At 41.7% G+C, this 128,605-nt stretch overlaps 5 protein-coding genes across 11 annotated transcripts; 1 reads left to right on the top strand and 4 right to left on the bottom strand.

The window, feature by feature from the left end:
* Positions 1-31,709: 31,709 nt before the first annotated feature.
* Positions 31,710-74,621, bottom strand: map7d1a (MAP7 domain containing 1a). 6 transcript variants are annotated; one of them, XM_034103041.2, is made up of 19 exons: positions 74,244-74,621; positions 55,734-55,937; positions 52,373-52,441; positions 51,633-51,653; positions 46,863-47,026; positions 46,462-46,573; positions 44,603-44,707; positions 43,366-43,488; positions 43,098-43,243; positions 42,045-42,169; positions 40,925-41,163; positions 40,024-40,294; positions 39,096-39,276; positions 38,024-38,128; positions 36,664-36,708; positions 36,517-36,577; positions 35,008-35,089; positions 34,409-34,647; positions 31,710-32,595 (listed from the first exon to the last, which is right to left on the bottom strand). In XM_034103041.2, the coding sequence occupies exons 1-19, from the start codon at positions 74,311-74,313 to the stop codon at positions 32,585-32,587; spliced, it is 2,373 nt and encodes a 790-aa protein (XP_033958932.1). In that variant the 5' UTR covers positions 74,314-74,621; the 3' UTR covers positions 31,710-32,584. The 6 variants fall into 6 exon arrangements, with proteins under 6 accessions (XP_033958932.1, XP_033958933.1, XP_033958934.1 ...); XM_034103042.2 differs by having other exon boundaries at positions 34,409-34,644; XM_034103043.2 differs by having other exon boundaries at positions 35,008-35,086.
* A 12,753-nt stretch (positions 74,622-87,374) lies between these two features.
* On the bottom strand, positions 87,375-103,844 carry LOC117461107 (mitogen-activated protein kinase kinase kinase 5). Its single transcript, XM_034102812.1, has 28 exons — positions 103,386-103,844; positions 103,158-103,297; positions 102,258-102,445; positions 101,981-102,149; positions 101,198-101,304; positions 100,855-101,025; positions 100,535-100,647; positions 99,840-99,999; positions 99,540-99,690; positions 99,245-99,349; positions 98,906-98,955; positions 98,217-98,312; positions 97,068-97,152; positions 96,739-96,872; positions 95,923-96,050; positions 94,863-94,999; positions 94,640-94,745; positions 94,377-94,534; positions 93,498-93,699; positions 93,135-93,294; positions 92,653-92,818; positions 91,531-91,710; positions 91,329-91,434; positions 91,007-91,244; positions 90,123-90,235; positions 88,349-88,446; positions 88,170-88,246; positions 87,375-87,974 (listed from the first exon to the last, which is right to left on the bottom strand). The coding sequence occupies exons 1-28, from the start codon at positions 103,720-103,722 to the stop codon at positions 87,878-87,880; spliced, it is 3,972 nt and encodes a 1,323-aa protein (XP_033958703.1). The 5' UTR covers positions 103,723-103,844; the 3' UTR covers positions 87,375-87,877.
* Positions 103,845-104,585: 741 nt separating this feature from the next.
* snip1 (Smad nuclear interacting protein) lies at positions 104,586-107,691 on the bottom strand. Its single transcript, XM_034101694.1, has 4 exons — positions 107,094-107,691; positions 106,753-106,885; positions 105,686-106,263; positions 104,586-105,519 (listed from the first exon to the last, which is right to left on the bottom strand). The coding sequence occupies exons 1-4, from the start codon at positions 107,252-107,254 to the stop codon at positions 105,258-105,260; spliced, it is 1,134 nt and encodes a 377-aa protein (XP_033957585.1). The 5' UTR covers positions 107,255-107,691; the 3' UTR covers positions 104,586-105,257.
* A 96-nt stretch (positions 107,692-107,787) lies between these two features.
* On the top strand, positions 107,788-110,508 carry dnali1 (dynein, axonemal, light intermediate chain 1). Of its 2 annotated transcripts, none has more exons than XM_034101696.2 (6): positions 107,788-107,928; positions 109,053-109,189; positions 109,269-109,438; positions 109,658-109,836; positions 110,100-110,264; positions 110,367-110,508. In XM_034101696.2, the coding sequence occupies exons 1-6, from the start codon at positions 107,881-107,883 to the stop codon at positions 110,400-110,402; spliced, it is 735 nt and encodes a 244-aa protein (XP_033957587.1). In that variant the 5' UTR covers positions 107,788-107,880; the 3' UTR covers positions 110,403-110,508. The 2 variants fall into 2 exon arrangements, with proteins under 2 accessions (XP_033957587.1, XP_033957586.1); XM_034101695.2 differs by having other exon boundaries at positions 107,788-107,961.
* gnl2 (G protein nucleolar 2) lies at positions 110,504-120,974 on the bottom strand. The gene is made up of 16 exons (XM_034101693.2): positions 120,753-120,974; positions 119,332-119,416; positions 119,133-119,227; positions 118,426-118,565; positions 116,776-116,960; positions 116,383-116,449; positions 116,124-116,282; positions 115,905-116,018; positions 114,871-114,999; positions 113,915-114,019; positions 113,428-113,586; positions 112,983-113,090; positions 112,362-112,882; positions 111,960-112,030; positions 111,090-111,169; positions 110,504-110,951 (listed from the first exon to the last, which is right to left on the bottom strand). The coding sequence occupies exons 1-16, from the start codon at positions 120,814-120,816 to the stop codon at positions 110,808-110,810; spliced, it is 2,226 nt and encodes a 741-aa protein (XP_033957584.1). The 5' UTR covers positions 120,817-120,974; the 3' UTR covers positions 110,504-110,807.
* Between the last annotated feature and the right edge of the window lie 7,631 nt (positions 120,975-128,605).

Below are 128,605 nucleotides of genomic sequence, written 5' to 3'. Positions count from 1 at the left end.
GCGATGGGGTCGGGTGCGCTGCCAGAAGGGTGGCAGTGAAAGCGGAGGGTCTCGACGGACCAGACCCGGGCGACAGAAGCTGGCTTTGGGGACGTGGAACGTCACCTCTCTGGGGGGGAAGGAGCCGGAGCTTGTGCCGGAGGTGGAGCGTTACCAGTTGGATCTGGTTGGGCTCACCTCTACGCACAGCGTCGGCTCTGGAACCTTACTTCTGGATAGGGGTTGGACTCTATTCTTCTCCGGGTGTGGGGATACTCACAAGTCCCCGGTTGGGTGCTTCGTTGTTGGAGTTTACCCCAGTGGACGAGAGGGTCGCCTCCCTACGCCTGCGGGTTATGGGGGGGAAAACTCTGACTGTTGTGTGTGCTTATGCACCCAACAGCAGTTCAGTATACGGCCTTCTTGGAGACCCTGGAAAGAGTCCTGTATGGGGCTCCTGAAGGGGACTCTTTAATCTTGCTGGGAGACTTCAACGCACATGTGGGCAATGATGGAGACACTTGGAGGGGCGTGATTGGGAGGAACGGCCCCCCTGATCTGAACCGGAGTGGTGGTTTGTTACTGGACTTCTGTGCTAGTCATGGATAGTGCTGCGTACCTGGACTCACATTCAGGTTCAGGTCCGGACTCAAGTCCAGAGGTTCAGGTTCAGGTCCGGACTTATAAGTCCGGACCTGAACCCATGGCTTGTGTCAAGTTGTGCGAGTAACTAAAGTGAACTTATTGTGAGCTAATTATCAATTGAAATTAACTCATAAACAACTGAAATTCAAACTCGTCAGGTTTATTGTGCTCCCTTCCAACTTGTGTCTACATTTCTCTAAAAAGTACAAATGTAAAAAAAACACTTTTTTCCACTTAGTCTACAAATGACTTATGACAGCAACTACAGTGAACTACTACAAAGTTCAATATAATAATAATGTTTACATTATACAGTACATACTACATACATAGTGATGTACATACATACTGTTAGAAATTAAAATCAATGTTGATATGGCGTAATTTTGAATTAAATACACTATTTAATTTAAATCAGTTTTATTCTGAAAATCCGGAAGTTCACACTATTTACTTAATACTTTTATTCTGAAAATTCTTCACTTCCGGTTAGCATTAGCATGTGGGGAAATGCTACGTCTTCAAACCGTGAATCGAAGGTGAAATGACATGTGATGTTGTACACTGAGCACACTGGGATTAGCACTCATTTATTGACACTGAATCACGTTTATCAGGGAATGTTTAAATAACCACAGACACCAGAATATACGTAAGTGCTAGTTTTTTTGCGAGTCCAAGTACCGGTTCCTGACGTTCCGGTTTTAACCGGACTTGAACCGAAACTTTTTACAAGTCCAGTACCGGTTCGGCGTACCGGTACGCAGCACTAGTCATGGATTGGCCATAACAAACACCATGTTCGAACATAAAGATGCTCATAAGTGTACGTGGTACCAGAGCACCCTAGGCAGAAGGTCCATGATCGATTTCGTTATCGTATCATCGGACCTGAGGCCGTATGTTTTGGACACTCGGGTAAAGAGAGGGGCGGAGTTGTCAACTGATCACCATCTGGTGGTGAGTTGGGTCGAATGGCGGGGTAAGCCTCTGGATAGACCTGGTAAGCCCAAACGTGTAGTTCGGGTGAACTGGGAACGTCTGGAGGAGGCCCAAGTTCAGGAGGCCTTCAACTCACACCTCCGGCGGAGCTTTTCAGGCATTCCTGTGGAGGTTGGGGACATTGAACCAGAGTGGTCGGTGTTCAAAGCCTCTATTGCCGAAGCCGCGGCGGGGAGCTGTGGTCTCAAGGTCCTAGGTGCCTCAAGGGGTGGTAACCCTCGAACCTCCTGGTGGACACCGGTGGTCAGGGAAGCCGTCCGACTGAAGAAGGAGGCCTTCAGGGATTTGTTATCCAGCAGCCTCATCCGTGGCTGAGGCAAAGCAGCGGGTGTGGGAGAAGTTCGGAGAAGACATGGAGAAGGACTTTCGGGCGGCACCAAAGTTGTTCTGGAAAACTGTCCGACACCTCAGGACAAGGAAGCAGGGAACCATCCAAGCTGTGTACAGTAAAGATGGGACGTTGTTGACCTCAACTGATGGAGTGTTAGGGCGTTGGAAGGAACACTTTGAGGAACTCCTGAACCCGACAACTCCGCCCTCTATGTTAGAGGCAGAGCTGGAGTATGACAGGGGATCAACACCAATCTTCCGGGGGGAGTTCACTGAGGTCGTCAAACAACTCCACAGTGGCAAAGCCCCGGGGGTGGATGAGATCCGCCCGGAAATGCTGAAGGCTCTGGGTGTTGAGGGACTGTCATGGTTGACACGTCTCATCAACGTTGCGTGGAATTCGGAAACAGTACCGAAGGAGTGGCAGACCGGGGTGGTGGTTCCCCTTTTTAAAAAGGGGGATCAGAGGGTGTGTGCCAATTACAGAGGCATCACACTACTCAGCCTCCCCGGGAAAGTTTACTCTAAGGTACTCGAAAGGAGGGTCAGGCCGATTGTCGAACCTCAGATTGAGGAGGAACAATGCGGATTCCGTCCTGGTCGTGGAACGACGGATCAGCTTTTTACTCTCGCAAGGATCCTGGAGGGGGCTTGGGAGTGCGCTTATCCGGTCTACATGTGTTTTGTAGACTTGGAGAAGGCGTATGACCGAGTTCCCAGGGAGTTACTGTGGGAGGTGCTGCGGGAGTATGGGGTAAGGGGGTCTCTACTCAGGGCCATCCAATCTCTGTACTCCCAAAGCGAGAGCTGTGTCCGGGTCCTCGGCAGTAAGTCGGACCCATTTCCGGTGAGGGTTGGCCTCCGCCAGGTCTGCGCTTTGTCAGCAATCCTGTTTGTAACATACATGGATCGGATTTCGAGGCGTAATCGTGGGGGAGGGGGTCTGCAGTTCGGTGGACTAAGGATTGCACCACTGCTTTTTGCAGATGATGTGGTTCTGATGGCTTCATCGGTCTGCGACCTTCAGCACTCTCTGGATCGGTTCGCAACAGAGTGTGAAGCGGCTGGGATGAGGATCAGCACCTCCAAATCTGAGGCCATGGTTCTCAGCAGGAAACCGATGGACTGTCCACTCCAAGTAGGGAATGAGTTCTTACCCCAAGTGAAGGAGTTCAAGTATCTCGGGGTCTTGTTCCCGAGTGAGGGAACAATGGAGCGTGAGATGGGCCGGAGAATCGGAGCAGCGGGAGCGGTACTGCAGTCGCTTTACCGCACCGTTGTGACGAAAAGGGAGCTGAGTCAGAAGGCAAAGCTCTCTGTCTACCGGGCCATTTTCGTTCCTACCCTCACCTATGGTCATGAAGGATGGGTCATGACCGAAAGAACGAGATCGCGGATACAAGCGGCCGAGATGGGTTTTCTCCGCAGGGTGGCTGGTGTCTCCCTTAGGGATAAGGTGAGAAGTTCAGTCATCCGGGAGGGACTCGGAGTTGAGCCGCTCGTCCTTCGCGTCGAAAGGAGCCAGTTGAGGTGGTTCGGGCACCTAGTTAGGATGCCACCTGGGCGCCTCCCTAGGGAGGTGTTCCAGGCACGTCCAGCTGGGAGGAGACCAAGGGGTAGACCTAGGACCAGGTGGAGGGATTATATCTCTTCGCTGGCCTGGGAGCGCCTTGGGATCCCCCAGTCAGAGCTGGTTGATGTTGCCAGGGAAAAGGAAGTTTGGGGCTCTCTGCTGGAACTGCTACCCCCGCGTCCCGACCACGGATAAGCGGGAGAAGATGGATGGATGGACTCATAGTTTTTTTTCTCCCCGGCTACTGAAAACCACATTTTAGGGAAAACTTCTCCATGCATGTCCAACAATAAATTCCATATTGAAGATGGAGCTTAGTAATTTATTTCTCTTTGTTTTAAAAGATAGTTGATTTTGGTTTCTGGAACTGAACCGCTTGGATCAAATCCCTCCAGAACATTCTCTGCTGTGTCTTCATCTCTCCTCCCTAGACTCCCAATATCTCAATATATAATAAAAACCACCACAAAGGGTGAACACACACTGCCCATCCTAGTGATACGTTTTCCCAGCAGAGCTTCTTTCAACTAAATGTGGTCCTTAAGCCCCTAGTCCATGCCAGAAGCCTAGATCTAAATAGACTATCCCATAAGATGCAGCACAGCAGTCTCATAAAAGAGGTCCCCTCGCCGTACACGCTGCTCCAACACGCACCCGGCAGCTGGGTCAGTTGGAGTTACAGTTAAGAGGGGATATACGTGGGGGGGGCTCACGATTTCCATGTATGAGGTTTTGATGAATCGGTACCTGGGGGACTTGGAATATGTTGTGCTTAAGCCAAATACATGACCGGTTTGAACTGCCAGGCGGGGTGAGTGGAGAGAGATTTTTCTCTCTAATGTGATTAGATTGTTGATGGGTCCCTTTGTAACTTAACTCAGGAGGAAGGGACAGCAGGTGTTGAGGACGTACCCTCAGCTAATGATGACATATAAATGACCAGCAAGTGAACTGAGTCGGGGTCTAAGGCCACACGACCCCTCATGTGGCACCTCCCCAAATACCTCGCAAACTGGAGAACGGGATCCAGTTTGTCAATTGCCCTTTGCTGCTTTACGGCTTCTCAGGTTTGATTCTATCAGCTTACTGAGGGTTGGAGCAGTGAGCCTGGCTGTCTGGGATCCGAGATTATTATGCTCTAGGTGTGGAAGGTGACTATGGCAACACGTTGGCAAGTCTGACAACATTTTGCCACAGAGATGCTATAAAACAGATGTTGTGGTGGGATTCAGGCTCTGTAGCAGCTGACATGTGAATTTTCCATTTACGCTGTGCCGACAGAATACATTCAGCACTGCATCACGCTTTGCAGACAGCTGATGGTAATCAAACACAGATAAGTGATCTCATTAAAAGAGGAAGCTTCCTTTATTGAGTAGCACTTATCGTTAAGATACTTCCTTTACCTCGGGCAAAGATCTATAAATGATAAGAACTTGAACTTTACGCAGAGTTCTTGTTAAAGGGAACAGAATTTTCATGCAGCCCTCAACACAACATGTATTTGTTTGTGTATAAAAAGCACTTGGGAGTTAAGGATGCCAAGGAAAAACACTTTAGCTTCCATCACAGCTGCACCTTCTCTAACCCAAAGGAGACGTACCCTAAGGCCTACTGATTTGGCCCGAGGATTGTCTCAGAGCAGCTGAGGCTGCCACTCTCCACCACTCACTCCCAGTGGAGGCAGTTTGTGATCTGCTACATCAATAAAAAACATTACAAGCTCTCCTCTCCCCAACTGCAGTCAACACGGCTGCGAGAGGTGAGAGGACGGAGAGCTGACCTGCTTTACACACTCACGCATGCACACTTTCATTTTCTACCAACGTGCCAACACAGGTGCACTCTCGTACCTCTATCTGTGGTCTTCCATGGATAAAATTAGTGCCTGTGCAAATCCAGCCAACCTTTGGTGCCCCATCTATCTGAGGTGTCACTCAGTGTTACAGGCTGTCAACGGTTTCGCTTACAGTTAGCGTTCCAATGGATCACTGGAAACCTGAGGACATAATCAGGAGAGAGGCAGCAGAGAAAGAGGCTCCATCGTAAAACGTGCATTTGGCTTCCTGTCACCTGAGAGGCTGCGCAGTTTTTTCCTTTTACCTTAGTTCCACTCTGTGGTGGCCCAAGAGTTGTTTAATTTACTTCTGCTGCAAAAACATATAATAACACCACGGGTGGCTAAGAACGCTTAAAGACAATCTTGTGCAATCAGAAGGTTTGAATATAGTGCAAGTAAGCATATGTTGAGCTCATTATGTTAATTGGAATGAGTAGAGGGCATTTCAAGCTCTAAGAATATTGTGTTAACTGTGAAGGGATAGTTGACATTATATAAATTATATTTATTTGTTGATCTTTTCCAGCTGGCATTTATGGGGCTGCATTTCTTTCAAAGGTCATCTTCCTTAGCTGTAACTTAATCATGGCAATGAATGGGTGGCATATTTTATGTCCCAGAGGTAGACGCTCGGGGAGTATCGCCAGACCCTGGAGGTCACATTTGTAACTGCGTACAGTGAGTGTGTCATCACAGTTCAGATTCTTAGAGCCGCCATTTACAGTTTACTCACACTACTGCTATCCAAATACTGCGAGACAGATACATCAAACAACCCACAGGGACTTACTTTTATAAAAAATACTTTCTTACTTAAGGAGATGCAAATGGTTAAAACACTGCTTCATTAGATCACATAATTGATCAGTTACATGGTTCAGAGTGGTCATTTTATGGGCGCACATGTTATTATAGTCCACAGTACCTTGAGTTCTGTTCAATTTATGAAGTAATACTTCTACTATGCTTGGTAGTTCTTCAGAACTTGGAAAGACTAAACATAGTCAACTAATTCAAAGCTTAAGAAACCTTACCCCCTCTGTTCTGTTTGAGAATAACACTGCCTCTTGGAATAAATTCAATTTAAGTTAACTTTTAGTTCATTACATTACATTACATTTAGCTGACACTTTTATCCAAAGTGACTTACAATAAGTGCATGATTCGACCAACAAGATACAAACTTGAAGAAAACATTAACAGATGCCAGGGGTTCATATCAACTTGCACTACCTCCAGCAGGGGAACGGGAACAAAGAAAGTAAAAACACAATCATTTCCATATAATTAGATAAAAACAAAAAGATCTGCTGCATTTAACAGTCTCCAAAAAAGGCATTCAGGAAATGGAGGGCAACAGAGGAATGCTTTGGAAGACCACAGTGAGTCACTTTCGGTTAAAGAGGAAAGCACCCAGCCAACACCACGTGTGTAGAGACTGAGAACTGTCTGAAAAGTGTGGCATATGTCTATTTTTCCGACACATGCTAAAAATGTTTTTGTTGTACATTTTAAGAACATTTTGCACTTTAAGGCACTTCATATTTAGCATGTCAACACCAGAGGCTTTCTCACAGTAGCTGTCGTCTTGATCTATTGTTGAACATTTAGCTTGCGGCAGAAACAGTCATAGTTGTGGCCAGAGCACAATGACTTTTTGGAAGCTTTGTCTGACAAGGCATGCAGTGTTTCGCCACGTCTGGACACTAGATCCCTGTCATTGGCCCCTCTGCTATGAGGGTGGTGAACTGTAGGCCTTTAAAGCCTATACAGTCACTGACAGGGCTGCATTTTCCCCACTCAACATGAACTGGGTGGATGAAAGAAGTTCAGACTAGATGCCTCCTCCGACACTTCTTCATAATATTGTCAGCTTCAGTTAAGCCAGGTCTCCCTTCAATAATTCTTCAAGTATTCAGCCAGCAGGTATTTTGTTAATCCGTCAACAGCTACGTAGGAGAAGGTGAGCTTATAGAGGAGAAGCAGCCAAATAAATAAATAAATGTACTTGCTTTTGTCTACTGGTATGGAGAAATGCTGATCGCAGACCGTATACATCTAAAACTATCTGCATTACTAACTAAGAGAGTATCAATATCATGTTTCGTCATTTTGGTAAACCATCTCTTCAATTCAACTTTAATATTACAAATCATAGGTGCTCTAAATGGTTTCTCTTTCTGCACATTCTGCGCAACAGAACTAGCATTTGAGCTCAAACCCTTTCAAACTCTCTTTGGTGTTGATGTTCCATTTACTTACTTTGGCTGCGTGAATGTTGCATGTGGCCGCTCAGTAAGGACAAACTGTGGCCTGAATATATAAATGAGGTTTGTTTCAGCTGTATACACCTCAGTAACTATTTTACAACCAAAATAAAGCAGAATGAATAGGAAGGTATGTGCCAACTTAGCCTGTAATCCCAATATTAAATGATTCTTGTGCCACAACGTCAACTTGAGTTTGTCCCCTACTGCTACTGTATTCATCCGTTCATGTGAGGACAACTTTGATTTTCACACATTCCCTTCAAGTCATGCCCTTCTTTGAATAAACAGTGACAAATGTCATATTCAGGGACTGTCAGACAACCACAGTCTTGTACTCATCTCCACTGGTGCAGTAAAGCAGCCCTCGTAGTGACATGTCAACAGTAGCTGGAAAGGAAACGTGAAAATGTCAACCCACATGTTTTCAGCCAGTTTAAAGTTTAAAAATGTAACCAGTGACCACTGGTCACGCGCCCACTTCCAAAACACAGCAGCCCTTAATGAGATGCTGTGTTTTACAACGACATGCAAGAGCACAACCTGCAACCATGGAGACATTAGTTCCTGCTGACTGAATGTAGTGACTGTGTTACCCTCAGGCTACATTTACGTACATCGTTAAAGAGACAGAACATCCATCTCTGTCCTTTTTTAAAGCTACACATTTAGTTTTGAGTACATTGAAATACTTATAGTACCAAGTATAGTTGGAGACAAAGAACCTACCAAGATTCAATCAGTCAACAAGACTTGAGAAAGTTACTCTAAGACTGCTCCTCTTTTACAAAGCCTTTACCTTTTGTGAACACTCCTGTTTTGATTTAATGATATATATTTTTCAAATGATTTGTCACACAGTTTTTCACAGAAACGATTGTACTCCCACTCCTCTCGGCCTCATAGGACCTTTTGCTGCTGATGACAGAAACCACTAACAAGGCCCGAGCTGTGGTTTGTTAAGACGGAAGGAAAGCAGGAACTTTAATTACTGAGTGTTAGGGTGGAGGTTTTGGAAGTGTGCCTTTTACAACCTAATGAGTTTTCAGCAAATAATCTTCTTCATGATTTAGGATTCTGACCCACATGCTCTCTAGGAGCTACTTTCTCGGTTGGACATCTTTAAAGGCACTTTACAGTAGTTCTGGTGATGTTGTGCTTCGTTTTAACTAACAGAGCATTTCAAGTTCAGACCTAATAAATAGTTTTGGTGACTGTATCATAAAGGAGTTGAAAGCCCTTACTTGTTTTAGAAATGCAGTGTTAACATGGCGGTTTACAACATGTGAGGGAAGTGTCAGCCGTGTTTCCAAAACAAGATGATCACAATTGCAATTGTTATTCAGTGTGTTTAATCCCAGAGGATTAACAACATAGTGCTCAGGACTGACATTTAATGAGTTGGGTCAGGGGGGAAATCATCATATCTGCCAACGTTTCGCAATGTCACACACACACACACACACACACACACACACACACACACACACACACACACACACACACACACACACACATACCATGTATACATCACTTCAGGGGACATTACATTGACTTACATGCATTTCCTGGAGACTTATCCTAACCTTAACCATAACCAACACATGCCTAACCCTAACCCTAACCCTAACCTAATCCTAATCCTAACCAATTCTTCACCCTAAAATTAATGATCCCCTTTATGGGGACCTCCGATTATGGGGACCTCCGATTTGTCCCCATAAGGGAGGCGAGTCCCCACACGTGACTGTGTAAACAGATTTAGGTCCCCACAAGTATAGTAATGCTAGTCCACACACACACACAAACACACACACACACACACACACACACACACCAACAACAACAACTACACTACTACTTACGTTTATGGCCAATTTAACCCTCACTAATCCAGGGAAAATGTCGTTTTCTCGCCATCATCTTCGGGGACTCAGTCCTTGGTTTGTTTTGCTATTTTTATAGAGCTGCCATAGAGCGTTGTTTACATTCTGGGATTACTAGCTGGTTTTATAGCCTACTGGATAAGTTTAACATCCAAACCCTTGTCCAAATAGCTTTCTACTATTCAGCAGAACAGTATGTGCTGATGGATTCTGGAAGGAGGTACAGGCATAGGTGGCGCGTGAGGCTCAGGTTTGGAAAGGCTAAATAACTTTTTTTACCTGACGCTGCCCGACTCCGGCGTCTATAGAAAAGAGATCAACTCAGTGTGCGGAGTTTAAATCTCTCAAGTCATATCACAGGATAAAGGAAATACAGTTTAAACTGCCGTATGCAGAGAAGACGCTGACGTGTCGCACTTATCATTCATATTACATCATCAATCAGATCATCGATCATATAATATCATCATATATCATATATTTCCTTATCTGAGTCAGCTGAGCCGTATCTGGCCGTGCTACACTTACAGTGTCACATACTGTATGCAGAAGTATTATTTTAAGCAACACATTATGTTGACGAAACACTCGAGTCAAATGTAATTAAAGTCAGATCCACTCGTGTCTTAGATGGGGCAGTGATATCATAAAACTAGAACGCTATCAAACACTCGGCCTAGTTATTTTTTAACCAGTTGTTCTGTATTCACCTTGCAGCAACTCTGTGGCTTGTATCCTGGATTATATGTTTAAGTCATGGATGTTTAAAGCTCATATTTATTTAATATTAGTTTACTTTTCATTAATGAAGTATGACGCTGCGCTGTCAGTACACTTGTCCCTGTTTGTGATTGGTAAAATGTAGCTAACCCCGCCCCTTTCACGTGAACGCGCTCTCAGCTGGAGAGAGAAACCCTGGCTTGATTTACCGAGTTGATAACCAGCGTCGTAGGACCGTTTAGCAAGATCTCGTTTGTTAGTTTGTTGTTGTTAGTTTGTTTGCTACTCAAACATATCCAGGGTATGTTGAACTGGCTTCGTAGTACAGGGCACAGGTGGCTAGCAGCGCTAATGTCAAAGACACAGACATTATACAGATGACACACAAATGTACATAACAATTTCACCAGGAGACGATGCTCCAATTCAAACACTGAGTAAGTGCATTGAACAAATCAATGACTGGATGTGTCAGAACTTTCTCCAATTAAACAAAGATAAAACTGAGGTAATGGTTTTTGGAGCCAAGGCTCAAATATATATAAAAGTTAGCGCTGAGCTTCAGTGTGCAATGTTCAAAACAACAGATAAAGCCAGAAATCTAGGTGTAGTCATGGACTCTGACCTGAGTTTCAACAGTCACATTAAAACAGTTACTAAATCAGCCTACTATCACCTAAAGAATATATCTAGGATTAAAAGACTAATGTCACAGCAGGATTTGGAAAAACTTGTCCATGCCTTTATCTTCAGTAGACTCGACTACTGCAATGGTGTCTTCACAGGTCTCACTAAAACATCTATTAGGAAGCTGCAGCTGATTCAGAACGCCGCTGCTCGAGTCCTCACTAACACTAAGAAAGTGGATCACATCTCTCCAGTTCTGAAGTCTTTACACTGGCTTCCTGTGTGTCAAAGAATAGATTTCAAAATACTGCTGCTGGTTTATAAAGCACTGAATGGTTTAGGCCCAAAATACATTACTGACCTCCTGCTAAACTATGAACCATCCAGATCTCTCAGGTCTTCAGGGACTGGTCAGCTTTCTGTCCCAGAGTCAGAACTAAACATGGTAAAGCAGCGTTCAGTTATTATGCTCCAAATATCTGGAACAAACTCCCAGAAACCTGCAGGTGCGCTGCAACTCTGACTACTTTTAAATCCAGGCTGAAGACTTTTCTTTTTGTCGCTGCTTTTAATTGAACTATTCATATCTTAGACTGCACTGTAACTTTTATCCATGTATTTTTTCTTTTAATGTTTCTTTTATTAGCTTTTCTTTTTTAATGCTTAATGTCTTTCATTTTTTGTAAAGCACTTTGAATTGCCTTGTGTTGAAAAATTAAATAAACTTGCCTTGCCTTGCCTATACATATTTGTATTTTACCAGGATGCAGTGACACAAATATTTGGGAAGGCTTAGCCTTCCCTAGCCTACAGCACCCGCCGCCCCTGGTTACAGGGGACCTTGTGTAAGCACTATTGTTATTAACACTAATTTATCCATCTGTCAGTTATCTCATCAATGGGCACCTCGTGCAGCCTTTTAAACATGACACTGAGACGTGATTGGTTGTGTGTCATTAATGGACTGAAGGGTTTATTTTTGTAGACATGCCTTGACCTCTGCACCTCTTAACAGAGTGAAAGGCTTGTGATTAATTGGCAGGTTGTTTGTATCTCAGGCAGATGTTTGCACATGTGTTTTATTTAAATATGTGATTTATTGCGATGGCTGGTCTTATGCAGCACTTTCTACAAAGTTTAAGGTACATTTACCCAGACCATAACCTTTTTATTAATTGATATGTAAATGTGGTTTGGATTGCGTGTCTTCTGGCCATGTGTAGTCGATATCATTATTACGTTTTCTGCCATTATATGACCTTAATCAACTCAATATTAGAGGATTTTAATAAGCCCAATGTTCTTTTTGCCTCTTCCTGCACTGTTTGTCATTACATTATGCACAACCATTAAAACCAAACCATTAATATATGGTACATTATTGTTAATTGACGAATGTCTTGTGAATAATGTCAAAAGAGATCCATGCTTTTGTTGGGCTGGTTCAACATATAACTTGCAAAACACTTACTGCTTTAGCTTCACTCTCATAAGGAAATACCCTTAACAAAGTCTATATCCAGATGTATATATCATTATGGTGAGTGAAGGAAAAACATTTTAAATAGCTTTGTGCTTTAAAGTTGTCTTTCTGTCTGTCACAATCCTAATGTCATGTCACGTTTTTAGTTTAGTCTTGTTTTGGGTGTTATTTTGCTGTTCTGTTCCCACCTCTGTCTTGTTATCCTGTCGTTAGTTTCCCTGGTGTGTCTGATTGTGTTCACCTGTTCACCCTCCCTGTATTTAGTCTTGTCTCTTCCTGTGTTCCCCTGTCGGTTCATTGTTTGTTTGTCCTCCCTTCACGTCATGTTTCTTGGTTGTCTCTCCGGTCTTCCTCCATGTTTCTCACGGTCAGTTTTTGTGTAGTTGTTTTCTGTTACCGTTTCAAATTATGCCAGGTTTTTGTAAATCAGCTTTTAAATAAAACTCGCTTTTGTTTCAAGACCTTTTTCCGTTTTTTGTAGTTTGCATTTGGGTCCTACCTTTTTCCACGATTCCTAACACTGTCTTCCAATGCTCTTGACATTATGAAATGGACATCAGACATGTAAAGAGCTGTTCTTCAAATATTGATGACTGCTTGTATTTAGCCGAAGAAAAACACGTTTAAAATGCAGAATAGAGGGAACTTGTTAGTAATGTAACAGTAATGTTTGTTTCCAGTCTTTACTCACGCCCCTGATGGTCATGGCAATCAAACATGTCTGTTGACTTAATAAACTGCACTAGTGGAAGCTCTGTTAAAGACGGGGCATCACACTGATACAAAAGAAAGTATAAGAAATATCCAGTTTGGTGATCACTTATTTTCCTGGAAGGGCTCCCATCCACTGGGATGAGCCAGACTCCCATCTGGGTTAGATTCCCTCTCACACTGTGTAACTTAACTGAAAGTAAGTATTTCCCAGAGAACAACAGTCTTCCCTGAAGGCGTACAAAAAAAGCATTTAATTTGATTCACATGGATTCATGAATTTCATTTCCTTTTCCGGGGATACTAAGGGAGATTAACACCTCATTTAGAAGCTAATGATATAGCTATAAGTGATCAATCAGGTTGTTAAAGTGTTTCCATCTGAATCTCATTCAAATGTTAAGACGCATTGTATTTTAAGATGTTATTCACTTCATGGTTTGCTTGGTTTCAGAAATATATCAACTTTCTGGGCATGGAAATAAATAAATTGGAAAAAGTAAACATACATTAGACATTTTGATGGATATGTCTCTATAGTGTCTCTTTGTTAACGGAAAGCGGAAGAAGAGTTAGTGCAACAGAGACCTTGTGAAAGGACATGAATCTGTGTCGATGCAAAGAGTCAGTTCGTTCCACATGACTTGTCTAACTGAGATAATGCAAATGTGAGCTCTTTTCTGAATTTCTGGAGCAATCCAAACAGACTTCGTTTAACTAGTATGTTGAAAAGTAACTTTTGACCTCGATGGAAAATGTCTGTTGGACATGTTCAGAGGCAAGAGACGCCTAGTACTAAAAACAATCACATTTAAACTATAGGTCAAACTGAAAGCCTGTAATGAGGAAATGCAAGAGAACACACTGAGACAGCTTTTGATTTGGTACTTAGAAACAAAACATTTACCAAATTAAACATGCAAAAATAATTGTATGTGTAAATGTACAACTGCATTGACAGAAGAAAATGCTAAATAAATGTATTTTTCGGAAACAAATCCAAGCAAACCCCTTTCTAAACCTTATTAGGTAACCATCAATCACATACTAAAACACCATGTTGTTTGTGCAATTTGTTGCAAGCAGTATGTGAGTAAACATTAAATAATGACCTTATTTCCTGATGAAAATTGTACTGGATTTCCCAAATAACATGTGACTCAAATGGTAACAGAATTTTCCTACGTTATACATGACTGATTTTTAACATAAAAAGGACATGTATGTTCTTCCATGAGCATTTTAACGCATCTGATCTCATTTTGATGCTGAAATGATTCCAAGCTTCAATATTACACCTGTACTGTTCACATGTTTTGTGCACATTGTTTTGGTTATCCAAGCTTCAGAAGTTTCCCCCTGCCTTAACAGTCTCAAAGATATAGCATTTCAGTTTTAAAAAGTTTATTCTGTCGGCTTTTACTGGTCTTAATTTGGATAAGACATTCAAAACCTTTCAATGCTCACCACTGTTTTAATCAACACTCTAGTCTGCTGAAAATAAACACTGAATAATTGACACCTTACCATGCATTTGGACATACTAAACCATAATGTGCCCTCTCAAGTGTCTACTGTACCGTGACTGAATGTACAGTATGCATTATAGATGTATTTACAGTAGGGCTGTCAAACGATTACAATTTTTAATCAGATTAATCACAGTTTAACAATGAATTAATCATTAATTACTCTGTGAGTTTATTAACGTTGTCGCGTTAATAAACGAAACAATTTAACTAAATTGCTAGTCAAAATACCAATACCACAGGACAATGATTTTAAAGCAATATTTTTAGTGGCCCGAGCGGGCAAGTGGAAAGTACGTTATGCTGGCCTAAATAGTGCTTCCGGGTCAGCGGGCCATTTATAATGCCAAGCCCTGCCGGTTACCGGCCGGCCCACATCGTCCAACCGGCCCACTTCAGTACCGGCCCATCGGGATTCGTCCCGAACGTCCCGATGGCCAGTCCGCCCCTGTGTGTGGGCTGTCTTTCATTTTGACACACAGAACAATGGGGGCTATCCACCCTTATCCACAATGTAAAGTAATTCACAGCCTCTTCCCTCTTCTCTCTGTGAGGAGCAGCAGGTTCAGCTTTCAGAACAAAGTAACACAAAACTAAAATGGCATTCATTTGTTTAAATATGTCGTGTAGTAATAGATGTATTTATTTTTCTTCTCAAGAGAGTACCAGAATGTGTATTTTATGTTAGTATTTCAAAAAATCTCCTGGGGGAGAATGCCCCCAGACCCCCCTGCAGGGGTTGGGTTTTCAGCAAGTCAACTCTTTCACCTGTGGGTAAATTGCAGGATTGGCTCCAGATCGCCCTTTTTATTTACTACAAGACAAATGTGCCTTTTTATTTCATACAGTTCAATTTGGATTGAGACAGGGAAATAATCTAAACCTCACGGGTGGCGTTTCACTGTCAAGGGGGAGTGTGTATGTAATTACAATGAAAATACTGACTTCACCCCATGGTTAGCGGCCCTACCATAGATTATCCAACAAAAATACTCTCTGGCAACTGCCGACCCGTATTGCGCAAGCGCAGATCTAAGATCCAGTAGAAATGATAAAAAAGTAAAAGTCTGCTGCTTATTGTTCTACTAGGCCAAAATAGAGTGTGTTAATTAATATGTTTGGCAGTTTGGAGTAAGTCTGTAGATTTGTTTGTGTGTGTGTTTCATGTATAGGCCTCTCACGATAATTAATTTTGTTGGATACATTTTCCAGGAAATTATTGCGATAAACGATAATATTGTCGGCACCGTTGTATGACCATTTTAGACCCCTGACATAATGATAATATATAATAATAATTGAAGTACATCCTTTCGAACTGCTAGTCACATCCTCATGTAAATGGCAATTTATCGAGTTCATTTTTATTTATCGTACGATAAGTCAATTAATTGCTTATCGCGACAGGCACACAATAAAACAGTGGAAACAAATGTGTTTGACTTTCATTAGTGAATGAAACTTTGTGCCCTTTATAGTCTGTGTCCAATTTTGTGTATTTGTATATATTGTATATATATCCTATATATATGCGAAGGTCCCGCTGCTGACACGATAGCAGTCATTTAGTGCGCATATGTGTAATTAAACCCATGATATCAAAATCTCACTCCAGGGCCAGGTACCCAAAGTTGGCAACCCTGCGTTAACAGCAGCCCTGTCTGTGCACACGGAGACCGACTCTGTCGTCCGGTGATCTAACCGCCTTCTGGAAAAGCTTCACAAGTACGTCGGTACGCAAATGCGCTTTGTGACACAAGTGATGGTACGCATTTCAGATTAGGCACATACCCTGCGTACCAGTTATGTGCACCCCTGTACTACAGCAAAAGTATTCTCCGTCGGGACTTCCTGCAACAACACCACGCCGTTATCAAAGATGTTCTATTGAGAAGACGATCACTACGTAACAAAAGTTTTCAAAACCGTGGCTACTGAAATAAATCTTACTAACTGCTGTCTGTGCAATTTACTCCGCGCGAGTTGGCAGACTTTATTTTGCTTACTTTAACATCATTTTCATGCTGGGGCTAAGCCATTTCTTGGTATGGGTGTAGCCCCAGCCATACCCTGGCGCTGCCACTGGTGGCACGGGGCGGGCCATTCTGCACATGCGTTAAATGCGTTAAATATTTTAACTAGGGCTGTCAAACGATTACAATTTTTAATCAGATTAATCACAGCTTAAAAATTAATTAATCATGATTAATCACCATTCGAACTATGTCCAAAATATGCCATTTATTTATGTATATTGTTGTGGGAATGGAAAGATAAATGAAAGCAGGCGGATATATCCATTTAACATACAGTATCTATGTTTATTATAACATTTTTCTGCATGTCAAAATGAAAGACAACCCACACACACACCTATCAATCATCAAACCGTGGGGTCTTAATTCATTACGTGTTGATTTCTATCAACGGGGGAGTACTTCAGGAAAGTCGACAGAGGGGGGGGGGGGCTAGTGGAGTACTTCGTGACCACAGAGTGTGAACGTTGTGATCAGCTGTTTTAGCGCAGTTCTCCAGTGATGGGGGGAGTCTCCCTCCGCAGCCGGTTGGCGTAGTTTTGGCACAGTTCCGTTGTACAGACCGACGTTAACAACAGCCCTGTCTGTGCACACGGAGACCGACTCTGTCGTCCGGTGATCTAACCGCCTTCTGGAAAAGCTTCACAAGTACGTCGGTATGCAAATGCGCTTTGTGACACAAGTGACGGTACGCATTTCAGATTACGCACATAACCTGCGTACCAGTTATGTGCACCCCTGTACCAGAGCCATATGATTACTATTATATGGCTCTGCCCTGTACTAGAGCAAGAGTATTCTCCATCGGGACTTCCTGCAACAACACCACGCCGTTATCAAAGATGTTCTATTGAGAAGACGATCACTACGTGACAAAAGTTTTCAAAACCGTGGCTACTGAAATCAATCTTACTAACTGCTGTCTGTGCAATTTACTCCGCGTGAGTTGGAAGACTTTACTTTGCTTACTTTAACATCATTTTTCATGGTGGGGCTAAGCCATTTCTTGGTATGGGTGTAGCCTACCCCAGCCATACCCTGGCGCTGCCACTGGTGGCATGTATGGGGCGGGCCATTCTGCACATGAGTTAAATGCGTTAAATATTTTAACGCAATTAATTCAAAAAATTAATTACCGCCGTTAACGCGATAATTTTGACAGCACTAATTTTAACGCAATTAATTCAAAAAATTCATTACCGCCGTTAACGCGATAATTTTGACAGCACTAGTTTATAGGTATAATTACAAGGTTTATGTGGTTTGTCTATTCACAAACGTATTTGTGTTTGCCGCAAGCAGGACATATTTGTTGTCGGGACGAGGGAGATCACATCATAATTAGCTTGAACACCTGGAAGTCAGTCTCGGTTGTGAGCGAGCACCTGTTTTCTCAGTTTCATCAGGAACATGTGTTTGTGATGCTTCCTCTGTTGTTGTTTTGGTCTCTAAAGTGCACATATGAGTTCCATCTAATGTTTTCAGAGTCCACATTCTGAACAGACTGTCCTCTAGTCTCAAAGACATTTAAAAAAACAAAAACAAAACAGGAGTGACTGAAGGAAGGCGTGTAAAAAGGGTCACACTGTGAATTTATTCTTCTGCTCTTACTGTGTTGACTGAAATATTTCCAGTCCCCTTCACTTCCGAAAAGTAACAACTTCACCTGGAAAAAATGAGTCCGCATCTAATTCAACCCAAACACATTTTATCTGCACCTTCATATGTATAACTTCAATCCAACTACAAGACACATAAGGCTCTTCTGCTTCTGAAGAGGGAAAAATAGTTACTTGTTCAATAATTTCCTTTCATTTACGTGATGGCAAAAAGGGAGTGATCTCATGTTATGCCCATTCAGACTGGTGCCAGGGGAAATGGTTTGAATAGGCCCTCTGTTCTGCTCTGTTCTGTTCTGCTAGAAGCTGGATCCAGACCTACTTTTGTGGCTTTTGGTTAAGCTCCAAGATTTGGGCTGTGTTGTATTTCCCCCTTTTCCCCTTCTCTGTCTGATCTGAGCTGCAGACACATGCACGGTCTGTATGTTCACGCTGTTGAACATAATGCAAAGAGCAGCCGCATGTGTCACACATGTTCCATCATTCCGACTGTTGTTGACACACACCCAATAACTTCGATCTCCCGACGGGCCAGGACGTTCACAGTGTCCTCGCTGCTCTGAGGAGGGACCGTTTAGGGGCAGAGGGGGGTGGAGAGAGAGAGAAAGAGAGAGAGAGCTATCTGTCAACATTATATCCAAGGCTGCAGCACTGAGAAAGCTCTTGGCTTTCAGGAATAGCAAATGGTGAACCTTTGTAAACTCGCAAGGCACTCTGAAATTGTTCCTCTCATAAACAACCTAAAGCTTTGAATGACGAAAACATATCTGGTTCATTTAAAGGGTGCAGACTTTCTTAAATGGTCTCACCCCTGCATCCATTAAATACCTTTCTTCTATGACCTCAAATCAACACATAAGCACGGCCAACTGTTGCTCAACATTTTATAGCCACAATAAGTAATAGCATTTGTAGTTATATTGCAAAAAAAGTAATGAAATCTTTGATTTTTATTGTATTATGCAACACTGTGTGAATTCACATTTGCCCAAAAGGACCCAAAACATGCAATGGTCATCTGCCCAATGCAACTCGACCATACTATGAATCATCTCTCTGACTGTATCTGAAGAGATCTGGCTTTGTAACATGTGCAGATAAACATGAATGTGGTCTTCCTCCCGTTCTGAAACTGGGTTTCTTTTTCCCTCGGCCCCAATTAAACCCAAGATGTTGCACAAATTGGACTTGTTCTCTGCATTCGTCTTTATACAAGTCTTTTGGAAATATTGTTTTATGATCCTTGGCTTTGCAAAATAAGGAAGTACCCTGGCAACGGACCTATCAAAGTGTTCTCATAGTTTTTGTTTTTCTACCGTCTCTAAGCTCCTAAAAAAACTTTGATTTAGTGCGTTTTCACACCAGATGAAGAACATGTGTAGAGGACCTTTTGGTTCTGGTTTCCTCTTTCTATGTCTTTTTAAAGGAAAATAATAAATGGACAGAAATGGACAATTCTCTTTGGTGCAAAACGGTGAAATAGCTTTATCATCCATTAAAAGGGGAATACATAAACCTCAATTCAAGTTATTTGGACTTATTTCTAACAGACACAACAGGGTGCTAAATCAATTCTTGCATCCTCCTGACTTTGATGAAGGATGCCATGCAAGTGTGTTGGTAATAGTTGGCTTAGTTAAAAATAAAACTATTCTATTCTGCACCCAGGGTAGGAACATGTTAGAAGCTTGCATAAACTTCTTGCTTTTAATTTGGTGTTGGCCTTATAAGGGGAATCACATTCACATGGGAACACATTGTGCTCCTCGTGAATCACTGCAATGTGCACCGTCTACACAAAAGATGTTGACAGCCATTATTGCACAGCAGGTTACTCCCTTCACTCTTTGACAAAGCAAAACACAATGCTCATAATGCCTGATTCTCTGTATAGCTTATGTATAGCTCTGTGTTAAGGATGCCTCTATAAGAACATGTGTGTGTGTATATAGTATGTAGGTGTGTGTGGCACCAGTTCTCTGGCACACTGCGGGACGTCTTGGCTGAACCGATTGTTTTTGTTTTCTGAGTTATGCAAGATCAGGAATAAAAATCAAGTCCAAAGCAAATTAAAAAGAAACCAGCTTGCCCCCTCCATACCAACCTCAGGGCTTTATTGATGCCAACAATCAGCCACTGTTTCCTTGTTTGGTATTTTCAGCGTGAGGACAAAAACAGGACTCTTTAAACCAAAGCAGTCTGTGGCCACTGGAAGTGATTAGGCAGTATGCAACCTTACACTACTTTACTATGCAAAATGGAGCCTTATTGCTTAAACATGGTGGAGCAGGAGACATCGTTTTCTGTAGACTTTTGGTCAGCTGCTAAACACACTCCAATAATGAGAATGAGATCAGAGTGCACATGGTCAGGGTGCTGACAGAGGTGCTGAGCAAATGGATGACTCCAGGTCAAAGTCCTAGTGTGGCTAATGTTTTTTAAGAAACTAAAACAGGCCTCTACTAGCTTGCTTTCAAATATGCAGGCATTTTGTTTCCTTCCTGCTGGTAGAAAAGGATCCATGACCCTGATGGACAGCTGCTGTTTGTTTTTAATTAGTGCTGGTCTGAGATGATGGAGGAGACACAACACCTCAGGTTTCACTGAGAGAGCTTTGTCCAAACTGAAGAGCTCTAACTCTGAGGCATTTCTAATATTGCTATCTTCATGATATGGGATGCCAATGGTCTGTCAATCATTCCACCACTTATGTCCAGACATGAATATCTCATCAGCGTTCAGATTGATTGTGATGTGCTTTCTGCTTCCGGCACCGCGTGAGTGGCAGCCTTGTTACAGTGCTCCTACTCATCGCTGAGTAGTTTCTACTTTGTTATCATATTTAGATATTAAGCTACCTTTGGCTCTTTGCTAAGAATCGTACATTTCCCCTCTGTGGGACGAATAAAGGCATCATGTCTGCACGGCATAACCCCATTGAAGCTGTTCAAACCTACAGATACTTCGGCATCACTCTAGATGAAAACCTCTGCTTTAAACCTCATATTGACAATCTCTTAAGGAAACTGAAATTAAAACTGGGATTCTTTTTTAGAAACAAGGCCTGCTTCTCCCCAAGTGCTAGGAAACGTCTTGTAGTTGCCACATGTTTGCCGCTCTTGGACTAGGGGGATGTTGTGTACATGAACGCCTCAGCTCACTCCCTTCATCTGCTGGACGCTGTTTCCCATGGGGCTCTGAGGTTCATAACCAACTGTAAACCCCTCACACACAGGGGCGGCGCCAGGGGGGAGCAAGAAATATGTATTTGTTTTTTTTCCCGAAAATTATTATTATTATTTTTATTAAATTAAATTAGAAAAATTATTGATTACATCAATGCAAATGTGAAACAAACACATTTTTTACCAAAAACATAAAGCCAACACAGGTGATATGATTAGGCCAATGGCCAGCACCCATTCGATTTTTGACCTACCCATAGGCTAAATTACTTTGTGACACTTGAGTGACTTCCTGTTAGAGCGCCAAATTATTTGCTAACAGCAAAGTGAACATTCCAGCTCTGCTCTGTGTGTGTGTGTGTGTGTGTGTGTGTGTGTGTGTGTGTGTGTGTGTGTGTGTGTGTGTGTGTGTGTGTGTGTGTGTGTGTGTGTGTGTGTGTGTGTGTGTGTGTGTGTGTGTGTGTGTGTGTGTGTGTGTGTGTGTGTGTGTGTGTGTGTGGCACGAGCCATTTTGTGTGCGTGCGCGAGCGAGCGAGAGAGAGAGCTCGCGCACCGGTGGGTATCTACCAGGGCCCTTTCTCATTTCTCTAACTCCCCTCCTAGACTCCTATCCTCGACTTCTATCCTCGATACTTAGTCCCGCCCACAGGAGATACGAGCGGAGGAGCCGAGGAGGGGAACCGAGGAGAGGGGGAAGCAGCAGGCGGTTAGAAAAATGAGAACTCCTCTCCTCTGAGCGGTCATTTTAAAGAGACATCCATTAATGATGACAGGAGGCAGCAGCCCTCTGTCTGATGGACAGATGTGTTCATGACGACTTATATATTTACTTTTAATTCATTCACAGTGCGGTATAATGAGACAATAACAGGCTACAGATGCGGGGACACACACACATATATATATTTATATAAATATATACAATTTCAGAATCAAACAGAGCACACTCATAATAACATAACACGATCAGAGACTGGATATATATCCCCCCTCTGGTCGCTACAATGAGGAAAATAAATTACGCGCCAAAAGTTTTATTTACAAGTATTAAAAGTAAGCAGAGGACACCAAACCAACTGAGACCTGTCTGTCCGCTGCATCTACGCACTGTACAACACACACACACACACACACACACACACACACACACACACACACACACCACACACACACACACACACACACACACACACACACACACACACACACACACACACACACACACACACACACACACACATACAGACCTACAGTTCCTAAAGCATATAATCAGGCTACAGCCGTTGTGTATTTTATTATGTGAAGCACTAAATGGTTTAAAAAAATATCGACTCTTTGTTTGTAGATATCTACTAAACTAAAGCAAATAAAGAGAGTAGGCCTGTTACTGAGTGATATATATTATACACACTGCTCTGCTTTCTGCACAGACCTCACAGCTGTTCGCTATGTAAACATCACATCGCGATGAGAGCAGTTAATAAAATAATATCCATAGAGCTGTCATTGGCTGACAATGAGATACTCTTTGAAACATCTCTGTTCCCGGAAATGCATCCGCGAAGGAGCCGTGGAGGACCGTGGAGGACCCATCAGTGTATCCTCGGTTAGAGCTCCTCCAGAGAGCCTCCTCGACGCTCGATCCTCGGTCCTCGAAGTGCATTTAGAGCAGTGTTTCTCAAACTTTTTCATACCATGGACCACTTAACCAATACAAAAACACTCGCGGACCACCTAACTCCACAAATATCCAAAATCACATCGTTTTTCTAGAACAGATTACAAATCGCCTGAAAATGGTACAAACAAGTGGCAACATGTGTAATGAAGGTGTTGCAATGGGCTATGTCATGCAATATAATTGAAACTTAAGCTTGCTCCATTGCGGAGATATTCCCGCGAGAGTGCGGAAAACTTGTATTTATTTATTTCAAATGTGAAATGTTACCAATATTCTCACGGACCACTAGGGGGCGCTCACGGACCACCAGGGGTCCGCGGACCACACTTTGAGAAGCACTGATTTAGAGAAATGAGATGTCCTTCAACATGGCGCGCTGAAATTAATTTCCGAGTCACTACCAGAGGACCGAGGAGTCGAGGAGGGGGATTTGATGAAATGAGACAGGGCCCAGGTATCTACTGGAGATCGTTGTGGTTAGCATCTGGTGCTAGCTAGCCAAGCTAACGGATATAAGGAGCTTTTTCAACAACAAGGTGGAGGGAGAACTATCTCATGTCAGACTGAGAGTCTCAGATAAACTCATTTTTAAAAAAGCTGGAGAAATCATCTGTGGGTGTTTGCACCTGCAATATCTGACTACTTTGTTCAATGTTTTATTTGATTGTTGCCTCTGTGTTTAGTGTGCTGTCTGTAACTTTGTGTGGTGGTGTTACCACTGAACATGTCTCTCTTGAGAATGAGACCTTGTCTCTCAATGAGATGCACCTGTATAAATAAAGGCTAAAAAAGGTATTCCAGAGTCTTACACACTGAGCCTAAATTGGTTCTCATGTGTTGATTTAGAGTTGAGTCAAGTCAATTTACTTTATAAAATCACAACTATAGTGAAATGTCTCAACAGTAATTGGATGGATTGCCATGAGGTTTATTACAATTAAATTGTCTCCCCAAGGATAGTTCTACTATATCTGCTGACTTTTCATGTAGCGTCAACATCTGGTCATATGATACAATACAAAGTGATAAGATTGGCAAATGTGTGTTGGAAACAAATATAGTATTTTTTATACTTGCAAAACTAATTCCATTCCTATTAACCATACTTGGTGTTAATTGCTAATGCGCCATTTTAAAGTCTATTCACAGAGCTGCTAGCATCAGTATTTCGTTGCTTTAGATGTCTCTGCTGTGGTCCAATTGTGGAGTATGTGCAGCTGGGATAGTGAGGAATACATGGCAGTTAACTTTACAGCTTGTATGTCTTGAGCATTTCAGATGCAGCACCATGTGGTTAAGATATGTGTTGATGTAGCCTGATATCCATATATCCTGTGTGCTCACAATATGTCTGGAACCATTTTGATTGACCTCTTTATTTCCAGTTCAAAGGTGTCCGTTCACGCTTCGAACTGCTAATTTTGAACCGCGTTTCCTCCTAAAGTCAAAGACATGTTGCAGAGTGGGGGCAGGGGACGTAAAGGCCTAATGCATCATTTTTTACATTATATATTTTAGGATATGAGATAATGCAATTTCCTTTTGTGTCCTTCTGAGAGGAAGCCTGTGATTTTGTTTTACTGTAGGTCATTGCAGACACCATGAATCACTCTGAGTTATCGGCTTAAAAGGCTCAGTCGCGCGCTGCCGCACCAACCAGAGACCCAGACAGTTGACACTGGTGGGGAGCTGCTTCCTCTCGCATGTCAGAAGGAAAGAGCAAGAAACTGAGAAAGAGATAGATGAGCACAATGATGCGCAGACGTGGACTTTCCACTGCTCAGAACGAGAAACAGCTGTGTCTGACGTCCCAGCTGATAAATCGGGACAATGATTGGTTTCTTCACAGATCCGTCACGTAAAAAGACTCAATGTCAACTCATGATAGTGCCATAAACACTTGATTAGAACATTATTTAGTGTCTGTTAAACGTGTGCATATTAGCTTGATCATATTTTTCATCATTCAATGCAGCTGAATCACACAGGTATAAGTCTCACAGTAACACAGCTGGTAACTACTTCCTGTTTTACGCAGACTGCTTAGGCTGCGGCCCCACGAGGACGAATTCGGTCGTTTGCGTTACTGTTTAGTGTCATATAGACCGTTCGGCCACACGAGGACGACCGAATATGGCACTAAACGACTGAGGAAACGACAACGGGTCCCAAGGTGGATAGAAATGCATACGCCACTCTCTGGGGGGTCAAACAGCTCCGTGTGTGCGCCCTATACGGACATTTTCAGATCACTGATAGTGATTGCGCAATAGCCCCGCCTCTCCCCACCTCTTCTGCTCACCTCCGCTTACCCCGCGCCAGTGCTGAAGTGTTTCGCCACCAACAACAACAACAATGGCGGATCGCAGAGTTGCTATCGTGCTCTGGACGCTATTGACCATGCTACAGTTGTTTGTGCAACATCTACAGCAATAATGATGAGGCAATAGCCCCGCCTCTCCCCACCTCTGCTGCTCACCCCCACGTCAAAGTAAACTGCACCCTGAATTCAGATTATTTATCTTTCTCTCGCGAGTGAAGTCTAATCTGACAGGACGGAGACACGCAGCTCTGCTCACCTGCAGCTCCTCCCGCTGCAGCAAAACACACACTTCAAGTCAGATCATCACCCTTAGCTATTTTAATTACCTCTCAAACTCCCTAAACTAGTTATAAATATGTTTATTTTTACAGTCGGCCGGGTCACTGATTACTGGATGAGCTGCTGCATGAGACAGACACTGGCGCTGTCCGAAGAGAGGGAGGAAAAAGAGAGGCTCCGTGTATTTTATCATTATATTATATAGAGTCGTTATTCATTTGTTTTAAAGCTCAATAAATAACAAAGAAGACCTTTGACCGGCACTTTTATAATTTTGTCCGGAAGATTTCAACTTTAATACACGCTGACTGGCGAAAAACTCTGCCCGGTTCCCTCGGCCCCCACCGCGGAGAATAAACAGAAGGGCAACCATGACAACCATGCTTCTTCGCTGCTTTTGTGGAGGAAGTTACAGCGCCACGTAGAGGCTCCTGCATATGTACTGCAGCTTCTCCAGCGGTTGGAGCTAAACGGAGCGGTCTCGTGTGGGCAGACACTATTCGGATAATTATTGCATGTGGACGGAAGCCGTTTGCGATTGCGTTTGCGTTAATCCTATGCGTTTAGCCGTTTTCGTCCTCGTGGGGCCGCAGCCAGTTTGAAAAATGAAGGAAAATATCAAAAACCTTAATCATTCCCCTAAGGTTGTATATTTCCCCCCAGTAGAGTTAATACAGCAAGTGTCACTCTACTTTCAGAGCAACACATGAATAATAATAACAATTGAACTAAGAACTGTTCTTTGTCACTGTGTTATGAATAATACTTGAATTATTCATTTGTGTTATGCATTTATAATCACCACGCAAAACATCACAAAACAGATCATTTGTTTATTCTTTGACGTTCTGAACTGGCAATTTCTTTTATGAAAATACTCTGTGTATTTCCTGTACATTTCTTTAACAACTACTGGAAGCATTAGTACTGATGGCTCTAAAAACAGCTGTGCAAGTGCCCTAAGTCTATTCACACTCACTCAGGCATCGCTATTTTTGTTTCCCTGTGAGAACCAGTTACTGAAAGATAATGGTGAAAAGCAAACAGCTACACCTTGTCTAAATTTTAAAGACAAATGTTTGTTTGTTGGTCGCTTATTGAACGGTGCTTTTATCAAGAGCATCCAAAAGTCAAACACATTTTCTCACCTGGTGTTTTTTGGCAGTTTATGCAAATGTGTTTTAATTCTCACTCTCCTTTTTCACTAACGCCCCTATCACTTCGCTTAAGTGAGACTGATCTCTGACCCAGTGTGGTGTGAAACAAATGTGTCACCGTTTTTTTTCTACTTTCCTTCCACTACTAGAATGCTTTCACGCTGATAGCGTCGACATCTCAGGGCCACTGTCCCTCTCCCTCAGCTCTCCAAGGTCCCAGGCGGCTGCACTCATGTGTCGTGCAAACACACTCACTGGCTACCTTTTTCTAACACACACACATTTGGTATGTGCACGCACACATAAAGCCACATGCAAACAGATATGTGGGAATGCAAACACAAATTCAAACACATTCTCCCTCTGGATGTTTGTCTATCACATTCACACAGATAAACATCCAGACACCTGCAAACAATGTGACAAATAGATGCAATCTGAAAAAGAGCGGCAATGCCACCCATGTTTTTTTTTTACTCAGCGCCTTATTCATACATTTTCACACAATATTTGATGTTCCTATTAAAGCTTTTGTACTTGAGAGAGTGTGAGAGAAATGCTTTCGAATTCCAAAGCTACTTTATATTCAAGAAAGGCTACCGACTTTAAATCAGACGGACAGAGATTCCCAATGGAAAAATCCAAGTGTGTGTGGCCGACTCCTGTAGCTGTGATGTTCCACAGTGTCACAGCAACCAAGGCACAAGATATTAGTGTAGAGAGGATATACTTCTCAGAGACATCAGACACTACAGGTGGTGCCAATACAGCAGTGACAGAAATCATATAGGAGTTCTACTTTACTGAGCCAAAACTAACACGGGCCAACGCCAGAGTAGATCTCCTTTCTGCTTTACACATATTTGGCTCCTTATTCGTAATGAGCCCACCCCTGTTTTTAATACTTTTCTTTCCAAATGGAACAAAAAGAAAATTGAGCAATCCAAAGGCCCTTACTGGCAGCTAGCGTGCAACCGGGATTAATTCTGAGTTATCCCATGAACTGAAAATAACCAAGAGTGCAAGCTGGCAAAATTGAAGCCGCTTGTCTGATTGGCAGTGATGCTATAAAACTGTCAGCTGCAAGATGAAGAGACAACAGATCTGTGAAATTAAAACCGCGTCGTGGTCTAAATGTGAAACCTCTTGGGTGTAGTCTGTTATTCGGCCTTTTAGCCACTAGCCGAAGCAATGGCGCTGATCTTCGGAGGCAATGTCGAATGGTCCATTGGTCCACAGTTTGGTCTGAAATGTGGTCCCTACTCTTCGATAGGTTGCCACACGTTTTACACACATTCATGGTCCCCAGATGAAAAGGACTACTGAAACTGGAGACACTGCATTTACCTCTAGCACCACCATGAGGTTGACATTTTTGTTTTTTAAGTTAAATGTCTGAACAACTATTGAATGGATTATCTTGGAGTTTTGTGCTCAAGTTGAATCCTAATTTACTTTAATTAATCTGTTCTTTTTATTTCAACTATCTCCACGGATCAAACTTTTGAATTATATACATTTTTGTGACCTAAAATTACTTTTTATGACATACAATACTATGTTTTTATAAGAACATAATATATATATATGAAGATAAATTACAGTGTAGTATATTAATATCAATTTTTGTAACATGTCATAAAATATGTCAAAGTCAATGTATAGTTTGTCATTAATGTTAAAAGAAGGCACAGCAAAGTGTATCCAAAAAAGAAGTCCATCAAATATATCGAAAATTCATTATATAGTTTGTCACAAATATCAAGTAGTTTAGTACGTAGAAGAAAATGCTTAAAATTCATAGTAAGGTATGTTAAAAATATCATAACAAAAGTCATAACATAGTTTGTCAAAAAACATTTTTAAATGTCATAGTAAAGTCATAATAAAAAGTCATAAAATGTTGTATAAAAATGTTTGACATAATATATAAATTATTCTTTGAGTTTTTTCAACAGTTAAAACTAAATATTACATTTTGATTATGTTATACAATTTGTATATTAATCATCTTAAATACATTTGAATACTTTCACTTTGAATAGCTAACATTTAACATAATGTCCCCTGTCACGTATGTATTTACGACTTTTAAGTAGCTGTTAACAAAAGAATCGTAATACCTAACAACCGCCGAGCACATGCACCCATAAAATAGATGCTTGCTTTCCCAATAAATGTCTTCCCACTTTCTCTGAACATGATTTTACATGATGGACCCAAAGAAAACATGGCATGCCTTCAGATAACAGTAATGTGACAGCACTAAGGTCAGACTCGTTAAATAGGCTACTTGAGGTTCGGTGGGGAAGGCCTTCATCAAACAGCCACCGCACCAAACTGCTAGTGACAATGATCCAGCAGCTGCCTCTTTAGACTCAGCTGCTCCCCAGCGCCCTCCCTGATGGGATGTGAGGCCTTGGGTTCTCTGAGCAACCTCTGAGGGCAGCGCTGTGGCATCAAGGGCCTGTTTTGATGGGGGTCGCTCCTAAATCTTGTCATCTCCCATCGGAATAGCTGAGAGGTTGCCCGGCTTTGACAGCTCCGGGGGGGGGGGGAAGACAAGAAACAGTCTTTGCTGTGGGTTTGTTACGTGGCCTTTCATTAATGTAGCCTACTGCCATACGAGAGCAGCTGTGTGAAGTGAGCCTGTTGCCGAGCAGATAAAGATGGCTCAATGTGAGAGGAGGGGGTGTGTGTGAGCAGAAACACTGAGCAGAGGTTGCGCTTTGATGGTTGTAGTGTATGTAACTGTGGCGGTGGTGGTCTTATCTGGTGTGGGGCTCCCAAGTGTGATCCAGTGTTGACCCCCCCCTATCTTTAAAAGGAGGTGGAGCGGGCGCACTTGCCATTCTGAAACCTTTGCAGGATTCCTCGGAGTCTTCGAGTGCTGAGATGTATGTCTGAAACAACAGTGAGGCTGGCTGCATTTCATTAACACAAAGGACTGACGGCGTGCCCACGATCCTCAACAGGATGTGGTTAGTTCTCTGTTTTTTTATTTTTATGTGACCCTTAACAAGAAGTTATTCACCTTTACCCGGTGAAGAGGAGAGTAAGAATAGTCGTGGATCGTGACACCTCCAATGTCACATCAGCACACTTCCAGACTGAGGAGATAATACTCTATCTGCTATCAAAGTGGCATGAAAACAGGAGGGGGGGGGGGGGACTTCTACGTAAACTAGGCTACTACCCCAGGACTCCCACCAGTAACATTAACTGCCATAATAATAACTGACCAGTAGCAGCTTTCGGATCACCCTTCCCAACCACAAATGTAACTCCTTCATTTCCTTCCAATCCTTTTTCCTGTGTGATTTTCTTTTTCAGACTCTTGACAATAATGCGCCTGTAGCTGTGCACTGCCTGGCCGACACCTCCCTAAAAATAGTGCCCACTAATCCTCAAGTCCCCTCGCAGAAGTACCGCACATTACCTAGGCTTGACTAGCACCTCGACAGCCTCACAGTCTACAGAGAATGGGAATTTTAAATAAATATTTTATTTTTTTATTTAGGCATTTACATTTTCCTGTGAACAATGGCCGCTGTATCAGACTTCAGAGTAGGCATGAATCCAGAGATATTTAATATGTCGATCACCAGCACCCTGCAGGGCTGCACCCTCTGGTGGGGTTGACGAATACAGCTTTTAACAGCATGTGTACATATGTAGTAGCAAAGCAGCAGTGAGATGGTTAAAAAAGGAAAATGTGTCAGCGGGGGTTTACATTGTTACATGGAAGCTTTGAAATACATTTGGCTGTTGCTGGTTCAAACTGTGAGCGATATGTGTTGATATATTTGCCAATCTTATGGTCATAATTCCCCAATATTTTACACATCATTTCCAGTAAGGCAGTCTGCAAAATAAGCCCGGTGGTTCAGCAAAACCTAGACAGCATTTGAAGGCTAATTTGTAAGGAAAATAGCATTGTAGAAATAAATAAAATAGCACCATTTTAATCATGTTAATAACTTAAGAAAATGCAGTTCTCACTTACTTTAAATCTTTCTCACACGCTTGTCAAGTCTCCTCATTAATGAAGCTTAGCAAGTCATCCTTTTCCGTCTCCGTTTCATTTTGATGAAAGCATTTCCTCTCAAAGCTAGTTAGCTAAAACACACTTTGCACTCAGAGCTTTTCACTGCATGGTGCGTAAATGTTATGTAGCGCATTGGGAGTTTGTGTGTGTGTGTACATCACAGGTCTCAGGTAACTGTAGCCCCCTCGTCCTATTGGGATCCATAACTGTTACATTTTACAAGTGGCTATAAGTCACTTCAATCACATAATTTATACATGATGATCAGTGTGGCATGACATAAATCGTCGTGTGTAACGCACTTGAGCTGCCTGGAAGGCTTGAAACTGTATGCCAGGTCTCCTTCTAGCAAACTGGTATATAGTAAAAGGGGTCAGCAGTTAGAGAAACATCTACCCCCTGTAGAGACTCTGTAAAAGGAGACCCAAAGTGAAATGGACATCTGAGCCAAGTCCTATGCCTTGTCCATTAACTGAAAGGCCCTCTGGTATCATCTCTCAATCGGTTTTCCTGCGGTTAGAATGCACAACGCCGTCCGAGACTATCCGTGGGAGATGTTCACATTGAAAAGTCACATTATTATTGAGCCTTGTGAGTAAACGAGGCAAAATGTAGTGCAAAACATTCCCACACTGTCAAATTAATAACAATGAGGATCAATACCCACGCCTGTTTTAGATGACAGGACATGGTTAACACTGAATTCAGAACATCTGTATCCTGTTATTTTGTACCACAAATAATCTCTGAATCCATCAGGTGTTATTCAAAACAAATGGAGAGACGGCAGACTGGACAGTTTGCCTTTAATAAGACTTCGAGAGCTCCTTGTAACGCACATCAAAAATAATTATAGCATATACACGCACCAGCATTTCAAATACACGACTCCATGAAATCTCATTTTAGAATGAGAGAAAACTTTTTCATTTGGTACATGAGAAAAGAAAACCGATTTAACTGTTTTAAGAGTGGAGTAGATTCGTCGGGATTTGAACTTAAATGACTTCTGGTTACTTGATAGTGAGGGTTGCACACATTTTTACATCCAGTTCTGTGTACAATCAATCATAGCTGAGGTTTGCACAGACAGTATTACTACACACAGTAAGAAGCTGTTGCATGGGAACTTGCATTTTTAAATCTTTTCCAGATTTTTCATTGTAACTTTACAAAAACGGTTGGCTTTTTACAGACCAGGATGCACGACACCTGGGTTTCATTTAAAGAGCCACTCGGAGCGGAGTAGCATTAAAATGACTCCCTTCATACGACTTTAATCTACAGACGAGTCCCTCCTTAGTCCATCACACAAGTTCATTTACATTATTCACAAGAATGTACCCAGTCTTTTATATTTCTCTTTCAGTTAAATAACTAAAGAACAAAGAAAAAACACTTCAGCCTATAGTAATCATTACTCAGGATGATACAGTTGAGGGAATGGGTTCCACTTAAGATATTTTGCAAATGTTAACAGTGATGCACCTGTGTTGCATGCGGCAACTCCTTTCATCCCATTTAGTCTTTTGCATCCCAATGCTTGGTATGTGTTTGTTTTAGGGGCGTATAAAAGGTTTGTCATGGGGCTCCCCATGCGAGCGTTGGCAGGGCGACGGAAAGGTCAGCGGCCATAGCGACGAGCACTTCCACACTGGAGCATATCACAGGACCTCTGAAGGGGACACAGAGGAAAGGGTTAAAGGTCAGCATTATATGAAGATGTATCAACACATGCCAGCAGAGTAACACTGTTTGATACGAGTCTGTAAACCTCAGACCTGGTGACAATACCAAATGCTAAAGGATGTCTAACATGCTGCATGAACTCGTCATCAGCGGCTGTATGTTTACATGTGGGTAATGGAAAGGCCTTAAGTTGTTTAGTTTAATGCAGCCCATGTGATGATGCTAATTGTAACAGATTTATTTGACTGACGGCGCCACATGTGAGGCAAGCGCGGCCATCCTCTTCAGTCTGAACATTCAAATAAACCCTCAAATAAATTGACGACCCAAAGGAATTACATTAAATCAGTCTCGCATTTCAATAAAACTTAATCGTATCCCTCATCATAAATGTACCCCCGGGTCAAAGGCGTCTCACGTATCCAACATTTACAAGAGTGAAAATGAGAAGAGGGAACTCTTTTTATGGAAGAGTTAGGGGGGGGGGGGGTTGAGTGAAGAGCGATATGCTGCTCAATTGCTCCGGGGTCCTGTTTCTAACCCCTAGCAGTGTGGATAGGGTCTCCTCATCGCCTCGGCTATTCTAGGAATTCCTCACTGAGTTCAAGCCAAAGTCAGTGGGGCTGCGGAATAAAAGCTGTCCCCATTATAAAGACACCCCACTTCTCTCCACCCTGGAGTGAAAATGGAGTGTCCATGCCACACCAGGGGGGACCCCCCTCTCTGGGGAGACGACCTGCACGTCCATGCAGCACAAGTTCAGGTTCGCTGTCGTTGTGCCAAAGACCACAGCACTTAGTTTGGTGCCTTGTCCCACAGTCTTTATTTGGTAATGTTAACATGGCCAAGCATAAAATCACCGCAGGGCAAAAAAGCACACATGCCGTTTCTAAATAAGCCGGGGCTTCATCTGCTGCTTCTTTACATTTAGTGCATAATGTGTACTTACTAAACCAGACCCTTCAACTCAAAAGGTGGCTGTTAGAATACTTACAGTAAAGACACAGAATGTTATCAAGTTTTTGTGCGAATTTTGTATTTTAATCATGTTTTGGGAATTTGCCCCTGAGTAGATCAAAGAAGCCCTTTTCTGTTTTCTGACACCTTGGCCAAAGCAAGTCCCTTTCTAAGCTGTACCTTGAACAAGCCATGCCTTTATTCTCTTTGAGGCTACTGAAAGCACGTTATTAAAGTTCTGTTGGAAGCTTATGCTAATCTAGTTTGACTAAAATACTGTTGCTAGATTATTATTTTTTTCAAGTTCTTTGCCAGTTCTGTACATTTGACTTTTTTCTCCAAGTGAGGGCTGAGATCGAAAACAATTTCAAGTGTAAAGCCGCTTAGCTTAGCATAAAACTGAAAACAGCTTTATTGGCCAAAATTCATTGGAAAGCAACCATACATTAAAATAATGAACATGTTGCGCTGCTATGGACAGTCGTGCACTAATGTACATTCTCAAAGATATTGAAGTGACTGTTATTTTTGTAGATATTGATTGTTGTGCTTTTATTTAGGTCTTAATGTGTGCGTATGTATAAATGTATCTTTGATTGTGTATATATATAGGTATATACATATTTGCATACATATTTTTATATATATTTGTTTTTATATTCGGGATTGTGGGAAACTGTATTTCAATCTCTCCGTCTGTTCACACAAACTGAAAGATTGACAATAAAGTTGACTTTGATGTTATTTTTAAACCTGAACCGTGGAAAAACATAATGTTAATTATGACTTTGACATCATGTTTGTATTATGGCCCGTCTTGTGTGTTGTAAAGCACTTTGTACCTGCAACATGCTGTGGCTTCATGGGGCCGGTCTTCTTCATGAATGACTCCTCACTATCAAACGTGAGGATGGGCTCGGGGGCCATGCTGCTCTCAGAGTTATCCCGAGCTCCATTGGTGGAGTTGCCATGATTTGCGAGCTGGATGATATCTTCATAGTGGGCAGTGTCTCCTTTCGAGGACAGACCATTTTCATGTCTCGAGGGCTGGACCCCATTGACCACTTGCACTGAGGGGCTGCTGGAGAGGGGACACACAAAGCACAATATGGTTTGGGTTATGATGGGTCGGAGTGACTCGTGCAACAAATGAGTCATTCCACCACCGTCCCTTCACAGGAGTCTTGGAAGCTACCCCGAGATGCGTCGTTAAAATACAAAGAGTAAACACTTTAAGAAACTAAATATCTCCCAGTATTTCAACTGTTTACTGTGCTCTGAATCGTGTGGCGACTTGTGTGTTACCTTGAAGTTTACAACATTTCCTGCAAAGTTGATTGTAGATTTCTCTGGCACTCAAGTTGTATACTGTTCGTGGTGGTCTTGTTTCAACTTGAGCACAAAGAAACATTTAAATCCACAATAAATATCACTAGTTTACCTTTCTTTGATGTTGGTCTGTCCATTTTCTGTGTTGTTATTGGACAGGTTGGCCTCTGGCTTTGGCTGATACTCAGCAGCTGCTAGAGGGAAACAAAGTAAAACAGCTATTAAGCATCAGACAATACCCTGCAGGATCAAGCCTAAACTGTGTCAGGCTAATGGTAAAAGGAAGGAAAGGGGTGCCAAATGTTCCTGGGCTGTCCTTCCTGTGTGTCCCAGATCCCCCTTAACTCTGCTCTACTGAGGACATGGCTGTGGTCGGGAGAGTTTCTACACCCCTGACTGGATTAAGGCCCGCCTGCCAGGCCTCCGACCACATCAGTGGCTCGCTAATGTCTTCCTGCCACAAACAGCATATATCCCAGACCACATTGATTCCCTTCTTCTTACTAATATCCTGTATGTGACTTGGAAGCTAACAAGAGGATGGTGTGCAAGTGATTTATATATTTGTGTATATCTGTTTGCAGCTGCTTTGAAATTTATATACTCATAATGTAATAACTATTTTATTTTTTCAACAGGATGAGTGAGGGTAGAATTACGTTACATTCAATATTTCATGACACCAATAAATTAATTGGCAACACAATTTGACTTAAATGAGATGGTACCAATTAATACTTCCTCCCCACTCATTTTTTCAAAACACTGACAAAACCTTTTCCCTTCCCAAACTTCCCAAACTGACAACACTCTCACACACACGACAAATTGATATATTATTCATATCTCACACTGCACTGTAACTTTTATTCATGTACCTTTGTTATTCATGTATTATTATCTTTGCTTTTAAATGCAATTTTATCACAAGTTTCTGCTGCACTATTTCTTAATGTCTTTCATTTTGGTAAAGCACTTTGAATTGTGTTGAAAGGTGCTATATAAATAAACTTGCTTTAATTAAAGAAAAAATATTTGTTCCACAACTGGTAGTGATAGGAATGATGCCTCAGCTTCCTTATATTAACACTTGTGTCCACAGCACATGTCTGATAACTGCAGCAGGCTGTTTCCATGATCCCACTCCTCCTCTCTTACTCTCTCAGTCCCACTGCTTGGACAACAGACCACACATGGGTCCTATTGTGCAGAGAAGAAGAACTTAAACTGCAGCTGTGCAGGATATGAAGCAGTGATATCATCAAATGCTGTAGTACCAAAAGTTCAGATGCGTGGAGGACTCGCATGGGAAATGAGAACAAGGAAGAGATAGGAGACAATCGACTGTTATGTGTCAGGAAGAACTATCATATACGTGGGATATGAAACATTTTCATCTACAATAATTAAATAGTTAAACTTTTAGAAATACACTTCTTAGTCCAGCTTCAAAGCATCCACTCTCCCCTGCACAGCGTACACACTAATGGGAAATCACTTGAGGCAATTACTGTAGACGATTGCTTCGGATGAAAGGCTTGTAGTGGGTAATGATTTCCTTCCATTACTTAAGGATTTTTCTTAAGCGGGTGGATTGGTTGCTGACTGATGCTCTTCTTACCTTTGCTGCTCTCTGCCTCTTTGTCGTTGACGTGTGTGGGAGGCGAGGACTTTGTCTCCTTCTGTGAAGATGGGGGATCATGTCAGTCATTTCCATTGCTAAGTCCAGTTTTGGCAAGTTGTGTTGGTTAGAAAAAGAAAAGACTACCTTGTCATCTGTCTTGCGTGTCCTCTTCATGATCTCGTCCAGACGCTGATGAACACAAAAAAGAGAGGAAGGAATAAGTCTCAGGGAAATGCCACAGAGAAAGAAAGCCAATAACAGAACTGTTTTGTATTTTTGTAAAAACATTTTGTCCTGGGGACTCGGGACACCAAGGGATCAGGACAGATGTGTTTTAAAATGTAGAGAAAAACACTTTAAGTTGTTACAAATGTGATATTTGAGGTCAAGTGGACGACACTGAGCACACACACCTTGTTTCACATTTCGTTGTGCATTGCTTCTATGGATTGAATTGAATGCACCAAGTCAAACCTGAGGCTCTTGTGTAGGTGGAGGGCTGTGTCAATAATCATGAAGCAGCACGTGTGTGTTCAGCTGGAACAACAGCGTGAAGGTCCGGCAGTGAACAGTAGGGATGGAGCAGGTTGCCTCCACTGTGCTTTTATCAAACGCACTGTATGCAGGTCAGTTGTATTCACAGAACGCAGACGTGTGATGCGACCCTCACCTCTGAGGACACTGTTAGCTTGGGACACCATAACTGCAGCTCATAAGTGAATCATTGTGTAGATCCAAGATTCATGGACAGCTCGCATGCATGGCTTTGGCATCGAGTTGGGCTTCAACACTGAGAACTAAAGGTTCTTCTTTGTCCAAAAATGTGCCGAGTTGCTTCTCAGGCTACTTGAAACCACATGTGCCTGGTGATAACAAACTCGTTTTATTGTCAGTCCGTTCTGGTGGTAGCACAGTGTGGCACAGTACAAAGCAGTCTTTTGGCGCAGAGGACATGCTGTTCCTGCGGGTCTGTTCCGGCTCAGAGCCAGGCTCGGGTTGGCTGAGCTAGATCTGGCACGCCTCGATAAGAGCCGCTCTCACATGGAGAGAAGATGAGGAGGGGGGAAAAGAAAGGCTTAGCCCGCATGCAGAGGCCTTCTGGAGATGTGGGTGGTATACTTGACGGTCATGAGTACACACGCATATATCAGCACACATCCACACCCAGATGACTGGCACAGGGAGTTCTTCATTGTTATTAGTGTTTATATATAGCTCCATGCTCGGCACGCTGACAACCTTTCCAGCATAAGCCAGAAACATCATTCATCTCGGTTTCAGAGAAAGGCAGACTACAGAATGAACTTACCCCAGAATATAATACCTCTGATTATGTAATCCATTATTCAATAAGCTCTCCTTCTAACGGTGTGTTACTCTGAGAGCAGGAATGAGGCCGTTTTCCCAAAAGGTTCAAATGTTTGAAAGTTGCTGTTTTTTGGCCATGGGTGACTTCAAAACCTTGCAGATAGACAATGGTGGCAGGCCAGATGTGGTGCCCTACCTTTTTCCTCTCCAGCCTCTCCTGCTCCTCCTTCTGGAAGTGTTTCTCCCTCTCCAGACGCTGCTTCTCCGCCTCCTCCCGGGCTTTAGCTTCAGCCTCTTCTTTCTGAAGCACACAGGCGACATTCCAACCACATTTTTAATGCCGGCAGAAGGGGGAAAAAAACTCAGCCAAAGTGACATGCCTTTAACGTAACAAGGGTGTGGTTGCTCTCTGCAATTATTGTTTACAACCACAAGGGGGATATTTTCCTATACCTTCGAGCCAAAAAAGATCTAATTCCAACATTTACAGCCTGGTGAGGACAATTCAAAGCGAAACACAATACTTGAGCCTTTGCATAATTATAATCAGATCATGTTTAACCACAAATGCTATTATTGTGAAAGACCACAAGGGGGTGGTAAAGCGTAAGCGCGAGATACCACAGAGATAAGACAGTGCCGGCGCTGATCATGTTACACGATAAGCAAATGTTGTGATGAACGGCCAATTCCTTTTTCAGTGGATATCAGTTTCTACTAATTAAGTATTAATCTCCTCTGCTTCCCCGGCAACACCAACACACAGTCACTAGTGTTTATAATGGCTATTTGACAAACTGAGAAATACAAAGGGCCCTTTCTTTGAAGCTACCTGCTCATTAGTCCTGACTGAGTCATATTTGCCCTTAAAGGAAAACAACATCCCGCTGACGTAGAGAATACTGGACAGGAGCAGCCTGTTCTAAAAAGGTCAGAGTGAGGTGAGCAGCTGAACTGAAACGGTAAACAAGTGACTCTTAAAAACACCACTAACGTTGTTTGCCAAAGATAGCGGAGCGTATCATTCTGTGGTGTGATGGAAAGTGCCTTGTCATGATGTAGAAGGGAATGTGTGTTGACCTTTACTCAAAAGGTGTAATACATGTCACAGTAGTGCTTAATGGTGCTTGTCGCTTTGAGTATGGGCTTTATGTACTTGCATTCTCCTTCTTATCTGACTAACTAGACCACTGAACCAAGTTTACACCTCACTTACTATTTCTTTCCAGCTTTCTCTGCATGCTAAGTGTTGACAGTCAACAATATACCTGTTTCTGCAGGCGCAGGTTCTCCTCCTGCTCGGCGTTGGCCCTCTCCTCAGCCTCCTTCTCGTCCAGCAGCTGCTGAGCGTCGTCCCTCTTTCGCTGCTCCACGGCCATGGCGCGGGCCTCCTCCTCCCTGAGTCGATTCTCCTCTACCTCCCTCGCCATTCTCTCTTCTCTCAGGATCCTAAGGAATGTGGGCATAAAGCTGAGGTTAAGTATGTTCCACTAGATCCTGTGCCAAACCCTTCGAATGTGGTAAACAATCAGAACATGTAAATGATTCCATTGACGTGTACTGATGACCTCTTTAGTTTACATCCCTGCTAAGTTGGCTTTAAAGCAGAACCCACCGGAGAGCAAACCGTTTCTAGAGATGGAATCAACTGGAAGTAAGAGCGCCAACGGCAGATCGCATCAGTTCTCAAGCTGTAAATAGGGACTTGCTGTGGTTAGACTCAGCCAACAGGCTATCCAATTCTTCATGCTCTCACACATCACAGCCAGTATTGAGTGAGCTCTCATTCTGACATACGTGTGCTGCGTTAGTGCGTGGAGCCTTCCTGTTTAGTGTTGCACACGTGTTTTCATTTTTACACGGGAAATACTTATATGTACTCAGTGCGGTTTGTTTGGTAGGATACAAAAAAGCTACAGCAGAATATTCTACATCAATAAATCTCTTTTACAAATATTTAGTTACAACCACAGCAAAGACTGTGGACAGCATTTGTCCAAAAGCCCTATATTTGAGGATTATATGGCAAATGTGAATTGTAATAATGAATATTTAGTTAGTTTCTCAGAACTGTGGAGTGTAGTTAAGAGACCGCAGCTTTGGAATTAAACCTAATGTAGTCATTGAAAGAGATTTGACTTTGCAAAGTCAGCACTGCGTTCAGTTGTGTTTGGAGTCATATTTAAACCCGCTGACCTCTCCTTCTCCTCCTGCTCGCGGCGGTCCTGCTCCTCCCTCTCCCTCTGCTTTCGGGCCTCTCTGCGTCTCTCGGCCAGGATGCGACCCGCCTCCTCTGCGTCGTTGGTGCCTGCCATGGGCTTGGGTGATGGAGAGGGTGAAGGCGATGACGTAGAGACAGACGGAGCAGAATGGAGCGGCTCCGGTGAGGCTGCTGTGGTTGGAACTGGTGTGCCAGACACATGGGGGGAGACAGAAGCTACTCTGATGGCAGGAACCACAGGGGAGCCTAAACCAGGGGGAAATTATTGTTATACTCAGATCATCTTATGCTGCGTAACCTAACACACGCTTTGATCCCATTATTTGTGCTTCCCTGAAACCTTCTGTCTCAAGCAACTGGAAATGGTAAACAGTCAGCCACAGCTTCAGCCTGGGGTAATTACATAACAAGGCTGATTAGGGCAGCCTCGTCGTGCTGTGTGTGAGAAGACACAGACCATGGAGCTGTGTGTGGCTCACTCATTATATCCCCTGTATATTCATGGCCTGCTTGATCGTCATCTTTTCCTAATGCTTCTTCAAAGACAAATATAGATTTTCTCGAGGCTTGTTCACTTTTTCCATTCATTCATCTGGCCAGTCACAGAAAGAGACCAAGTCAGACAATAAGGGTTAACAGCAGCAGCAGCAGCAGCAGCAACAACAACAACAACAACAACACAGTACTCTGTTTCATTCACAAAGTACCTGAGCCATCATAAAGTACAACTATCTGAGCAGGGACTTTTATACACCTACAACTATCAAACAAATTAAATCAAAACACGGGTTTAGTTCCTGAGCATGAACAGCAAGCTTGTTGAGCGTTTTAATCTAATCAGTCAAATAACCGCCATCAAAACTCTTTTGTACTCACTCTTTCTGTGTTCTGGAGTAGAGGGCCTGCGAGGCTCCCTCACTCTCTCCAGGGGGACGGGAGAGGAGGTGCGGTGGTCTGTCCTAGCAGGGGTCCTGGCTCGTTTGGGACGACTTTTAGGAGTCAACGGACTTCCACGTGTTGAGGGAGGCTTGGGAGAGGCAGCCGGGCTGGGAGAGCCGGCTCTGCCCTTAGGCGTGGCGGGGGATGAGGGTCTTTGTCTTGATAAAGGACTGGGACTGGAAGAATGATGGGAAATGTATCAACAGTTATTCTCGAATGAATTGACACCGGTGTGGACGCATAAGTCCTCTAGATATGGGCTAAAAGGTTGTTTGACGCAAGTCCTGGAGAAACATGACATCAGTACACGGGTTATTAGCAGCAAAGCTCTCAAAACATTGCGTCATCGTCCTTTAAGTGCATTCAGAGTCGGTGACCCAGCTATAGACTGGCCATGCAACACTTGGAGGGAAACATGTCCTTTACGCTGAAAGAGAGGTTGTTGTCCTCTCGCCCTTTGGCACTGAGGCCATTGCCAGCTCGGACAAGCTCTTTGTTGTCAAAGGAACTTTTCTCTCCTCTGCCATCCCTTCTGTCATGGATGTCATTTAGTTCAGTGCCCTGGGGATAGGAGAGGAAGTGACCACTCGTCTTGGGATCCTTCACTCAAGGCCTTTGCTCAAACAGTGCATGAAATATGAAGTCATTATAATGCAGATGTAAATATGGCTGAGCCAGCTGTTGGACACAAACAAGCTGTGGGTCAGGGGGACGTAAGGTTAGCCTGATTTACAACCGTTTGACTGTGTCAAATATAAAAAAACACAATATTATTCATCTGATTATTAGAATGGTTTTAAGGCTATGCAAAGTAACCAGACATACGATAATACGATACGATACGATAATACTTTATTTGTCAGATCAAGTCTGAAATGTGACTTGCGTCACCGCAGCTCCATGTCCAACATCAACAGACAATGATGTATAGACATTTGCAATTAATCTCACATTTTATTTACTGCACATGCAACTTTAAAAATATGGATGAATTGTCAGATTTTAAACTGAAATGCTACAAGCAAAGATGAATTGCAGAAATAAACGGTATGTTTACCTTGGATCAGCTCGGTGTCTCATGCTTGGTAGAGACTGTCTCTTTTTAAGCACTTTACTGAGAGCACTTTTCTCCTTCTCATTCTCCCGTTCCTTGTCTTTCTTTTCTTTCTTGTTTTTATCCATCTGTATGACAAAAGGATGAAAACAAAGGGTTAACACATTTTAATCTTTAAATGTGCGTTTATAAAATACATGAAATTATTATAAAAAGTCAAATAAGAGAAGATACTGTACACTTTAGGTTTTTATACACTGAGTGCAGGAAAAGAGGAAGTCTGATCCGGGGCCATGTTTTACTCTCTTGGCAATAGTTTCTTAACAACAATCCAACAATCTGGCTGTTAAACCTTCAGTGGGATCCAGGTGAATAGTAAAACCACTCGGAGAAACATAATGTGCTGTTATAAATGTTATGCTTTTACACTCTTGATAGATTACATTACATTACATTGCATTTAGCTGACGCTTTTATCCAAAGCGACTTACAATAAGTACATTCGACCAGGAAGACACAACCTTGAGGAAAACAGAATCATATAAGTACATCAGGTTTCATAGAGCCAAGTATTTCAAGTGCTACTCAACTGGCTTTAGATAAGCCAGCCCTTTATTAGTATATAAGTGCTCTGTTAGCAGTTCTTTGTTACTCATTCTATCGCTCGAAGTGGAGTCGAAAGAGATGAGTTTTCAGTCTGCGCCGGAAGGTGTGTAAGCTATCTGCTGTCCTGATGTCAATGGGGAGCTCATTCCACCATGTTGGAGCCAGGATAGCAAACCCACGTGTTTTTGCTGATGGGAACTCGGGTCCCCCTCGCAGCGAGGGTGCATCGAGTCGTTTGGCTGATGCAGAGCGAAGTGCACGCGCTGGGGTGTACGGTTTAACCATGTCCTGGATGTAGGAAGGGCCAGATCCATTCGCAGCATGCAAGTACCAGTGTCTTGAAGTGGATTCTAGCAGTTACCGGAAGCCAGTGAAGGGTAGATAACAGCACTTTTGTAAGTCTTAATACTGAATGAAACCACAGGGCAAAAGCTAGATAGGCAAACGTACAGGTGTGGAGCTGCGTCTGTGTTGGCGCTGGGTGATGTCGGGGGTGCTGGACGTCACTCTCCAGCGGTCGGAGCAGCGGTGGTGGGGCTGGTGGGCGCACAGGGTGAGGGGACTGGCTGAGGCCGAACGAGGGCAAAGAGGAGAGTCTGTGGAGGAGAATGATGTATAATTAAAGCTTGCTCACCTCCACATATGAGCTGTATTTAAACATTTACAGTAAGACAGATATTAAGCTAACGGTCCGATCCCCTTTTTTCCTTCAACTTACTACCATCTTTGCCGTTAGTGAGGACACTGGCAGCGCTGCGGCTCCTGGCGAGGAAAGACAGCGTTGGCGTCATCAGCCGGTCCACTATACTGCTCTCCCAGGGACTCAGTGCATGGCTACGTGCTGCAGGGAGAGGAAAGATTGATACATGTTTTTGAATACATCTCTTTACTTGAAGTCCTCTGTTCTGATCGATGCAGGGATCCCCTTCATTACCCAGACACAGTGATTAAGTCTTAATAATATCACCAAAAGGAAGTGAAAAGAAATGGTTAATCCTGTTATAGCTGATATTGCAGTATATCTACCAGCCATAACGACCCAATCAAGTACAAAAGAAACCCCAATAAGACATCGCACCCAAACAGATCATAGGAGAGAGAAAGTGAGCGCAGTAAATGTGTCTACTATAACGTAGTGTTACCACCCAAGAGAGAGACTTATTTGACATGCGTGTATAGACACTGAGTCAGCTATTTATAACCACAGCCTTGAGCATGAGAGCAAGAGCAGTGGAGACGCATCAGTATTTATTTGGGGTATAAAGCTCCCTCTCTGGCTTTAGGGTGCAGAATAAAGATGATTCTGCAATGAGAGAAATATTATTTGTCTATCTATATTTCTCCAGCAGCACCGAGGAACAGTACCTGCTCCAGGGAGCTTTTAGAATACATTATCTCCTGAAAATGCTGACTCACTCACTGACTTTACTTTTTTCAAGCCCCCAAGTTTCTCCTTATTCGCAGGAGTACACTGTGACCTGGTTAACTTAAGAGCTATACAAAAAAGAGCTGCACTCATCCGTAGCATGTGTCAACAAGGAATCACACCCACCTGCATAATATCAACGTCTATAGCATTCAAGACAATATAAAACACATGCCATAACCAGCTTGTTTGATGGAGATGAGCACAACAGGATCCATTTGATTGCACAAAGACATGAAATGACCATAACCACACAATGAACCAACCAAAGGATAGTCAAAAAGACAGCAGGACAAAATACGAAAATTGCACAAAACCCATAATGACCATGCATAACAAAAAACCAACACGACCCAACACAAAAAAAAGAACAAGGTTTGGGAAGATGAAAATGGGTCAGCTGTCAACCATCAAGCACAGGAAGGGGAAGAACTGAAAGGACAGTGATGGACGGGTTCGGAGGTGCTGGCGTTGGCGGTGTGATGGACACATTAAACGGGAGGGAGGGCGTTCCAGATGTTTTTCTTACTTCTGCTGGGCGAGTTCCAGAGCGTGGCGGAGGACTTGGACAGTCGCTTGTTTATAACAGAGTCCACGTGTTTGGGCAGGTTGACCGTTGACAGTGAGCATCTGCCTAGGAAGCCAAGAGAGCGCCACACAGATGTTCACACATGGTTGAGAGGAAGAGGGGGGGGGGGGGGACTTCTGTGGCGTCACGTGTTACGCTCGAATGATGCCTCTACAAACATACACCCAAACATACACCCACACACACACACACACACACACACACTGTAAAGGCAACAGTAATTGTAATGTGAGCTTTCCAGAGCAACCCCCATTCAAGCACATTCCTGTGTGTGTGCTCAGTGTGTGTGTAATAACTTCCACTGCAGACGGTACACCATATGTTCTCTGCAGTTAGCCTTAAGGGGAAGTCAGGCATCTATGACACAAAACGTGTCAAAGATTATTTTGAATGTTTCTAAATGTCTCAAAAGCGAAGTTTTTTAAAGGGACAGTTCATCAAAAAACACATTATCAGTTACCATGTTTGATATTTACCGAAAAACATTATTTATATAGAATTAACAATAACAAAGAGAATGGTTTTTTTTTGCAACACCTTAAATACAACTGATGTCAATGTAGTTTCGTTTTTGGTACCTGCAACTTTGGAAATGTTCCATTAAAATTCATTTTCACCGTTATCAGGAGTAACAAGGGCAACTTTGTTTTCAAAAATATTAGCTCATGTCAATTTAAGAGATCTGAGCACACCAAGCCACATTTTAAGTATTATAGCTTTTATGTCATTTGTGTGCAATGACCCTTTAAGGTTATTTTCAAACTCCCACTTGAAACATTAACAAAGACCTTGACCAACTTCACAAAACCACTCATTCCCAAAGACATATCCATCACACTAAAGAGAACGTTTTATGTCCACCTTACTAAGCTATCAAGCACTAGGGAAAATAAAACTCGAAATAACCAAAACAACCAAACCAGTCATTGGAAAATGAGACTCATTTGATGGTGGGGGATGTAAGCTGGCAAAACCCCGAACCCTCAAGAACATCCTTGTGCAATAATCTATCCCAATTATATAACCCTTTAATACACTGCAATCAAATGAAAACTCTTCTTTTTCCAAATGTCGTCAGAATTCCCATCACTGGAATGGAGGTTTTGCATTAAAGCATTAACCCATCGCTTTTTCCATGTCTTCATTTAAACAGACAATAAGGCAGTAAGCTCTTTTCGGGAACTGAACCTTTCCTAAACAACATCCATAGGTCTAAAACCACACGCTTGTTTACTTTCATCATCCCACGGACAGCCTGCTGGTGAGGGAGGCGGAGAGAGTTTCATTAGAGTGTCGATAATTCCCCTGGCATATGGCAGAGGAGATTACGTAACATAAAGTAGAAGTCAGGACTCTTCAGACTTAGCGCTTCAAGTCGGGGGGGATGGCACAAAGCCAGAAGCATCCATCAAGCTTAACTATTAAAACATATTTTCTACAGGATTACCTCACTGAATTATTAGACAACATATTCAATTTGCTGCTCCAACCATGCTTACTGCAACTGATGCAATAGAGCAGCTCAATACGTTTTTCACTTATGCGATCAATAGTCATAGCAATGTTTAAGAAGCTACTAGCTTGCTAGGAAAGAGCTGCGGCAGCCAGACCATGGTGTCTTAAGGCAGAGGGGTGTGACTGGACAAATAATAGCCCAACAGACAGATTAGGTGTACGTTACAAATCCTACATTGCAGCGATACTAGCAGGATAACTTCCATCCACTGCCTCACATAAGCTAAATGTGTCTTCCTCAGTGACTAAAAGCAGGTCCTCCAGGTATATTTGAGTGTACTCACTTTCTTTCTGGCTGGAGTTCTGGCTCAGCGCTCCGGCCCAGGACCATCTCTGCTGGCGGATTTCTGCCCACGTCTTCTTGGTTGACCTGTGGATGGCCGCTTCATAGCGCTCCTGCAAAAGAAACGGGGACGGATATCAGTTATTTGAAATGTCTAAAGCATCAAAGGCAAGTGGGAGGAACAGCTTATCCTTCATCTTATAAAAGCCTGGATTCAAGCACCCAGTTTGGCTTATTAGGTGTCCTTGAATCCAAATCCTCTCATCTGCAACTGACCCCGATCCGCACCCATTCCAGTGAGGGAGGGCATTGAAATGACACCTCTGGGTATCAATTAGTCACCATTAATACAACAATGTCTTGGAAAAATTGATTATATTCAATAATCTGGAGTAAACGTACTTTATTCTTCTCCAGTTTTAGTTTCTGTCTCTCCTCCAGGGCGGCCCGCCGTTTTTCCGCTTTGATCCGCTGTTCCTCGAGCCTCCTGCGGCGCTCCTCCAGCTGCTGGTCCCTCAGCTGCCGGGCCTTCTCCTCCTTCTCCACCCACTGGTTTTGTTTCGCAGCTAAGATGGGGCAGAAAAAGGTGGTCAGGAGAGTCACATGTTGTCAAAAGCGCGCTGGACAAAGGAGCCGTCTGTCTCTCTACCCTGTCTTTTCAGAATACTGTAGGGATAGCACACAATCTCTTTGAAGGGTGTGTAACAGATGTGACTTAAAAGAGCAGTGTGAAATCTGTTGAAAGAATCTTTTGAGAGGTTGATGGCTTTCAAACAATCCAGTTTGAAGCTTTCAGAATATACCCAAAGAGTCAAGTCATCTAAAGCTTTCTTTATCAAATAATTCGCCCTTCACCTGAATCTCACTTTGTGTTTGGAAAAATAAATTAAATTACTTGACTTCTCCACAGAAAACTGCATAAAGCCAAGTGTGACAGATACAGCACTTCTGAAGTGACCTTTATACTTCACTAATCGCATCAAGCCTCCGCGTCAGTTTCAATAAACCAAACACTTTGATATGGAAATCGTCCTGTTGTCCCTGAGCCATTCAAAGAAGGCGTAAAGGAGGCTTTTGCAGCTGCCTCTCTGTACACAACTCACCATATTTCTTTAAACTACAAAGCAAAACCTCCATGAAGAATCAGCCCCGGCAAGGAGGCGAGGCTGATTTCTCTCAAGCACTTGACGCAACAAAAGCAACTGGTTGTGGATTTCAGATGACGGTGATGGATCATTGCAGAGATGCTGGAGGCTAGCGGAGTTAACATTTATTGGGAGGCGCACAGATCGGCTTTTATCTGAGAGGGGGGGGGGGGTAGCTGAGTTTTACTGAGGCACTGCTTGACAGTACCTTGCAGCAAAAATATATATTTGCTGCAGTGCGTATCTCAGCTCATCGCAGCACAATGGCCTCAATATGAGAAAAGCCTCACCTTTACCTTCCAGTGATACAATCTTGGAAGTAGAAGGCAGTGGAAATTGCTTCATTATTTACTTGTGCTGTGATGAGAGCAGAGGGAGGAGGAAACTGCTTCCACTGCACACACATGCAATGTTGAAGGCTGGGATGGATTACTGTTGTCATCCACAACATTTCCCATTTTACATTTTGACACTCGCTGAATAGAATACTTGAATTGTACTCCTTTTTCGTGACTGCTGGTTGAAGAGAGGAAAATGAGGTAGAAATTGTTTGGGTGCTTTGGGGCTTAAGAGAGGAAGTCTTCAATGAAGAGTCTTCAACTCTGTATCCATAAGCCCCACCCCTTCTCAATCAACTTCCTCCTGACTGCTTTTCTGTTTTGTTTTGTTTCTTTTTGGCTTTGGCTTTGTTTTGTTTGTCTACCCTCCCTCCCAAATGTAAAGCGTCTTTGGGTTCAAGAAAAGCGCTATAGAAAGAAAATATATTATTAATCTAAAGTCTCTAGTCTAAATGATTTCAGCGCCATGTTTCATCAGTCATTTATGCATCTATACCAGGGTGTTAATTGATAAACAGATGTCCCATCCTGAATATCTTAAACTAGCATCGCTTTAAAAATGCACTCCTCAAGTTTCTTCAGACAGGGATCAGTGCTGACAAGTAGTATCGGGACCATCTATAGTAAGATGATGAAATAGCCATAAGCAGAGTGCTGCTCTGTCCCGGGTACATTAAGTATTTATATCATCCCACTAGACTGTCAAGGCAGGAACTGTGCAGTCGCAGCCAGTTCACCGATACATGTCCTCCAAAGCTTTGCACTAATGTACCAGAAGATATAAGGCTGTTTCTAATTTGACCACTTTTACGACTCAACTATTTATACCACAGGTGATCGTTGATAAGCCAAGTCTTACTGACCAGGATTTCTTTAAAGCTGATATTGTAAACACAAGCTTTGGCAGGATCTCGTCTTATATCCTGGTCTGACTGAGTGTATTAGATCCGACCCGTGCCATCTGGCGTGCCCCAGTGATCGCCCAATTAGACTGATCCACGCTGAAGTGTGTCAAACTCATCTCACTGCTGTCCAGTACAGCGCTGGATTACACAATGAGGCATTGCTCAATGTACGAGTTTAAAGAAATCTGTGTAATTGGAGGATATACTGGATGTCATTATGATGAGTTAATTCTGTGTTATGCAGAAATATGATAATGATAGTAATAATAACAATAGATAGATAGAATTGGAGGTATGAAACCCTCTGTAAAGGTCCCATGTCATGCTTTTCTGGTTATCACCCGTCCCCTTGTGTGTTATGTAGCTTTTTATGCATGTAAACGGTCTGCAGAGTCACAAACCCTCAAAGTACACCCTGTAGCGAGTACAACACAGAAAAGACCTGTCTGTGCTGCCCCACAACGCCTCGTTGGAGATTTCTCTTTTTCTTCCTGGGTATAGTAACGTAACGTAATGGCTCCGGATTGGTCCAGTCGTTACATTACGTCATCATGTATTTTTTCTTTTAATGTTTATTTTATTAGCTTTTCTTTTTAATGACTGATTTTAAATGCCATTTTCTTAATGTCTTTCATTTTTCATATTCTATATAAATAAACTTGCCCTGCCTTGCCTACGTCTGCAGAGCCGTTACGTTAAGTCAGCGCCCATTTGGACCAATCCGCACACACTCAATCTTTTCTCAGCTGCAGCTCCGCCGATTTCTCAGCCTGAGACGGCGGGACGCGGCGAGGCTGTGAGTGAGCACACACACAAACTCCCAGCCAGGCTGCGGGTGTGTGTGTGTGCTCGGGCTGGTTTCGGGCTGGGTTTCGCTGGGCTCATAGGCAGGGGGGGGCAGGAGCTCCAACAAGCCGTGTAGGACAGAGAGTGAATACACATACTATACAGAGATGCTGTACGAGAAACCAATGTGAGTTTGGAGCATTGAACAATATAAATCTATCCCAGTATACCTCAACAATGGAATTATGATCAGTAGAAATGGCCATGACATGGGACCTTTAATAGTCACACATGCAGAGCACACGGTGACATGTGTTCTCTGCATTTAACCCATCCTAGTAGCAGGAGTATAGTACTAGGAGCAGTGGGCAGCTATTGTACATTATAATATAGAACATATACATAATGTGACCTTAAGTGTCTCTGGAAATGTTCATATAGCTTTGAGTAAACCCAATTCAACTCTATATATTATGTTTTGACTCTCTTAACCATTTTTACCCAAACTCTGAGGTAAAAAATAACTTTTGGAATCTATTTTAGTCTGGTCTATAACTCAGTAGAAAGCTGACTATATTCTGTGAGACTACCATAGATACACAGTAGAAACATCTGTGCAAACAATTGTGAAAATACTTTAGCCAAGCCAAAGTTTAGTGTCTAAACAAGTGAACAATAATTAACATTTTCTTTCCTATTTCAGAACATTCTGAACTGTGTGATTTTGTGTTGGGCAATATAAAGTGGTTTGGATGTAAGTTCGCAGCCAGGATAAAACTGGATCACGTGGCTTTAAACGTGTCTTTAAACCTCCAATTTCTTCAGTTAGATAGTAATCATAGTAGCTTTGCGGCATTTGGTTCAAACGTGTTATCTTTAAACATAAAATCCAAGGAGTTCTGTGGTGTCTGCAGATGGAACATGTGGATGAAGTTGAAACGTTCAAAGTTCAATCTCCGGGCACACTTCTTTTCTTTCTGAGATTAGTCCCCGTTGCTTAATAACATCATATAACATTGATGAACAGATACATGATGGTTACGTCATCCGTCTATGTTTAGATGAGTCATCGTACAGACACTCCAATGATGTTAAGAGAGAAAAAAGGTTGCAATTAGTGGACATTTGTATGATTAAAAAAATAAACCACCGTGATGTTCATGATTTTGAAGGAAGGGGATTAAATGAATGAAACCTAGAGCTGGGCAATATTAACATAACTCAATATTGTGACTCAATTTATTTACTTTTTTTAACGTTTTAACATGTGTGTGGTCTTCTATAGAGTGCCACAGTGATGCGTCCTAAAACCCGGAACTAAAACTTTTATAATATTCTAATCATATATCTATCGATCATAAATCTATCGATTAGATTTATGATTAGAAAATTATAAAAGTAGGGTAGACATGTGGATATTATCCGGCTGAACAAAACGTGATCCGTCTCTTCAATGTGTCTCAACCACAGACCTTATTTCGAGCTATTTTCCAAAATCCTATGGAGAAATTGCATTGGTTTTTGTCGAAGGAACCGGACGTGGTAAAGTGCTAACTTACTTCCGGGTTTTAGGACGCGTCACTGTGGCCTTCTATAGGGGTTCACTGATTACAGCAAGTATGCAATATCTGGTCTCTAAGCTTATATTATGAATAAGCAACAACTTCGCCTTAATAAGCATTAATACTCGTTATTTTATCTGCTGCTTTGCTATTTAAAAAAAGGTGGTATTAAGGAGAGAGGGGGCCAAAGCATGACAATGAATGTGGTTTTTAACAAATGCATCTTACAGCAATTAAGGAAAGACATTAACAAAAATACCGACATAAGCAAGTTTGTTAATTGTTCCAAATATCTGTATATTGGTGCTGAGGTTTATTGCCCAACTCTAGTTATAACTACTAAACCTAATCAAACGGAGACATCCAAATGTAACACAATGATTCAAATGGGTCACCACCATCACCACCACCACATACATATAGGTGAGTGGCTTACCTTGTAACATGCTGAGCTCGTCTGCAGGAGGGAAAGGAGTGAGAGAGAAGGCAGAGGCAACTGTCAGACATGCAAAGCAGTGCACGACCAGCGTGTGGCCAGGTGACAAAGTGACAGCCGCGGGTTCAACAGAAAATAAAGACTTGGGCAGAGAGATGCAATATCATCTGGTGCAAAAGAGTACAGCCGCGTTAAGACGCTCAAGGGAAAGGCACTAAAGGAACGTTTGCACCAATTGATATAACTACATCAATTCAAGTTGGGAACAAATGTGCTTTGCTGTGATGACTAAACAGATATTAAGTCATAGGAGATTTTCCTCACACAGCAAAAAGTTGCAAAAATAGTTCACTTTATTAACTTAAATAATGTAATATTTGTCAATGTGAGGAATATCTCCATTTAAGTCCAATTGTATATGTTGGTCCAGGATACTGCAATAATGTGTCAAACAAGCATATCAAAAGCAAACATTTAGACACAGCTTATTGAAATTGGAAGCTCGCTCGTCTTGTATAACATTTGAGGTTTGGATTTTTCAGATTTTAGTCACTTTTGTGGCACTAGCCCAAACTACCATTGTATTCTCTCTGTGCTACGTGTGTGCATGCCATCTGCAGCCTTTGGCAGCACAGTAGAAATACAACTGCAGATGTAAAACAACCACTTTCACCCCAACACTAGGGGGAGCTCTCTTCCTTTTAAACACACTTCTCCTTCCACCCAAAGTTTCCACTTACCAAGATATTTGGCCTTCTCCTCTCTCCGCTCCTTGGCAAGCTTCTGCCGGTCCTCTGACTTCATGATGTCTGGGAAGAGATGGATGGGGAAGGACAAATAAGAAGAGGATGTGTAAGAGTCATACTGCAAACTTACATCAAGTCAAATTCATTTAGCCACATCAGATCACACAGCATTTGATTTGGAAGAGTTAACACATCTTTACATATCTTCATGTTTCCTAGCGGGTTAACAACAACAGAGTACCATATGATCTGCAACACCATCACACCCTGAGAGAAATTCAATATCAGAGTATGTTTTGCCTCACCGAGTGAGATTCATGACATACTTCCATATGAATGAGCAATTAAGAAGATTTAAAAGCTCTTAGAAAGAACTAAATTAAAGCAGGTTAGTTAAGCTCACCCTAATTGGAATCAGTCCTTGAGGATGACTTATGTTATGCAGAAAATATAAAAGTTACCACAAAGCTACATAACTACTATGGGGTGAAAAGAGAATAGTATATAGTAATAGGCGGTGGTGGCGAAGTCGACAGGGATTTGGCTTGGCAACTGGAAGGTCACCAGTTCAAGTCCCGGCAAGACTATGTGCTACCAAGGTGTCCCTGAGCAAGGCACCGTTCCCCACACTGCTCCCCGGGCGCCGTTCAAAATGGCAGCCCACAGCTCCGAACACTAGGATGGGTCAAATGCAGAGAAACAATTTCCCCACGAGGGATTAATAAAAGTCCATCTTATCTTATACTAGGGCTGTAAATCACAAGTGTTACCACAGATACAGTATGATATCCATTGTTTGGAATACAATATAGAATCAATTCAATTCAGGGGCACACGAATACATACACCCATTTAACACATGAGCTACTTAACTCCCAGAAAGCTACTAAAATATGTTTTAAAAAACGTATCTATGTTGCCTTTCCAATCGCTCTCAACTCAAAACCGACCCGAGTCCACTGTGATTCCTAAAGCTACAAATCAGCCGGACAGAAGCTTTTAACTGTTACATGTCACCAGTGGGAAATGCATGCCACAAGACAATGACAGGAAAGTGGCATTGTCAACATGTTCTCCACTGATGTTCAGCAAAGGATGACGCTGTGTGACTTATTCTCTGGATTGGAAAAAGGCACAAGTTACATCTGCTAGCTTGGGGAAAAAATTCTTATGAAATACGATCTTATCCAAATAAAAGCTGCAGCATGTGGCAGGGCCCATATACAGTATCTCCTATGCCATGTGTATGTGGGTGGGTGTATGTTTGAATGTGATGACTGCAGGGGGGCACTTACATATATCTCTTCCCTCTGTGACATCCCTGAGGTGTGCTCACAGCATTACATTCCTACGCCATGGATCCACTCGTAGGGAACAGCAATGCAATCAAACACTGAACTGTAGCATTTCAAGAATTCAAAATGCAACCTTCGGTGATAACAGGTTCCGGTTCATTTTTGACTTGACGAAGGTGAACTCTGCCTTTGGTTCACCCTCCAAAGAATATATACAAATACATATTTACTACTAAAGTTGACACACATATTTCATTCAGTAGAAACATTTGCTGAAAGTAGACGTGTGGAATTTGTATCCACACGTCTAGTTTCAGCAAGTTTTCGAACATTTCTGAATCTTTAAAAAGTAGATTTGAATCAAAATCAGCCAAAAATGTTTTAACCAAAGCATGCTTTTATAAAAGTGTTTCCCCATTTATGCAAGTCCTGTAAATTATTTCAACTTATTTCTGCAGCCCAAACAAATTAAATGAGCTTGAAAAGGGTTAACTAAAAAAAACATGTATCTACCATGTTAAATAATATATGGTATATTCAGTGTATTGCGTACTGCAACCAATAACACTGGTATACACTGGCACTGGCTTGATCTTTCTTGAGCCTTCATGCTTCATCATCCCCCTCAATCTTCTCCGACCAGATGTTCAACATCAAACAAAGGAACTCATCCTTCAGCGATGTCTTACAGCAGGAGGCGTGATTCACAAACAAGAAAACAATCTGCCATGCAGCTCTCCCTAAGAAAAACCTCTGACCCACTTGATATTTATAGGACTGTGGCCCATGTGCACGGGTGGGATGTGCCCCGGTTTGTAACTCACCACCATGTTAATCATAACGTCACATGCACAAAGGTTTCGAGACAAAAACAGACTGGCCCAGTAAATACTGTGAGGTGCGGTGTTTGGGCTCCAGACTGTGCACACACTCAAGATGACAGCTCTGTGTAATTCCTCTAAATTGCAGTACAATAGGAGCAGTGCCGGGTACACTGTATAATGTGACGTACACCTCTGCTGTGCAAATTCAATAGACACGGTTAAGATATAATGAAGAACAAGATTTCTTTAATTTTCACATTTTCAATGACTCCAACAACAAGAGCAGGTTCTCATGGACACAAACAAGTCTCTGCTATCACAAAGCAATGTTTGAAATGTGACAAAATACCTTAGCAGACCTTTCCTAGAATTTACTTTGTACTAATTAGGGGCAACAACGTGCTTTTAATCTTCATTATACTGCGCTGGGCTGTGTAAAACCTCACAAGTAAAGCGCTTTACAATTGGAAAATGAACTTGGAAGGACAAAAGGGAAATGTAGGTCCACTTTGGAATCAGCAGAATAAGGACTTATTGCATATCTCTCTTAATTAGACCAGACAAATACAACAGTATATCATACAAGTCATTCCAAACTGGAAGTATTGGGAGTTATGGGGGGGGGGGGGGGGTTATCCACATCACCTCTCTCCAAGGGACTAAAGACCATGACCACACTGAATGGATTAATGGATGAAGAATAAAGGGGACCGAGAAAAGAGGCTTAAACTCCAAAACCCCTCAAACATGCTCCTTAGAGCTAGCGAGAGGCTCCAAGGACTTTAAGTGATGGCATTTTGGAAAGGCTAGGGTGCAACAGACAGGTCTGACTAAATGGACACTTAGCTAGTCATCAAGCCCACCTTTAATTACAGACCACTGTGTTGCAGTATTAGCTATCCACTTTCAGAGAAAGCTCATTTGTCCATAAACAAATTGTATTGTAGACTAAAATCTTGGAGCCCAAAGCAGAGATGTTCTCACAGCTTCTGTTCCATGCTTTTTCCAACGACTGCAGCAACTCTATTGGATTTGGCTTCACGCCTGAAAGCATGTGGTCACTACACCTCATACTGAAGCATTACTTTACCTCAAGAGACCAGACCTAACTCAATCCCATTGCAGATGTAAATGCATCGTTATAAGAGCACTGCTTCTTGTCAGGCCAAATGTAGCTTGACACTTTAAACACCTGATCTGTATCGGAGTCAAACGAGTAGAGACATTTCTATTTACCTTTAGGACCTTTCAACCTGGACATAGGAGACGCAGGTGACCCAGGTGTTCGAGGGATGACGCCAGATTTTGTCGGGGTAGTCAATCTAGGGTCTGTTTCTTTCTTAACCGGAGACTCCATTCTCTCGGTGTCCATCATCGGGGGGCTGCTCTCGCCCTCCGGGTCAGGCCTGGTTGGGTTTGTGTTGAGATCTGAGAGGGGAGCTGTTGAAAGAGAAAGACACGGAACCAAAACAAGTGAGTCAGAGTAAAAGGTGAGACAAGCGCAGAGACAGAAGTCAACCAGTCAGTCTTCATTCCTTTCACAACAAGGCCTGTGAAGTCTTTTCGTGTGGGTGACGTAAACTTCCGCCATAGATGTATCAAGTGTGCGGGGTGGAGTCCGTGGCGACTAGGTGGATACTGTTTTCTTTTAGAAATGGCTCTGTGACACATAATGAAACGGACCACCTCAAAATAAACAATCTAAGCTCCTGTGTTTCTGTACAATGTGTCTTTCAGTTGTTAAGCAACATTATCTGCTGCAGGGATTACATCATTTACTCAGAAGCACAAGATAATAAGCCTTAAGTCTGCCCCCTCAAACTCTACGCAGGCTAATACCATTTTGTACTCTGCGCGACAGACTGACCTGAGCAAATAATAATAATAATAATAATAAATGTATTTTGGGGGGCGCCTTTCATAACACCCAAGGACACCTTACAGGGTTACAGATTTACAATTTACATTTACAATTTTACCTTACAAATTAAAACAGTGGATTTAGTGAAGTATCAGCCGGGGTAAGACAAGACAAACAACAGGAAGTTGACTACAAAAGGACACAAAAGGACACAGGGTACAGATTATAGAGAAAATGCCAGTTTGAGCAGGTGGGGTTTGCCCTGACTCCCTGGCGGAACAAAGCACAGTGATTGCTTTTTGGCATCCTGGTGATTTTATTAAGATGAAATGAATTGATTAGTAAAATAAATCAGAGTGATCATCTTCCCAGAAATAGTCCCACTTCTTTTTGATGAAAACTACTTGGGAGTCTGTTCAAGTTGTTTTCATAAAAGAATAGCTGGGTTCGTTTGTTGGGACAGCAGCTTCACTCACATTTGGCACGCTGCTAAACTTGAATCTCCTACTCAAACATCAGTTTGCCCAGGCTTTGACGGCCAGACAAAGACCCTCATGGGAGGGACTCTTGGCTTTGTCCACTCAGCACTGTACCCCTGCGCTCCCTGCACACCCATGTTGGAGTACGGTGTCTTCTGCATAGTCTCTGAAGGTAAACACTGGGGCAACACGCTGTCAATTATTCAGACTTTGGCTAAAAACAACACAGACTTAGGCGGCTGTCACACCGAGGCAGTGAGCGCACGGAAGATTTACTCTTCAAATGCTGCACCACTCAACAGCTTGCATAGAAGAGAACCAATGAGCGGCGAGACCAATGCCGTGCAACTTAAAACACAATTGAGTATAGCTTTCTATAGAGTAAGCAACGGTGCCTGTTAAGCCATAAATATCTTCTTGAGAACAACATGCACAACTTTTTGTTTTGCTCTCGAGAGAAAGATATGCTGATGCCAAATAAACTGGTCAACATGTCGCTTCGACAACAAAGCTTAGTGATATATAGTGTGATATCAGGTCTCATGGCAAAACAAATGGATACTGATGAGGCTGAGTTGGACGCAGCCTGATGATCAGAGGGAACAGCAGTACGAGTCTATAACCCAGTGCAGCTGGGAGACATTGCGTTTCCCCTGCCGAAGCACACCACTATTAAACAAGCATTCCTCGGGCAGCGATGTGCTTTGACAGAGAGGGGGCATTGTTGAGGTCTCTTCATGGCAACGGGACAGCAGCCAAAACACTGCAATGACAGCGAGAGGAGGGGAGGAAGGAGGGGGAATGGAGTGAGATACACAGAAAGCAGAGGAGGTGCAGTTCTGGAACAGGACTTTGTGGGGAGTGTGAGCAGGGGCCAGTAATGTATTCAGGGATTACTTTTGAATTAAAATTGTTTACGACTGGAAACAAACATCACAGCACCCAGGGCTTTGCAGCTAACTCTATTAAAAACCTGAGTAAATCCTGTTAAACTGATGACATATTTTTCCATGTTGCCGTGTGAATCCTTACTAAGAAAACGTTATGCTTGGGCTACTGCCCAGGTGATGCCTCATACAAGTCTTTGCTCTGTATGTATCATTTTATCCCATTTATTTTTACAAATCCCTGAGGGCTAGATGAGATGAGAGAAAGTGCAGTTCTGACAGATGGGTTTTGTCTTGCTTCACAGTGAAAGTTCCTCATGCACCTGAGAAGTCGAGCTACGGAACATAAGCTGTCTGTCAGCACGATGGGCGACTGGTCAGACAATCACTGTGATCTATACTGTCAATGATGGAGAGAATGGGAATGTAACATACTCTGCTATGTTGGTGGCACTGTCGATGAATACCAATGAAACCTGAAGCTCTCTGGAGGGAAATGGGATGGGAGCTGAGGGAGAGGACTGCTGCTGCGTAGCAAGGGACCCAAACAAGGGCTGATTGATGCAGCCCCCGACTGTCTGGGCTACGAGACCGCTGGGAGAACAGAGTGTACGATACAGGGAGGAAAGTTAAATGGCAAAGAATCATAGAATCTGAGCTAAATAAACTGCAAAGAGTTGTAAATAAATCTTAAAAAGACTGCCATGGGTTTCCAAAGCCCAAGGTGAGTTCTTCAAATACTCTTTATCCAACCTACAGTCCAACATCTAAAGAAAGTGAACTTACTTGGATACAAAAAGCAGCAAATGATAACCTTTCAGATTCAGCAACCTGTGCATATTTGGCATGTTTGCTTGATAAACAATATTTTTTGATCATCGTAAATTATCGTACAGTTATTTTCTGACGACATAATTGATTAAATATTTACAAATCATTCCTGAATTAGTTTCAACCTCAGTCTGTACTTAAAGGTACCCTGTGAAGTGCCGGTATGTTTCACAGGCCCCAACAATGTGGCAACAAAGGCAGGGAGTAAGAAAACAAGGGGCGTAACAAAGCACAATTTGGAATAGAAAACCGAAATTGTTTCTGGGGAAATGAATACATTCAACACATTTTCAGACCTCGAAAATTACAAGATGAGGAACACTGAATGTAAACATGACTTGTTTGTTTACAGCAAACCTCCATGGAGCTACTTCAGCATAAAAGAACAAATGAGTTTGCTAAGTTTAGTGGCTCTGATTCGGGGACTTGTGCCTGTCCTGGGCTGACATAGTGATGGGGACGAGTACATTTGGAAACCTGATTACAGAATCAAGTGTACACAGTGACCTCTTACAGCAAACAAGATTAGGACATTGTCATGTGGGATTTGAGGAGAATACTTAAGTAATATTTGCACAGATTTACAGAATGCAATGACCAAATCTGTTCAGGACTCCATGAACTCTGAGGTCTGTCTGTTGTCACGTCACGGAGAAAAACAGGATGAGCAATACTTCAGACAAGTTGATAACATAATCTAGTTTGCATGTAACAAAGTGTTTATGTCTGTAATCATTCTGTTTCTATTATATTCTATTTAATTTTATTTACTTGTACTATTTTATCTGTTCTATTAGGCGCTTTCACACCGGAGTACTTTTCCCAGTATAGTTCCGATATAGTTCAGAAAATGTGCATTCACACCAAAAAAATCCGGAACTAGAACTTAGTTCATGAGATCCTTTTCACCCCCTGCTAGAGAGCAGGTACTTTCCTGGGAGAAAAAGGTTCCCATTTCTGATTGGCTGGGCGGATTGCAAACCACGCCCCGTAAAACTCCAAAAACGTTTTGTGAAGTCGCCATTTTATTTGCTCGCATTAGCATTATTAGCATTAGCCCAGCGCACCAACGAAGAGAGACTAACTTATGGCAACACAAAATAAAACGTGGGAGTGGTGGAGATGAGGATGTGTCGGCGTTTCAGGCGATTTACTCGGAAGGCTTCAGTAGAAGCTGCGGGGAGCCGGGGACTTCCGGCCGGGGACCTCGGGTGGCAGTATACGCCGTGAAGTTGTTTGCGGCCTGCCAGTAAACCCAAAGCAGAAGAAGAAGAAGTGACGTCAGGGGCTTCATTTGCCTAATCCTCCCCCAGGAACTTATTCCGGTGTGAACGCGATCTGCTCTTTAGTTCATCAGAACTAAAGAGTTCTGATGAACTAAGTACGGCAAAGTACTTGGTGTGAAAGCGCCTAATGTGTTACACTGTTGGAGGAGCCTGTGACCTCAGATTTTCATTGTCATAACTACACTGTAGCTATATAGTATATACACATGACAATAAAAGCCTTGATTACTTGGTTGCAGAAACAGGGCTATAAATCTAATTCCTTTACTATATTAATACGACCCTAAGGCAGAGGGGTCTATCAGTGTAACACTTGTATCACCTTCTTTCCATATTTACACTCCAGCCTCCCAGAGACAATAAAGAGGGGACGACTCCAGCCAAAAGCCATTAGACCACCCTTTTGTAGCATCACTTACATTATTCATATTCATAATCCAATGCATACCTACTTCCCCAGAGACGCTTGAGTCTCCATCAAGCCTGAACATGGAAAAACACTTTGCTGGAGCTTATTGTTAGAAGGCAAAGGAGAAACACAGGACAAACACTGCTAACATTTATTTTGAGGGACTTTGAAGGTTTTCACGGTTCATTCCTTAGCTACTTCTATCGCCAGCTCCAGGAAAAGGGATGTGTTAAAAAAGGTTTTACCTGAGTGGTTGCTTAATTTACTTGGCAATCCTTATTGTCAAGCTTTGTATTAGTACGGGATTGTACTAATATAATATATATATATATAATATAATATATATAATATATAGTAAGTAACTCAACATGTAGAGCCGCTAAAAGCAGTGATGTCATCGCATGGTTGCTTTGTTTTATCTTCCTATAGAAGAGGGGTATGTGACAGCTTTGAGCCCTCTGAGTGGGTCAGAGGAGGTTCAGGATCTTTCCATGCTGTGCGTGAACATTGATTGAACATCACACTGTCACCTTGCACCACTGCTTGGTTAACCCCATAATGTCTCTGTATGGGGCCCCTCTAGGTTTTAAACAAAGCCTCAGGCACTCAGTCGAGCCCTTTTAAATGCAAAAGAGATACAATGGAATAAGATGTATGTAAAAGTAAGCAGAAATGGTAAAGGACCCCCTGCTGAAGTGGGTGTTTGCATGCATGCATGAGCACAGTGTGGGAGCAGAATGGCAGGTTGAGAATCAGCAGGTAATTAGCACAGATTCACAGCACATTTCCCAGTGAGAAGCATCTCAGGTTAAAAATTGGTCTGAAATTTCAAATGTTGGCTTGGGAAAATACCCCAGGCTCTCAAAGCTCATTGCACATTCACTTTCAGAGCGCAAGCACAAAGGGATGTGGTACTTTACAGTTAGGCTGATGACACTGTGAGTAAAGAGCCACGTTAAAACTGGGGACAACTGGTAATTCTGCCACACAAAATGTGATTTAGCTCAAATCCAATTTCACAGCATATTATTTTGTTAGAGCAGTTTATAAATAGCCACACTTCTGCCCCAGTGCCACTTCAAAAGACTTATGGCGCGTTTCCACTGCAGCGGGTAGCTCGCTTTAAGCATGCCGAGCCGTGCGGGGCCCGTTTTTGGTTGCGTTTCCACTTGGCCTAGTTTTGGCCCGGGGCTACTTTTTCACCTTTTTTCTGGCCCGACTAAATCGTGGTTCTAGGGCCAGGAACAACCAGGCGGAGTCGGGCTGAGTATGCTAAACTAGAAAGAGAATCGCTGGCCAGGGGGCTACAACTACAACAAGATGAACATATTTGACCGTGATTTAATTGTAATACACGTTTCAAAATGATGCCGAAGTAACAACATACCGGTTAGTAAAAACCATGAATTAATGCTTTGACAAGTCTGCAGACAGACGGCAGGCGAAAAACCCTTTTAAAATGCGTGTTTTCTAAATGGAGCTTGGCTAAGATAACGTTATATATGCTCCGACCGTCCACACTCACAACAACGGCTTATACAGACATAAATAAACCAGCGACTGTATTCGCCATGACACAGGCAGTCTGTGGTTTGTACTTGTTTAACTTTTGTCTAGTTTCTGAACAGATATGAGGAGCTGTGAGCTCTGGGTGCTAAGAGCTTACGGCTGTGTTGTTTTTTGGGGCGCTCATTGAAGATGACATCACGGCTCCGCCTATCTGCGTTACTATAGTAACTACCCCAGTTCCTAAACTGTAATGGAAGCGCAGCATTAAAGTGAGCCGGGCCTAATAAGGCCGAGCGAGGCCTGCAGTGGAAACGCGCCATTAGTCACCCCCCAAACTGCAGGGAGGGCACCAGAGCCTTTGCCGTTAATTATCTTAGCAAGGGTATGAATTTGTATGTCCAAGAAATAAGACAAACATTTGTTTAAAGAATGTATAAGGAAGCATACGGGAGGATATGTCCTTGGAACAGCATGAGGCAAAATAATAGAAAGCACTTTTATCGACACACAGCTATACAGACTAAAGGTTCAGACAATATAACACACTGCTATTTTTCTACCTGATCATTCCACCTCACAGGACACAGAGTCAGGGTAAGAAAAGCTTGTGTCTGCCACAGCACAGCAAAACACATGACTCACTGTATGACAGAACCAGCAAACTATGACAGCACATTCTTATGATAGTGTGTGCACAGCTCAGGGAGGATGCTTTCGGGTGAGACGAGCTCCAAAAAGCAACATCATTGTGAAACCGCTTGACACAAAAACAAGCAGTGTGAAGTAAATACAAAGAGGATTTAAAATGATCTTGATGGTATGATAGTAATGTGTCATAATGGATACAACTCACAATTGCTGCTCATTCCCAATGCAACATCCAGAGGACCGCCAATGTCTCGCCAAGATGCAGTGCAGAGTACAAAATATAGGGCATGACATTGAATATTTATGAAGCTAAGAGCTTCTCTCTTAAGCACAACCGTCTCTGTCTCCTACCAAAGACATGAGACGATGCTAAGTGAATGCAAAGACCACCAACTAGGGCTGCTCAATTAATCGTATTTTAAATCGCGATTACGATTATGGCTTGCAACGATTACGAAAAGAACGTAATCGAAATAAAACTATTATCTTTTTATTACTGTTTTTTTTTTTTATAATAAAAAAAAAATTGTTTTGGTTTTTCAGTTGAATTATACTTAAAGTTCAGGGTTCACATTTTTTTCTCTCCAATAAATGGATGTTTTCAAAGTCAATGAATAATTGCATTTAATAATCGCAATTACAATTATTGACCCAAATAATCGAGATTATGATTGTTGCCATAATCGAGCAGCCCTACCACCAACAAGCATACTCAGAATCAGAATACCTTTGTTAGTCCCACAGAGGGGAAATGTACGTTGTTACAGCAGAAAGCCACAAACAGCTTAATGTTACATATGTTACATATGGTACACGCATTAAAAAGTATTAAAGCAAAATAAAAAGATAGGATATAATAACAAATATATTAAAAATAAAAAGTTACACAATTTACAAAATACACATCCTGTAACAGTTCTTAGGATTTAGCAGCCAGGTATATATTGCACAGTTATTAACGGCATATATATATATATTGCACATATTGCACATAAAAAATGTTTATAATTCATACTAAATGCTAAATCTAAGTAGGCCTAATCTTACAAACAATCTTGCTGAGCAGGGAGGAAATGCAGCACATTCTCTTGAAAAATGGAAATGAGGCAAACAAGAGGCGAGGAAACGGTGTGGGACCCAGAATGGGAAATGAAAAGAGTGGAAAGGGAAAAGGGCGGCAACCCGTAAAAAGAAAAGAGGAACTCTGGAAACACACAGAGAATAGATCTGCATCTCATTTGGGATGGGCCAGAGGACTAATGAACTACCTCATCGCTTACCCCTCTAACCCGTCACCCCGTTGTGTCCCTCCTGCACCCAACGGGATGATGTAAGAGGGCAAGGGGGCCCAGACACACAGGAAGCGCAGTGTAAACAACAAGCACTGACTCCGTGCCAAACCAGGCCCTGCGTGTGTGTTTAAAGAGCAAAGTTCTCATTAGATGTGAAAATAACTGAGGTCTACAACTTTAGAGGGGGGCCGAGATAAACATCATTAAATTAAGCACACAAACCACACTTTAATAACACCAAGCTACTTTTAACTAGGGCTTAAAATGATCCTTTTAATAATTATACATTATTCTATTGATTAGGTTTCAAAGTAGTACTTTTGATGTACAAAATGTTTTGAAAAGTGATCATGAGAGAAAGTAGACAGTTAAAATTGAACAGCTTAATAAAAAATAGAAAAGTAGACCTCACAAATCAGAAGCTGGAAGCGAAGGGCTCTAACTACTTCAATTATTAATTGCTTATCAAAATGATTGATTGATTTAAAAGCCATTGAGATGATGTTATGATACAACTGAGAACACACATGACTTGTCTTTTGTTTGATTTAACAATATTAATACTTTGGTCAACAGCAACTTCCCAGAATTAAAAAAGAAATCTTCAAGCATTTCTTTGTTTGATGAATAGTCCAACAACCTAAACTTTTTCAATGTACCATCGCATGAACACCACATTCAACAACATTGATTTGAACCACTCATCAGTTCTTCAAATAGTTGCACATCATTCTTTTTCAAAAGACTAATCGATTGCAGGCCGGATGAATTAAGAACGGGTCGAGGATATCTGAGTCAGACTGATGAAGCGTCTCATCGGGCTACAGCTGATGTCTGATTCATAATAAATGTCAATAGTACTTCTGCACAACAAACAACATAGTTGAAGTCACTCAGAACGACTGCATCCCTTCACTGCATGCCAATCGTCCGATGAATACAGATCTCTGTCAGTGACGGCTCCAGCTTCCATCCTATCACCTGGTCCAGCATGAAACAATGCCTGGCATTTAGCTGCTGCTCTCTCCTGCAGCGGCGTAAGCACCGAAGCCCCCGCGCTGATGAAAGCCTCCGTTTATCTGACCTGGCAGCAGCAGCTCCCCTGGGACCCTGCTTCTGCTGCGGCTACGAACATGCTCCAACATAAATGCATACTGTAAGTATCCTAGACAGCCGGGCCAGTGGCTGTGTCAAGGACACACACATTCAAGCTTTTCTCAATGACATCACAGGACGAAGAGGGATGTCTGGGCCGCACAAGTTGCCATTCATAACTGGAATGGGTATACAGACATACCAGACAGTCGCTGCTGGCAACCTTTTTCATATCCCCTTTGGGGGTTGGGAAGTGACAGCATGATCTAATTTTCACTGGTCTCAATGGTGGGGTTTACTGGGGCTCTATCAAGGACCAATTGTTGTCAGAATAAGATTTCAACCCTTTGATTTAAATGTAAAGCTAGTTAGTGTCCTCAAAATATGCCGACTTTGCTTGACAAAAAGAACAATGTTTCACAGACGCTTAAAAGCAACATGATCAACTGAAATATTCTGCATACAAACAATGGGATTCAATGTCCTTTGATTAGCCAGGTAAGCACTCCCAATGATGAATGGTAAGCAATGCAACTGCAAAGCATCACTAATCCCCTATTGACCTAGTTTAATTTCGTGTTTGTACAGGACTACAGAATGTAACACTATGTTGCAAAAATGACGATAAATCTGGTGCAAAGGAGTGTGTGTGTGTGTGTGTGTGTGTGTGTGTGTGTGTGTGTGTGTGTGTGTGTGTGTGTGTGTGTGTGTGTGTGTGTGTGTGTGTGTGTGTGTGTGTGTGTGTGTGTGTGTGTGTGTGTGTGTGTGTGTGTGTGTGTGTGTGTGTGTCCTTGTCTGAGGTAGCTAACAGAGCTGTTGTTTGTCATTTTGCTTCGATATGGTTGTTTTCGTAAACATTGCCTTAAGCAAAAAAAATGTGGCCCATGCTGTAATTGTGTGTCTGTTCACCATACAATTACCCCCAACAGTTATCATTAACTGGATTTGTGTCTCCCCACTGACAAACCCAGAACCTCTCTGCTGGCTGCAGGGTCCAATCATAGGTTCCATAATCGTAGGTGATTATGACGATGCCAAATGTTCACCCTCACTCCCTGAGTGCCAACCCATCAACAACAAGACATGTATATGCCTTGATCTTAACATATCTTAGAAACCAGGCATATTAACTCAAATTAAATGGGTCACACAATAGATAGAGACATATGTCTATGGTACACCTGCCAGGGAATGTGTCATGAGATCAAAGTGTTAAATGCCCTTTAGCTGAACAGGGACTGGTCTAATATTAGCAGAGCAGCCAGACTGGGATATTTACAGACTTGGTGGAGGTGGAAGGTCCAAATCCAGACTTCCCTCCTCTTGTCCTTCCTCTAATGTCCCAGGGAGAAGGGCAGTACAGCTGACTATGTTTAGGCTAAACACTGCATGGAGGCCTTCCTTTTGTGTGACACAGTGAAGAATAAAGACAGAAAGGGGTAAGGAAAACAGATTCCTCCCAAATAGCACATGTAAAGATTTCATGGGCTTCTCATGTTTTATAAAAGAAGAGCAGGGATTAGAAGTAAGAACGGCATGTTTCTCTGGCAATCAGTGACTATATAATTTCCCAGCTGCAGCAGCATCTTGGATCTTGGACCAAAATCCTTTATTCTACCCTTTTCATTATTGTCCCACTGTCTCAATCTCTATTTGTATTTAATGCATTATGTAAAACTATTTCATTTGCGTAAAGTGAACAAAATAAGCCGTTCCTTTCCATGTTCCAATGATTTGAACAACCTTCACATCTATCTGGTTCATTATGTTGTAGTGCAGTCAATGTGTTGATCTGTTAGTTTGTCTTTGAATGAATCTGGCCATTTAAATTATTAACGGAATAGTTTGTCATTTGGGGATTTTGCTTACTCGCTTGCTTGTTAAGAGTTTATGGAGAAACAAGTCATCTTAGTTTGGCATAAAGACTGGAAACAGGCAGTAACATCTAGTAGGGCTGCTCGATTATGGCAAAAATCATAATCTCGATTATTTGGGTCAATAATTTATATCATGATTATTAAAAACGATTATCCATTGACTTTGAAACATCCATTTATTGGAAAAAAAATGTGAACAGTATGTTTTTAACAGTTGATTACCCTGAACTGTAAGTGTAATTCAAGTGAAAAACCAATTAAAAATAAATAAAATAAAATCGTTTTATTTCGATTACGTTGTTTTCATAATCGTTGCAAGCCAAAATCGTAATTGCGATTAAAATACGATTAATTGAGCAGCCCTAACATCTAGCTAGCTTGGAACTGTCTAAAAGGTAACAGCATCTGCCCAACAGCACATCTTATGCTCACTTAGAACTTATATCTCGTATCCATATAAAAACCAAAGCATCCGAAAATATCCCGCTCCTCTTTGAATCCCTTTCGTGCCGACTGGGATATTCGGAGAGATAATATGTTTTGCACCAAACACATTTGATAACACACACTTAGTCCCTCAGTTCAAAGTGATCACAGGTGGTCCTTGATAAGTCATGGCTTTCTGAATGATCTACTGTATTAAATATCAAATGGTCTTGTTATAAAGGAAAAGACCAAAGGAGCTGAAGAGATGAAAACGGATCATACATCACTAACACATTTTTCAAACACATTTAAAAAAAAAAAGCCAGACAAGTTCTTTGGGGAAATTCTGAAGTTACAAATGTCTTTGGCCCATTTTAGAGGCGACTGTAGCCCCCGGTCATTTTCAGTGTGACTAATTACACGTGTATATCGGTCTATAGAAAGTGAGTGAATGACTATAGTCAGCATCACAATGCATAATGAACAAGTCATAGAGAACATGAGATTATAGCAATTCATTGTCATTCATCAGCATTTGAGCGACACGAGACAAAACGTACATTATGGCAAAACCACGCAAACATTACTCGTTGGAGCTACCATGTGGTTTGAGTTGGTTAGCGGTGGTTCAAGGGTAGACAAGTTCAACTCTAATCCTAACTTAATCCATGTTTTCAGAGTAAACACTGTAGTTGTTAAAGGACCTCACACACCTCAGAAGATGCATGTACACAGGGGCGGACTGGCCATTGGGAATACCGGGAGTTTCCCCGGTGGGCCGGTGCTGTGTGTGGGCCGGCCCACATTTGTAAGTGTTCCGGCCACTCCCTTTTTTTTTTTGCTTACCTAAATCCTACCTGCCCACATTTGTAAGTGTTCCGGCCCAGCCCAGCCCAGTCGGGTGTGGCTGGGCCGTTTTGATAGGCTACCTTTGTTCTATCTATCAGTTTCAATTTCACACATCAGGCCCGTAGCAGCTGTCACTGCACAGTGAACGATCAGGAGTGAGTGACTGAGAGACCTAGCTGGCAGTTGCTTACAGATGGATAAACAAGATCCAAAGCGTAAAGGCGTTTTTGTATAGTTTGTGTATACAGTATTGTAGCGAGCCCTGGGTTCAGAGGGAGGGGCTTGCATAGGGGAGGGGGAGGGTTGGCAGGGAAACGGGGTTCAGGGGGAGTGGCTGTACGGCTGTAACCGTAGGATAGAAAAGGGGGAAGTGACGTCTGACTCAGAGGTCGCGCGGCTGTGGAGAAGAACGTGTTGCCCACATTCTGTTACTGAGTTTAGGCTAGTTAGCTAGCAGGTTTATTGTTTTGGGTGCAGTCACTTTTGCCTCCACTTGCTGTTCAAATAAATGTTGAAAGAAAAAGTAAATCTGTTTACAGTTCTGTTTTATATGGGTGTTGAAGAATAAGAAGATGAATTGGGAGGGATGAAACCCTCTTTAATGGTCACACAGGCAGAGCACACAGCACACACAGTGAAATGTGTTCTCTGCTTTTAACCCATCCTAGCACCAGGAGTGGAGTGCACCAGCTAGGCGTAAAAAAGTAGGGCTTAACTCTAACGTCGGGATTAGCTACGTCCGACGTAGTGATTCGAATTTACACCGAGTGCACCAAGCCTGACTAGTCTCGGGCGTAGCTGCGCCTGGTCTTAAGATGCGCGTCCACGTGAATACATGCGAAAAAGTAATTGTTGCCAAGCAACGCCATTTTTCCATTTTACAGACTCAGAGAACCGCAGAGAAGAGGGAATTCCCACAGCGTCAGCGATGACTCAAGGGGAATCCCAAATGGCCACACCCCGAAAGAGAAAGAGGGATTTGTCAGAGCTACAGAACTGACGGAGAAAGAAATTGTTCGTGTGGAGGTGGAGACCGTCAAATTGAGAGCGGAACACAAAACAATTCTGAATCTGAGCGCAATCAGCACCTGCAAGGTTGGGGAGAGCGCAGCGTTTCGATCTGATCCGTGCTGGAGTTGAGGGGAGATCTCCTCGATTAAATCAAAAAGGGCTTGTCTGCCGAAACCTCTCTATCAGTTCACTGTCTGAATCGATGTCCAGTGGGTTTGTTCGATCACGGACGACTCTTTCTCTTCTTAATGCCCTTTCATTGTTAAACATGTAAACAAGACGCCCTGCCATCGTTAATATCCTTCTTGCCTGTTTTACGTTACTATGGATACTAGTCTGTCTTTCCGATTTACGCCTGCTCCATACTAGGCGTAAAAGTTACACCCGGGCGCAACGCATACAGGGCTTAAGTCTAAGTGGTGCACTAGTCATAACTTTAGTTTGGTCTTAACCTTCGGTTCTACGTCGGACGTAGAGTTACGCCCAGCTTATGCCCAGCTGGTGCACTCCACTCCAGCAGTCTAGTACTAGGAGCAGTGGGCAGCTATTGTACAGCGCCCGGGGAGCAATGGGAGTGAGGGGGGACGGGGGATGTCCGGTGCCTTGCTCAAGGGCACCACGGCAGGGCAGGAGGTGAACTGGGACCACTCCAAGTAGAAGTCCACACTCCAAATGTAGGTCTGGTCAGGGACTTGAACCGGCGACCCTATGGCGCACAGTCCAAGCCCCTACTGACTGCCATAGATTTATTCCCTAATTTTGCTCTCAAAGTGCACCAGATTGATGCATTTAACTTCAACATTTAAAAAAAAAATCTTCCCGGGGGAGCATGCCCCCGGACCCCCCTAGAGGAGGTGAGGTCCACCACCTGCCCACACCCCCTGTTAAATTGTCTTACCCACATTGAGGATACTTCCTTCACCCATGTTTTATTTCATGTGTCATGTCAGGAAAATTGGGTCAACATGTTATTGCATCAATGATCTGTTAACATTAAAATCACTAAATATATGCTGTAACTATTTTGCTCTAGGCAACTCAAGGGCTCAGGTAATGTGATTACTATATGAATAATGGTCCAAAATAACATCAAATGCATAGGGTTTTTTGTTAAGTAACATACTTTCGTCGCCGGACGGCCGATACATGCCGCGCATTAAGTGGGCCTGTCTGTCAATTAATCCCCGGGCCACTTTTTCCCCACAGTCCGCCCCTGCATGCACACATTGACTTCTCATAGTAGCCATTTCCTGTTAATAATGCAGAGGCTTGAGAGTTAGCTCACTTTGAGTGCGGGTTAATGGGAAGGCTCTCTACATTATTAGCCTTTCCAGAGTGCTGGTTTAGAGATCTAGACTACCTCATGAGAGGTCAGTGTCTGGGCGGTGTGATTTACACCATCTGGGTGCTACAAAGTGGAGCGGCACTGACATGAAATATGGAGAAGGCAGTTCAATCATTTGTATTCACCTGTAACTTTACAGCATGTCACCTTCTTCTAGTGTTCGTCTGTTTCTAGTATATAACTTCAGTCTTCTCTCGTTTGCATTTCATATTTCCTCGGACTGAACAGGAAAGTAGGATCCTCCCTTATGTAGGGCTTTACATAATGATTCCGGCAATAAACATATGTATGCAAAAAAGCTTGCAAATATGTGCATAATCCAATATGAAGTGTTATTTATACACAATATCATCTCGTTATAAGCACGAGTGATATGAACATGCTTGCATATCAATTGTCTGCTTTGGGTAATGGTCAGTGACATGAGTTTTAGCTCTGTATTAAAAAATATTGGATTTGAATAGAACAGTGACTATGCGTTTTAATCTCCACTTTAAAATACTGAATGAATGGGACTGCAGTTCTAGGACTGTCATCAACACAGTTCAATCTAATATGAACAGCCTAAAACCCTCAAACATCCTGAAAGCTGCAACTCAGCTCTTCAGCCCAAGTGTTTTATTTTTAATCTAATGAGCTGTAGTACAGAGGAGCCAAAACGACTGAAAAATTTGACGCTGTCTAAAACAGCACTGTAGTTTCAAGCAGACCACACCGCAGCAGTGATGGCATGACTTCAGTCGATTCTTTGCGACTCAGATGTTTCTTTCCCCTTCTTTCTTCAAGGTACAAGGCAAATCCCTTCTATAAAATGTGCTGAATGTGGGCTTTGAACAAATCTGAACATGCAGGAACTGGGAAGCTCCCAGTCTCCTATACCAACAACACTGCCTGAAATGGCTTTAGACGAATAATCAATTAATCTACACAGTAAAAGAAAAGTTGAAAGGGTGTGGTCACTGTGGATTTTCAATTTGCCACTTTAATCCTTTTAGCCATGCTTGCCTTGAAAAGCCATTTGACTGACAAAGTCATTTCTGATTGCAGCAACAAACACTGAATTAAATGGATTATGCAGGATGGAGCCCACACATTGGTTGGTCTCCCTTTGTGTTCACCAACCAGTTATATGAATGAGATTAAAAAAACAGCGGGAACAGTGGGATGAATTTAATTTGTGTGAAGATTTCTTCCATTTGACACAGAGATATTCAATGCTAAATGTCACTGGATAAATGTCTCGAAGCTTCAAATCTTCCAGCCCAGAGAACAGTACATCTTGTTGGCAAAACCAAGAGTGTTGCTTGACCTGTAAAGAAAGACTCATAGAGTTACTGAAGGTGTGCAACAATTTTGCACTCCATGGAAGTAAATAACCCCGCTCATATTCAATTTTCATAAAAAATTCCAAACGTGAGTGGTTTCAGACGTCACTTACATACGAAATATATTTCTGTAGAACCTCTCAGCAAACACTTAACCAGTGCATTGCTCATAACTAATCCTGAGCAAAAACAATGTTCGTTTGTGCCGTTATCAGGTTTCGTCACAAGTCAGTGAATCTAGGAGGACCCATGGGATCCTGCCCACTGCTAATTTACAAAAGACACACAGCCCTCTCTCCAAAACGCGGTTGCATGTATGTGCCAGATTACATAACAAATTCTGCAGTTGAAGATGTGTAGCTGTTTCTGTTCATTACAATGAAGGCTTGAAAACAAAAGCTGCAGGATTCTCCCATATCCCACACAATAGACAACCTACACTGTGATATGTTCCCATGTCAGTCTGCTGAGGTTCTATATCCGCAATATTGCCGTGGTGAAGTCTTTTTATTGTTGAAAAAAGCAAGTTTGCATACTGGCACATTAACAATATAAAACATAGCCTCAGTCTCTTCTACACATCCTGATTTAAGAAATAAAAAATATATGAGTAGTGTTATATACACCTAGAGTGTGTTATTATGTAAGAAAAGGAACATCTTAAGAAGGAAAAAGGAAAGTTTCTATTCCTCTCAGCTGATCGCAGCTTATCTGTTCAGGTGCGGAGATTAAAGAGTGCGACATAACAGAGTGGCAGAGTGGAGAGCACGGACAGAAGAAAGCCTGCATTAAGAAAAGAGGGATTAGAAGATCTTCTCCGTATCCTGACAGCATATTTCCCCGATGCTGGGCCTGGCTCTCAGCAGCTCCAGTCAAAGGGCTAGTTTTTTAAAGCGGGACAGATCAAGTTAGCTTCCTCTAATGCCTGAAATGTCTTCAAAGGTGAAGAATATTCAAGAAAACATGTCTTTTAACAGAGATGTGTAGTGATGGGATGCACTCTTCCTTCCGCTTTGTAATATGTGCATAATGCCCTGGTATTATAAAAAGTTTAAAATCTTCGTCAAGAGCAAATAATGAGATAAAGGGATATTCAGAATGTCATTATAACATAGTACAGCTGGGGGAAACACTCAGCTGGAGACAAAGGTACACACAACGAGTGTTGGAACGCTGATGACCATTTGACCACTGATAAAAACACCTTTTGACCACTGATAAAAAACACCTTTTGACCACTGATAAAAACACCCTTTGACCACTAATAAAAACACCTTTTGACCACTGATATAAAAAAAACGTTTGATCACTGATAAAAACACTTTTTGACAATTTTCAGTAAACGGTCTAGCTGACATTCTCTACATGACATGAAACAAGAGCCATGTCAGTGCCTCTGCCATGAGTCACAACACTGACAGCCACTCCCCGCTTTATGGTCATGCATATGTTATGTTATTTAGAACATGGCTGTTTTAAAGACGTTACAGTCGACGGGTCAAGATTCCCACGAAAAGGGGTGGAGACGGTCTCTCTTGCTGCTTGATGCAGAGCCAAAACAAGCTGACCTCCCTCCACGAAGCCCCCTGTCAGCAGGAAGGAAGTTTGGTGTTGTCAGAAGGAGGAGGTCACATTTTGTGTCCTCTTCTATTTCTAGATGCTTGTCATTACACAATGCCTGCATGGAGAGTCGAACTTCTGAACCAATGTTGGGTGTCGGAACAACTTGGCAGGTTTCCACCATGGGTATTTCATTTAGTCTCAAACTGAGACATGTGTTGTTAATGGGTGGAGCAGACTTGGCATTGGCCTTGATCACAGGATCACATTTTTGTAATTGCACATATAAAAATGTAACTCAACCAGATTTGGCCGGAGTGTGAGTTAGACTTTATATTCTTCACTTTGATACTGAGCATCACATCAACATTTGTTTTTTGTAGATGCATCTCTGCACCAGCTGTATGACTGCACCTGTGCTACAACAGCCTCAGGTAAAGTAGCAGCAAAGAGGAGAGTGGAAGGGATGTAAGAGCGCCTATAACTGCATCATGTTAGTAGTGAGCTAAACATACGGAGGGGGATGGGGTGGTCAAAGTCAGATTACCTCATCTAGTGCAAATTGTGTTGTTATAACCCTGAAGGCTGAGCTCAGTGCAAAGAAATGGCAACATTTTCTGTAAGAGACAGCAATCAGTGATCAGTTTATCACCAAACCGGTGTTGTGTTTCCTCGTCAAATCGGTCAGCAAACTGTTCTTCATCATCATTAATACTTCAGTGTCACTCAGATTAAAAGCTGATTTGAGGTGTTGGTGTTAAGCTTGTGGACAACAGCAAGGTTGCATTAGCTTTATGGTGTGTGAACTGTCTGCATCCGCACCTCTTAATGGATTATTCATAATGCATGAGATAAATGCATCCCGGAACACTCTTCATTTATCCTAACCGCAACACTGTTTATCAACCTCTCAATGAGCCAGGCAACTGTGAGTTAACTAGTAAGACACAACATGTTTGTTACAATGTGACAAAGGACATGAATGACAATGCACTCGTGCCTCTTTTTCCAGATTCAACTATTGTTTAAATGTAACTACAGTGAAATAAGACTTACATGTTGCTCCTTGTAGGGTAAGTTCCTCCATTTCGGCTGCAATATCCTCGCTTTCTGTTCTTGTGTTCATTCAAACATGCGAGTTTCGGCTGTTCCTCTCCAGCAGTGCTATCATTCCTCAGGCAGAATGGGGGGAAACTTGGTGGAGTCGCTCCAGCTGCACCCGAAGTCCTGAACGAACCGGCAGGAAACCTGTCCAAAGCGTCCGGATAAACCAACGATACGACACAAAAAACAAAAACAAAGCCAGTACCCGCCTGTTAATGGAGGCACTGGTGGCTGCCGCTGAGAGAAGTTACATAAAAAGGTGTCGAGGGGAATTTAGTAGACATAAAGCAGGGAAGGAGGAGTGAGGGAAGTTTCTCACTCTCCGACACACCACAGCTGATGCTCTGCTCGCATGTATGGTCCCTCACTGGCTTCAGAGTCGGACTGTACCATTACCGAGAGGGGGGAGCGGGACATACTTTTAGCATACATAGTCAATACTAACTAGAATATACATTGTGGAAGACGGTTACAGCAATTACTAACTACTGGCTTGCTTACATTATTATATTATGGAAGACTGCATTGATATAAACAGATATTGTATGTGAAAAGAATACTTGTTCCCCTCTGTTTTAATCGGTTCCTCCACACCTACAAAAGAACTACAATGCTCTCACACCCAGCCAGTTCATAGCTCACATTCATTATAAATCTTCCCCTTGAAAAGCATACATTTGACCAGTTTGCTTGTCATATTGTCTGCAACAATAGTCTAAATTGCATTAAGTAGACGTTTGTCCAGGACATCCTACACCAAGCTGTTCTTTTCATTTTGATTTAGCATGGGAAGAAGTTGAGATGTTAGTATCTGAAAGATAAATTCATCAAATCACTGTATGTATCCTACTTTTGTTGAAAGTTTAACATTCAAAAGTTATGCAATGTGTCAGCAGAACAAGTATTACTCTCTAGTCCAGGCATGTTTGAAATGTATGTGTGTAATGTCTGCTGTGTGTATGTTAAAATGCTTTTAGTTTGAGTTTCCCACTCTCTACAACTGATACTCAATATGTACTGTTACATGTAACATGTTATTTCAGTATAACGAGAACACTAGATTTTCAGCCAGGTTTGATCTTTTGTATGATGGATGTGTTAAACAAGTTACTCCACCCAAGATAAAGCTACAATTGAGTCATCAAATTAGTATTTTCTTCTCAACCCAGTTAAAACGTATCACAGTGTCTCTCGTCTACCACCTGTAGATTTCTTAGAGCATCTGCCGAGGTGGGGGCTGGGCCAGGGGCTGATCGGCACGCTTGAGAGGGGACACCCTGTCAAAAGGACCCCAGTGGAGCTCTTTTGTGCAGCTGTTGAGTCGTGTTCCCCCAAACCCCCAAGAGCCACCTGTCACTGCAACTGGAAAGTGGGGGATGTGGAAGAAGGTGGGGGTTGGGTGTATCCTGGAGTGTGTGGTTGAAAGTTGTTGGCATAATTAAAACCCCAAATAGTGATTGTTTAATGTTTAAATCAAAGCCTACGTTGGATTGTTAATTGACTTTGATCAATTCACACTATGATTCAAATCAATGTTATTTCAAAGATCCTAGTCCCCCTAAAATAATGATGGGCTGTCGATTCAAGATCTATCTGTAATTTAATCACAGGACAGCATGGTACTTAATCTACTTTTAAAAAATAGCAGTTAAAAGTACATTTCCATTCCTTTCAACTCGAAAAGATTGAAGAAGAACAGGCAGCGTCTTTGTGTGCAAACAAAAGATCGATGGCTTCATATCTTATCAAAAACTCAAGACCACACAAAAGTTTAGTTTGTTTAAAGACAAAAGAAACCAATTTCTTTTTGTTGTTGTGTTTTGTTAAAAACAACAACATGACCTGGACAGATCATTGAGCATAAAAGTTGTTATTTCAAGGCTAATGGTAACACGGTCAAATCTGTTGGACAAATAAATACATTGGTTGTGGTATCGTTGTTTTAATCTGTTGTATTGTGAAAAAAAGAAAGAAGAACCAATGTGAGCTTAAGATAAGAGGGCTGGCATGTGGTAAACAGTGATGTACGCATGCAGTACAGCCAATACCCATAGGAAAATAAACTTTAACTAAGAAACATTAAACTTGATCGCTCTTAGAAATTATTCTTTTGCTTCTTATTAATGATTTTGCACATAGGAAAATGCAAGAAATGCAGAGGTCATTAACATCTCCTTAACCTTTCAAGTGCTCTGCAGATGCATGTTTTTAGATCTTTTGTGCTGCATCTTAAGCAAATGCATTGAAACCCCCCATCCATTCATCCTTTTTATACTCATCTCTATATCCAGCTCTTGAGCCAACACGTGCACACACTTGCACATGAACACCTGTGCACACATGCATACTACTGTTGTGAGCTTGATGTCTTGTTTATTTTAATCTCAGGTCCAGAATTATATTAGGCACAAACAATTCTGTTTACTTTCTGCAAAATATAAAAAATGCAACACATTGAAATTCATAGCGAAATGAATAAATAAAAATGTCAACATGATTTATATAATTGTTTGAGCAGTTATACAGATCTTACACAATAAACAACTAGTTTGATTTGAAACTGGAAGGGATTTGATATGATTGAGCGGTCAAGGCAAATACCAAACCAAACATCTATATAGCTAATGAGTTTCTTTATAATGTATATCTTACCAAAGAGAAGATAACCTTGCCTTTTTCAAAAACATTTGCAAGTGTTACATAAAGCATTACTATTCAACTATGGGAGCAGGTGCTTGAGCCAGCAGTCTGATAGGAAAATGAAATGGCTCTAGATAAAAGCTTGCCTCAAAGTCTTGAACATCACCATGCTGTGCCAATGAGCCCTTCAAGGTAAGGTGGATTCAAATAAGAAAAAATAACACAGTCATCCTCCATTAGCAGCATGTTAGATGTGCTGAAATGGTGCATGTGCTTTCAGAGTTTTGCAGAATGAAACAGTTTGTGATAAAGATACACATTAATGCGTCATAGGGCCTTGTGTGTCTCTTTCTACTCTAATACCCCTTGCTCCATTTATTGCTTAGAATTCAGGAAAAGTTATATACGCCATATGTGAACCTAAGTCTGTCCAGTTGTGAACCACCTGTGTGACCTCACTGCACAGGAAGTAGAGGCTCCTCTTATAACCTTCCCTCAGTGCTCAAGAAAGGACTCGATTTTTAAGCTGCAGCTGCACTCCTCACACACATACACACACACTCACTCACTCACACTCACTCATCTTATTAAATTGCAATTTATGGCCGTAAGCAGCATATTCTTTGAAGAAAAAGACAGTTAATTAATAAAACAGGGGAAAAAAGAGAAAACAAAAGTCATTACTACTAAGAGGATGTGATTGCATCAGTAAATAAACATCCCCAAACAAGGGGAACCGACTGGAGAGATAAGAAAGCAGAGGAAGAAGGCCCCAAGGAAAGGAAGAGGTGAGTTTGGATCCAGTAACAGACTCTACCAAACAACTGATACCAGAGTACAGAGCGGTGCCGCTGAGGGTTTATCTGTGTAAAGATAGTATTTTCATGGCTGATGTCTCTCTTTCTTTGCATCTCATGGGTACTGAGCTGTTTGAACAGGAACCAAGTACAGGAAGTACAACACTATTAAACAGAAACCCGTTTGATTGGATGGCCAGGTGTTCAGGAGAGGAAAGAGCATTGCAATATCCTGTACCTAAATGTGGATATGCTCCCAAAAAGAAAATACACTAATGTTAAATGACTCTCATATCACCCGTCTTTGTTTTACTGTAAAGATATTCCAATTCACAATCTAATAGTTCGATTAAAGTGTGCATATTGTAGGATTGTTCTGAAGTTATTTCTGGTTACCTCTCAGTTGGTTTTGCATTCCCTCAGATGCTTACAATGCTTTAACCATATCCACAGCCACAACTTCATCCACTACCAATAGGAAAAGCCTTTGCAAGTGTGCACACGGCCATTGGCATGTCGGAGCTCCACCTCATTAAAGGGCAATGCGTAGTTTCAAAAACAGTTCTGACGGTGACCCTTCAAAAGAAAAAGGACAAGCAGCTAATCTGCACTGACAAGACTTGCTAGCATTGTTCTAGCAGCCACCAGAACATTTTGCACCATCACTTTACAAAAGAAAAACTCTTATTGTTCTATTCCAAGGAGCATGGTCATCAACAGCTTTGCCAGTGAGTCTAGAGGTCAGCCACTGTGAATAGCAAGGGTAACCCTCAGCCTGCTAATGAAACAACAATAGCAGGAATGTTCTGAGTGTCCCTATAGAACATAGACCCAGCCTATGTTATAGACTTCTGAATACACTATCACTGCCTTTAGCAAATGGTAGCATTGAGGTAGCAAGGGTGGTGCAGCATTAGGGAAGGGTGGATACGAGGCTAATTAACTCTGATGGATTTACTGCACTTGCTTCCTCTATTCTAGCTAAGACACTCAGCAACGACGGGTTTGCACATAACATTTCAATGACCTGTGTTACGGTACAGTTGCTGGTTCAGTTTGTCAGGTTTCAGAAAGCAAAACACTATTTTGGTTACGTCAGTGTCTCAACCCAGCAGGGGTCAAAGGCCAACTGCACCTGTAGGGAGGCTTCAGGGTCTTATAATTAACGATCGTCAAGCCTTTTGTTTCCTAGTGTGATTAAATCACATGTCACACTGAAAAAGTGTGTGTGTAAGCACGGACAGAGAGGGAAAGACAGAGTGTGGGAGCATTCACTGTTTCTTTGTGTTTCTCTCTAGGGTGCTGGGAAAAAGAGCAGTGTTTATTCTGAATCATATGAATTTAGACCGCCTCTCATTGTGGACTGGGATTTTGCCTTGAGCTGGGAGGTATTGATGTATTGTAAGTGTAACATCAAAGAGCCTTGTAAAATGTGTTACAGATAAAGCGCTGTATGTGGAGACTGCTTCTACATTGTTTTGTGAAGACCGGAGGATTTAATCTGATTAAGTATCTTTCATTCCACTTCTGTCTCTCATGTTGGAACTATCAAAAAACACAAGTAAAAGATCATTAACCAATTTCTCCAGCAGTTTTGTACTATATTCTGGGGGACAAATTGAAAATAATGGTCAAAACCGAAGCAGCAGAGGGTCATTATGGGTCAAGCCCCCCAATGTTTTTTTACATCCATGCATCCATTACATCATGCATCCATAATTGAATCATTTGGGTTATTTTTCAATTGTTGTAGAGCTCCTACCAACGCCAAATGAGACATTATATTGTTCTCACATACTAAATATTACTCACACATAAACTGACTTTGATGTTCAAAAACAACTTATTTGAAAAAAACACTGATATGATATTTGTTAAAGCAATTAAATGGCTTTTAAATAACGACATTGTTAATGTACAATTGTTTTTATTTAAGGCAATTTACAATTCAAAAATGGTATTTGCTGTGTCCGAGGTCAACCCATTACGTAACTGAGTCTGTTCGTGGATATGTCAGGTCTAATTTTAAGGTCAATTACTTTAAACTGCTCTCCATACGGCATACAATGCAGACGGTAATTAACACAGCGCACCACTGCTCATAAACGCCTCTTGCACGGATCTTCCTTGACATTTTTGTCCTGGTCTCTCCAACAACAGGTGGCATTGCCAGGGGCTTATTTCGCCGTCTTGTATGAGGAATGTGATCCTGCAGCAGTATGTCTCAAACAGCGGAGAGCCTGGCAGACCATGACGTAATGGTCTAAAAACGTGCTATCAGTTAGAAACAGGGCCAAAACACGTGGAGTTGGCTCCTCTCTCCGCTCACCCCCGGGGCCCCTCTCTATTCTCCTTTTTCTCGTCTCTCTCTCTCCCGCACCCCCAGCCCCTCCACCTCCCTTCTGCTCCACCGCACTCTCTGTTTATGAGTGCATGAATCGCTCCATTTCACTATACCCAACTCCCAGCCCACTACCAATCCCACAACTGCTTCAATAATAGAAGTCCCCCTCCCTGTGCTTTCATTTCCATGACAACTCACAATGAGGATAGAGAGAGGGAGAGACAGAGACACACACACACAGAGAGAGAGAGAGAGAGAGAGAGAGAGAGAGAGAGAGAGAGAGAGAGAGAGAGAGAGAGAGAGTGAGAGTGAGAGGGAAATAGCGGAGCTAGAAAAAATGTGAATGAGAGGGTAGGACTAGGAGTGCCTTCCCTTGACCTCTGTGTCCATTTGTAAGGATGGAAAACTTCACCACCACAGACAAAGTTTCAGTGAGGTTAAACTGGCCAAACAAGAGAGCATCAGCAGCAGCAACGCTCTATCATCATGAGGCACCGTGCTCTAGAGCAGTGGTTCCCAAACTTGTTGTGCCCAAGGCACACCAAAGGACATGGAAAAATCTCAAGGCACACCTATTGTGCAAAATAGCCCTTATAACACGTGTTATCACTCATATCATGTAAAATATCTGTAAATGTGCATAATTATTTACTAATGCCAAATAAAATGTGACAAAGACAACTATATTACTCATGAAATATTTATTAACGAAATATTTCAGAAATTAATTTGAAACTTTATCAAATTAGGCTTCATCAAAGCAGCAACACACTCATTTAAACCAGACAGGTCACAACATTAAAAATGAGGCAAAGGAAACTCAGCACAGAGAACTGTCAATGCAAGGAAGCTGCATTGTCCATGGTCCTGAACTGCAAATTATAAATGTAACATTTCAGCAATCAGCATTGAAACATGTGCTATTGTAAATATTTTGCCGACTTACAAATTTGTGCGATACATGTGCCTGTCGGGGCGCGCAGAATTTTGTAATCCTTGGTGGCACTGAGGAGAGGGCCACTCGCAAGTCCTGTTCAACAGAGAGCCGTGACCTCCTGTTGTTCTTCATGTAAATCAGAGTAGAGAACGCCAACTCCAGAGATGGGGTCGTTACTAAAAAAATGTAATATATTACATATTACTTTAAAAAAAAGTAATATATTACATATTACTTCGTTACTATCTACATAAAGTAACTCGTTACTTTACTCGTTACTTTACTCGCCGAGCACGTACGAACTGCGCATGCGTGAGTGGCAATAACTAGTGTGTATTCGTCATTCAAAACAGGCAACAACCGGAAGACAGAGAAGAAGAACAGACTACGTGATATAAACAAACAACAAATAGCGTGTGCGTTAGCTTCACCTTAGCATGTGTTCTTTGCAGGTGTGTGTTGAGGTTTGACGTGGTGTTCACAGCAGTGGATAACAGCTTCTGGCCTGGACACAGTTTGCACCTCATCGTTACATTCCTGTCTATTCTTCGGACAAACTCAAAATAATGGGCATACCTCCACCCCCTCGAAAGTTATCGCTGACTCAGCCATGTTTATGCAGCACTGCACGTGGAGATGTGGACGCGCAAGTCGCGCAGATTACGTACATATAAACCTACAAAGTACTGATATAGTAACTTAAAAACATTTTTTTTGTGTAGTTGTATATTGCAATAATAACGTAGAGTTGTCACAAAATCCCACGGCACACCGCTTGGGAACCACTGCTCTAGAGCAAGCAAGTTAATTTAGAGCTTTATGGTGCTCATAAAAGAATAATCAAAGTGCTTTACAGGGGGAAAAGGAAAGAGAAGAGGCAGATAAGAAAACAACTTCAAGTCTGCAGCCACGTCAGCAGCTTGGTGGCTTTCTCACAGATGCTTTGTTACTACGTGTCTAAACGTTCTCTGGTTATATTAAGGCAGAAAAAATGCCATGTCAACATGCTAACAGTGACAATGCTAATCTGCTCAATATATAGTTGAGCATATTAGCATACTATCATTGGTTAATTTGTATTAAGGATAATACGCACAGCTAGTATTTTCAAGAAATTAGACCAAGTGGGATGTGTCTGTCTGTACCAAATGTAATGGAAATCTGGCCAATGTTTTCGATACAAGAGACGATGGCACTTAAGGGAAATTCAGGGATCACTAAAGTAATTACATTGTTTGAGAATCAGTCTGTATCATTTTGTAACCAAATCTTTGGTTGGTCTCTGGATGATTGAAAAGTTTGACCTACTGGCTATATTATTTTGTAAAAATCACACAAATGTAAACATCATAGCGGCACTAGTGGAAAAGTGAAAGGGTTACCAAACTCTAGTTTTCCATGCTTTTCTCCACAAACTTGTATGAAAATATATCCAATAGTTGTTATACATACATCTGGAAAAAATTGGAAGGGGGGACACAGACTAACCATAAAATATTATAAAAGTGATATAATGCAATTTACTTTCCACTTCTAATACATGGGTGCAAATTCATAAACTTTTGTTACCTTTGGAAAGGTCTCCATAATGCTACAAATCAAAGTTCAGCCCTCAGTGATAGAAAACATGAATTCAGTGTCCCATGGATGGGTTCTCTTCAGAGTGTCAGAAACACAACAGAGATAACAAAAAGGGTGAAAGGTCTTGAGGTCATGCTGCAGTGAAGCTTTGTCACACACACGTACACACATGCTCTTTGCACATGCATACACGCATAAGATTAGTTGTTTTAATTCACCTCCCTGGATTACAGGATTAATGCTATACCTCAGCACTTGTGAGGGAATATTTCTGTCCAGCTGTGACCATTAAAGCTGTCCATTAATTGTGTCAGTGGTGTATCGCCTTTGGCTGCTATTTAAAGGCCATTCTTTTTCAAAGGTTTAGTGGAACAAAAGAGATAACATGACATTAGTGTCTTGCAGTTTATCTCTTAAAGGTAATTCCTTCCTCCTTCTGAGGGTGATAAAGATAACACAATTCCTCTGTGTCCTGAGGGAGACAAATACCGCAGCCATGTATTTGGCAACACATTTCCTAAAAACATCTGTGAATGACAACTACTCTATGTAAACAAATCCTGACCAATCTGAAGCCTCTGTGAGGTAATCCAAGACTAATTCATACTATTTATGTATATGTCGAAATTCCAACACAGTATCAGTGTCATCAACGCTCAGGGGAGTGACAGCAATGCAAAGAATGCTCTCATTATCTGCTCTGTGATCATGTTGCACACTTGTGCTCTAGTGTCAAAAAACTGTATGGCAGGGAGAAGAATTAAAGCAAGAACATAATGAGGAGAATGGCAATGACCTATGTGTAGTAAACGTGATTACCTGCAGGCATTTACACATGTGAGTACACACTTCATACCGACCTTAGTATTAGAAACACAGCAACCACCTTGTCAGTTAGGTTTTTATTTTACATTATGAAAGAAACATCAAAGAAGAAATGAAAAATCACTCCAAGTGGTGGTGCACTCAAGACTAGAGCCACTTTTGATGTATCAGAGTGGGAAAAAAAAGTCTGATTCATGCTGCAACCTCACCTCTGCATTTTGCATCAAATCAAGCAAGAAATGGCTATGCGTGTTGCCGCAAGTTGAGACCAGGACAGTGGGGTGACCCGTCCTATAGGAGCTGGCAAGGAAGAGAGGATGAAATCAGTAATCCCCGGGGTTCTAGGCCTCCCTGTGTTGTGTCCTCAATCCCCCCAAGAGTCTGCCAAAATCCCCCCGACAGCAGTCCTCGTTATTTGCCTATCAGTGGCTTAGCCTCACCCCCAGACAGAACAGAGAGGGATTTACTGTACAATACAAGAGAGTACGAACAGAGAAACACTGAGGATAACACAAACAAACATTCCTTATACCACATACCGTCCAAACCACAGCACTGAGACTGCTCTTGTAAAGGTCTTTAATGACATTCACTTAAACACAGACAGTGGCAGAACTTCAGTGTTAGTATTATTAGATCTCAGTGCTGCGTTTGACACTGTTGACCACAGCATATTACTAGACCGACTGGAAAACTGGGTGGGACTTTCGGAAACAGTTCTAAATTGGTTTGAATCCTACTTAAAGGACAGAAACAACTTTGTTTCTATAAGTAAATACACATCTGAGTTGACAAATATGACATGTGGGGTTCCTCAAGGCTCCATCTTGGGGCCTCTTCTCTTTAACATCTACATGCTACCACTGGCTCAGATAATGAAGAACAACAAAATAAGTTACCATAGCTATGCAGATGACACACACATTTACATAACAATTTCACCAGGAGACTATGCTCCAATTCAAGTTGGATTGAACAAATCAATGACTGGATGTGTCAGAACTTTCTCCAATTAAACAAAGATAAAACTGAGGTAATGGTTTTTGGAGCCAAGTCAGAACGTATAAAAGTTAGCGCTGAGCTTCAGTGTGCAATGTTCAAAACAACAGATAAAGCCAGAAATCTAGGTGTAGTCATGGACTCTGACCTGAGTTTCAACAGTCACATTAAAACAGTTACTAAATCAGCCTACTATCACCTAAAGAACATATCTAGGATTAAAAGACTAATGTCACAGCAGGATTTGGAAAAACTTGTCCATGCCTTTATCTTCAGTAGACTCGACTACTGCAATGGTGTCTTTGCAGGTCTCACTAAAAAATCTATTAGAAAGCTGCAGCTGATTCAGAACGCCGTTGCTCGAGTCCTCACTAACACTAAGAAAGTGAATCACATCACTCCAGTTCGGAACTCTTTACACTGGCTTCCTATGTGTCAAAGAATAGATTTCAAAATATTGCTGCTGGTTTATAAAGCACTGAATGGTTTAGGCCCAAAATACATTTCTGACCTCCTGCTAAATTATGGACCATCCAGATCTCTCAGGTCTTCAGGGACTGGTCAGCTTTCTGTCCCCAGAGTCAGAACTAAACATGGTAAAGCAGCGTTCAGTTATTATGCTCCAAACATCTGGAACAAACTCCCAGAAACCTGCAGGTCCGCTGCAACTCTGACTACTTTTAAATCCAGGCTGAAGACTTTTCTTTTTGTCGCTGCTTTTAATTGAACTATTCATATCTTAAACTGCACTGTAACTTTTATCCATGTATTTTTCCTTTTAATGTTTATTTTATTAGCTTTTCTTTTTTAATGCTTAATGTCTTTCGTTTTTTGTAAAGCACTTTGAATTGCCTTGTGTTGAAAAGTGCTATATAAATAAACTTGCCTTGCCTTATATAGAGATACATAAATCCCCCAGCCATATGAATAAGACTAGAGAAGTTAATGTCTCTGAGAAGTTAAAACATTTGTTTATGATAATAGAATAAAAGAGAGCTTTAGGATAACATTTCAATTGTTAGTGTAAACAATGAATACATAATAATAGGATACATGGAGGCGTGTGGTGCAGTGGTTTGTGCGTTGGTGTTCGGATCAGGGGAGCACAGTTGTGTCCCTGAGACACTTCACCCCAAATTGCTCCTGTGGGGATTGCCCACAGTATTGAGTATGAAAGTCGCTTTGGATAAAAGCGTCCAACAAGTGACATGTAATGTAATGCAACATGGGAACTGTAGGATAACATTTCCATTTCTAGTGTAAACAATGACAAGACACTGTAACCTTGACAGTCCTCTCACTATTATAAATAGATCAGTTTCCTACATGAGCCACGTTGACACTGACTCAGTGGCGTGCACCATTATGTCTGATCAAAGCTAAAAGTTTGCATCCTATTAGCCGGACAATCCTAAAGCTATTGTTTTATAAAGCTCATTAGAAAAAGGGGGACTCAGGGGGTTGCACTCACATTACATTCAATTATCTGAATTAGGAAATGAGTTTAAAGTGTCAGCTGCTGCTTGTATTGTAGCTGTAAGGCACTGTGACTCACACTTAACGTAGCACGTTAGCATGCCAAACATGACCACAGAATAGAGCCATGTGAATACCATGAATGAGTATCTAACTTAGTTTTAATCAGAGAGGAAGAAAGAATCAGAAGTTACGATATCTGCAGTCTTTTTTAAGAGAAACACATGCAGCAGTCAGTAACACATGAGTATATTAAAACACTAATATCTGATCATTTCCACTATGCTTACCATTAGCATGTATAAACTGGAACAACCTTTCCAATGTCATGTATCCAGAGGATATTTCTTGGAGTATTCATCACAAGATAAATTTACAATATAAATAACAAGGAGGCAGGGTAGTGGCGTGAAGAGACAGGGTAATGCCAAATTGAATTTAGTTGATAATATCAGAATATTCATTTCCTGTCCGTCACCTTCCAAGGACGGAGGAGGAGGGCGCCTCGCATGATTTATTGGCTCTGTGCCTTCGGATTTGTTCAGCGTTCTAGATTATTTCAGAGGTACTTTAGGATTTTCCTCTTCACTGTGAGAATCCTGACAGTATTCTTTCCAAAATGTTTTGGGAGACTTTTGTTTTAGGACCTGATGCTCAATGAATTAATTTCAAATGTCATTAATCCAATAACACAACAAAGGGGAAATGGACGTTTTAAATTATAGTTGGAGCTGCTGTCGTTTACAGGCTGCAACACACTGCAGCTGATTTTAATAACTTTCTTGACGGCATGGAGGTTATCAAACATATACACATATACTTTACCATTCAGATGCATAGGTTATATACACAATACATGTGAACACATCCATTAAAAGACTGTTGCGCCAGAAAATTATGACTAAGACATTTCAAATGACTAACATTGTGATTAGAAGCCAGGCCCAGTCTCTCAATGAAGTCATGTTTCTATTGACAAAGCGCTAGTGCTGACAACGAGCCTTGGTTGAACTTATCAAAATACTGAACATCCTCTTATCTCACACAGGACCACTGGGATTACTAGGCAATAATGATACACTGGAAAAAGTGTGTCTTTTTTTAAATAGGTGTGGATTTTTTTTGCTGACAGCTCAATCCCACAACATTTTGATCCTGACCTTTCCCTCCTCTTTTATTACCATTTCTTACATTACTTAAGCCCAACTCGTGAATCCTTAAGCCTAAATTCAACACTTTTACCTTGCAGTGAGGAGTAGTACAAATTATTATTTAACAGTAGACCTACACAGTAGCACAGCTAAACAATAAAAAACACACACACCATGTAATAGACACACACATACAAGCAAAGCCTGTGTTGCTGTTTCTAAGGAGATGTCAACATTGTGAAAACAGATGAGGGAACATGTGTGGAATTTTAAGACTGGTCACCGCTTCGTCACTCCTCCTACCCACTGAAATAAATGTAGATAACAAGCCAGTCCAAGAGATTTTAAGTTCCTGTTTATTGCGCATGAATACTAACCGGATGTACAAACAATCAGTTTCAATCAACCCCAGACATTTGACTTAAATAAAGTATTAAAATCTTACGCACAAGTTTTCTGTAACACAGAGTAAAATAGCATCATCAACAGGCACCGTTAAGACATATTTATCATGTTTTTTGCAGATAAATAAATAATATACAAGTGTGTAAATAAACAGCTGCTTTAAAAAGGCATAATAAATTCCCACTTTTGAAAGCCCTGCAAAAATATGAAATATTGGAAATATCTGAAATGAAAGGGAAGAATTTGATATGCACTAAAACGGCAAGAATTAGTCAGTCTCTTTTTAAGAAATTACATTCACAGTTCAACAACATGACTACAATCTATCCTGCTTTACATCCCTGTATGTCCACCACGGCCTCTCATCCTCCAGATGAAACAGGGCCAGCCCGTCAATAAATCTGTCCTTTGATGTTCAACATCAGCAGCCATTAAAGAAGAGTGTCCTCACTGTCCTCATTGTGTGTGCTGAGCTGTGTCTTCTTCCGAGCTCTGATGGCGGCCCAGATTCGACACAGCATGCCACCTCTGAAAAAGCAATTTTTGACAAAATGAAATACAGTGTTACAAGTGTGCCATGTCTAACACCACCGGGGCTTTTTGATGAAACTCAAACTAACGAGGTAGACTACATCTTTTCTACGACACCATCTCTGGGTGAAATCCCCTCTTACATTTCTGCATGGAAAGATAGAGTGAGGGTGATGTGTGGCGGCAGCTCACCTTATTCCACAGTACATCAAGTCATCCCTGGAGGCCATGAAAAGGAGACAGTCCAAGGTGAACTCATGAGAGCGCAACTAGAAAACAGGATCACACAGGTTTGGATTAATCATGTGTAAATGACTAACACCTAGAAGCTTAAGGAGTAAAGAAAAGGGCTTATTTTAAATTGAGTTTACCTTATTTATAGTGTCTTTATCTACAGGGACAGACTCGAGCCAGCGCACCAAAGCCCTCACTTCTGGATTTGAGCCTTTCCGTTTAGCCAATCCACCGTCTATAATGTAAACAGATGACAAACATTCAGACTTGCTGGTGCCAATTACAATATCTTATGGTGTTAATGTTACAAACTATAAAAGCACTTGTCATGTTTCTGCACGCAGACTCTAAAATCATTATCCAAACTGCCATGTCAAGTTTGATCACATTAGCTGCCGGTCTTAAGGTCTACGCCTCCGACAAGAACCAGTCAGGCAGAAATAATCCCGCGCCTGAAGCTGAGGTGTGGCTGGGATTCACTGGTACAAGTGTTGAGAAACAGTAATGGGAATCACTGAGTGTATTGGTAATCCAAAGAGGGCTTGGTCCCTTGATGCAATACTGGTCATGCTTCAGCTTGCGCGGTTAATCGTCTGACCTTACGCTGAGCCCTTACCAACCAGATAACGACTGCTTACATTAATGGCACACGACTTAAGAAACACAAAACAGCAAAATGACTCAACTTTTGTAAATGTTACAAGCAGAAAAACCATAACACACATGCTGACTTAAGATGGTTGACATGGATGTTTGACCTAGATAAAATCAATAAATATGTAAATATGTTTTTTAAGAATGTGATGTACTGGATTGGTATGTTTGTATTGACTTAAGTCAAAGCTATTGGCAGAAAATTATGTAACAGCCATTAAAAAGATTGGATAAGTTGTTCAAGCCCATTTTATATATTAGATATTGATTGGGTATATTACAAAACTGCTGTCTTTTAGTAAAAATTCCCTTTTTGTGTTTTCATCAACACGTTTTTTACTGGATAGGTTTCCTGTGTGGAACATTTCCATGAGAAAACACTGGCAATAAACCTACATGTGAATATCACATGTAGGTATTTGATATTTGAGGAGATGGTGAGAAAGCAAGGCCGTAAAATCACATGCGACCCCAAACACATCCTGTACAGAGAGTTTGAGTTGCTGCCCTCGAGGGCAGAAGGTATAGATTACCAAACTGTAAATTGAACAGGTATACATTTTCCTTTATTCCACTGTCAATCGAGCTGCTGAACAGTCAGAACAAAATGTGATTATGCTGTGTTAGGAGTTGTTGGGAGGTGCAATGTTTACAGTGTAGTTTGTGCAATCGAGAAGGTTAAATAGGGGAAGTGTATTATGTGTAAATAGGTATGGACACAATAGGGAAAGTGCAATTTGATTTGTGTATGAATACAGTAGGGAACGTGCAATATTTGATTTATGTTAAAAATACAATAGGGAAAGTGCAATTTGATTATGTATGAATACAGTAGGGAAAGTGCAATTTGATTATGTATGAATACAGTAGGGAAAGTGCAATTTGATTATGTATGAATACAGTAGGGAAAGTGCAATTTGATTATGTATGTGCAATAGGGATATGTGCAATAGGGAAAGTGCTGTACCTGTATGTTTCTTGCTTGTTTCTTTGCCATGTGATCTCTGTTCTGTATCTATGACTGATTGACCTGAATGTTTTATGTGTATTACCTCGATGCCCAAGACAAATTTCTCCTAAGGGAGACAATAAAGCTTTATCTTATCTTATCAAAACAAAGATACAGACTTGATTTCGCCAATTAAATCAACAAATGAGCTTCTCTTTTTTTAACAGAATGCGTATTAGTGTAGAGTAGTCGTATTAACTCGTCTCCTTTAGCCATAACCGTCTCAACATACATGACAAAAACTTTACCTTCAGTGGCAGCTGCTTTCATCAGTGCATCTATCTGTTCCTGCTTCCTTCTGACAGAGTTCCTCAGTAGCTCCTGATACTCACTCTCCTTCTCATGCAGCTGACTCAGCAGTCTGAAACAAAAACATCCATCATTACTCAGCAGAACGCAGTGCCAGCCTAAAATCACAATAATCACTGTGTTTCGCTTAATAGAGAAGCCGGTGTTGGACACACACACACACACACACACACACACACACACACACACACACACACACACACACACACACACACACACACACACACACACACACACACACACACACACACACACACACACACACACACACACACACACACACACACACACACACACACACACACACACACACACACACACACACACACACCCACACACACACACACACACACACACACACACACACACACACACACACACACACACACACACACACACACACACACACACACACACACACACACACACACACACACACGCCTTTTAAGAAGCAAATTCCTGCTTTGTGCTGCACTTTCTCAATGCATTTTAACCTGTCATCTGATTGTGTGTTGAATTTGCATTATCCTCCTTTTAATGCACAATTTCATCGTTGTACCTTTAATCTAAAGGCATTTTTTATACGTCTACTCTTTGCTATTTTTTGTTTGTTTTTATGTACTTTACTGGTACACATGATGTATCACTTGTATATAGACTCTTATGGCACTACTTCTATTCTATTTTATTGTATTTACTTCCACGATTTTATCTGTTTTATTGTGTTGCACTGTTGGAGCAACATCTCTCAAATCAACTAAATTGATGCAGCATGTAACAAGAACATAACATCTTATACATTTAGAAAACACCTGAAAGCTACCTGCTGGTCTCTATCCGCATGTCTCTCAGTTTCTCACTGAGGGGACAGTTGCTGTTGAGGACCAGGTCTGTTGGGGAGTCGGGCCTTGCAGTAGGCAGAATCTCATAAATGGAGGCTGTTGTCTGCTGCATGTCTGGTGGGGCCCACACCTGGTCTGGGACAATGACCACAGGAGTGTCTGGGTCAGCAGAAGTGCTGTCTTCAGTCTCAAAGGAGGACTGCAGCTGGATTTTCAGCTCTGAGAGGTGGGAGGAATGGAAGAGGGACAGATGATGAGCAAATAAAAACTACTAAACTCACACAGTATAAGATGAAGGACTACCTGGTAGCAGCACAGTGATGGCGTCCTGCACCGCCTGTCTCAGCAGATTGTCCAGAGCAAACATCCAGTGAGGCTTCACCTGCTGTTGCCTCAACACCTTCTTCACCTGGAAACAGAGCAGGAAGTTCAACATGATTGAAATGTAACTTAGTCTATAGCTCACAGGAGTGTAATCACCATTGTTGACTCTGAAGGAACTTACTGCATCTTGGAAGCTGAACAGCACCGCCTGCAGGCCGTTCAGTGACACTGCAGCAGCCAGCAGGGTGGCTCTGAGGCGCAGCAGGCTGCTGGTCAGCTGCTTCCTGTCCGGGGAGCGGATGTTGTCTCCCAGGCAGTGAACGAGCTCAGTGATCTGATCTGCAGTCAGCGATGATCCATGCTTGAAACAGAAATAAAATGTTGGAAACATAAGGAAACACAAATTCTTCATCCCATAATACAATATCACCTGCGTGCTTTCCATAAAACACAATAAACAGCATTAGCACAGAACACCATTAAAATGTCATCAAAAAAGTTAATTTGGAGAAAAATAAATATTCCATAGTCATGACTGGGAATTTATAAAAAAAATTGCTTATTTCATGTTTTTATGATTTTTTAAATTTGCTTAATAGGTTTTCAGAAATAAGCGCACAAACCCATTTCAGATGTTAGCCTTTGTATCAGTATGATATTTGAATTAATATAATAACTCCCTGCTATTATCTCTTCAATTTACACAACAGAGTATTTTAGGTTATTCTTTGACATAAAACAAATGTGAGAGAAACCGCCTAAGCTTATCATTTTCTTGCTGTATTTGTTCTGGGGGACATAACAGCTCTGGAAATATGGAAAACAAATGCCACTCCCAATGTTAAATAAAAAGGCAGAAATGCCCTCAGGCTAAAGATTATTCACTCACGAGCCAACTCTTATACTAACCCGAAATGATGGATCACACCAAGGTTTCATATTTTGGGGTTTTTGGCTATGCGAATAATGCCAAGTCTGGACAATTTGTGTAATATCCAACTAAGATCATATCCAGAGATTGTCATTTACACAGGAATGTCATTGCCGATTACACAGGTATTTAATTATGAGTGAACCAATAATGGTTCGAACACCAGGAATAGTTTGAACCGTTTTTTGGAATTTGTTTATTTAATCTTGTTAAATGGATTTAAAAGCTGAAAGAGAAACTAAATATTAGTGAGATGCCCTATACTTCATATCCTAGGACATCCTATGTAGTGTATATGTTATGAAGGAAGCCATGAAGGTTATATATTTGACAATGTTTTGTCTCTTGTTTTTGTGAGTTTCCTTTACCCACCTGGGGCACAGACTCCTGTATATGAGAGACAACATGGCTGATGTAGTCTGTGAGGACTCGGTGTAGTGTGGCTCTCCTTTCACTGTCCTTCCTCAGCATAAAAAGACCAACGTTCTCCTCTGTGGTGGCTGGACTGCCCATGTCTACTGGAGAGTCCTCTGGTATTCTGGACAGAAGGGGGCAATAAAATAAATCAACAGATTAAGATAGTTATGTATCTAGTGAAATAGAAATCACACTAAAAAGAAATGAAGATAACACATTGATGATTCATTACGTAAGTTATACATTGTCTTTTGTAGACTGTGGCCTTCGATACAGTGGCATTACACCCTTTTGACGCCTACACAGGATGTAGCCTCACAAGACTATATGACTGTAACCTTTATGTGGTTTGCCCCTGATCTAAGATCCTGTCAGACAATTGTTGACGTAGAGATAGTACATTTTTTATTTTTCTGTTGAGCAATAATGTTACTCACAACAGAACGCTGTTGATACTCTCAGAGGTTTCAATTACTCTGAGGGGGAGTTGGTGCATCCTGAGGTCAAGGGAACAGGACAGGTCAATCGAACCCGAGTACGAATCTGTGTCCTCCACAAAGATGGAGATAGGTACAGACAGGCTGCGCTGGTAGTCAGCTGCAAAACCAGACAAGATTGTGGTTAGATATGAGTTCAAGATATCTGACATTAACCAGGTTACAACATAAATGTCAACAAACATGTATATAAATGACAAAGCGTTTCATAATGGGAACAAAGAAAGTGAGATAAACTGGCTGATGAAGAACTGACAATATATGTGAGAAAGAAAAGCAGTAAGTGAGTGTTAAGTCTCTCACCAGCAGAAAGGTATTCTTTAGGTTGTGATTCCTCCGGGGTCCTGGCCTTCTTCCTGGGGCACGACCTGAGGAAAGTGTCATTCAGCAGCTCTGCGGCCGTGGCTCTGTCGTCGGGGTCCGGTAGGAAACTTTTCATCATGAAGGCCTTCGCCTTGTCTGACATGCACTCTGGCACCTTGGGGTGGATCTTGAACATGCCCACCTTGAATGGATAATGTACATGTTACTGACAGAGTTTGATCAAATGTCATTAATACTTAAAAGATTTGTTTTATGTTTATTTAAACAACAATAAGTTATTTGTATTTGTTGTCCTGTGTGTCCTGGCTGTAAGGCTGTACTGATGCTGTGTTCACGCAACAGTAATTACAAAATTCCGACATCTGAAAAGCACTCACGTAAACAAACAAGTCTTCATTTTGACTGGGACCTTTTTACGCAAACTCGTAACTTTATAACTTAATTGGTAATAAATAATATGGAAGTACCAACAAAACAACTCGTATCAAATATTACAACAGAAAAACCCAAATGTATGTAATATAATTTATGCCGATTTCAATGGTTATTGTGGCGTTTACATCGTCATGCTAACATGTGAATGTTTAACATTATCACCATTTCTGTTAGCATGCTAGCATTTGCCAATTAGCGCTAAACAAAGTCAATTCAAATTTTGACCTGATGATGGTGCTAGATAAAAAGCAGTCATAGTCATTACAACTCATCCTCCTGGGGAGATTAAAGTATGTAACACCATCCATCCATCCAGTTCAGTCAAACACCATCATGTGGGACTTTTTCCTGAAAGCCTGGCTAGCATGTAGAGCTATATATATGTATAACCATCAACCTAAAATACAACTTTCTCTTATTTACCTTGAACATGGCTGCCTGCGGACTTCCCAGCTCATGAAAGGGTGGTTTGCCCGTTGCCATTTCTATAATAGTGCACCCCAGGGACCAGATATCAGCCGGCTTCCCATAACCCCGAGGCCCCTGGTCTATAATCTCTGGGGCCATGTACTGCAGAGTTCCTGAAAATAATCATAAAGGTGATCAAAATGCAACCACTGTTATCAGTCCTCAGATAAAATGACAGTATATCCTTCTGATTGAGTTAAAAGTAGAGAGCATCTTACCAGCAAAGGTCTCAGTGCAGGGGTTAATCCCTGCTAACCGCTTGGAGGTGCCAAAGTCAGAGATCTTTAACACTCCACTATAAGTGTTGATCAAGACATTGTCACCCTGCAGCAAAGACAAAAAGCCCACATGATTTTACTCAAATACAAACATATTAGACAATAAAACAAGGATGAAATTGTTGGCCATTTGTCCGCAGAAGTCCCATGGTGCTCCGCTCACCTTAATGTCTCTGTGGACTATCTGATTGTCATGAAGGTATTTGAGCCCCTCGAGGATCTGCTTGGTGTAGAAGATGATGGTGGCTTCATTGTCTTTCAGGGGACCCCATTTGGAGCGGAGAAGAGATGACAAACTTCCTACAAGCAGTACATATCATGTTAATTAAGCCGATTCATACTTTCTCACATCTACATGAAGGCAGTGAAGGGAATAAACATAATTTCTTCTGTTTGTGCTGGTAAATGCAATATTCTGTTTTGGTTGAATACGTCAATTCTCAGCAACATGTGGCAATATCAATCATGCCATGGTCTGCAGAGATTTTTCTTCAATGAGCAGGATGTGGGAAACTTCCCACTTTCTTAAAACTGGCTTCCAGTTGATATTACACAATCACAACTCCACTGCACACAAGAGAGACACTCCTTAAACTTCCTTAAAACGGACTGTAATAAGGGCATCATCCTGTTACAGGGTCAAAATAAATAAAACTTGAAAGAAGGGGCGGGTTTTCCTTTTGTTGGCACTTTTTCAGGAAGCAGGGCATGACTTCTTTGTAAGTCTATTTTCATTCCAGGGAAAGTATCAAAGAACATTGTTTCATCTAGTGACACACATTGACTTATGTATAACTATTAGATTGTAGATCAAATGAAAACAGTTCAACACTGATGTATAAGTCTGGGCCTCTTTGGGAAATTGAAAAGTGAAAGTGGAAAAATGTAAAAGACATGAGTAAGTATTAGCAGAAGTGAATGCATACAAATAAAACAGAATTGTATTAAATTATCACATGTGTAAAGTTGGTCTTCAGGTTTTTAATGTTTTCATGTAGCCAAATATTAGCTTAAGACAGCATCAGTCAGTTCCAGTGACTTTCCTGTTTTTTGATACAATATGTTAAGTCACATACTGCAAGGTGTGTGTGTTTAACTTTTAATTTGAACATCTTATTTTATATATATTTATAGCCAGTGTGTGTGTGGATTTGGCCAATGGTATCCAGTAATGGACCTCTACTGCTCTTTGAAGCCAAAAGTGTACATTTCAGGATTCATACCTCCAGGTACTTCATCCATGAAGATCTTGATGAAACCATCCTGACTGACAGAGCCCAGGTACTGGACAATATTTCTGTGTTTTAGCCTCTTGTGCAGAGCTATCTCCTCGTGGAGGGGCTGGGAGTACCTGGAAAATAACAAAGCATGATAAGTGGAACAGTGAGGTAAAAAGTTGAACTATGATTTTTAACTGTATAAATAATGGTCACGGGCAGTTTCACTTCTCTAACTAAAGCCTATAGATTAGGGATAACGATATTATCCCAATATCTGTACACATTTGAATAATAATGCCATCAGTCAAATGTTTCTTCAACTTTGTTTAGTGTGTGTTTTTGTCTTTTTGGCAAATGAATAACATAAAGTAGGAGTGTAAAGAGGCGGAGAGTGTGCATTATTTCCCTTTTGTAGTGTCATGGTGAGGTCAATACCGGTATGTCCCAACACTCCTTATCTGTTAACCTCTGCCCCTACTCATTTGACACAATATTTCCCAATTTGGTTTTTTGCCAAGACCACAGCTTTATAAAGACAAACAAATATTGTGTTGCGTCTTTGATGCAAATGCTTAAAAGGTTATTTAGATATTTTCATATGACACCGCAGTGCAGCCTTTGTGTCGATGAACGAGGAACAAACAAAGAATGACAAGTCGGAAAACTCATAAATCTCCCCTAAGATTCGTAAAAAGCACTGGGGATCCAAAGCATGCCAGTGAGGAGTTTCTCTGCCAAATAATTTCCCTTTAAGGAAAAAACCTTCTTGTGAGAAAAAGTGCAGCTTAAAGTCTGCCAGAAAGTATTGTTTTCTCATACGTGTTGTCCTTCTCAGGGATTTCCTTGATGGCGATGCGCACTTGGTTGCTCAGGTCTCTCCCAGCATACACCACACCGTACGTCCCTTTACCCAGAAGCACCTTGTCGCCATTCTCATTGGTCTCGTAGACAAACTGTCGATAGGAGTGCACGAATCAGAAAGTATGAGCCTCAGGAGAGATTTGAGGAGTTTCACACGCAGGATAGAGAAATGTGAAGAGAACAGATGTTTCATTCAGGGACTTCTGGTATGTTTCTAACTTGTTGAGGCAATTGAGACCTAAAATAGAGAGGACTCTGCGTAAGAGGAATTGAGGACTGTGACTGACCTCTAGTACTCCCTCTGCGACATGGTTCAGGTCCTGAGCGGGGTCTTCAGCCTGCTGCAGCAGAGAGTTCACCAGCTCGCAGAAACTAGTGACAGAAAAGTGTGAGGAGGCATTTATGTAGATGAGAATATAAGGAATAAAAAGGAAAGAAACACCAACAACATCCAACACGCCCCGAGACTTCAAAGAAGTTACCCATGAAAGTTACACCCAATGTGTGGAAGTAAACATACACTTCATGAATAGAATCGACTTTCACAAGCTTTGACCACAGTTCAATGATTTACAAGCGTGGCCTTTTTGTTTATATAGTATACAAAAGCATACATGCACACAAGTGCGAGCATGCGGGCGACGATATACACAGCCCTGACACATTTTCAAACGGTTGCCTTGATCAACAGCTGCAGGTGACATTCTTCATAGTCTATGGTGGAGGCAATGGCAGTGAAAAAGAAGACTATCAACAAATCATGAATCTGTACAATGCAAAATGTACAATACTTTTAACAGCTGGCTTTGCAGATGTTCTATGAGGAAGGAAATGTACCAAGCCTTACAAGTCTTGTTTAACGGAAAAGGGCATTTTTAAAGGATCAGTTGACCAAATTCTCAATAAAGCACTCACTTTCTTCTTTAAATAGCATTCAGCTATGCAGAACGCTTCAGTTTGACTTCCCTTTTTTTGGAAGAGACTTCCGAGAGAAAATATCTACAGTCCTAAATGAACCAGGATGAGGAGTTCTCTGAGGTCACTCCGTTATATTAATGTGGCAGTTAAGTTTTAGCAGTGGGTCGCCCGAAACTGACTCTATCAACAGAGGTTAGACATTTTTTTATTTTTAGTTGGCTTTGACTCTTTAAGTCGGAGAGAAAAATATGTAAAAGGGGATTTCCAAGAGTAAAATAAAGGAAACATGACTCATTCAATGTTATTGCATTAAACTCATCACGTTACGCAACCTACTGCACCTTAGTCTGCAAAGGTGAACTACCTATGTGTGACGTCTGATCAGGTTCCTGTACCCTGTAATGATGGGCTGTTCCTCTCTATTCAGCCCGTCAGTTGGTCGGTGAGCAAGTCATTCGCATTGCCTCACTTCACACACTCTGACCGGCTGTTTCTTTACCAATGTTTTAGTGACTCACCCTTTGCAGTGAAGCTCGGAGGGGAAGCAGAGCTGGAAGTCATCTGAGTTGTAGTGGACATACAGGAAGCAGCTCCGCTCATCAATCTTTGAAGCACTTAAGAGGGGGAAAAGCAAATAAGGATTTGACACATTTATACTCCCTTATTCAATTGTTTAGGAGATGCATTGCAGAGCAAAAACATAGAAGTGTGCTAACCGTAACCGCTTAAAATACCTTTTCTGAACCAGCAGCTAATGTTTGCAATACAGAGGGTATCAGTGGTGATTAAACAGACTCACCATGGGTTCATTCAGTAAATGCTGATGAGTAAGGCCCTTCACAAAAGAAAAACATGTTTTTCTCGTATTTCCCCCAAACATTTACAATCTGATAAGGTTGTTTGCTTGGTGTTCTTTCGTGACCCAGCAGCTGACTGTTTTGGGTATTTGCTGAAAACAGCTCGAGTGGCAAATCGGCAGACAATACAAGGCCAAAGTACACAGCGGCAGTGATCAGTAGCCAGAGGGAAATCAAAGGAATATACGAACAACAAGGAGGCCACTATATCAACAGAGCAGAAATCTGACAGGCAGCCAAGGTTTCCCAGACAACGTCAATGTGTTGAGGGCTTCGCTGCAGGCTTGAACACACCCAGAACTCAGAGCAGATATTTGAGAGATGTTAGCACATGCTGAATCGCACTTTACCTCACTCCCCGAATTGCAGAGGCTGGGAAAGTCCACTGGTGTAAGCCTTTCTGTGGAATCAAGTAGGAAGGATACAGATTGTTGACTGCATAGCTTTTATTTGCATGCATGAGAAATACAAGGGAAAGTAAACGGTCCTGAGGTATGAAGTAGGTCATTTTTCCCACACAGTGACGTCCATTGAACACACCCACACACTCATCCTATTACACATCCACTGGGTCATGAATCAGTGTGAGACTTGCTTTCACAATACCATTTATTTTTAATTCTGTGTGTATTGCAGGAAATATGTATCCAGATAAAAGTGTGGTTCTAACCGAGGAGGGATCAACATACCTTTAAGGGAGTGACGTGTCTCAACTGGACAGTGCGGCTTTCATCCTCCTCACTCACACACACAATAGCTGGTTGGAGGATTTTACTGGGCTCCATAATGAGCACCTGAAAAGCAACACATTCAGATTATGTTACCAATATTTTAAATAACCAAAAAACAATCATTTACATGTTTTCTCTTTCTTTATCCATTCATTACAGCACTGGGTGTTGACCGTAAGATTAAATGGACAGAGGGTGGAGGAGTTTGATGTGTATCGTTACAGTAGGGTCAACGTTATCAGTGTGGTCTTACTGGGCAGCGGCCTGTGGAGTCGGTGGGTTTACAGGTTTGCAAAAGCAGCTCCATCCAGAAGTCCAACGTTTCCTGTTTAGGAGATCTCACCTCGGGAAGCTTGGCAAACTGACGGTACAGGATATACGTCTCCATGATGGATGCCACATACCTGAAAGAAGTATTAAACTCATTAATCAACAAAAACATAATATGGCTATAAGACCAACATCCCTCTGAATGGTTTCTTATTCACAGGGATTTTGATGTTTTAATCCAACAATGTACATGATTACCACTAATCCAGAAGTAAAGCCTCACCATACAGGAGCATTGAGTCTGTAAAGTTTATCAGAGGCCATGATGACTTTCCGATGTTCGTCAGCGAGGATGTTTGCCCCGAGGTAGAAGCCGACATCCCAGTAATCCTTCATCTTCTCCAAACTGCCCTTTCTACCGAGCAGAGTGCTTAGAGTCCCGCCTGAACACCAGCGCAGAGCAAAACAATTCATTAAGAAATTCATACGAAATAACGATTATATTTAGAAACTAAAAGGCTTATACTGTATGTGTATTAACTGATGACAGCTGCCCTGTCCAACTATAAGTCATTCTCTGGGGTGCCAAGCAGGTATACAAGAAAAAGGCAATAGTGATTTAACACTACATACATTCTGAATGATACATGAACAAATAAATAAATGAATTCATGATGTGTATTGGGAAATTGACATGAAATAAGCTTTTCAATGATTGGTTTTCTCCATATTTCATTGTATCTTAAACATTTAAAATCCAGCCTGAATTGTGGACTCTCACATTAAAATAATGGATTGCATCATAACTAATATAAGTAGAAGGGTAATACACCTACAGCATAAAGTGTAATGTGCAAGTAGTATAAACTCATTGACACAATAAATCCTTAGACCATAAACTTGTATTGCCGCCATATTTGATCAAAGCCGATATTTGTCATTGATTCCATCTGATAAAGAAAGCAGAATAATAAGCACCTATTTTGCGCAGTTCAATAGAAGTGTCAAATTCATGTCCAGCTGCCATCAGGAGGACCACGTTGTTGATGGCCGAGTGAAGAGTTGGCTCCGTCTCAAACCCTTTCCCATACCTGACAAATGATACAAATAGAGCAATAACGGATTATAATAGAACACTGGCAGATAGGGGGAATCAGTTACACCAAAACAGTAATGAAACATAAACAGTAAACACATACAAGCAAGTACTTGTAAGTGGAGTATGTAGTAAAGAACAGAAAACAGACAGATGCCACTTTGAGCCGTTTGTAATATGCACCAACACAAAGCGGTTGTACCAATAGCAGGCCTGGTCTCGGCTGCGCTCATCAGTGAACCCAGAGCTCATGAACATGTCTTTGTAGATCCTTCCACACAGGCAGTAGATGTCTGACGCCACTTTCACCCCCGAATCCACGATGGGTAGAATTGCATCCAAAGCCTTGGCGCGATCTCCAGGGAGATTCCTCCTGAAATATGTGTTGATATCAGCTGTGATAAGCTTGAACAAAATCCCTCATATCTACTATTCATACAAGCTACAGGCTGGGAATGGTACACACTGGTTGTATCTAAACAAGAGCAGAGACTATAATACTATACTAAAACTAACTATAAATGCAATGGGGGCTTTATGGGTACCTGTTTAGAGCAAAGATGTAGTTAAACTTGATATTCTGATGTCTGGCTACCAGACACATGGGTAGGTCATTCAGAGTCTCCACCAGTTTGATTATGGCATCGTAGTCCTGAGAGGGTGCAGAATTACAATGCATTATTGAACATGCTTCTAATTACATTTAATAATATATATGACTACTAGATTTATCAACAATAACCATTGAAACCTTAATTGTGGTCTACATCACACCTGACATGCAATCTGATCATGGGTTTTGGTCATATCTGATTACTTTTAAGGGAAACATTGCTGATGTTGAACCAGATGTGTAGTTTCTACTGTTGCAATGTGGATAGTTAAAGTGCATGTATAGAGGGTTCAACTGGCATGATACTGGCAACTGGAGTTACCCGCTCCTTTGCCAGCTCGAATGCCCTTAACATTCATATTTTCACCACGACACACTGGTTTTTATTGTGTTTTAAGCAAAAATTCCTTAAATGTAGTCAATTAATCAGTTAATGATCCATAACCAAACGTGTTGTGGTCTGGTTACGTGAAGGTGTGCAGTTTTGATATTCACTGAATCTTCAATATTAGGATAATTGTTCTTTTTCTCAAACAATTGTAATATGACATTTTTGGCCTTGAAATGAATAGATTTCTCAAACTAAATAATTTGAAAGATGACTAAAGAAATAGAATAGCAACCGGTTGTAGCCCATAAGCTTGTACACACCCCATGTCAGAGCATTTACTAATATGCACACGTAAACCGTGCAGTCTATGACGTACACACACACCTGATTGTCTCTGTAGGACAACAGCAGGTTGGTGACTATATCAGGGGTGAGCAGCTCGACACTGTCCAAGCGTTTCTGGATGCGGCCCAGCTCCTCACTCAGGGCTTGGCCACTAAACCGCTCCCGTGCCATACGGATCTCGTGCCTGATCGACTCCCGGAAGTACTCACTGTCAGCACAAGAGGAGAAAACATTTGAATGTACAAATCTACAAGAGACTATGACGTTTTTGGTGAAGCACACGATGGTAGACGAAGCCCTGCTGTGTGTTTCTGACCTGGACTGAATGTGCACATTGTTCAGCAGATGCACCAGTCTGTCCACCAGCGGGGTCAGCAGGGGCTCCAGCTGGAAACTAGGCTGCATCAACTCATTGATACCGTTCATCATGGCAGCATCACAGGCAAACACTTTTCCCTGAGGGGACACTACGTAAGGGAGGAACGTGTAGCTTCCACACTGCTCCTAAAGGGAACACAATCATGCAGGGTTCAATACACACTAGGGGACCTCGATTGGGCTGAGGAATCACGGATGTGTTTTTGCTTTTGATGCTTAAGGTTTCATTTCATTTGACTTTATGAAAACAATGGATTTGGTTGTAGTATTGTTCTATCAAATCTCTTTTCAGCTATAACATTTCATGAATTACATGATTTCCTTTAGAGGTATTAACTGTTTTTTACATAACTGTGATTAAGTGCCATTGGCCTGAAAACAAACTGAAAGTCATGTAAACATTCATTTGAACATTAGTCACCTTCATTGTTAGGAAACAGTGATGGTTATTTCTCAATAATTTCTTACTTTTTAAACACAAAACCATTCATCGATTAGCCATAAAGTAGAATCAGCAGAATGATGAATAATTACATTATGTATTAGTTGCAGCCATGTCCAGATCAACACACTGAGGTGAGTTTAGGGCAAAAATCAATTGTGTGTCTCTGTTGGCTCCCGTTATCTCACACTCATTAACTAATAATGAAAGACTCTCCTCACGTGCGTAGTATGCCACACATTATCAGTTATTATTCCAAGATCAATATTAACTATTTTACACAGTGTACCCGATTTCTTTTTGGAAAGGCAGTTTGTAATCTATTGATCACGCCCTGGTGAAATCATCACATTGATTCACAACACAAATGCAAAGAATGTGTTGCCATTAAGGTACCTTAACAGCCGGTAGATCACCATCTTGCTTGTAACAATACAGTACTATGTTATTGTTCATGCTGAAACTTTCTCTCACTCCCAGGTGGTAGAACAGGGAGGGCTGGCAGAAAGTGTCACTCATCTCCACCACTGCTACATCTGGGCGGGAGGGATTAAACAGGACAGGTTAGTCAACGGGGTTGGCCTAGTGCTTAAATGACCCCGCAGTCAGCATGCCTGCACTTGCCTGCGTTGTAGAAACTATCCAGGATGTCCGTGGTGCCCAGGGATATTCTCTCAAATGGGATTGTTTTGAAAACTGCCTGTGCGTCCGCGCAAGCTTCCTTCAGACATTTCAGAGATAAATTCTCCTCAGTCTGCGGCACGGACGCGTCCTCGTTCAAGATGTATGCCACGGAGACAGCCCTGGTCCGACTGCGTGGAGAAACGATCGGTCTAACCGAGCCGCTGGCACTCAGCTCTATAGCCAGAGAGTCCTGCCACAAACTTCCAGCAGACACCCACACTGGATCTTTCCTCTTCAGCTCGCGCAGGCTCATTCTCCTGCGCTCCGTTGTGTACATGTTGTCACTTATCCCACAGCTGGAACTCAATGCATGAACTTTGTAGTGACAACCTCCATTAGAAATCTAACAACACGGTTGCTTGTTCTTGTAATTCCACAGGTGTGTCAACGCCCCCGCTGACAGCACATATCCACTACCATTCCCGGACTCTTCCCCACTCGACCCGCCCTCTCCCCCTCCCTCCTCTCCTCCCCCTGCTGACATTTTCAGACTGACATTGAACGCCACACAAGCCTCGACTCTCCCATGACCTCTGCTGTGAAAAGCTGTTATTCAATTCCGATGGTTACAGATGAACACTGATGGGATGGTTGCTGTGTCCCAACAATAATGCAACATGTTAAAGATAATTATTTATAATGTCTTCTTGCATATCAATAATGAAAAAACCTGTCTTGATCCGTTTAAAAAAAAAAAATCAAGTTAGAGATGCAGAAAGACAAGCGGACTGGGAGGAAAAAACATGTTATTTTGTCATTTCTCTTGCTTCTTCTTCTGTTGACCCGTCTGAGTAATTCCCTTCAAACAAAACAAACTCAAAGAGAGAGCATTCAGGGAGAATTGAATATTATAGCTGAACAAGGTTTGAACATGGGGACATTTAAGGACAGATTCTTAAATATTTACTTTAATCCGAGGAAAGCTTGGAGTTCAGTTCCAAGCCCCGACCCAGCTGCGCTAAACAAAAAGTAGATATGCTGAAAGAAAGTTTTCCACTAAATGTTCCCAGTAAATGTTGAATCACAACGGGCTCACAAAGTGCTTAGTCTTAATGTTTGGTAATCTTACATTACAATTCTTGACATATCAAATGGAAATCTATCTGATGAGGTGTCTACATTAAAACTCTCCAGACAATCCAAATTTTCACGATCTTTATTCAAAGTACATAGATGGAAATTTACTATGAATGCTGTCGGATCCAAAAATTCAAAAAAATCAAAACAGGGAGTCTGTAAATCCACACAGTATTGGTGAAAGGAAACAACTGAATCAACTAGTTTCCCCCTGCTCTACAAAGCAAAAAAGGCAACATCATTACAAGAATGTCTGTAATGTTTTTACTGACAATAAGCAATGCTTATTTGACATGAATCTAGAGTACACATTCCACGTATCGTACATTGATATATACAGCCTGGACAAAGACAAGAGATCAGTCTTCTGCTAAACTTTGTACGAGTGCTGTGATCCAAAAATATAAAATTAACTTTTTTTATTTAGCAAGAATCTTTATCTGGCACTGAGCACTTTGTGAGCGCTGTCAGATGTGAGATCAGTAACGCTTACACAGATATTACACAAACAACCTGAGAATAGGAAGTCTTCTCTGAGACAGTTGTGGCAGGTTTAAGCAACAGTTCGGTAATTACAGAATATACAAACCAGCCTTGTTCCATTATTGAAATAAAGTCCAACATTTACCAGTTCCATTAATTGTTCCATTCCCTACAAAAACAGCCATTTGCTGAACACCAATGGAGATGTTATCTACCCTTAATGAACTGGACAAATGGGTTCTTGAGAACAATTCACTCATCAAGGCCCTCATCATCATCTTCCTCCTCTTCCTCCTTGGTGTCCACCTCGGTTGTGTCTGAGAACTCGTGCAGGAGGACGTACTCGCGGCTGCTAAAGCCAAACTTGATAACGTCTTTTTCTTTGAGCTCGTAATAGCGTTGACCTTCGATGCGCTGGTTGTTCAGGTAGGTGCCGTTGCCGGAACCCAAGTCAATGATGTAAGGCCTCACCCTGCGGCCACTGGTGCCGTCTGCACGTGTAAACGGCATCAGCCTGCAGAGAAACAAACAGGAAGGAAGACCAGTTTAAATCATGCGACAACAAAATTGTCCAAGTGTTATGCAGCTTGCAGAGGAGCTCTATTTAAATGATACAGATTGAAATAGGAGATTTATAACACAGCAAAGTAAAAAACACAGCTGATAATTGTTACTCTTACCTATACTGGAAGACTGCATGCTGCTTGGAACAGGAAGGGTGGTCAATGGCGATATCAGCAATTTTTCTCTGCCGCCCCAACAAATAGGCACTCTGTCTGTGAATGTACATGACTGGAAGGGGTTCGTCATTCTTGAAAGGGTACAGTCGCCATCTGCGCTTGGGAATGCGAGCCTCAGGTGGCTCATTGTACTTGATCACCTCCCCCCGGAATGTGTTGGTATCTTCCGTTAAAGCCCCGGACAGTCCGAAGTTGGGCTTTTCTTTGTCAGGAGGCGGGTCATCTGGGTCTTCAACCCCTCCTTCAGACTGTCCAAAATCCTGTTCTTGGTTTTCTTCACGCCGCTGGCGGTTTTCTCTGCGCCGCTCATCGTGTTGCCGTCTTTCATCTTGTTGAGAGCCAAGTGCTTCTTGCTCTTGCTGTCTGTCTCTGCCACGGTCTCTCTCTCGCGGTATGTCTATTTCCCGCGGTCTGTCCGTTTCCCGTGGTCTGTCTGTTTCCCACCTGCTCCGCCTTTCTTCTGGCTGCTCATTTCTCCTCCTCCTATCCTCCCCACTGGTCCGTGGCTCATCCTGCTCCTGTGAGATTATTTGTAAATCGACAGTTAGAGCAGGTAATCATGAGTTGAGTTGCCTTCAATAACCACGTGCAGTCATTCTTCATTTGCGAATTCCCATGTGGTAGCTATGCTATCGGGCCCAATTAAGGCTCTCAATGTAGCAGAGCCAAGTTTGAACTACAAAAACATTCAATTGTTACAGGTTTTTAAAAAAAAAAGTGTATTTGTTTATTTTTATCAAGTAGAAATAGCCATTGAAATAATAGAATTTAAATTAGCGAGCCAGTGAGAAGTGGTATCTGCCGTAGGAACATAGTTGACATACTCTTAGGTACTATGCCAATACTGAAGCAGCTGTTTAAGGTGCAAATATAAGATAAACACTGGTAGCCTCCACTTGTATGTGCCACATGGAAAGAAAAAGTGGAGTAACTTAAACCTCTGAATCAAGAAATATCCAATGATAAAAGCTATATGGCATGTTTCTAATAATGTAGGACCTAATCACCCGCTTTATTTTGACATCAGCACCACGTTGTGGAGGAGTGCGACTTCTTCTGTTTCTGGTGGATCTGCTTCCTCGTCTGACGGGAGAAGTCTCTCTTCTAACTGGTGAACGGTCTCTTGTCCTGACGGGAGACCTACACGAAGAACACAAAAAAAAGGCCCTAAATTAACTTTGTAAAGACGTTTACATAGCAAACTAACAAATGATTGCCGTTCAGATGCAGCTAATATGTGCTAACGCGTTAGCTACGTTTGTTCGGAAGGCAAAACATCTTTAAACTCGCTGGCGAACGCGTATGTTGTGTCTGTCAAGGTAATACAATGACTTAAAATCGAAAATACCTGCTGGTTCTTCTCCTCTGTGGACTGGAATGGCCGCTGGATCTGGACCGGGAGCGGCGTGTTCTCTGTGGCCTAACAGGGCTCACCTGCTCCTGCTTTATCTTAACTTTGGGCTCCCGCTCCGGGGATTCCCTTCTCCTGTGTCGCTTTTCTTTGGTCATTCTAATGTATGTAGACTAATCCAACCGTTGTGTAACTAATCAAACATCACCGTTCGCCCAACAGCATGTAAAAAAACAAACAAAAGCAAACTCAAAAACGTAGCAAAACTTCGACTATTATGCTCAATTTGGAAACTTCCGTTTCCCGTGGTGTACCGAGAAATGACGTCGACGTGATGACTTACAGGGCTCGATTTTGGTTCCGTACGACTCAGTCTATCATTTACGTTACGGTCACGGTAACATCTTAAATAAAGCTGGTGTTGTGTAAAATGACAGGACGAAATATTAAAAAAATGTACAACGAGTATTTCAATTAAAACAGCGATCTCCCTTAAAAACATAAACAAGTCGTAAAACAGGCGTATAATTTATGTCACACCAAGTACAGCCTTTCTTCTCATTAATGTTTGTCCTAAATATTATAAACGAAGATTGTGTTTCTGAACCAAACCGCTGATCCCAACCGGACAAATCAAAATGTAACACCGATACGCTGTTGTCATAACAACGCAAACAATGAGCATTTTATTAGCAACCGCACAACGGTATTTCTGTAAGTGGAGCTCACAGCAAGACATTTATGATTTAGTGAATAACTTTATTATTTTTGTATAGTTGACAGAATGATTCCACCTTCCGAGTCTCTCCTGAAATACGACAATGCTGTTTTGGTAAGCAAAAGCACAGACAGAAAATCACCAAAGGTAAGTTTAACCAGAAATCCGAGTTTAGACCTTACCTGGCTAAAATAATTGTGGATTGAGGATTGAAGTGGTGCAGGTATAGAGGGGAAATACTCAGTCAGAAAGTGATGAAAAGTATGATTGTGTTACACATTGTATATTGTTTTTAGATGTCTGGTGTAGTCTGAACTTGGCTTAAAAATAAGCCAGCTGTCAAGGTCTTATTGACCGTTGTTAAGGACGCTCACATCTTCAGAAAGAAGTCCGGTCGATTTAACTGTATACAGTTGGGCCGAAAAGCAAACTGCATGCTGTTTGCTTTTCTAACTGGGACATGAAAAACAGCGGAGAAGTAACGGGGCAGAAACCCTCCTTTTTACATGAAACGGCGACACATAGTCAGTTGCCAGTTACTTTGGCATTAGGTTAGGGATATCTAGATACTTTCCAAGGTTTGACATCATGAATTGTGCTACTTTTAAAGCAAGGAGTGATGTTTTCAAATCTGTAATCAAAAAGCTCCTCAAAAACGAAAGCAGTTCCTACCGTTGGCTTTTCAAACTGACAAGAGACGCTCTAACTGTTTTTCAAATGTAACAGTTTGAAAAGCAAGCAAACTGTCTGATTGTCTTTAGTTTTCCGCTGTCGTGTGATAGCAACATGGAGGATTTTAACATTCATTTTAATATATTTGGAGAGCACAGTAATTTGGAGGAATCGTTATTGCCTGATGAGTTCATGCCGATCTAGATCCCTCCGCTTCGCGTCGGGCTCCTGATCAGCCTGTCGGTGTTCTTTCCTAATGACCGCGTCGCAGCACATTATCCCTTACATATGAAATAAGATCAATCGTGTATTGTAGGCTATTCATAATTTACTATTTTTTTGTGAAGTGGATTTAAATTTGAAACAGGAAAAATATTATATTGATCACTCATTCACATTACACCATTATTTTGTATGTGTGGCAACATCAGCACAACATCTGCAAGAATACTACTGTTATCACTTTGCTTTTAATGCACGACCAAGAAAATGTATTGGTTATTTTCAAAACATGATTTTATTGAGAGATGTAACATGTAATGCAACTTACATTTTGTTCACCACAGGGACGGCCTTTGAGAGTAAGCCCTCAGCAGCCTGCTGACTCTAGCCCTGTTCCCCAACCCCCAAAACCAAAATCAGCCTCTGCTGATGCCACCAAGCAGGAAAATGATGAGACCCTCAATGCCATCCTTCCACCCAGGTATTGCTTTCCCCCTCAACATGTTTTACTTAACAAGCTCAAACCATGCTTTTATTAATCCAAACTTCTACCATTACAGGGAATGGATGGAGGGAAACCAATTGTGGGTTCAACAAGTATCCAGTGCACCTTGTACACGAGCAGATGTTATTCGCCTAGAGGAACTGCTGGACATCAAGATGCAGCAGAGGCAGGCCAGACAGACAGGAATCTGCCCCGTCCGCAGGGAGCTCTTCTCCCAGTGCTTTGGTAAGAAAGAATCTGAGATGTTGGTGACTACTGAGGTTATAATAATAGATGTATACAATGCCTTACACACAGAGAGTAAGGCCAAGAATGTTATCATACAACGCTGGATGTATATCCCTTTGTAGTCTTACTTCTGATGGAACAATGTTCCTATTATCAAATGAAGGCAGTTTTCACTCACATTAACTTAACTGTCTGATTTTCCAACTTTCTTTTAAGATGAGCTAATCAGACAGGTGACCATCAATTGTGCCGAGAGGGGTCTGCTTCTGATGAGGGTCAGAGATGAGATTCAAATGACTATGGCCGCCTACCAGAAACTGTATGAGAGCAGCGTGGCTTTTGGAATGAGGAAAGCACTGCAGGCTGAGCAGGGCAAGGACGACATGGAGAGAAGAGTAAGGACATTTCATTATTTGTTATGACTTCCAACTGCCAAGACAATAAGGGGCACAAAGACCCCCACATCTGAGTTTTGCAACATGCAATGAGATTTAGTAGTTTTCCACTGATCTCAAGCCACAGGAACAGCTCAGTAAAGTATCCAGCAGAGGGCACCATTTCACTTTAAGAGTTATTGTGAAATAAGGACGGCGGGAGAGCTCTCGAAATATTTTATTCTGTAAATAAAATTACAATTGTTTCTTTTCACATACCATAGATCTCTGAACTGGGAGATGAGAAACAAGAGGTAAAGAAGCAACTGAATGAGGAGAAAGCTAAAAGCGATTCCATTGAAAAGAGAAAAAATGAGAAGCAACAGGTGAAGGAAAAGAAGCACAGTGAAGAGATTCAGTTCCTGAAGAGAACCAACCAGCAGCTCAAGGTATGGTTTATTAATACAACAAGAAAAGCACCTTCTTTAGATTTAACACGGATAGTAGCCGTGTTGCCTGTTTTCAGAATTGACATTTTTCTTTCTATTTAGAACCAACTGGAAGGGATCATTACGCCAAAGAAGTAACTCCGCCAAACTAGATGCGTTACCATTTCCCAGTACACAATGTTAGTGAATGTGTCTTTTGTCTTGTTTCTACATGATCAATTTAAGTAAACAGAAGTGAGTGTCATTAGCACGTTTTTTATTACAGCATGACATGACACGTACAGTTTTCTTTAACATCAAGAGAGTATTACACCTGTCCTGTAAATGAAATGTCATTCAAAAACAGTTCTGGGCTGCAGGGGAGAAGGAGTTAAAAACAAGATAAAAACAGTCATCAAGACAAGGCAGCAAGTGACCACTTGATACAGACCTTTTAATGCTAAGTTAGCATTCCACCTTCTGTTAACTCCACACTTTCAAAAAAAACTTGGCTTTTGGCAAGTTTAAATAAAGATTTGTATAAATGTGTTCCACGACGCCAGTCTAGTGCTTTCTTCTTTTGGACTTCTGGCCATCTGTGGCAGACGCTGGGGCCTTTCTGTCCTTGTTCTTGTTTTTCACATTGGCTGTTTCGTAATAGCGCACGCCAATTTTCTTCCCCTTCTGAGCACGGTCAATCGCTCTTCTCTGTAGAAAGGGATAAAGATAAAGGGAAAGAATGAGCTTTTCAACTCCAATCCTGTCTCATCAGTAAGACAAATCCTTCACCTACCGCGTGGTCACAGAAAGATCTGTGTGACGTCAGAGAGAACAAACACTGAATACCTGTTTAGACGTCAGTTTTTGGACTTGGTTAGACCTCTCTTCCTCCTCAGATCTCCTCTTCTTGCTTCTCTGGATTACAGCTGAATTCAAACAAACATTAACAAGTCAGTTGAGTGCCTGGATGGATCACAATGTCCGCTTTCATACCAAGTACTTTGCCGTACTTAGTTCCCAGCACTTAGTTCCCCCATGGAACTAAGGAGCAGATCGCGTTCACACCGGAATAAGTTCCCTGAGGGAAGATTAGGCAAATGAAGCCGCTGACGTCACTTCTTCTGATTTGGGTTTACTGGCAGGCCGCAAACAACTTCACGGCGTATACTGCCACCCAAAGTCCCCGGCCGGAAGTCCCCGGAGTTGGGGACTGGCTTCAGTAGAAGCTGATGGGACTCCCAGCAGCTTCTACTGAAGCCTTCGGAGTAAATCGCCAGAACGCCGACACCTCATCACTCCACCGCTCCCATGTTTTTTTTTTTGTGTTGCCATAAGTTAGTCTCTCTCCGTTGGTGCGCAGGGCTAATGCTAATAATGCTAATGCCAGCAAATACAATGGCGGCTTCACAAACCTTTTCAGAGTTTTACGGGGCGTGGTTTGCAATCCGCCCAGCCAATCAGAAATTGGAACTTTTTTCTCCCCAGGAAAGTACCACCTCTCTAGCAGGGACTGAAAAGGGGGGAGAAGTTCTCATGAACTAAGTTCTCTTTTTGGTGTGAACGCAAAATCCCAGGAACTATCGGAACTAAAGCGCCTAATGTCAGCCTGACCAGCCCAATTTGTATGGCTTCCTTTGGACCCGAACAACAAATGTCATACTTCTGATAAAAGCACAACATCAGCACCATACAAAGTCATACATGTGGATAGAATACCATGAATCTGTGCTGCAGCTTGTTTTTCCTTGATGTCTTGGAATGCTTTTTCCGCAAGTGCCTTGGGTATCCTGCGCAGAGAAGAAGAAACAAGTGGATCATTAGCCAACAGAGCAAACAGTTTACTCCTGTTGGTATCTGTTGGAAATCAGAGTGGTTCAATATGGCGCAGAGTGTCTATGCACGGTGTTCTTCAGTGTGCCGGCTGGAATTCAACAGCAGATCAAATAACATATTAGTGTGCCAAAGTTGAGCAAAAAAAAAGTTAAAGTGCCGACTGCTCGTCCTCAGGGGTTTAGCGGCTGGTTAAAACAGCCAACTAATCATGCATCTCTCGGTCTGGCAAATTCATGTTTAAAATTAGGGCAATACAGAAAATAAATAATGTGAGTGTAGTCTTACCGGATTGATGAGAAGCACTTGTTTTGGGCCCGGTCCAGGAAATGCTTGTACTTGTTGATCTTTTCATCCAGCTGACGGATCGTCGCGCGTGGCTTCTTCTTTGCGTCCGTCTTGTCGGTCGGAGCGGTCGTGGGCTCTGGGGCCTCAGTCTCTCCATCGGCTGGTTCCACACTGGTCCCGTCTTTCCCTTCTTCTTTCTCTTTCCCTTCTTCTTCTTCTTCTTCTTCTTCCTCCTCCTCCTCATCACTGTCTCCCTCTCCTTCCCCGTCAGAGCCTGAGAGGTCAGACAGTCCCAGGTCAGGCATCTCCACAGGAACCAAGTCTTCTTCATTGAACTCTGGGGCCACGTTGATCTTCCCGAAGTTCTGTTTCACACTAGAGATAATCTTCTGGACCCGCTCCTTCTGTCTCTGCTTCTTTTCGTCCTGTTCCTCCGGGACGGCTGCAGGATTGTCTGTCTGTTCCTCCATCACCACCTCTACTGCCTCTGAGGGGCCTTCAACTGGCACTGGCGCCTTGCCCTTGAGAAATACAGAAACACAACACAGGTCAACAACATAAGGCAGAGTCCAAATGTTGTTCACTGATAAACCACAGGTGGAGAATTCAGTAAAGTCTCACCTCGTGTTCCTCATCAGCACCGGGGGGTTTTACAAAGAAGGGGATACGTCCTCTCTGCCAATCGTTCAACACCATTTTGGCGACGGTGGAGATGTCCGGCTCGCCGCCCTGTAGAATAACGGGAATATATTGATTTAGTTTAGGACTAAAAACAGACTTTTACATTTGCTATTCAGCTTAAAATAAACCATTTGTATTAAATAAGGATTCACTGTTGGACTTCCTAAAACATGTACTTTTTAATATAGCATAGGAAACATTTATTGAATATCCACAAATGCTTTAACTGAATGTATGACTCATACTGATAACCAAGTCTTGTTGATAACCATATTCACGGTTTTCATGAAAAAAAATGGATAGAATTAAAACGTACGCGATTAACAGCCGTAAGTACAGACAGTTAATGTTCTGCAAGCAAGGCAAATGAAAGGAACATGCACACCTTCATAAGTTTCCCGGTGCGGAAGGCCAGCTTCTCCAGGAAGTCTTCAGCCGAGTTCCAGGTGGGGATGCGGTACGTCTTCTGAATGTATTCTGGCTTAGCCCGCTCCAACACTGCCCCGATGTGCTCCTCCGGGACTTTGATCTTCTCCACTTGAACCTTTGTGATGAGGGAAAAGACAAAAAGATGTGAAAAAGATGGACCTGCAACGTTTCATTTACGGGGACTGCATGGCCTCCATGTTAAACCCAATAACTGGAAAAGGCATCTGGAGGATCAGATTAAAGCATCATCCAAACAAGCTTATTAAAACCAAGCTGTCCAAAAAGCCAGATCTAAAGCAACTTTGACATTTCGTCTGATCAGATGTTACAATTTGTTCAAACAATTGAAATTGAATTCACCTCACTTGTATTCTAGTGATAGCATAAGTATAAAACAAGGCAAATATCACGATACCATGGTAAACCATATAAGGGAGACTTACAACTCCTTTCAGGACGATATCAGACTCGCTGTCTTCTGACGGATAGACGACACCAGGACAGTCAATGAGGAAGATGCGTCTCATCAGAGTGATGTACTGCCACACCTAAAAAAGGAAGGAAATTAATGTTATCTGTGGAATCTTCACATGCCATGTTCAATAACGTATGATTTGACTTGATCTTGTTGGTATTTAATGATATAAAAAGAAAGTCAACTATTCAGATAAGGGAAACATTATTGAACATTATCTTTTGATGGAGCTCAGCAGAGACTGTTTGGCTTCCTTTTTTTGTCTTATGTTACAAACATAACCTTTTCCACTATTGGTTCATCAGAAGGACGGTAATGAAACTTCCTACTGAAACAAACACATATCAGGTATAACAAAAGGGAGCGTGAGGGTCACGGCGGTGTTGCAGATCATCAGGCTGTTTTCACTGTTAAATAGCGTTGACTGCGAGGTGAGAATCAAAGACAAGGTGAGAGGAAGGAGTGTTGGCCTCAGGCCCATCAGATTCATTGGCTAGGTGTTCAAGATCCCTCTCCTGTTGAACACACTGGTTTCCACAGCCTCTTTCTTCCACACAGGATAAGGATACAAGGCTTGTTGTTCTTTCTCCTGTTAGTCTTTTCAGTTATGTAGTTAAAAACTCAGTATCAACTACTTCTGTTGTTTCAGCTATAAATAATAACCAAGAAGGAGGAAACACATATTGTCACCTCACATGACCTTCCCTTGGAGCCAAAGCTCGTCTCACCTTTCCACTCACATGACGCCTTTTTGCACCAATACCTTTTTCTAGTAGCGTTGATGTACTCTTTTCACATTCTTAGTCTTTACATTGTCGTGAGTGTAAAGTCAAACCTGATTTTCTTTCTTATTAGTATTTCTCTTTACTCGGCACATATTCCATTGGTCACTTTGGACGGTTGCATGGCTGAGAAGACACTCACCTTGGTCTCTCCAGCGAGGGGAGCCACATTGCAGACTTTCTTAGACCGCAGGGTGTTGATGACCGAGCTCTTTCCCACATTAGGGTAGCCAATGAAACCCACACTAATCTGTTTCTTGTCAGTGTGGAGCTGTGGGAGGCAAAGAAAGTGTTTTCATTCAAGTCATTTTAGATGGGGCTCTGTTGCCATTTGCAATAAACCAAGTGAACTTGTCACGAGTCCAGAACTGCAATGTAGTTTGTTCAAAACACAAAGGATATCTTAAAAAGGGTTTCTTATGTAAACACAACAATCACGCAACCTTTTAAAACAAGGGATATTTGTTCCTATCCCTGGAGCTAAACCCTAAACGCTGCTTTGGAACAGGCTCTTTTACTTTGTTGTCTCACGAACTCTGGGTGAATGTGGTGCAACCGGTGCAACAGAACACTGTATGCTATGTCAAATTAAATCTAACACGAATATAAAACCCTTTTGATTTTAAAGCCCCACTTCCTTAGCCACTGCGTCATATCTCTTGTTCAGGTCAAGAACACCTTTATTAATGTCTGTTTATCATCATCATCATCATCATCATCATCATCATCATCATCATCATCATCATCATCATCATCATCAGGTAACTAAACTCAAACGCAATGAGGGTTTTGAAAATGTGAAAATAGGATGTTTATGATGTAAGAATAAAAGCAGCTTTATTATAAAAATGTCCTTACTGAGGAGCTCTGAATTATCATATGAATTGTAATTATAGTCACATCGAAATAATAAATAATACTTTATAATAAAATAAGGACTACAGAGAAGAAAACCCAAACACTATCATACAAAATGAAAGCAAGTAAAATAAACAATACATTAAAAAAGCAAACACAAAGTTCTGTTGCACTTCAAATGATTCCACTGAGTGAAAAATAAGATCAGGGACAAAAAGCCAGAACGATACATTGTATCTGGGTCGTTATTGAAGCAGTAAATGTGTATCTGCTCTTGACTAATCACAGACATGTTTTGAAAGTGAGGCATTAGCTTACCTTGCCAAACTGCCGGAGCAGCTGGATGAGGGAGCCTTTACCAAACGAGTTGGTGAGGCTGGCATGGAAAGCCAGAGTGGGGTACTCTTGGGATAACAGGGCCACCCACCGTTTCTGGTTTCAAATTGAATGGAGAAAAACAAAACACATAAGAAAACCGACACAAATCACTCCCACTTAAATGGGAACCAAATATGAACATGCTTCACATTTACTTACCGTGACCCAGGTGGGGATGAGGTCACACTTGTTGAGAACGAAGATCAGATGTTTCCAGGATTTCTCTTTCTTCATGTAATTCTCTATGCTTTTAGAGCGCGTTCCCATGGGGTCTCTGGCATCCAGCACTTGGATGACGACATCAGAAGAGTCGATTACCTATATAAGTAAAAACAGAGAGGAATGCAGAATGACCCTTCGGTATACACGCTGAACATTGACACAATTCAAAGAGCTGGGACGAGGATGGAAACAATACCTTATAAAGTTCTCCCCAGATCCTCTTGGACTGACCCTTTTTGAAGATTTCATCGCGTACCTCCGTCCTGTTGCAGAAATAAGGGGGAATTAAGCATTTCTAGCTTCAAGTATGACAATTCAACAACTGTGATTATAGTCAGTGGCGTGTATTAATGATTAGCTGCAAGGATTATTAAGTCAACAGAGAAACTCATTTGGTAATCTTTGAATTAGAAAATTGGTTTTCAGCTCCTCAGAATGTTCTGCTCTTGGACTTAGAAGAGACATAACCTCAGACTTCAAGACACTGGGATGGGCAGGCGTCACTATTTTCTAACATTAGATTCATTAATAATGAACATAATTGTTAGTTGCATAACATGTTATTCGTAGCATCTTCTGAGGCTCTTACCGGACCCCTGTATCCTCGACCACCAGGTCTTTGTCCTTGTCCTCACTGTAGGTCAGGCCCGAGGACTCAGCCTTCTCCACGAGATCCTTCATGTCCCCCACCATCAGACTGGGCCTCTTCCTCTGAGCCTTGGGCCCAAATGTGGTCTCAAAATTCTCCGTGTCTAGAATGTGCACCTTGGAGTTCTGCAGGTGTAGAAACAAAAACAAATATTAGACTGTTTCTTTTAATCAAACAGTAAGCCTAGAGAGAGCCCCAGTTCAAATAGTTGTGTTCAAGATTAGGAAAAAGGATTTAAAACGGTATTTTATTCATGGTTTTTCTTATCATTTCTCCCTTCACAATACAGCTACACTGCATATTTAGCCTAGAGTAGGATTACATTCAAATGAATAGCCAGATATGATGTCTTTAAAGTAAACTACTAAAAAGTTAGGACATTACCAATATATAGTCTTACTTATATATTATAATGTCCCTTCCTGTGGTGGATAATATCTGTGGAGGCTTTGTGATTTGAGGGTTTGGGCAACCTGTGTTCTTCGACAGCATGAATGAAAAGCAAATGTGACCACAAGTGATTTATGGATTGCAAAAGTGATACCTGACACATACAGTAATGTTGTATGTAAACACATAAGCTAGAGGAAAGGTAATAGCCTATGTTTGTTTTACACAGTCAAAGTTATGCAGTGGTTTCAGGGAATTCAAGCAGTATCAAAAAGCAACTAAAGTAAACAGAACACCAAGGTATGCAACAACTAAGCCAAGGAAACAGCCGAGCGTGTGCCAGGAGGGATTATGTGTTCCAATGATTTTGATCAGAAGTCACGGCTTGTTTGCAACACATCCATGAGGGGTGACAGGGGACCAATGGGTTCGTCAAAAACACTAGTGGTAAAAGTTTAGGTTGGCCTCACTATCAGCCCAGATCCATTACCGGTTATTTGAAAAACATTTCCCCAACCGACCCGCAAACTCTGTTTTCGTAATAAATTCTGGCCAATCAAATGTCGGACATCCAGATTGAAAAACATTGCTTTCACTTACCTAGTAATGTTATATCAAAGTGTTAACGGAAAGAACACACCTGGGTGTAACTAATGATACGACGGTGATTGCAATATGACATGTGCTATTATGGCTACTTGTCCATCAATCATTAGACATACATGCTAAAGAAAGAAATCTGAATCCCCGAGGAATAACTCAATTCCATGAGGAGCTACAGTGTATATCAAAACTAAAAAGACTGAAACGGACCCCATATGTTGGAGAAAACAAGATTACGTGTTTGATTATGGGATGGAAAAGTAAAAGGCTGGCAAACTGCAACTCTCCAGCGCCAAGCACAGAGCCAGAACACTCAAAGGGTCAGAGTAGAGCAGTTAGAATTGAAGTGGGATTAGAATGAGAGTTCATGTATCACACCTCATTACATTCCTAGAAACAAGCCATGGAGTAAAACAGAGGCACGATTCTCTTTTGGACCAAATAATTTAATCCAGGTGTTTATTTCGATAGCTTTAAATGCCAGTATATGTACAATAAAATGTATAAAGGGTGCCAATTCACACACTAAAAAATGCACATACTATGAAAATATTTCCTTCTTAACAGTAAATACAGCATTCTACCCTTTATACTCACATGGGCTTTGACTCTATCATGCAGGAGAGACATGGGGAGTCTGCTCTGTCTCATCACCACCCGATATGGATCCTTCTTGATTTTCCCCATCTCTTCTTGAAACTTCTGGAGGGATGACTGCTTGATCACACGAGTATTTGCTGAAATAAGAAACAGATTTGAATTTTCTCTTCACAATCACTGATGAGATTTACAAGGTATTTAACGTTTTCAAATAAGTGATCCATTCCAAGAACATCACATTGAAAGGATAATTAGGTCTGGGTTTGAAGCAGCCGTCAGCTGCCTAAGCACAGCTCAAAAACACTGGTGGAAAGGAACATGAACTCTGACACAGCACCGCTAGCTTTTAGCTTGGCTGTCACTATAAAGAAACCGACGAGTCGCTGGAAGTGCAATGGAAGAGAGGCTACCAACACTTTACAGAATCCATCTTTCTGTAAAATGATTAATAGAAATCTCATCAAGCTTATAGTGCTATAGCAACTAGTTGGGAGCCTCGTAACACTAACATTTATGTTATTATTAATAACTTTTAGAAACATTGGATGATATGAAGCCAAAGTCAAAATATGGAAATGCACCGAAGAGAAACTTTGAGTTATCCACAAAGCCAGACAGAGCAAATACAATATACTGACTTATGGCAAAGAGAATACTGCTGCAACATACGACACAATACACAACCGTTGAGAGTGTGAACTTACTAAACCATTTGATGTTCGGTTCCACTCTGGCCACAGTCCCTGGAGCCACTGTGGACTGGTACGATAGAGGTCGGATGACTTGTCCACGGTCATTACTGGGAACAGAACATCATTGTCAGTGGGAATATTATTGTTATGTATCTGGCACTTACACAATCTGCCTATAAACATCACACAAGAATAATGCACAAGTGATTACCATCTTTTCTTCTGCCTGTACATATTCAGACGTTTGATGGTGGCTCGGTCCCTCATGTTGTTGCCTCCAGCCCCTTTGACTCGATCTGTGGAATACATGTAGAGTTAGAGACATCTATTCAACAACAAAAACATTCAATCTATTTATGTACGCCAGAGATATTTGGGAAGCAGTGATGTAAAGTAACTAAGTTGATTTACTCAAGTACTGTATTAGTACAATTTTTGAGGGACTTGGCTTGGGTATTTACATTTTTTTCTACTTTGTACTTCTACCCAACTACAATTCAGAAGTGAATCGTGTACTTTGACACTACATTTATTTAATAACTTTAGTTACTACAGATTTAAGTTAATTATGTGAATTATAATTAACCTTCAAATAGGACTTTAGTTCCACCTGGAGTAAATTCTACCCTGCAGTATACAAAGTCATTCAAACTAGCTGCACCTTTAATAACACTTTAATGCATCAATAATTATGGCCAATCTGTACAATTGTGGTACTTTAAGTATATTTTGATGCAAACACTTTTCTACTTTTACTAGAGTAACATTTTGATTGCAGCACTTGTCAGAGTATTCCTACACTCAGGACAGTACTTCTACTTTTACTTTAGTTCATGATCCGAGTACTTCTCCCACCTCTGTTGTGAATACATCTTATGGCTAGACCATTTCATGAGCAGCATAGAAGGAAATGTACCTTTAAGAATGAGTTTGCACGGACTACTTTAACGCAGATGTATATCTCTGTAGTTAACGTTAAGCTGTGTCATTCTTTACCATATGATTTAAAAAAGGGCTGTAGGAACATGTTTAGGTTTAAGAAAATGATAAAAGAAAGAATCATTAGACATTATGACGATGTCAGGTAACCCGTTTGGCTGATGGTAGATTATTGTGTTGACTTTTGATTGTGATTTTGGTTTGGAGTATTTGAAGCAGCTGTGACCTACCATTGATTTTTATTTTTGTTTATCATCTTTGAATAAGGGGCAGGTCAAATAAGATGTCTTCTCCATGCTCCTTTCCATCATGGGCTACACAACTGCTTAAAGTGTACATGTGTTGTTGTTGTTGTTGTATGAAGTGTACGTGTGTAGTTTCATAATAATCACCATGAGTGGAATTAACTAATAATACATCAGTTAATAATAGCAGCTTTTTCAAGTCCACTTGACACAAACCCCACTGAAGTGAAATACTTGTCACATTTAAAAGGCCTCACGTTAACTGGTGTCTCATTTCTATAGCAAGTTATCTTCCAGACAACATGAATTATGCGTTTACATTTGACTCATTGTACTCTAAATATCAGCGACTACTTTAAAAAAAGGATACTACCCGTTTTGTGTGTATTTTAAAGAGCATTATATCACCCAGCTAGCAGCAATTAGCATTAGCTGTAAACAAACTCACCAGGGTTGCTGCTGGACGTCGAGGTGTTTATGGAGCTTTTCCCCTTGAATCCGGGCTTCACCATGTTGACGGTTTAGTCGGCAAAGCCTACACCGAAAATAAAATGAAAAAAAACACAACGGTGTGTGAAAGCTGAGGTTTAGTTGCTGTTCCCTGCAGCTCGACACTGAACACCGCACACGTGTTGTTACGATGAAACAGGAAGGACGTCATCAAAGGAGCGACGGCTCACCAACAAGAGGAAAAAAGAAGAACAAATAATCAGACAGTTTATATTATGAATATTTATTTCATTTAGTTGTTTTTCAATTTATTTGTAATCTCTTCGTTTGATTTAATGTATATTAACCTGTGTCTATTTAATTTTAGATATATTTCTGTATACTGTACTCTTCTTAACTGATTAAAAACTGTTTTATCAGAGAGCTCCACTGCTGTAATGTATAAAAAGGCCTTTAGTGAAATTCGAATTTATATGAATAGCTTCACGTTTAGTATGTTATATTATATTGTGTTCTGAATTTAATGTAGCATTTCTGTAATTGTAGATGGAAATGATAGATTGTAAAATTACTTGCACAAGAATGCACTAAGCCAGGGGTGTTTAAGACTATATAAAAATACTTATATAATTATTTAATATATATAAAATAATGTATTATATTATATTATTGCCTCTGCATTGGATTATTATCGGATAGGGTAATAATAACTTCATAATTAACTACGTCTGAAAGCAGAGGTCTAGGGAAAATACCTGCAAGTCTGTTCAGTGTGCACGTCACAAAATGATTTAAAAAGAAAAGCCAAATTCTGGAGAAAAAAGAAGTAAAAAAAAAAAAAGAAGTGACATGTTGGGGGGGAGTAACATTTTGAAAAAAAGTAACATTTTGACAAAAAAGTCAAATTCTGAGAAAAAGGCATGAGATGCATCGTGGGACATGTAGTTTATGGGCAACGTGCTTCTGTATATCGTCATGTAACCGTATAATAAACATACAATATTCTTTGCAAGCTCTTGTGGGGCCGCATGCAATGAAGTCACGGGCCGGATTTGGCCCCCGGGCCTTGAGTTTGACACCCCTGCTCTAAATAGACGTGCTGTTAAGGTGTCTATAGGGAAATAGCAGGTTAATGTAACAGAAGCTGGAGCTCAATTACTGCCCTTTTATGATTTCCTAGTGCCATACTATTTGAATTCCAGAAGAGGGTGCAATACAATACATATTAGGGTATTATCATGTGCATCGAAATGGCCAATTTGGTCCCCACCGCTTTTTAAAAGTATAACTTATAAATATTCTGGGGGAGGATCCCGATCCCCCCATATATGGAGGACGTAAGTATAAATAAATATATGCATAAATAAATGTCTGAATAAAAACATGAATAAATAAATAAATACGCCAATAAATACAGGAATAAGAAAATTGACGAATAAATAAATGTGGAAATAAATACAGGAATAAATAAATATGGAAACAAATAAATGAATGTATGGATAAATACATACAAGTTGAGAATAAAACATAACACACATTATTATAAATCTTTAATACATTTCTACATTTACGTTCACCTACATGTATTTCTGTGTTCGTAATGAGGTAGGCGGTCCTAACCAGTCTGAAGCATGTTCAACGAAAATAATCACTTCACACGTCTCCTAACACTTCCTTTGGTGGGTTTACCCTGATAACATCTGTTTAAGGTATAAAAGCTTTTGCATCAAGGATTTTTATTAAATTGTACTTCATTCTTATTTTCATTTCTTTATTTTGTTATGTCTAGTTAAAAAAAATCATATTAAATATCTTGTTTTCCAAGTTAGTTTATGATTATATTATGTATTATTTTATTAATTTCCTTATCATTTTATTTTATTATTTTAATTCTTATAATTATAATATTATTGTTTTCGTTTTTGTATTATTTTATTATTATTGTTTTTAATATTATGTATTTAAATATTATTAATATTTTATCAATATGAATGATTATTTAATTATTCATTGTTCATGTATTGATATAATTTTTACATTTTATTTATTTATTCATTGTATTTTTACTTGTCACTTCTTTATTATAATTTTGTGTGAATTTATTTCATTTATTATTATTATTTATTATAATTGTATTTATTAAACATTTTTGTTATCATTTATATTTTATTTAAGTCCCCCGGCAGCCCCTCCTCACGGAAGGGGGGTGGTCCTCCGAAGGTGTCGTCCCTGTAAGGCTGGCAGCCCCAAAGACTCATTGTTTATTGATTTTTTAAAATCTATTTCTATTATTATTATTATTATTATTTTTTCGATAATTATTATTCTTTATTTGAATTATGTTTTACTTTTTTATTACATTTATTTCTTACATTGTTTTTATTAAAATATTGAATTATTATTATACTTTGTAATATTATTATTATTATATATTTTTGTAATATACCTACATTACATGCGCAAATTACGCAATACTGTGGGCAGCCCCTTGTCTCAGGGGGCTTTAAGGTTTATACAGAAAATGAACACGCCGGAAATGTCCAGTGCTGTAAGCATAGTTGTCCCCAGCATTTTTTCTAACAAAGTGACATGATCATTTGCCAGTATCTCCTGCGGTATACCTAATCTGCAATGCTGAATTCACCACCTGTATGGCTGCTTTTTAGCAATTTGAAGTGAATAATTAGACTTGGAAAGGTGAATGTGTTTTGTATGATTAAAGGTTAAATAAATGTGTGTTGACTTCATTAGCAGGGCTGTGGCAGGGTTTTTAGCAATGCTAAAGTCATGAGTCCAATTTCTCCTATTCACCAGGTCTCTTAAACCTATTTTTTTATTTAAGTTCAAATTGACTTGATTTTCTGTTATTCTGCCAAAATGAGAATGCACATATTTATTCAAAGCCTGTTTCACACTACAATGACATTCTGGTTGGAAAATACTGTTTTATCTTCAGTCGACCAAAAAGTTTAAAGATGTGACCCAGTATCCACAGCTGGTTACAGCCCTCCTAATGAATTCCAAAATAGTAAAATCACAACTATAAATAGATATTGTAGATATCTAAAGGACAGAAACTCAAAAATGATTTCACCCTGGCTGGGAGGCAAACTCCAGAAGGCTATAAAACCCAATGATTTTTGATTAACGCAGAACTGATGCAGGCCTTCAGAAGGCCTGTTTGACACCATAAAGTATGAAAGGCCAAGTTTTGTCTAGTTGTGATGATGCTGCTTTTATATTGTGTACGATATATTACACAAGTGTGGCTCAGAACCAAGGTAGGCAAGTTCATATAAAGACTCCGGTCTGGAGAGGCGCCATCCAGTATTCAGTTTATACAGCAGGGAGACCAAGGAATGTTCTCTGTTCATTTTCATACTGATGAAATTGGAACTGACCTCATCAGCATTTCGCTACGATTAATTTTTTTTTTTAAATCAGAAAGGATTTTTTCCTCTTTATGCTGAAATATATGCAGAAGAAAAGTCAAGCAGAAATAAAACAAAAAGAAATGTTTACACTCCATCCAAAAATGTCTTCCATACATTTACAATAGAAAGGTCCACCTAGCAAAGTATATTCATGCAGACAGGGGAGAAACAGATGCTGTGTAAATAATTTTTATTTCAAGCCAACTTCAATTAAACACAAAGTCGTATGGTTGCAGCTGCGGACACAGATAGGGGACCCTTCCAAATGTACCATTCTTAATATATTTCCTTAAAACCCAACTTTTTTGTAGCGGGATCCCTTTCTGTTCCTTGAAGAGCGTTATGTTAAGTTGTTGAGCCATGTCTGTACATAAAGTGACTTCTAATTCAGACTTTCTTATAAAAACCTTAACACTGGTTTAATAATTTGTAGCAAAATTCTGAAATTAAGATATCTTCCTGTTGGCCTAAGGAAAGGTAGTTTCCCCCCATAAAAATCCATCACCAGTTATACCCTCTTAAATCAGAAGAAGCACTATACACTATGGTCTTTGCCATTCTTTCATCAGAATGAATGAAAGTTATATTTTGTGTGTCTTCGTATCTGTGGTCGTGCATTTTATAGCTGCGGAACAATCAGGTTGGCTGAACTTCATGTTACCTTAATTTGCATGAAAGCACGTCGCCACCACCACAGAGAAATAGGAATAGATTAGCATGCATTAATCAGAATTTGCATGCAGGAATGCAACAGAACAAGGATGGACCATGTATCTGCCATTGGTGACTGTGAGGCTGACAAGTGAGCGGTCCGACCAAGTAAGGAGACAGAGGCAGAACGTCTTGATACAACCCGATGTGGGTATTTATTCATCTTTTGTACATGGTTGACCACATCAATATCCCCCAATGACTGTCTCCCACACTATATCTTTTCAAATGAGCCCAACATGCCACCCTTTATAGCCCCACCCATTGGACCGTACCATCCAAAAGGGGTGGCATGTGCAGATATGGTCAGCTCAGATAAGGACCGTAGTTATTCACAATAAACATTTAGTGGAGAATGACAAACATCCTTTACTTACATTATATTTAATTACTGTATGAAAAGAAAAACAGTTATAAACTAACAAGCTACATGTACATGATAACAAATCACCCCCGCCTCCAATCTGCTCCTTTAACCCCATCCGGAACGATAAAAAGGATCCGCTGTTTCCCCGGGGACCCTTCGCGATGACAGACCTTTGGACCGGAGACGGGAGAGCAGGCGGAGGTGAGTGTTATGATGTTGACTGTTATAGGAGTAACTTGTACCATTAATGCACCTTATATCATGACCTTTACACGCCAAACATATCCTTTGCACATAATCTCAACCACTGTCAATCTACACAAACCAACACTTTTGGCGCTCTCGCTGTAACTCCCCTTTCTTTCCAGGTGGAGCCGAGAGCCCGACCAGCGTCTGCCAGACGACATCACAATTTAATACGGTTGAATCATTTAATACACACTACATCAAAAAATAGTATAAAATGTGCAAATAGGCAATGTTTAACTGTACTGTGCAAATCCCGCTAATAAAGTGCAAACTGTTCACTAAAGTGCTGAGTGACCTTTGTCCTGTGCAATCCCACATGTGCAAGATTACCCGGCCCGAAGCCGTCAGTCCATAGAGACGAAGTTACCGTAGTCACATTTCCTTCCCCCTCTCCCCAGGAAGCACAGTGTCCTAACCGTTTTGGCTTCGGGACAACCAGTCAGCTACCAGGTTTGACTTCCCCGGCCGGTACCTGACCGTAAAGTTATACGGCTGCAAGGCAAGGTACCACCCCGCGATACGCATGTTTGCGTCCATCTTGTGAAGCCATTGAAGTGCACGATGGTCTGTCTCCAGTATGAACTGCCGTCCGAGAAGGTAGTACCTCAGGGAGTCGATGGCCCACTTCATCGCCAGGCACTCCTTTTCAATGGTCGAGTACCTTGTCTCCCTGTCCAACAGCTTCCGACTGAGGAAAACCACCGGTTTCAGCTCCCCATCCACTTCCTGTAGCAATACCGCTCCAAGGCCTACCCCTGAGGCATCTGTCTGAAGGGTGAATAGCTGTTCAAAGTCTGGTGAGTGAAGGACCGACTCAGTGGTAATGGCTTGCTTCAGATCCTTGAAAGCTCTGTCACAGTCCTCGTTCCAGCGGACTTTGGCTGGCACCGAGGCCTTGGTGAGGTTGGTCAACACCACTGCTCTTTCTGACAGCTGAGGGATGAACTTCCGGTACCAATTGACTAACCCCAAGAAGGACTTTACCTTCTTCTTTGTGGTTGGCACGGGGTAGGCGGTAATCGCTTCGATCTTACTCAGTTGTGGGCGGATGACACCTCCCCCAATGACGTAGCCCAGGTACTCCACCTCTTCCTTGGCAAAGGCGCATTTACGGGGGTTGATGGTCAGTCCAGCAGCTTGGATCGCATGGAGGACCTGTTGTAGGTGATCCCTGTGTTCTTCCCATGTTTGGCTGAAGATCACGACATCGTCCAAGTAAGCTGCGGAAAATGTTGCAAACTCCCGCAGTACTTGGTCCATGAGCCTCTGGAAGGTCGCAGGGGCACCATGCAGTCCAAAGGGCATTACCCGGAACTGGAACAGTCCAAACGGGGTAGTAAAGGCCGTCAGCAGCTTGGCCTCCGGTGCCAGTGCCACCTGCCAGTACCCCTTGGTGAGGTCCAATGTGGTGATGAACTTTGCTCGTCCCACCCTCTCTAACAACTCGTCGATTCTTGGCATGGGGTATGGGTCAAACTTCGAGATGCTGTTAAGATATCTGAAGTCAATGCAAAATCGTAACGAGCCATCTTTCTTTGGTACAAGCACCACTGGACTGCACCACTCACTGGTTGACACTTCGATGATCCCCAGCTCTAACATCAGCTTTATCTCCTTCTTCAGGGCCAGCACCAACCGTTCAGGGATACGGTAGCTTTTCTTTCGGCTGGGAGCAGTCTCCCTGAGGTAGATGTTGTGCTGGACCAGATTGGTGAAACCAGGCTGCTCGGTGAAAAGCTCTGGATCCAATAGCTCTTTGATTTCTTCTTGCTGGACCGATGGGAGATGTGTTACATCCAATAGACCTGGTTCAGGTAGGTCCGTGGGGAAAAACTGCTCCTCCACCTCCTCTTCCCCCACTGGCTGTATGAAAAAGTGTTGCGATGCGGTGTCTGGTGGATCTTGGAATCCTTTTAGCAGGTTGATATGAAACGTCTGGTGCTTCTTGGTTCTGTCCGGCATATGGATTTCATAGTTGACTGTTCCGACCTGTCTGGTGACCTCATATGGGCCCTGCCATCTAGCCAGCAGCTTGCTCTCACTGGAAGGTAACAGCAACAGCACCTTCTGACCAGGTAGAAACACTCTTTCTCTGGCCTTCTGGTCATACCAGGGGAGTCTTTTGGGCATTCATCAGGTTCCCCTTGGCCAGGGCTGCCATTTTCTCCAACCGCTCCCTCATCTTGACCACGTAGGATACAATGTTTTCACCGGCAGGCTTCAGGATTCTCCCAGTGGTCTTTAAGCAGATCCAGGGGACCTCTCACCTCACGTCCATACAGCAGTTCAAAAGGTGAGAACCCGGTTGAGGATTGTGGCACCTCCCGGTAGGCGAAGAGGAGGTATGGCAACCACTGGTCCCAGTCGGCACCTGTCTCTGAAACAAACTTGCGCAGCATGCTCTTCAAGGTCTGGTTGTATCGCTCGACAAGGCCGTCCGTTTGGGGGTGATAAGGGGTGGTCTTAATGCCCTTTACTCCTAGCAGCTGATACACCTGCTTCAGTAACTTGGAGAGAAAGTTTGTGCCGCAGTCAGTAAGTATCTCTCTGGCTATGCCTACCCTAGAGAATAACTGTAGTAGGCAATTCGCCACATACCTGGCTTTAACAGATCTCAGGGGAAACACTTCGGGGTAGCGGGTAGCATAGTCACAAATTACCAGTATGTAGCGGTTACCCGCTGCACTTCTCTCTAAAGGCCCAACTACATCCATACCTATTCTTTCAAACGGAGTTTCAATGAGGGGCAAGGGCTGTAACGGGGCTTTAGCTACCCTTTGCCTAGATGTAATCTGGCAGGTCTCACAGGCCTGGCAAAACTGGGACAGCTGGGTGTACAGGCCTGGCCAGGCAAACCGACGACCCACTCTACGCAGTGTTTTATTAAATGCCATGTGCCCTGCCCAAGGAACTGAGTGGCCGAGTTCCATTACCGTGTTTCGGAGTAACTGGGGTAAAGCTAATGCTTCAATCTCACCCTGACGGCGGTACATAATACCCTGTTTAATGAGGTAAATAGCATCCTCCTTAAATCCTGCATCTGCTGTTTTTACACCATCAACCTCTGACACTTTCTCAAACCACTGTGTA

The sequence above is a fragment of the Pseudochaenichthys georgianus genome, chromosome 16 (assembly GCF_902827115.2).
Source record: "Pseudochaenichthys georgianus chromosome 16, fPseGeo1.2, whole genome shotgun sequence".
NCBI classification, from domain to species: domain Eukaryota; kingdom Metazoa; phylum Chordata; class Actinopteri; order Perciformes; family Channichthyidae; genus Pseudochaenichthys; species Pseudochaenichthys georgianus.
The sequence above is the reverse complement of the archived record's forward strand: the minus strand, read 5'-3'. Positions and strand labels throughout refer to the sequence as shown.

What these genes read in the sequence shown, in the direction of transcription:
- LOC117461107 (XM_034102812.1), bottom strand. Translation starts at nt 103,722, where the DNA reads ATGTACACAACGGAGCGCAGGAGAATGAGCCTGCGCGAGCTGAAGAGG. An exon ending in TCTGCAATTCGGGGAGTGAG is followed by an intron (nt 98,313 to 98,905) that starts GTAAAGTGCGAT and finishes CCCCCTCTTAAG; the next exon opens with TGCTTCAAAGATTGATGAGC. An exon ending in CGCAGGCAGCCATGTTCAAG is followed by an intron (nt 93,700 to 94,376) that starts GTAAATAAGAGA and finishes TATCCATTCAAG; the next exon opens with GTGGGCATGTTCAAGATCCA.
- snip1 (XM_034101694.1), bottom strand. Translation starts at nt 107,254, where the DNA reads ATGACCAAAGAAAAGCGACACAGGAGAAGGGAATCCCCGGAGCGGGAG. An exon ending in CTGATGTCAAAATAAAGCGG is followed by an intron (nt 106,264 to 106,752) that starts GTGATTAGGTCC and finishes ATAATCTCACAG; the next exon opens with GAGCAGGATGAGCCACGGAC. An exon ending in CATGCAGTCTTCCAGTATAG is followed by an intron (nt 105,520 to 105,685) that starts GTAAGAGTAACA and finishes GTTTCTCTGCAG; the next exon opens with GCTGATGCCGTTTACACGTG.
- gnl2 (XM_034101693.2), bottom strand. Translation starts at nt 120,816, where the DNA reads ATGGTGAAGCCCGGATTCAAGGGGAAAAGCTCCATAAACACCTCGACG. An exon ending in ATATCGTCCTGAAAGGAGTT is followed by an intron (nt 113,587 to 113,914) that starts GTAAGTCTCCCT and finishes CTCATCACAAAG; the next exon opens with GTTCAAGTGGAGAAGATCAA. An exon ending in GCACCGGGAAACTTATGAAG is followed by an intron (nt 113,091 to 113,427) that starts GTGTGCATGTTC and finishes GTTATTCTACAG; the next exon opens with GGCGGCGAGCCGGACATCTC.
- map7d1a (XM_034103041.2), bottom strand. Translation starts at nt 74,313, where the DNA reads ATGAACACAAGAACAGAAAGCGAGGATATTGCAGCCGAAATGGAGGAA. An exon ending in TAAAACTGGAGAAGAATAAA is followed by an intron (nt 46,574 to 46,862) that starts GTACGTTTACTC and finishes TTTCTTTTGCAG; the next exon opens with GAGCGCTATGAAGCGGCCAT. An exon ending in CACTAACGGCAAAGATGGTA is followed by an intron (nt 43,244 to 43,365) that starts GTAAGTTGAAGG and finishes TCTCCTCCACAG; the next exon opens with ACTCTCCTCTTTGCCCTCGT.
- dnali1 (XM_034101695.2), top strand. Translation starts at nt 107,881, where the DNA reads ATGATTCCACCTTCCGAGTCTCTCCTGAAATACGACAATGCTGTTTTG. An exon ending in CAGACAGAAAATCACCAAAG is followed by an intron (nt 107,962 to 109,052) that starts GTAAGTTTAACC and finishes TGTTCACCACAG; the next exon opens with GGACGGCCTTTGAGAGTAAG. An exon ending in GCTCTTCTCCCAGTGCTTTG is followed by an intron (nt 109,439 to 109,657) that starts GTAAGAAAGAAT and finishes CTTTCTTTTAAG; the next exon opens with ATGAGCTAATCAGACAGGTG.